The sequence below is a fragment of the Liolophura sinensis genome, chromosome 6, assembly GCF_032854445.1.
Source record: "Liolophura sinensis isolate JHLJ2023 chromosome 6, CUHK_Ljap_v2, whole genome shotgun sequence".
In the NCBI taxonomy this organism is placed as follows: Eukaryota; Metazoa; Mollusca; class Polyplacophora; order Chitonida; family Chitonidae; genus Liolophura; species Liolophura sinensis.
In genome coordinates this window covers 61,926,651-62,070,829 of record NC_088300.1, presented here as the reverse complement: position 1 = coordinate 62,070,829, position 144,179 = coordinate 61,926,651, and the positions used below count along the sequence as shown (strand labels likewise).

Sequence of the window (144,179 nt, the reverse complement as noted above, 5' to 3'; positions counted from 1 at the left end):
AGTCCTGGCCGTCTTTTGACATCGCGGTCGCTTCGCGACCTCTGAAGGGGTAATCATCTAGCTTGAAGACTTCAACCTCAGGCGGTAATTGTAACTTAAACGATGATCATGCATTTGTTCATGTTAGGGCTGTATAACACAGCAGTCGGTTCGTTTACCTTGTTGCAATTATATTCACTCGTACATTTTCTACCATAAATCCATCCGCGCCATCAAACTGACGACACTTGGGCGGGGATCATTCATCAGGTAATAATTAAAGCAGATTTTGGCCACAAGTTCTTCAGGCATTCTTTCAGACGGTTATAGGGAGAGATGAGCAGAGATCAGCGGTTTGGGCTTCTCCAAGCGGAAATACAATGTAATCAGAACGCCAAGCGGTGATCCGCACTAAACCTTTAAACCAACATTCGGCCCTTATTGCCTCTCTGATTACCGACACATTGCTGTTCTTTGCTCTGATCGCACCATGAGTGTCATTATTTGACGAGCTCATCGCCCAAAAACCACAGCTATTTGAAATTAATCAAGCGGCCAAAGATTGTGTTTAGACTGTTGATTAACCTTTCTTTCATTAATTTGATTTGTTTACGTGACTAATTGTTTTTCCCCATCACACTCCTTCATATCGCCTCAAATCACGCCGTCTTTGATTCGTTTTCATAGAAGAAAGTGGGTTTTGTGAACAAAATTACCATAATGTGCGACTGTATGATACCTTGTGACAAATTTTTGATATATGCTGATCAGAAATAAAATAAAAACACATGTATTTTTAAATGTAAGCTGTACATTCACAGGTGTGAAAGATGGATAGATTTGCACGTGCCAAATGAATGATGGTTGATTTAATTAATAATAATTAGCTTATATCCCTGTCTTTGTTCTCACAGCGGTCAACCATCCAGATTTGTTTTCAGTCCAGCTGTTATTCTGTATGTACTTTGATACCAGATTTGGATTTTTTGGGCCAAAATTCTTTACTGAAAACAGTAGTCTATTGTTCTCCGCCACATTGCACATCTCATTATCACACAAAATCATATGGTTGTATGTTAAAGGTGATGACAACATAGCATTTTGAGGGATTCTAGGCCAGTGAATGTGTAATAAATTGCAATTAATATCGTTGCATTTTTTTTTTTACCTAAGTCTGGTAAAACCATTGTGCTAAGGGGCGTCTGAATTACTACTATCTATTTCTTTAATTAAAGACGTAGAGAATATAGAGTAAAACCAGAGCAGCGACAATCGTGTGATAGCAAACTGTCACACGAAACCGGTAATATACTGCTTCTTGTCAATTTACCTCCGTCAGGGTTTTATTCTAACTGTTCATGTAAATGCGTAAATAGTAGCAATTTGTGTCCGTCACCTAGTGCTTGCTGCAAACACCTGACCACACAAAAGACGAAGACACACGGCCCCAACCAATGCTGTCCATCAAGTTTCTCGATCACCTGTTGCTTGCCTCAAACGTTCGATCACACACAAACCGAGGTAACATGACACCAATCTAATATTCTACGCATTGCAAGTTTGTTTATCGCCAGCAACCTGTGGATGGTTGTGGGTTCCACCCGGGCTCTGCCTGGTTTCCTCTCACCATAATGCTAGCCGCCTTTGTATAAGTGAAATATTTTTGAGTACGGCTTAAAAAACAAATCAAATAAGTAAATAAATATCGCCCGGTGCTCACTCCATAAAAACCCGCGCAAATGCCCCGCTTTCTAAGTTCGCTTTACATCACTGCCATCTCGGAAGCCAGCATGAGCTGGACTTGAACTCAAGGCGACCACATTGGTGAGAGGCTCCTGGGTCAATGCGCCGTGCTGGTATGCTAACCACCTCGGCCACGGAGGCCCCCAAAATTTTGTACAGAAATTTTGAACAACGCCTAGGTCACTGGAGTCACGCTGAAAGACAGGAAATGATGTCAGGAAACACAAAAACTCCTTTGTTTTACGGTCAAGTTTAACGCAGCACTGAAGAATATTTCAACGTGATCAGTTCTATTGTATGAGGAAGCCAAAGTGCCCGTCATAAATCACCTATCATTGTTGTGATACTTACGAGCTTTCCCATATGTTATGTATAGATTTGTTCACACCGAGAAAAGCTCTTTAAAAATAGTCTTAAAAGCTCTGCCCATTTCCACGAAGACTCCGGCAACATTAGATGGCAGGAATATCTCAAAACGTGGTAAGGTCTTGCAGCAACCTATGGACGGTCGTGGGTTTCCCCCGGGCTCTGCCCGGTTTCCTCCAACCATAATGCTGGCCGCCGTCGTATAAGTGAAATATTCTTGAGTACGGCGCAAAACACCAATCAAATAAATAAATAAGTATCTCAAAATTTCTCCACCTGTGGTATGTTTCTTTTTACATTTTTTTTAACCTAATTCTGCTTAAACCATGGTGCTAGGGGGCGTGTAAATTGGTACTATATATGCATTTACACGAAGAGTTAGAAGAATAAAATCCTGACTGAGATAAACTGACAAGTTGGCCGTATTTCACCAGTTACGTGTGACCGTTTGACAGCTATCACACGGTGGTCGCTCCTCTGGTTTTGCTTGTCTATGCTGTACGTCTTTAATTATGACGTAATTATCCTTCACTGAAAAGTAAAGTAAATTTACACAGAAGTAAATGAACATTTTAGGATGATATTCAACAAACCAGTAGTGTTTTTAAGGTTTCACAGACCAGCGCCTTAATGCGTACGCTTTTTGTTTATTACGGAATATTACTATGGCCGAAACCGTGCAGTGGAGGTGAGGGTGTCTTTGTTTATCCACAGTTTATACCTCAAAGCGTGTGAAACATTTAAAATCAGTTGAAATCTGTCAAATTTATTTGAACCACAAATTCAAGCAACACAATGCAGTAAGTACACGACGACACCTCGTCTAACGTTCGCGCACTCGAATGTTCGTTGCAAACCATGCCTTTACCAAAATATGTGCATATCTGTATATCAGTAACTTGCCAAAGATCGAGAGTTCACCGCGAGCACTTCGGTTTCATCCACCCGTAAAAAAGCCGCCATTGTATTAAGCTAAACAACAATCAAATAAAAAAATAAATAAATCGACCTACAGGCAACACAGAAAAATAAGTTGAAACAGAATATTTGATACATTTTGGAGACATTTTAGCTAAGAGCACGGTCATTTTGTTCCTCTTGGTCTGAAGTTTACACAGGTGGGAGTAACAGAGCGCTGCAAAACCTAATTAGGGATTGCATCGTCTGATCCGAATCCTGAAAAGGTAATCCACAATCTCACTCGAGGCTTCACACTGACACACTGACCTACATCTAAGCTTTTTCTCTATACACTTCGCAAATTTCAGACCTTTGTAACTCACAGATCACATTGCCTTTTGAGTCCTTAGCCTGATCAGTACTGTTGGAAGCATCCTCCATTAGACAGCACGCCATCTGGCGTCTTATTGTCAGGTGTAATTAAGTTGGGCTATGGCTAATTGCTTTCTAAACGTTTAGAAAGGGAGCGTCCCGTTTTCATTTTGAAGCGTACTGTCACACTTGTCTATTGGTTCTCGAAATAAATCCAGTTCGAATGACAGCCTAATAGCACAGATTATTTCTTGGGAATAGTGCAGCTAACCACCGTTACTTAAGCTTTGCGCTATGGCTACTGTAATGAGAACACGGGCCCCAGTTATCCTCGAGTTTCAAGGATGCGGTCAACTTTTTCACACCGTATCTGCGATAAAAGCTCTAATCTATGGTAGCCGATATAGAATCTTTCTCTACCACGCTATATTCTATGGAAGCCGAAGAGGACATTTCGCAACTGCGCTATAATCTATGGAAGTCGATATAGGACATTTCGCTACCTCGCAATAATCTATGGAAGCCGAAAGAGGACTGTCTCGTTACCGCGCCTCGCCTTTTGTTACAAAGATGGAGGTAGCCATCGTTACCGCTGTGTTCCGTTGAGGCTTTATTTCGGCAAGTTTTTCAGTGGCAGATTTCACGAGCCAAGTTTGTTTTCAACATTAATTTTTGGACCACAAACCTTACCATTTGGAGCAAGTCACAAGTAACTTCGCAACCTATTTAAAACAGAAACTTTAACTTAAGTCAGCAATGACTTTGCACATGAATATGTTTTCAACACATAGCTAAAACAAGGGGTACAAAGGATTCATGTTATTTAGACATATCAATAATTATAAATCATAACTGCCGGGAAATAAAATTTAACAACTTTCTCTTCTATTCGATACCAAGCTTCTTTTCATCAATATTTCATGTCGCACTTTATTATGCATAGGTCTAAAACGTCATTTACATCTTTCAATGCTCCAAGTGGCGGCCATTTAGCATGGGCCATGGTAAACATTGCCAGTCAAAAACAAATCGGTCTAAGTTGTGTAATTTTGTGCTCCTTTCTGGAATACTTGAGTGTTTTCTGCAATACTGGAGTGTTTTCTGCAATACTGGAGTGTTTTCTGCAATAGTTGACTGTTTTCTGTAATACTTGACTGTTTTCTGCAGTACTTGACTGTTTTCTGCAATACTTGACTGTTTTCTGCAATATTTGGCCGTTTTCTGTAATACTTGACCATTTTCAATAATAGTGGGCTATTTTCTGTAATACTTGACTATTTTCTGTAATACTTGTCTATTTTCTGTAATACTTGACTGTTTTCTGCAATACTTGACTGTTTTCTGCAATATTTGACTGTTTTCTGTAATACTTGACCATTTTCAGTAATACTGGGCTATTTTCTGTAATACTTGACTGTTTTCTGCAATACTTGACTGTTTTCAGTAATACTTGACTGTTTCCTGTAATACTTGACTGTTTTCTGTAATACTTGACTGTTTTCTGCAATATTTGACTGTTTTCTGTAATACTTGACCATTTTCAGTAATAGTGTGCTATTTTCTGTAATACTTGACTGTTTTGTGCAATACTTGACTGTTTTCTGTAATACTTGATTGTTTTCAGTAATACTGGGCTATTTTCTGTAATACTTGAGTGTTTTCTGCAATACTTGACTGTTTTCAGTAATACTTGATTGTTTTCAGTAATACTGGGCTATTTTCTGTAATACTTGACTGTTTTCTGCAATACTTGACTGTTTTCAGTAACACTTGACTATTTTCAGTAATGCTGGGCTATTTTCTGTAATACTTGACTGTTTTCTGCAATACTTGACTATTTTCAGTACTGCTGGGCTATTTTCAGTTATGCTGGGCTATTTTCAGTTATGTTTGACTGTTTTTAGTAATATTGGGCTATTTTCTGTAAAACTTGACTGTTTTCCGTAATAGTTGACTGTTTTCTGTAACACTTGACTATTTTCTGTAATACTGGGCTATTTTCTGTAATATTTGGCTGTTTCCGTAAAGTTGAGGACCTAATGCAAAGATATAGTCTACCAGCACTGTAACAGCAGATAATGGTTTGGAACCGTGTAGACGGGAAATGCCGTCCGATCACGTCCATTCCTGGAACAGAACGACCAAAAACTGAGCTACATGTGACTTTGCTAACAGCAGGCACCAGAATTTCATCACTAAGGCTTAGATAATAAATCAGGTCGAGCTGTCGGAAGACTTGTCCCCATTGTTCATCTGCAACAGGGTCGGTTTCACAAAAGATCTGGGTTAACACTGTTAGTCCTGGAACAAGCTAGAAAACCGCTGCTCTCTATAAGAGTTCCGATTTCAAAGGCTTCCCCCAGATAAGACGTGTTGAGAACAGATCGTTTTGTGATCAAAGGGGAATTGCTTGCTTCTGTGCGTGAAACCACATTCCAATAACATCAACACTGTGGCCTTTGCGTTGGACAGCGTTGATTGATCCCGATGGGCTAATTCTATTGCTGTGAATGTCGCCAGCTCAGACGTGTAAAGTGCCGATCCTGTAGCAGACAAAATGCCAGTGGTCAATGAGGTCACGCGTTCGAACCCAGCTGTGTCCGTTTCGGCTGCGGATTTGTGTCAGAAAGATTGGCCAGGAACATGAAAAAGGGCGATAGTTTCAACCTCCCATAAAACTGATAGCTTCCGGTGTCATGTTTGGCAAAGGCTCACATGTAAAATACTCAGCTTTCCCGTTTTATCACCCCGTATCATCTTTCCATGAACTATACCTCATAGAATGGCAAAATTCCCCTGACAGATGAATAAAAAGCCAGATTGGAATTTCAAGAGTCTCATGAGTTCACGCAGGTCGCGAGGAGGTTGGGTTGGGGTTCTCGTAAACCAAAAAGCGTTATTTTACGGCATTTGCTAAACTGAATATACATTTCGAATGTATGTATGTATGTATAAATACTCAGGAAAATCAATGTGCTCGTGTAACCTTAAAAACTACGGTAAAATCGCGTCTTTCAGCCGCGTTAGTGTACAAAAGCATCTATGATATCTCTCTCTCCTAAACCTATGAGAATTCGCAATACTCCGGAAATGCCGATTCCGCTTATTATGTCAAAGCTAATTAACGATGCAACAATCTGTTGTCCGGATGTTTGAGGGTTTCCACTCTCAGCCAAGGCAAAGTAATCTGTGAGCGTTTATACCCACAAAATTCGCACTTCAATGTCCGGAAAACGAAGGCCTCAAACCCGGCACATCATCTACCCCTAGTTTGTATTACCCTTTAATAATGAGCTAGAAATTACTACGAACAGCATCTCAACGAACACTAACAATATCTGTATACCTGTTCAAATTTTCTTTCGCATTGCAGACAACCTCTGTCACAAGCCTTGAGCTCTAAAAACACAGAACACATTCACTGTTCTGTCGTCAAGGGCTGAGTACTGAGCGCATTGTTATATTACAAATAGAATCAGACAAAAATCGACAAGTAAGTACCCAATCAATACCCTCGTGATATATTCTGAGGTTGACATTTGGGTTGGCTATTGTTTAGGTCACTATCACATCGAAAGACTTATTGATTCGCGTAGTGTAAAATTTCGTGATAATTTGACTGCTTTATACTAGCAGGTATATAGAATTACCTGGTTTGCCACACCACATTAGCAAGATCATCGAATACAAGCGGAATCATCTGTTATTTAGGCTATCATCTTTACTACAAGTTTTGGGTTATATTAATGTAGCCGTGTCCATGAAAATGGACTTGTTCACAACACAAATGAATAAGGAAAGTAGAAAGTGGAATGCTCATCAAACATGTCACATAGCGTCACATACCAACACTAGACAACACACTGCTGAACAATAAGCAATCGTGTCGTGTTTATGTCACTAACCATCAACTCTAGACAAAGCCGTCGTGTGTATGTCACAAATTACCAAGACGAGAGGAAACAGTGGAGTGAGCGTCACATACCAACACTAGACAACACATTGCTGAACAATAAACAATCGTGTCGTGTTTATGTCACGAACCATCAACTCTAGACAAAGCCGTCGTGTGTATGTCACAAATCATCAAGACGAGAGGAAACAGTGGAGTGAGCGTCACATACCAACACTAGACAACACACTGCTGAACAATAAACAATCGTGTCGTGTTAATGTCACGAACCATCAACTCTAGACAAAGCCGTCGTGTGTATGTCACAAATTATCAAGACGAGAGGAAACTATTAGCACTACACAAAATAGTCGTTTATATGCCATGAGCCATCAACACTAGACAAAACAGTCGTGTGTATGTCATCAACCATCAACACCAGACAAAACACTCGTGGGTATGTCACGAACCATCAACACCAGAAAAAACAGTTATGGTAATGTTATGAACCATCAACACTAGACAAAACACTCGTGTGTACGTCATGAACCATCAACACCAGACAAAACACTCGTGTGTATGTCATGAACCATCAACACCAGACAAAACACTCGTGTGTATGTCATGAACCATCAACACCAGGCAAAACAGTTGTGTACATGTATGTATTATGAACCATCAAAACAAGACAAAACACACGTGTGTCTATCATGAGCCATCAACTCTAGACAAAACACCCGTGTGTGTGTCATGCACCATCAACTTTAGACAAACAGTCGTGTGTATGTCATTAACCATCAGCACTAGACAAAACACTCTTGTTTATGTCATGAACCATTAATACCAGACTAAACACTCGTGTGTATGTCATAAGACGATCCAATCTGTAAACCAAGCAAGAAGATTAACAGAAACCAGTATATCTTCGCGAAAGAAGGAGTAGGCCTACATAATTTTTAAGTTCATTGAAAATCAAAAAGCAATCTTAAATGCCAAGTTCAATAACGCAATCACAAACAAGAGAAAAAAAAAGACTTGTGGAAGGAGCTGGCGGCCAGGCTGAATGCGACGGGCTCTGCCAATCGTTCGATGAGCCAGGTTAAGAGAAAATGGAAAAACATGCTTTCTAAATCTAAGAAGGAGGTCGCAGAACAAGAGAGGCGCACCAGCGGGGGGCCTCCACCAAAGGCCGTGGGTCACATGTCTCAGAAAATTTGGGACTCTTACGAGGGATGTCCCTAGTTTTCCGGCCTGGTTGGCATCGAAGATGGTGAGTGATGAAGGGGGCTCTGTTACTAGAGACTGAAAAACATTTTTGAGTGAGAAATTGGCTTTGTTACAGGCGTTGCTGTTGGCAAAGGGAATCCTTCGATCTAATTTTGACCATCATAACGCAGATATATTCTGCGTACCTGTAGCCCCCAGAGAAGGCGAAACCAGTCGATAAATTGTTTTGCAGAGCCTAGTCAAATCATGTGGTCTTCATTTTGTTTTCTAGCAAAAATTAATAAAACATTATTACTATTTACACGTAAAATTCCAATAAACTTGTCTCTTTTGGTGGGCTAGTGTTCTTCTCCCCGGAATTTGTCCGTAATTCTTCATCGATTGTATCAGGTTCTCTCACATGTACATTGCTGGTTTCGATATCCGGTCTAGGTATTCTTGAGACTGGGGAGGAAGATACCGTTACCGATATGGAGTTCTCTTTTCTGAACGAAGAATACGTGTTTTAAGGGAAGACATGTCGATGTTGGAGCGGATAAAAAGTCCTTGCCCGTACTCGTAGTTGACCGACATGCCCATCTCGGGCAGTTGTCCCCTCTTCCGATTGATGATAAATCCAACAGAGCCGAAAACTACATCGTTACTAGGCACATAACACAACCGTAGGTTCTCTATAACCCGCGTTACCTCAATGAAAATCATTCTCGGGAAGGACCCGAGAGCAACCGAATGATTTGTGACGGACAGCACGTAAAGCAGGTACGGTTATTTGATAGGTAGCATTGTTGGCATCAGGGTCGTTATCCATCCTTTGCTGCGGTAAGGTCCTTGGGAAACTCTACAAACTGCTCAAGTTTGGCACAAAAAGAACGGGAAACAGTATGCACAACACGACTCAGCACAGACTTTTCAGCTATGAAATCTTCGCATAAATTACCAGTGGCATAAAATCTTAAGGTAATAAAGATTATGTTTCCGCGTCCAGCGCGCCGTTTCTCTCCGTGGGGCGAGAGATGTAGTCTCGTACTCGAGTGACTCTACCAAACCGACGGCATGTGCGTAATTCTGCATCGCAAAAGGTGTTCAGAGGAGACTCCCTCAATCGGTAAGTCTCTTCTCGATGCCTACGCATTGTTTGGTTCATGAAAAGTATACGCTGTGCTATGTTTAGGACAATATAACAAGACAGCAACGCTGTATTGTTTATTTATTTAATACTCATACCAGAACTGGATTAATGTTTCTGGCGGTTTTAAGCCTATTCCATGTATAATCTATTTTCCAGCTACTTTCGAGCTCATATGTATTACCAGCCTTAACTTTTAATACACCTTTGAACAACAGGCCCCAGAGCTCATCTAATAAAACATGGAAACCTGTTCAAACCTGCATGTTTATCTCCTACACCACCAAGGCCTGTAAAACCTGCTTGCCTATCTCTTACACCACCAAGGTCGGTACAAACCTGCGTGTTTATCTCCTACACCACGAAGGTCTGTACAAACCTGCATGTTTATCTCCTACACCACGAAGGTCTGTACAAACCTGCGTGTTTATCTCCTACACCACGAAGGTCTGTACAAACCTGCATGTTTATCTCCTACACGACCAAGGTCGGTACAAACCTGCGTGTTTATCTCCTACACCACGAAGGTCTGTACAAACCTGCATGTTTATCTCCTACACGACCATGGTCTGTACAAGCCTGCATGTTTATCTCTTACACCACAAAGGCCTGTGCAAACCTGCGTGTTTAATATCTTACACCGCCAAGGTCTGTACAAAACTGCATGTTTATCTCCTACATCACCAAAGTTTGCATGTCCTTCTTATCTGATAAACTATCAAGGCCTGTGGAAATAGTCAAGTTTTATCTCAAAAAACCATCACGACCTGCAGAAACCATCATGCTTATCTCCTAAATCTTGATTGATGAGGCAATATCGTATAGTTTGTAAGTTGTGATGTTTTGGTGGTTTAACATGTCAGCAAGTCAAAGCTTAAACACAACATAGATTTGTAGATGACTGTACTAAATCAATACAACTCGATTTCATTTATTTAACGATGTTAGAATATAATAAGTGTAGCACAGACATTAAAACCACAGCAAAGACGACAAAACAATATCCGATAAGTGGTCCAACTTAACCGGTGAAATACGCCCTCTTGCCAATTTACCTGAACTAGGATTTTATTCTAAGTGTTCTTGTAGATGCATAAATAGCAGGAAATTCATGTGACCGCCAAATTCGCACTGACTCCATACAATATGTGTCAGAAAAGGTGAACCACGTAAATCTCGGGATCAGGATCTGGGCGGACTGTGGTAATTTCCTTTCAGAAACAACTGTCAGAATAACTGATCATTCAAGTGGCAAATTTTATGACTTATGCAGAATTAGGCAAGAAATGTTTTTACAGTGATGTTTTACTACTTATTAAACGTTTTTGTCTGCAGTTACTCAAAATGTATATCGAAACGTTCCAAACAAATAGATCCGAAGTTGTTATTCATGTAGGAGCTGATATCGTTTGGAGTGGGCAGCATTGCCTCTCCTTCGATTCATTTCACCGTTATATCGTGTATTTTCAATTAACATTCGATTCATTTCACCGTTATATCGTGTATTTTCAATTAACCTTCGATTCATTTCACCGTTATATCGTGTATTTTCAATTAACCTTCGATTCATTTCACCGTTATATCGTGTATTTTCAATTAACCTTCGATTCATTTCACCGTTATATCGTGTATTTTCAATTAACATTCGATTCATTTCACCGTTATATCGTGTATTTTCAATTAACATTCGATTCATTTCACCGTTATATCGTGTATTTTCAATTAACCTTCGATTCATTTCACCGTTATATCGTGTATTTTCAATTAACATTCGATTCATTTCACCGTTATATCGTGTATTTTCAATTAACATTCGATTCATTTCACCGTTATATCGTGTATTTTCAATTAACCTTCGATTCATTTCACCGTTATATCGTGTATTTTCAATTAACCTTCGATTCATTTCACCGTTATATCGTGTATTTTCAATTAACCACGTCGTGGGTGTTTCGAGTAATCCCTCTCAGGACTGAGGGAGAAACATAGCCTAATCGAAGTGATGTTCAAATTGCTCAATATCGAATCAGCCCTCACTGGATCGATTGATCATAAGCTAGTAAAAGACGTTCCCTGGTCATTTACAAGGTACAGGCATAAAGAAAAGGATTTAACCTGAGGCTATACAATGTCGGTGTAAAGCCGGATAGCCCAATACAGAGGAACTACACAAGGATGGTCTGGTCGGGTTCCTGAACCCTTGGCCTATCAAGCTCTTCCGTCTCATTGTTCACTGTTACCTGTACGTACATGAACAAGTCAAGGACAGATCTCTAATTGCCTTGTAGTTTACACTGAGAGCCTCCTTAGAGGATGAAAGCTGGCTGACAACCAGTCCAAACAGGAAGCTCTCTCGTTTATAAATTGCATTAATTGAAAACCTCGTGAGCCTAATTAAAACTCTCTGTGCAAGCTCATTCTTTCTCTGCCATGTGATATTTCTCCGTTTCCGGATGGAATCGATGTAACTGACCTCGGGGTCGCCGGTTGCCTTCAGGTGATAACATGTCTCTAGAGGAAGGCGGTTACCTTATCCAGTCATGTTAAACGGCCTAGGCTCGTGTTTTGTAAGGTGTAATCCTGTTATTCTTCATCTATATACGAGGTGAGGCCGGAGCTGACGTCAATTCCACCATCGGCGGATCAGACTGAAGCTCTGCTGGCTCGGTACACAACGCTGGCCGGACGCCTAAGCTCTTGAGAAAGATGCTGATGTGCTATAGACCTATAATCGGATTTTCACGAGACCGTTTCTCGAGGCTGAGTGATCACAGTCTGTATGACTGAATGATGACGTTTTAAGGGCAGGCTGGCAGTATTTCAGCCATACCATTGTGACTGTCTGTATAAGACACTCAGTTGACTGCGATTAATGCGGTAAACTTTGTCCGTCACATATTATCAACCTAATTTGGCTCTACACTTTAACACACTGCTACGTTTAACATATAGGTTTCGTACAGAGCAGTGTCAAGGCAAATATGTTTGCAAACGTGTCATTTCACAGCAGGAATAATACTCAGTTCTAAGCAACAATTAACAATTGTTGGCATGATTACTATTAAGTGTTGTGGAGACCAGTACTGGCAGATATCGTGTATTAGCGCATTTGCCGTAGTACCATAACTATCCAAACATTTGCCTGCGTTCTACTGCTCTGGATGAGCGCTAAAACTCACAAAGTACAAAGTTTGTCACGAATATGTATTCTTCTTTGATAATGACAATGAAGCCAACTGGAATAGCCTCTCAGTGAACACTGACAATATCTGTGTAATTGTTCAAATTTAATTTGGTGTTGGTAGCAACCAATATGATTATTAAGCAGCTAACCGTTCAGCTCCAAACACCCGGCCGTATGTGGGAAGGTCTGTCAGCAACCTGCGGATGGTCGTGGGTTTCCCCCGGGCTCTGCCCGGTTTCCGCCCACCATAATGCTGGCCGCCGTCGTATGAGTGAAATATTCTTGAGTACGGCGTAAAACACCAATCAATCAATCAAAAAACCAAACACCCGGAACACGTCCGCTATTGTGTTCCCAAGAGTAGACTGCTGAGCTCATTTTGTTATTACGAGTAGCATCAGAGGAAATCGACAAGGGAGTATCCAATCAATATCGTTGTGCTATACTTCTGAGGTTGACATTTGGACTGGTTATTGTCTACGTCACTATCACATCGGAAGGCGCATTGATTCGCGTAATACAAACTATCAGATGTTGTTTGTTGACAGGCCACACCGTTAGCAAGATCGTGGAATACATGCTGAACTCTCTGCTATTTAGGCTATCATCTACTCCACAATGTTTTGAGATATATTAATGTAGGCGTGCCATGTTCAGTCCATGAAAACGGACTTGTTAACCCAACAATTAATTAAGAAAAAAAGAGAACCTAATGTTCATCTACCATGTCGTCAGGACGATCAGAAAACGTCATATTCATCTCAAACTGCATCACCGTGATAGGAAATAGTCGTGTGTATGTCACAACTCATCAGCACTAGACAAAATAGCGGGGTGTGTGTCTCAAATCATCAATAAGTGGAAACAGTTGTGAATGTCATAATCTATCAACGGTATAAACAAATCAGCCTTGTGCATGTCACAAACTGTCGAGGCGAGAGAAAACAGTCATGTGTATGTCACAAACTGTCAAGACGAAAGAAAAAGACATGTGTGAATCACAAACTATTAACGGTACACAAAACCGTCGTGTGTATGTCACAAACCATCAAGATGAGACGAAACAATCGTGTGTATGTCACAAACCATCAAGATGAGACGAAACAATCGTGTGCATGTCACAAACCATCAAGATGAGACGAAACAATCGTGTGCATGTCACAAACCATCAAGATGAGACGAAACAATCGTGTGTATGTCACAAACCATCAAGATGAGACGAAACAATCGTGTGTATGCCAAACATCATAAATGTGGTAATTACAGTGAGTCAGCTGATCACTTTTGGATGCACCGTCCACTGTTTATAGATCACAGGGCACTGACGATGGATACAGTAAAAGTGTGTGGATATGATGAATTTTGTCATCTTATCTCTTTCATCTGAAAAGACTTATCAGCCCATTGTAAATGTTTGCACTTTATCATTTTAATGTAAATTATGTGATCGCCGACACACTATGATTCCCCCACTGTTAAGTCAGTTCAATGTATGTTGTTCTTCCCATTATTTTTAGTTTATGTTATTGTAAACCAGTCGCTTCTACATATGTAAACGAATCAATACTATAACTATTGTGCTTTCTTTTGTTCCGCTCTCTGGCCATAAGTGGAAAGGTCTGTCAGCAACCTGCGGATGGTCGTGGGTTTCCCCTGGGCTCTGTCCGGTTTCCTCTCACCACAATGCTGGCCACCGTCGTATAAATGAAATATTCTTAAATACGGCGTAAAAGACCAATCAAATAAATAAATACTTTTGTTCCATGATCCAAATAAAGTATGTTTAAAGCAGGAAACTGTCGTGTGTATGTCACACACGATCAAGGCGTTGCAATATGAAAATCATGAAGACCATCAGAAACCAGTATATTTATCAACTAAGCTCTTGAGAAAAATCCTGGCTCTGGTTTCTCGAAACTTCTTAAGTTATTTTTGCTTAAGCGACATAATACTATACTTAGGAAGCGTTTCACTTATGTTTTGTCGAGAGACACTCCTTCCTCGACATAAGCAAAAAAAACTTCGACTTAAGCAATTTACTGGACTTAGGAAGTTTCGTGAAACCGGGTCCTGGTGTGCTATAGACCTATAATCGGACTTTGACGAGGTTATTTGTCGAGTGACACAGTAAATAAGTCATGAGGGCTAAGCGACTAATGTCGGTATGACTGGAGGATAACGTTTTAAGGACAGACTGGCAGTAGTTCAGCCGTATCACGGTGATGGCCAGTACAAGACAATCAGCTGACTCCGATTCCTGCGGCAAATTTCATCCATCACATATTATCACTTAATTCGACTCTCCTTACCTGTCGAATCCGAATATTTCTTTTTGACCAGCAATAGATTGGAACGCATGTTCCACTCTGGCACTTCAATTCACTCCTACGTGTAACACTTGCGTTTCCTACAGAGCAGGGTCACACCAAATATGTTTGTAAATGTGTCATTTTATAGCAGGAATAATACCCAATTCCAACCAACAACTAACAATTGTTTGAATGGTTACTATATAGATTAGTATTGAGCAACTTTGGTATATTTTTGCACAGCATGGCAGTTGCTATAGTACCATAAGTTTTCTAACTTCTTCCTACATTCTTCTTCCCTACACCAGCTTTTAGGTTGTGTTGAATTAAGCCCGGAAGAGCATATATCATTACTATGTATTCTTGTTTGTTAATAACAATGAAGCTAATTGGAACACTCTCTCAATGAACACTGACGATACTTGTATAACCGTTTAAATTTACTTTGGCCTTGCTTACACAACCAGCATAATTAGTGAGAAGCTAACCCGTCAGCTCCAAAAAAGCCCTGTACAGATCCGCTGTGGTGTTCTCCATTGTTATAATTCCAATAGCATTAGACAAAATCGACATGTAAGTATACAGTCAATAACGTCTTGGTATGTTTATGAAGTTAACATTCGGACTGGATATTTTCTTCATCTCGATCGCATCGGAAGACGTGTAATGCCAAATGTCAAATATTGTTTGTTGATAGTTTGAAATCCCTCTACAACAAGGCATATAGAATTTAACGGTCTGCCATCCCTTTAGCAAAAGCATCGAATACCAGCTGAACCATCTGTTATTTAGGCTATCCTCTCCACTACATGTTTGGAGTTGTATTAATCTAGCCGTGTCATGTTCAGCCCATGAAAATAGATTTGTTCAGCCAACAAATAATTATGAAAAGAAGAGAGCCTACTGTTCATCCAACATGTCGACAAGACGATCAGAAAACGTCATGTTCATCACAAAATTCATCACGACAAGAGGAAACAGTTGTGTTTTTCATAAACTATCAACAGTATAGATAAATCAGTCGTGTGTATGTCACAAACTGTTGAGACGAGAGGAAACCATCATATGTATGTCACAGACTGTCGAGACGAGAGGAAACCGTCATATGTATGTCACAGACTGTCGAGACGAGAGGAAACTGTCGTATGTATGTCACAAACTGTCGAGATGAGAGGAAACCGTCATATGTATGTCACAAACTGTCGAGACGAGAGGAAACTGTCACATGTATGTCACAAACTGTCGAGATGAGAGGAAACCGTCGTATGTATGTCACAAACTGTCGAGACGAGAGGAAATCGTCATATGTATGCCACAAACTGTCGAGACGAGAGGAAACTGTCATATGTATGTCACAAACTGTCGAGATGAGAGGAAACCGTCGTATGTATGTCACAAACTGTCGAGACGAGAGGAAATCGTCATATGTATGCCACAAACTGTCGAGACGAGAGGAAACTGTCATATGTATGTCACAAACTGTCGAGATGAGAGGAAACCGTCGTATGTATGTCACAAACTGTCGAGACGAGAGGAAATCGTCATATGTATGCCACAAACTGTCGAGACGAGAGGAAACTGTCATATGTATGTCACAAACTGTCAAGACGAGAGGAAACCGTCAAATGTATGTCATAAACTGTCGAGACGAGAGGGAACGGTCGTAGGTAATGTATCAATGTAGCCGCGCAATGTTCAGCCATGTTCAGTCCATAAAAATGGGCTTGTTCATCCCATAGAGAATTAAGAAAAGCAGAAAATGTAATGTGTATCCATCATGTCATCCACCATCACAAGTTGACATATTTATCCCAGGACTCATCACGCCGACATGAAACAGTCGTCTGCATGTCGCAAACTTCAAGACCTAAGGAAACAATCGCGTATATGACACAAACCATAAACACGAGAGGAAACAGCCGTGTGTATTTCATAAACCAGCAAGACGAGACGAAACAGTCGTGTGTATGTCACAAACACTCAAGAGGAGAGGAAACAGCCATGTGTATGTCACAAACAATCAAGGGAAGAGGAAACAGTTGTGTGTATGTCACAAACAATGAAGGGAAAAGGAAACTGTCGTGTGTATGTCACAAACAATCAACAGAAGAGGAAATAGTCATGTGTATGTCACAAACAATCAAGAGAAAAGGAAACAGTTGTGTGTATGTCACAAACACTCAGGTGAAAAGGAGACAGTCGTGTGTATGTCACAAACAATCAAGAGAAGAGGAAAACACCCATGTGTATGTCACAAACAATCAAGGGAAGAGGAAACAGTCATGTGTATGTCGCAAAAGAATCTAGACGATTCAATACGTAAATCATGAAGACAAACAGAAACCAGTAAATTTACCATCATGTTTATCATTAAACCATAGTGATATTCTTATTGAAGTAGTAAGGTCGACTAGCTTGTATCAGTGATACTCTGCAGTTAGACAAAACCATAACAAAAAGCGTATTTGTTTAAAATTTATAATAAGTTAAAACATCTCGTTTTAATGGCGGAGCAATGTTTCACCATTACCTTCCGCAGCAATATTCCATGCATTTTTAATTAACCACATCGTGGTATTTCAATTAATTCTCCTCCAACTGAGCTTAATTGAAGTGATGTTCAAACTGATCTAATTCGAACCAGTCCTAACCGGATCGATACATTATAAGCTGTCCAAAGACGTCTCCCTGGCCATTTTCAAGGTAAAGGATTTAACCTGAGGCTATATAATGTCGGTGTAAAACCGGATAGCCCAATAGAGAGGAACTACACAAGGATGGTCTGGTCGGGTTCCTGAACCCTTGGCCTATCAAGCTCTTCCGTCTCATTGCTCACTGTTACCTGTACAGACATGAACAAGTCAAGGACAGATCTCTAATTGCCTTGTAGTTTACACTGAGAACCTCCTTAGAGGATGAAAGCTGGCTGACAACCAGTTCAAACAGGAAGCTCTCTCGTTCATAAATTGCATTAATTGAAAGCCTTGCGAGCCTAATTAAAACTCTCTGTGCAAGCTCATTCTTTCTCTGCCATGTGATATTTCTCCGTTTCCGGATGGAATCGATGTAACTGACCTCGGGGTCGCTGGTTGCCTTCAGGTGATAACATGTCTCTAGAGGAAGGCGGTTAGCTTATCCAGTCATGTTAAACGGCCTAGGCTCGTGTTTTGTAAGGTGTAATCCTGTTTTTCTTCATCCATATACGAGGTAAGGCCGGAGCTGACGTCAATTCCACCAGCGGCGGATCAGATTGAAGCTCTGCTGGCTCGGTACACAACGCTGGTTGAGCAACTAAGCTCTTGAGAAAGATCCTGATGTGGTAATATAACCGTATTTGCACAAGGCAGTTGAATGTCACACTAAATAACCTATGATGAGTGAGCGACCACTGTCTGTATGAATGAGATTACGGTTTAAGGACACCTTGGCGGTATTCCAGATATATTGTAGCGACGCAGTCTAATGGTCCTGCATGCATAGGCTGGAATATTCAGATTCCGGTGTTCAAATATTGTCGTTGTATAACACAGTTATGTTTAACAGTCCGGTTCCGTACAGAGTAAGGTCATGCCAAAGATGTTTGATAATGTTACCTACTTATCAACAGCTTCATTTCGAAAAGGAAGAATACCCAATATGTTAGCGGCGAGTTTATAACAACTACCTGTTGTTGGAATGGGAACTATAATTCGGCACCAGAATTCGTTCTTATCATATATAATCTGGATGACACAGTAACTGTTTATTGACATTAATAGTGGGTTTGAACAATTAAGCGAAATAAAAACATAACCAGAACAAAATGAGAAAAACAAAAGTTGCAAAACTGAAATATGTGACCGGCTTCGGCTGCCATAATTTTCCTAACTTTTGATCGATCTTCAAATTTTGGATTTTTGAGGAACGGAAACTACAAACGGTTTTGTTGTCATTGTAAAATACCGTTATTAATGGTCAAATTTAGAAAGAAAGTAGGACGTAAATCTATATCATTTTCAAATGAATAACCGATCCAGTTAGTATACGTCAGAAACATGTAGCGGATAACTTGTGGATCGTGATAAAGACTGGTTGTCCTGAGACGATGTTGGTTCTATCCCATGTTCGTACAGACAATCCTGCAAGGTTCCCCACCTCTGCTGACCTTCACAATATAACTGCTCTATTTCATTTTGCTATACAGTAAGAACCTTGACTGCCTTGTACACAGCAGGTATTATCCCACGTTGATAATGTGCATTAGATAATACAAATTATCAACCTGCAACAACAGCATGCCCATGGTCGACGCGATACAAGAACGTACAAATGGCCAATGAGATTGGGTAAAATTAGCTTTAGATATAGTCATATCCATGTAGCTCGACTCCCTATAGCTTATTGTTTAGCTTCAACCAATTGCATGTTCTTGATGGATATATATAATGGCATGATCCATACATAAATAAATAAATAAATCGATAACAAGATGATACAATAACTACACCAATGCATAATTGATAACTGATCAATTACCCCCGTCTGTGACACCTGATATTAATCCGACTTTCCGCTTTGACTGATGCTGATGTCTGTGCAGTTTCAGTTTTATGGTCCCTTTCTGGTCTGAGCCCGTGATTCTTACAAAGGCAGAGGTTCATGTTTCTGTCAAGGACAGACGCTTGTGTATTTCACATGAGCAGATCCCTTTTTTTTTTACAAGAACATATTCTCAGAAAGACTGACGCTCGTGTTTATCACGAAGACACGCACTCGTGTTTATCTCATAAGGACAAACTATTTCTCACACTATTACACGGTCATATTTCTCACACAGACAGATCTTCGTGTTTCTCACAAGGACACACGCTCGTGCTCAGTGTCTTGTACTCGAGTTCAGGTCTTAACCCATGTTTCTCACAAGGACACACGCTCGTGCTCCGTGTCTTGTACTCGAGTTCAGGTCTTAACCCATGTTACTCTCGAGGGCACAGGCTCGTGCTCAGTGTCTTGTACGCGAGCTCAGGTATTAACTTCTTTCGTTAACACCAGTATTACATCATGGTTTACACGTCCGCAAAATACCTGGGTTTAACATCAATTAGATGATGTCTGCCTGGCCTTAACAATTGTTTTCTGGTAGGGTAAGGCGCTCATGTTATTGCATTACATATAGCAAGCTGTCTGACCTTAGCCATCGTGTCTGATGTGCGCTCTGGCCTTCATTTAGTTATTTATTAATTGCCAACAGACACACACCCAATTCCAGATCTGACAAATAATGTATGTGTATAATACAGTAACGAATGTTACGTCAAGAAATACAGGTTATTTGGTTTTATCTGTTTTCCGCTCAGCCAAACGCACGTCCCCACTGTATTATATGTCGGCTTTGTCTGGGTGTAACACATGTTTAACATAAGGACAGACGCTCGTAACAATTGTCATCTGTACCCACGATCAGTAGGACCGCACATTTCCACGAAAATTTGATAGAGCCTCCTATTAATGCATTAGCTCAGTTGATTGCGCAAACAGTCAGTTGACTTTATGTAACTAGCAATGTTGGGCTAAAAAAAAAAAAGAAAGGTAGCCTACACATGACGTTGTGAGTTGATAATCAAGAATATTACTACATCAAATACTTGCATATTCCTGAGCTAGGGAACTCTATTGAAAATGTACATGTAGGGCTCACTGGTGCAATTCTCCCAGAGGCGTGATTCGGCCGAAAATTAAAGTCGGCGACTTAAACCCCAGGGATTTGGTTAAGCGCCTGTTCATAATTAACTAAAAGTAAAAAATCCGTGGCTAAAAATAAACTAAAGGACGTTTAATGTAATGGCAGTAAATAATAATACGAAGTAACGTTTTAGATCAGTAAATCTAATGTTTTTACAATGGCTTACGAAACCTGAAAAACGTGTAAACTTTGAAGAAAAAAAACATGTGGTGACAATTCAATGATACATATCCCAGGGTATCTTTCACAGTCTACAATGTAAGATCTAAAAAAAGAAAAAAAAGCACAGGAGATTTATTTGCATGATTTGAATCCCCATAGATCATTTTATGTAATAAGATGTTATGTTAATAAGTGAGAAAATTCTCACTTCACAAAATACCGTTAAGCAACATGCGGATGGTCGTCGGTTTCGCTCCGCGGGCTCTGCCTGGTTTCCTCCCACCATAATGATGGCCGCCGTCGAATAAGTGAAATATTTGTATTCTTCAAATAATTAAATAAATAAATCATAACCTTTTAAGAGCACGATTAGCGAAAACAGTACAAAATTACTTGCTAATCACATGATCCAAGCAGTAGTGACTTTTGTATGATGATAACGGAATAAATAATGATATAACAATATTATATCACTTTCTATAGAAAACCCCAACAATCCTCTAACAGTACGATTCTTCACTGTCGACAGAATGGATCAGATTCACAGGATATAGGCAGAAAAAAAATCACTCGCGCTATAACATCGCAGTATAGTCAGTGTTTAAATCAGCAAAGAAGATGTTTAGTCGACCAGAGCTGTCAGCACCATAAATCTCAACGTTTCATCTGGTACGTTTAATACGGTATCCAGGGGTAAACTGTAGATGATGTGTGCTCCATGCCCGCATAGCAGGCGTCTCAGACATACATCGTCATCTGCGGTTATCATCTGCCATTAAGACCTCATAAAACACTCGGGTACTGCGGCGAATTTTACAAGAGGGCATGTTTATGAAGCCAGCAAAAAATCGGTGCTTGTTATCCGAGGTAATGGATATACTCAATCATTATAAATACTGTCCGAATAAGGGCAGACTGAAATCTCTCTCAGCATGCCCGAGGCTGCTCCAAATGTCAATGTTCTTACCCTCGTATATTATGAAGAGCTCTATTAAAGCAGGCCACCTATAAACACATTTGTCCGGCTCATTAACTAAACATTATCCGTACGTAATATATGTACACGTGCTTGTCTGGCCGAGCTGTCTAAGCTAACCCAGTGTACTCTGTACATGCACCTATGTTTGTCTGAATACACATCATGGGAGTGTGCTCTGTTCATATGCACCTCTCTCTGACCATTTGCTTCACATCATATGTGAGTGTACTCTGTTCATACATCTCTGTCTGTATAACCGTTTGCTTTAGGCCGCGTGACTGTACTCTGTTCATTCACCTCTGTCGGTATGACCGTTTGCTTTAGGCCACCTGAGCGTACTCTGTTTATACAGGCGTACATCTTTGCCTCGCCGCTTGCTTCACACCACGTGAGTGCACTTTGTTCATATACATCTCTGCCTCACCATTTGCTTTACGCAACGTGAGTCTACTTTGTTCATATAGGCCTATATATTTGCCTCACCGCTTGTTTTACGCCACACGAGTGTGCTCTGTTCATATGGGCCTACATCTCTGCCTCAAGCCACGTGTGTGTACTCTGTCCATGTAAACATGTGTCTGACCGCTATAGGTTCTCTGCCATATACACCACCATCTTGTCGCTTGGTCAGCCAATTTGATATTTCGGTGGAATCCGGCATCGTTTATATGATTTTAGCGTACTCCACCAGGTAGACCTCTATCTGACCACTTGGTTCATGGTATCTTACTGTATTGTGCCATACAGACCTCTGTCGGGTCGCTTGGTTCATGTTATCTTAGTGTAGGCCTATTCTGCAATATAGATCTCCATCGGACTTCATGGTATCTTAGTGTATTACTTAATATAGACCTCTGTCGTGTCGCTTGGTTCATGGTATCTTAGTGCATTCGGCCTTACAGACCTCTGTCGGGTCGCATGGTTCATGTTATCTTAGTGTGGGCCTATTCTACAATATAGATCTCTATCGGATTTCATGGTATCTTTGTGTATTATGCCATATGGACCTCTGCCGGCAGGTTTGGTTCATGTTATCTTAGTGTATTCGGCCATACGACCTCTGTCGGGTCGATTGGTTCATGTTATCTTAGTCTTGGCATATTCTACAATCTAGATCTCTATGGGACCACTTGGTTCATGGTATCTTAGTTTATTGTGCCATATAGGCCTCTCTCGGGTCGCTTAGTTCATGTTATCTTAGTATATTCCGCCACACAGATCTCTGTCGGGCCACTTGGTTCATGGTATCTTAGTGTATTTCTTCAAAACCGCACCTTTTGGTTCCTGTCATCACAATATATTGCGTTATATACACATCTGTCAAACTGCTTGGTTGAAGTAGTCTCTGTGTACCCTGTCCATACAGATTCCTGTCTGATCAGTATAGGCTCGGACTGCTTGGTTCATGTCATTCAGTCTATGTCTACATATTGTACACCTCTATACCAAACATTTCCCTCATCCCGCATCCCTCAGGGTATATAAAACTCTCCAATTTATACTTCCAAGCCCGAATGCATGCATAAAAGTGGAACATCAACGCTATTTCCAGGTGGTGTATATTCGCGGCTATGCTACAGTTTGCATACATAAGACCGATATAGGTGTGGATGGAATAGCTTATTCTGTTGTGTAAATGCGACAGATTTGCTAGCATCAGTTATATCTATCAAAGGTTAAGTTTAAGGAGTGGAATAAGCCACTGCAAGGCTGCGTGCAGTTAACAGTGTCATCAAATGTGTGTTCTGTTTACGAGAGGCTGCATCGCTCCAAATGAAGCTGGAATAATTCTGCGACATTCTAATATGGACTCTGTTTCTTCGAATTTTCAACTTACACACATAGCATACAGTTCCCCCGCCCCCATCACCACCTATACCACAACCACATACGCGGATAGTTTCCAGGTGTCTAGTGTCTAATACTTCGTATCTCTGATGGGATTAGTGAATTATTTCTTCTTTAATAAATCCAACATAGATTTGTGAGAAAACGTAATGTTTCAAATACACAAAATCTATATTTTTAATCAAAGCAACCTTGCTTACAGTAAATTAAGTTGAAGCATAAGTATACCTGTTACGACCCAAACTGTCTGTATTATAAAGAGATGGCTTGTTCGAAATACACGACAGTTTAGCCGCACAAAAAGTAACCGAAACCAGCAGATTTTATTTTACAACAATTCATTAGGTTTAACAAGAACAGATAACAAGACTTTTACAAGTACTAAAGTACTTATGTTTAACAAGAAAGGATAGCAGTATCTATACAAATACTAAAGTACTTACATGTACAACGGTGTCAAGTCCAAACGGGCGCATATACTCCACAATGCTTAAAAATTGCACACAGGCAATATTCATAAGAGGGAAAATCCACAGTATAACTGAGCGTATAACGAAATATACACAAAATTCCATAGACAGGGTCCGTGTACTAATAAGCGCTGTGTACACAAGAGCACAAATTAAATATACAAGTTCACACTGAACAAGTGCTCGGTGGAGATATGACATAACAAAGCCAGAGGCTATAAATACACCAAAATTCAGCACAAAAAGGCCCACTAAAGTAACACATAGCGAAAGCATCCAAAACTCTCAATAATTCTCCTTTCTCCTCCTTTGACCTGCTTTCACAGGTCTTATATAGACTGGTGAAATTTTCTAGAATAAGAAAATTCTTGAACACTTGTTGTAAACAAACAGGCCCCGAACTGTGGGTATTCTGGAACATTGAAGACAGAGGCAGACAGCAGGCCCTGAACTCAGCATAAGTAAACAGTGGCAAGCTAAATTTAGAAGCTGACGGCAGTTGTGCACATAACAATACCACATAATACAACTGAAAGCAAACTTAAGATCTCCTCAAACTGTTGCCCAAAAGACCGATATTATTAAACATGATTTAATTCCTTTTCCTTTAATATTGGCAATTAATATAGATGAGATTCACAACCTTTTCTTAAATGAATAGAAAAACGAAGCTGGCAGCGGCAGTTATACAAGTAATCATTTCATACGCCATAGTCACAAATTGTTCATTTGTACGATGGTGGCCTGTTTTATGGGTGGAGGGAACGGAAGTACCGTGGTTAGACGGATAATCGTGGGTTTTCCCCGGGCTGTGCCTGGTTTCCTCAAACCATAATGCTGGCCGTCGTCGTATAAGTGAAATATTCTTGGGTACGGCGTAAAACACCAACCAAATAAATAAATAACCCAATACAATAAAATAACGACACATGGAATTAGCTTATTCACTATGCAGTTGTACATACATATCTCCTTTCCAATACCAGGAAGAGACTGTTAGTTATCAGGATAACCTGAACCACATATATTAGTATTTAAGTATTCTGCCCCTAGAGTATTAGCCAAATATCTCTGTACACTCTGCTACATTAGTTCTTCTAGGTCCCTATGCCTAGCCACCCACCAGCATTGCAGTTTATAGATGTACTGGTTTATATCCCATCAAATTATTTCCCTGAAGCCGAATTTCACTGGAATATCGGTAGGCGATAACTTAGGCCTACACTTAGGCCAGCGTACTAATTCCGTCCTTCCAGACAGTATTTCATTTGGACTTACAAGAAAATGTCTGCTCATTTCCCGGAATGCTCGTTATCTTGATCAGTTTTGAGATGAACATCTGTTAAAGTGTTGAAACGACAATGTAATATTATAGTTGGCACGCGAAAGTCTCATGAAGCCGTGATTCAACACGTGGCTGGAAACGAAGTGAGACAAGGGAATTAATTTTAGGCATAGAACATAAATTGCTATAGTTGTCTCCCTTGAGTGAGGTCTTGAATGCCGGAATGAAGATTTAAGAGAACATTGACTTCTTCACTTACTTACACCTTAATGCTAAACGCTCGGTCTCTAGATGATCTAGCCCCAGTCTAGGGTTCAACACCTAGAAGGAATATAAATGGGATATGAAACATCAAATTTTGTACATAGGCTAGGTGGAGGCAACCTCTAAAAAATTTTGACCGGCCCGGATACCACAGTTGGTAGAGCGTCCGCTTCGGGACCGGTAGATCCAGGATCAATCCTTGATCGAGTCACACCTAAGACTTTAAAAAGAGGAAGTTGTAACTTCCTCGCTTGGCGTTCAGCATGAAGGGGATAGTGCAACGACTGGTTGACCTGTATCAGTATAATGGCTCGGGCGGGGAGGCTTACTTGCCTTCGGTAAGTCGTCTCAGTGAAGCAGCACTAAATAAAAGAGCGGTGGAAATCCGTCCTGCAACAAGGAGGCACATTACACGTACATGCACCCTAGTGATTCATTCGTCGTCATATGACTGAAAAATTGTTGAGTACGACGTTAAACCCCAAGCACTCACTCACTCACTCTAAAAAATTCGGGGCCTCCGTGGCTAAGTCGGTTAGCGCGCTAGCGCAGCGTAATGACCCAGAAGCCTCTCACCAATGCGGTCGCTGTGAGTTCAAGTCCAGCTCATGCTGGCTTCCTCTCCGGCCGCACGTTGGAAGGTCTTGCAGCAACTTGCGGATGGTCTTGGGTTTCACCCGCACTCTGCCCGGTTTCCTCCCACCATAATGCTGGCCGTCGTCGTATAAGTGAAATATTCTTGAGTACGGCGTAAAACACCAATCAAATAAATAAATACATAAACGAACAGAATTTTCACATTTTGATGTTAATGATATCATCCGTACCACTGCACCTCTAATATGCGCGGCTCATATACTGACAAAGCTCATGTTGGCTTCCTCTCCGGCCGTAAGTGGGAAGGTCTCCAGCAACCTGCGGATGGTCCTGGGTTTCGCCCGGCTCTGCCCGGCTTCCTCCCACCATAATGCTGGCCGCCGTCGTATAAGTGAAATATTCTTGAGTACGGCGTAAAACACCAATCAAATCAAATCAAAATCTAAAAAATTCATTTCGACAGTTCCTGTATTAAACTGCACTCCTTGGTCACCAGTTTACAACATCGCCATTATAAACATGCAAAAAATAATCTTTAGGGCCTGTATTGCATGAAATCTAGTAAAAGTAAATACACTTGTAGGCCCTTGAAAAGACCTATAACGAATTAAATGCACTACCGGTCATCAATAATACAGTCGCATGTAAGTCTAACCGGTTGATATCCACTCGCAATATCGCCGTTTGACATTCCCAATAGCGATATTTTTTTTTACGTGGAAATACTTTCGTGACGAAAACAGTAGGCCTATAAGATCGATGGCCGGTATACATCCCTCGGTCACTATAAGTAGCTATGGGTCTATATCCATGCGGGCCCTGCCTCAGAGTTCTAAGTTTTGGTCACAGCTCACAGCAGACGACACAAGTTTATATTATGCTTAAAGGAGAAGAAAACATAAAAATTATGCCAAAATCAGATGAAAGAGCGTCAAAACTTATTTGCAAATATGATCTTCAATATTTTGGGGGATTTTTTTTCAAGAGAAAAAGGTATTTGAAAAAAAATTTGTATGGTGGGTATTGGGACCAACTTTTGGTATTTATCGTTGTTGCATAATAATGTTCTAAATAAGGATGTGATGCTTGTCGAATAAATTTATTTGAATGCATATTTATTGTTTATATCAAAACATATACGTTTAACCTAAATTATGATAATATTTATAAACATATTAAAAATTTAAATATGATCCAAATTGAGGTTTAATACATTTGTTAACTGAAAAGAACAAATTCTAGAGCAAAAATATTTATTAAACCTGTGTTACATCTTCATTTATGACATTATTAAACAAAGACTATAGATACCAAAAGGTGATCCTTAATACCCACCTGTAAAAATTATTTTCAAATGTCTTTTTCTCCTTAAGGAAAAATCGGAAAAAATATTGAAGACCACATTTAGGAATAACTTTACGCACTCTTTCGTCTGAACTTTCTGTCATTTTTATGTTTTCTCCAACTTTAACCTCTATATAGAAGTCCTATAATTTGCAGTTAAGTGGGCCCTTTTAGTCCATGTAATTGCTCTTTAACACCGTTGCTGGCAGCCCTCGTCTAAGTGAAATACTCTTTAGTACGGCGTAAAACACCAATCAAGTAAATAAACAAATTTAACATGGTGCTCGAGAATTTTACACATAGCTTTCAGTGCCGATGGCTTTTTTTTTTAAATTTTTATTTTTTAGTCTTAGGTGTCAAAATGCCGAAATATTCGTTGGACTGATGTTGTACTGAACTACACGCATGTGGAAGGCACCAGATTTTATATCAACATATCCAGTCCTAGTATACATGCACTATATGGCATTACATGAGACCGCTGAAGGGAAGGAAGTACAACAAATGTCCAAGTCTCCATTTGGTATAACGGTAAGGATAAGTAAGGAGATGTAAAGGGCCATAAAGAATAAAACAAAATATCTCGTCCGGACGATGAATAAGGGTACCTCGCTCCGGTAACATCTTTACATTTCGCTTGAATCAGATATAATTAGCCGTTTTAAAGATCAGTCACATAAGCCCACCTTCCTGTCCTCTACCCGCAATGTTTGCTAGTACACTTCCTCCTTGAAATACTATATACGACTTTAATACTGCTAAATCCAATATTTTGGCATTGGAGGAGCATGGAACCTCAAATGTTGGAACTCAAATTTTAAAACATTTGACATGTTTTGTATTATAAAACTTAGAAACTATTCCAATTTTAACATTAAGAGAATTTCTCTTTTATTCAAAAATGACGTTAAGCACTTGGTATCAGCGTTTTGTTAGGTACTGTAGTTAAAGACTAGTTGTATTCCTGTTGGCTAAATATCTCGTTCGTCCAGGCGAGACGAGATAATTATGTCTGTCCCTTTTACAAGTTCTTAGATAACTGTCATCACACGTTGCATTACAGTACAGGAAATTATTAACCGGTCAGCCGTTATATTACAACTGGGTCACTTGTCTTCCATCGTTATCCTCGCTTGACGTTCAGCATGAAGGGGATAGTGCAACTACTGGCTGACCCGTATCAGTATAATGGCTCAAACGGGGCAGCTTACTTGCCTTCGGTAAGGCGTTTCAGTGAAGCAGCACTAGATAAAAGAGCGGTAGAAATCCGCCCTGCCACAAGAAGGCACATTACATGCACTCTAAGGATTCCTTCGTCGTCATATGACAGAAAAATTGTTAAGTAGGACGTTAACCCCCAAGCAAATCGCTCACTCACTGTTCCATCATTATGTCGTACAGCTTGAACTCCTTCCACAAGTAGGAATATTTGCTTGAAACGTGGAAACAGTTTGCACTTAGTTACCAAAGCTAGGTCGTTGTTTTACTATGACCATTCCTACATGTAGTTTCTGTCGGCGTTAAACTCAAGCAAATAAATTAAATATATATAAAATGTACTATAATCTATTGAAACTGCAAATATTCGAGTCAAAAGTATATTTGATGTCTTTTACTGACTCATGCCCCCAAGACTCAATACATGTATGCATTTCGGACCTAACAAAAAAAACATACACCTTTTGTCAGTATAGTTATTTATTTATTTGATTGGCGTTTTACGCTGTACTCAAGAATATTTCACTTATACGACGGCGGCCAGCATTATGGTAGGAAACCGGGCAGAGCCGGGCGAAACCCAGGACCATCCGCAGGTTGCTGGAGACCTTCCCACTTACGGCCGGAGAGGAAGCCAACATGAGCTTTGTCAGTATATGAGCCGCGCATATTAGAGGTGCAGTGGTACGGATGATATCATTAACGTCAAAATGTGAAAATTATGTTCGTTTATTTATTTATTTATTTGATTGGTGTTTTACACCGTACTCAAGAATATTTCACTTATACGACGACGGCCAGCATTATGGTGGGAGGAAACCGGGCAGAGTGCGGGTGAAACCCACGACCATCCGCAGGTTGCTGCAAGACCTTCCAACGTGCGGCCGGAGAGGAAGCCAGCATGAGCTGGACTTGAACTCACAGCGACCGCATTGGTGAGAGGCTCTGGGGTCATCGCTGCGCGAGCGCGCTAACCAACTGAGCCACGGAGGCCCCTAAAATTCTGTTCGTATTGTCTGCTGAGTTATGGATGCGTCTGGTTTTAAACTATAAATTCGCCGAAGCAGGGTGCAAACGGGTTATACAGCGTTAAGAAGACATTCCATAAATGCATTTAAAGGATTACCAAAGTGTAAAGCATATGGGTGTTTGAAAAGCGCTTTAACCATGAAAATGAAAAGCATGCCGTTGAGTGTTTTTTTGTTTTGTTTTTTTTTTTCACTACGATCAAGTATTTTGCTCATCTGTAGAGTCCCCTCCCCTCCGTTTGAAGTGACATATCAACCCGGTCACAGAGACGGCCTAGTTGGGTAGGCTGCAAGAATTAGCACAGCATAAAAAGGCCAGACATACTTTTCTTTCATATCGCTCATAACATGAGACAAATTCATTCAAGATGTCCACGACAGAGCGCCAGTCGTTTATCACCAACTCTCTCCCTTCTTCTGCTGCAGCCTGGAAAAATCACAGTTGTTTATACAGATCTGTCACGTGATCCGAGATGCCATTAATCATTTAACATCCAGGCAACGATCACATTGCGCTTGTGTTACCGTTTGCCTTTAGATAACATCTAAATTAAAAACCTTTTTTCAGAATTTGTGCCTGTGAAGATAGAAGTCGGCATGTGGAGCCTCTCGCGCGGTCCCAAGGGGCGAAATTAAGGAATGTTAAGATGATTACACAGACAGGCCTTTTACGGGTGCAAAAAAGAAGTGAACCAAAAGCCAACAAAACTGAGTCAGTGTGCCATGTCTCAGAGCAACACTTGTTCATCCACAGTCTAAGCCATTTAAAAATGTGTGTCACTTTTAACCCTGGTTAAAAGAACGTTTGCACCAGGCCTTTTCGATTAGCCGGTAACAACACAGCTTGGTCTTGACATACTCAGGCCTTTGCCACCGTCGTGGTTAAGTGGTTATGGTTTCTTGGGGTTACATAATACATTTACACGTTGGTATCCTATAAGAGAGAGGGGTACGTGAGAAGGTCTGCAGCAACCTGCGGACGGTTATGGGTTTCCCGCGGGCTTTGCCGGGTTTCATCCCACCATAATGCTGGCCGCCGTTGTATTAGTGAAATATTCTTTAGTACGGCGTAAAAACTAATGAAATGAGGATTGGATGCGTGAGGATGAAGTTCATGAGCGATCATTGGATGCGTGAGGATGAAGTTCATGAGTGATCATTGGACGCGTGAGGATGAAGTTCATGAACGATCATTGGATGCGTGAAGGATGAAGTTCATGAGGGATCATAGGATGCGTGAAGGATGAAGTTCATGAGGGATCATTGGATGCGTGAGGATGAAGTTCATGAGCGATCATTGGATGCGTGAGGATGAAGTTCATGAGCGATCATTGGATGCGTGAAGGATGAAGTTCATGAGGGATCATTGGATGCGTGAGAATGAAGTTCATGAGGGATCATTGGATGTGTAAAAGATGAAGTTCATGAGAAATCGATGGAGAGGCTGAAGAATAGAGTGAGTGAGGGATGGAGAAGGTGAAGAATAGAGTGAGGGATGGAGAAGGTGAAGAATAGAGTGAGGGATAGAAAAGGTGAAAAATAGAGTAAGGGATGGAAAAGGTGAAGAATAGAGTGAGAGATGGAGAAGGTGAATAATAGAGAGAGGGGTGGAGAAGGTGAAGAATAGAGTGAGGGATGGAGAAGGTGAAGAACAGAGTGAGGGATGGAGAAGGTGAAGAATAGAGAAGGTGAAGAATAGAGTGAGTCGTAGAGAAGGTGAAGAATAGAGTGTCAGGGATGGAGAGGCCGAAAAATAGAGTTTGTGACGAATGGAGAGGCTGAAGAATAAAGTGAGTGAGGGATGGTGAGGCTTAAGAATGGAGTGAGTGAGGGATGGAAAGACGTAGGCATTTAGTACACTGTGCACGTATAAAGAAAAACAAGTGAAGGGATACACACAGGATGGCCTTCACTTACAATAAAATTCGAGAAGAAATAATTTATTTCACGCTCAACAATTAAATTATCTCCCGGAAAGTCGACCGATAATTTCGGCCAATCAGCACATCCCCTGTTTCCTTATACTAGGCTCCGTGAGCTCGCTGAGGATATGGAGGAAAACTTATTGTTGCGCGGTGAGAAACTTATAACGTCTGGACAACACAAGAGACTAGGAGGCAAACGACTTCCTGTCTGAGTACCGTTAAATGTTTGAAGACGGTTACTATTATATTGTCACTATTAAGCGTGATTTTATTTTGAATTTTCTTCTGAGGCTGTACGATCCAAAAACGTTGTGTGTGTCCGGCCCTTCCGTGTTATTCTTGACACGTGCAAAGTTTTTTAACTCTGACTAAAGTTAATGTATAATCCAACTGAGACCAGCACACCGATATTAAGAAGTTTGGGAGCCTAGTATATACATATGTCAAACATGCATGGCGTCTGTTTTGATCAACATGTCAATCCAATCTTTAAGGGTTACGATGATAACTTGCACCTTGCTTCACAGAGCAGTGAGCAGTCCCTACTAATGATAATAACAGAACCGGCTGTTGTGTTTGTTTAACATATGCCTTTGTCCATCTGTGGGACCAGACCCATCTAATGCGGGAGTTGATGCCCCTGATGATGCCAAACAGCTGCGTCAATCGTCATACGTTACGCGAGGGTGACCGTCTAGTATATACGCCTATTGAGATTACCATCAGTTGCTGGAGTGACGAAAGAGTTTGAACCCGTCAAACATGTAGCATGGTCATTGAATGCATGTAGGCACCCTGCGGCGAACTTGTAACATAAGCTCCTGTGAGCTACGCCTGGGAAGTTTGATGTGTACTGCATGGATTATTTCTTCCTTTGAAACTTATTGGCGAATCCGGGTCGTGTACAAAATGTGAAGACGCCTGTCTTTCAAACGCAAGAATACTAGTGGCGTCGCTTCATCCCCAGCCTCGCAGAAGGAACCCTCGAGAATCATGTCTGTGGCCTTGGGTATGGAAACCGATAGCGGCTATGCATGCTTTCGCTCTTCCTACTGATTATTTAGACCAGCTCAATAGGTGTGTGCACATGTACATATACTGTGTCTTCTTGTGGCAGGGCGAGTCCATGCCGTCAAAGTGTTGCCGCCACTGAAGTATCAAGCCGAAATCAACAGACACGACACCTCACGCAGTCACATTACACTGGCATCGGGCCATCTAGTTCTCTTTCCTTGCTCTGCCTCGCCAAGGGAGGCAGCAACAAGTACCATTTTTCAAATCTTTGGTATGACCCGATAACGCTTTCTTTAGTTTTGACATACATATATCTTCCTTCTCCTCAATTAGAGGAGGCTGCTTACATTCCCACCCGTCAAATAATGGTTTTTCTTTTAATAGGGCAAATATCATCTCCAGCTTAATCCAATGTAGATGACTTATTAGGCCTAGATTTTCTATTCCGGGTGTGGCGTTAAGCCATAATCATTCATTCTATTCCGGGTTCTCGTTATGTGTAGTCACTAAAAATCGCCTAAATTGCCTCTCCGGTTATCTGATAGTACAGTACTTCCGGGTCTTATGTAGTCTACGATAAATATATTATTACATGTAGTTGATGACTACCCTGCATGTTTCCCCATATGACTATGTGTGTGTGTGTGTGTACATGTATACATTACGTCATGTTACCCCTACATACCATCCATACGTGGCCCGTTTCCACCACCAGTGTATACTTGAGCGCCTTACTAGTACAATATTCCGGATAAATACAACAACAAACAAATTATACCACAAAAACGACAGTTTCAAGAAATAGAGTTTCGTTCTATTTAACCTTATCACATTTGCGTCACATTCTAGTTAGGAAATATTCAATCCTTTTTCGAACCCGCCTTTTTTTCCGTAAAGAGTTTTAATTACACTTACATAGGTTTAATTGCAAGTTAATTCTCATTTATCGCAAGTTATCGCGCCTCTCATGTCATTCCCATTCATAAGGGTTCTTTCAGTTTTAACATTCTCAATCAAGTCTAAGGTCGCTCTGTGAAACCAAATATAATTCAGAGAGATCTTGACTCAATGGTTCACGACTCAAATGCAAAAGTGAGTAGAAAAGTCCATCACACGCCTAGTCGTCTTTTGTCCCAATGTAACTTTTATTACTCCTGAAGCAACAAGTCAGTTCTTCGAAAAAGCACTTAAATAACAAATATTAACACCTGTTCATGTAACCACAATAAAAATGCAAAGCGTGCTTGCATCCCATGTATGTACATGGGATAACAATAACAATACAAAAAGCTTTGCCCCCACATACATCAAGTATGGCACAGTTCATTTCGGAAAATGTATACAATGGCATGTAACTGTTGCGAGTACAGGAAGATTCCAATCCAAAGCGAAGCCTTCCAAAAAAGGCATTCCATGTACAAAGCGTGCGTCTCGGAACAAGTGTCGTTTTCTGGACGCCAACCGTTCGTCGTAATTAGAATATCTGGGATTCTTTGTTGCCTCACACCATCACATTCCCAGTTATACACGTACAGAATTTAAGGTCATGCTGATTTGGCCCCCTAGTCTGGTCTTTTACGTTTGTCCTATACAAAGCAGGGAATGGTCAATAGATTTGTGACAACTTATCCTCGTGTGTACATGTATATTAAAATTCTGCATCAGCCATGAATAGTTATAAACCCATCAGCGTACGCATGCGTGGCATGATATCAAGACCTACAAGCAAGCACGGCAATGTGTAGTGTTTGATAGATAGGAATGGCTATTCCAGGTGGTCCAGAGTCTAGCGTGGGAATGTAACACTACACTCTTGTGAATCCACGCCAGTGATGTTTCTAGTCAGTGAGAGCAGTACTGACCGTGTGGACGCTTAAAATTAAGAGCTCTCTATTACCGATACCAATACGTCACGTCCCCTCTGACGTCACTCTCTGACGTAACCGGTCGTCACATCATCGCACGGACACCAAGGCGTTCACAACGGTAGAATTATGATCGATTCGCATGCTCATTCGCTTGTCCTTAGCGAACAGCTTTCTGAACCCTTGTCTGTAGCTCTCGTTGAAGTAGCCGTAGAGCACGGGGTTAATACAGGGGCTGAGGTGAGCCATGATGACTGTAGTGGTGAAGTGAGTGGACGTCACGAGCTCCGTATAGAGGATCAGGAAAGACACGATGAAGAACGGCAAACCACATGACTACGAATAGCACCAACACCGTCACAAACATTTTCACCAGTTTCAACTGTACCTGAGTGCTCTGATGTATAGGCTGGAGAGCGAACTTCTGCGAAGTCTTTCGGACAAAAAGCAAAATTTGCAAGTACATTATAGATATAACGGTCACGGGCAGTACAAATAGGAAAGCGCCCATGGCGACCAAGAACCAGCCTCCGCTGAAACCTTCAGGCCAGAGTATGGCGCAGAACACGTAAGTCTTGTCCAGGTAGTCGATGTGGCGTTCCGTCAAACCTACGGCACCGGGCTGGAAAAAGATAACGCGACAAACCACACTATGACGACGACAACCCCAGACACCACAGGGGTGAACTTGATCCCGATCGGCCGAGAGCAGCTCTGCTTGCAGATGACGATGTAACGATCAATGCTGATCATCATCATGGTGAGGATGGAGGCGGAAGCGCTGACGAACTGGAGGAAGGAAAGCATCTTACAGAGCACGCCGCCCAACGCCCAGTGAACGGTGATCGGTGGGCGATGATGAAGGGAATGGTGATGGTGAAGAGCAGGTCGGACAAAGCAAGATTAGCGATGAAGACGTCCGTAACGTTCATGGAAGGGCGTCTTTTCTTCCGCCTTATCACCACCAGCACCTGGAAAATAACAATTCAATTATGAGTTCGTAGCTGGACACACACCCCAATTACAACTTCCGTTTTTTACGAATGTAATTCTGTGTACTGTGTAAAGTCTTTGCTTGGCTACCAGCCTGCCATGTTTGGTGTACAGGTGCATGCTTGGTATCAAAATGATGGATACCAAGCGAAGCTTTGGGGAGGTATGAGTTTTAATAATGAAAGTTTGAAATTCTGGGCGAAAGGACACAAGGAGACAGGTGGTGATGAGGCTGCGAGGGACGTCTTTGGCGTTGGTAGGCGCCCCTCCCAGCTTCCGGTATGGAAAGGTACAGATTTTGACGGGTCAACCTATATCAAGATTTTTATGACGTCTTTCTCACAGGCGTGGCCAGGTATACACCAAAGCTTATCGGCCGCGGAATGTCTGGGACTGTTTTATACACTAAAGAAGAACATAAAATGTCAGTTTCATACTTTTGGAAGCTGGCTTACTGTTAATGGAACAGGTAACTGCAGAACTGCACAGGTGTAACTTCCCGAAATAACATGTATTTCTTGCATATCAAAAGGCTTATACTAGTATTAAAACCAGGAAGTAGTGAAAATTACCACTTCACGTACACGTACGCGCAATTCTGTGGTCGCGTGTGAGTCCAACTCTGAATTTTCCTCACGACAGTTAAATTGTTCTCTTCCCTCTTTTAAGAGGGTTATCTCCACGATGTGATTATCCCTAATCATTAGTAAGTTCCGGTCCATCGGCTATAACCTATTGGCAAAATCATTGCTTTCCATTATTTCGCTCACAATAGGCCTTTGTATCTGACAATGGCTGTCAGCGTCAATTGTACTTCACGCGGTAAAAGCATGGAACTGCACCTCTGTTTTTGTCTTTTTTTCCCTTTTCTCTTAATGATACACGTATAATGGTTTATATTTTGTGTATCCATAATGAATGCAGCTAACAGTCAACAATTACATGTGCATTGTTAAACCATGCCACATGTTGATCTACCCTCTAGCTCTACATTAAACCTTTCTGACAATAAACAATCGACCTCATTCGTGTTACAGTGTGCGCAAATAGTACGTTGACCACTTGTCTGTCATCAACAATGCACGTCTACGTTACGCATGACAGTCAGTAAGTTGCCAAAGGTCTTTGGTTTAGTTAACCCGTACATTCTATGCTATCGTCGACCCAAAAAGCTGGCCCTGATAGCATAAGTGAAAATTCTTGAGTATTAGGATAAAACAACAGGCAAATGAATGACTAAACCAAGGAAGATAAATGATAAATAATCCCTTAGACAGATTACCCTTAGCTTCAAATAACGCGGTGTTTATTCAGAAATAACGATAGTAAAACAACTGGCAAATACCATCCACAATTGTGAGAGAGCTGTATATGCAATGTTCACATGTAATTGGAGGAAATAAAATTTAAGCCATTTGCACTTTATCCCTTGGCAGCCGACAACACCATCTACTTTTGTTGTCTGTAATCTTAGCAATATCTCCACATCTCGTGCTGTGTTTGGGGCAAAACTGGTCTCTCGTATCACCTCCATCAGTCGGTGAACTGATACTTGGCACAGTTTCTGTTTTATAACACATTGTCTTTGTGTATTAATCCAATGTTCTGTGGGAAGATGTGACTTTTTGATAACGAAGGATATAGGCAGAGTGAGGAGTGTATAGACTATTAGCTGTGTTTACAAAGCTACTAAGGAGGTGAACCAGACCGGTCACGGCCACCAGCCGGAACCAATTAGAACTGTCGGTACATGGGGACAAGGTACTGTTCCCAAAACTCACCAGCAGGTTGCTAACGAAGCCCACCAAGAATATAAGAACCAAGACGATGACCTCTACGTAGGTTTGACCTGTAATGAAAAAACATAAAAAAGAAAAACTTTAAACTATTTTACATGAAATTCGGTATCCTAACATGAAAGGTTTTTATATGCATAGCCCTGCCATCTGTGTTTAGGCAGAGGTTTTCCATCAGCCCGGGGATAAGAACCTGAACACCGTCCCCAGATAGGATCTGACGACAGGGCCCTTATAGCTCGGCGAGGTAACGTGATCCACCAGGGTGGTGCTCCTAAAAGGAAATTATTTGATATGGAAGTTAATTTCACAACCACCGGGGCATACACAGTAGGAAAGCACCTGTTAGGGCAATTTCAACCAAGCCATGGCCACTGTTTAACGTAATTGCTGCTGTGTTTTGACAACTTGATTTAGTGCGTGAGAAAGTTTCCTTGCCAAAAGTTGAGGTAATTTTACACTCTGTTGAAACGCGTCATTCCTCGCAGTGTCCCAGGGTCTTCTGTGCAACCAGCCCTCTACCCTCACAGAGACCCTCTGGTACTGACTTTACCCAGTCGGGTCTGGGTGAGGGTGGCGCAAAGAAAACTAGCTCTGGAATCGGGTGACACGAATTCAACGAAGAGCAGAGTGAGGCTGCGATGCTCTAAATTAGTTCCAAATGTTATAATTCACCGTGTGAATTTTTCACATTTCAAAGCATTATACTTTTCCTCTGAGCAATTAAACGTACCATTACTATTCCTAATAGACTACAATACATGGTTCTCTCAGAAGCCTAAAGAATGTCGCGTTCCAGAAGTTAGTGACTGGGTGGGGTCTCATTAGAGCATTTTGCTCTTGGGGCGAAAACCTTGAAGTCGTTGTACCTAACAATGTACTTTGTCGATGCGTGCGCCATTGAGACTAAGTGCTAAAGTGGACGGAGACGATTGTCCAGTCTCCTGTGGAGCCCACCAAGGGAGAGTCCACGAGAACAAGTGGTTGTCGACTTCAGGACACATGTGTGCATGCATTCTTGACCATTGCCAATCACTGGCCGTTTTACTCATAATAGTACTGGCACAAAATCCACGGTTGGTTTTAAGTGGTTCCTTGCTGTGTGTTGTGAAAGAATGACATTATACCTTGACTTTCACATATAAATGGAATGGTTATTTCACAAATTGATAGTAATTTTAAGGGTGGTCGTGTGGAGAACCCGTTTTCAACAGACAACAAACAAAATGTTGCTTTCCAGCATTACATCATTGTTTTTTCTTCTTTAAATTTTGAATGTTTCCGGTTCCATTTTTGGAATCATATATATTAAGATTCGGTTTAAAACATTACTTTTGCGATTCGCTTATCAGACAAACATTTAATCCTTCTACGACAAAACTGACAACTAATTAGCGAACACAATGCAATCGCCATGAGTTCATGTCCAGCTCACGCTGGGTTCCCGTCTGGTAGTACGTAGGAAGGTCTGGCAGCATCTTGCGAATAGTCGTGGGTTTCTCCTGGGTTCTGTCCGGTTACTGCTTACCATAATGCTGGCCGCCGTCGTACAAATGAAATATTCTTGAGTACGGCATAAAACAACACTCAGATAAATAAAATAAATAAATAAATGACCGTAAAGAAAACATTGACAGTTATTTAGACGATAAGCATGAGTCCTATTGATGCATCGTTGGGAAATAAGATACATTAAACACGATTAAAAGACGTAAAATTATGTTAACCGGATGCTGAAAATGCCGAAGTGACGCATTGGGAACTAACACTAAGGCCCGCAAAGCCCACATTTCAACCATTTAACCGTATTTTTCGGTAAAAAAAAAAAAACCCTCTTAACTGACAAACACTTTTCGAAAAAGGTTTTTAATGATGTACTAAGATATGTTTTCAAATTTGAGTATTACTGCAGCCAGAAGTCACAAATCTGTCTGCCATGTTGCCCATATGGGGCCTATTGATTCCAAATACACAGATACCAAGAGGTGAATCTATATCCCTAATGGGATATAGCTGAAACAGATGAACAAGCGAGAAATATGTGATTAGGCGTGCATTTTATCTGTATGATGATTAGCTTTACATAATGACGAAAATACCATCGCCCATGTAGTCTATCACAGTGGCATACACTGATACAGGTATAGATCCTCATGAACCCGGGGGCTAGTTTAGATCGGTTTGACCACAGCATCCGGCCAGTGCCTGGAATGACGACCAAATCTTCAAGTGTAGCGTCCCACGTGTTCCTGTAAATTCCCCACATCCCTAGCTGGTATTTGTGTTGCCAAGTGCTCCTAGCGGGTGGCCACTAATGGACTGGCAGGCAATTCACACGTTGGCCATTTCCGTTCATTTGCTCCGCTGGAATTGGGGACCGGGTACAGTTTCATGCCTATCAGACATACAGGCGATTAAAATGGAAAAATAGCCAGAAATTTATCATTGTTGTAGTTAAATAAAACTGACAGCCATCATTGGGAAGCTGTGATCCATCAGGTTAAGTTTGACAGCAGTCACTGGGAGACGTCTGCTTTTCCTAAACTTGTGACACCAGAAAACCATTTTGCTTAATGGGAAATAGATGTTGGTCCGTGGCGTGACACTCAGCCAGAACTAATCACCATCCAATAACAACTACCCAATACCTGTCTGGATATATGTATTTCTCCTGCAGAGACATTAGAACTTGTCAGGGGACGGGCACAATGATATCTCATCCTCCTTGGGTCATCCAGATCCCTCAAGTAGAGAATCATCTCACACCACACTCACTTAGACTCATAGCAACCACCTACTTAAGACGTCCCGCGTCCTGGACAAAACGTGTTCATTAAATACAGTTACGTAATCTTGAAGAAGTAACGGGACACCCTGTGGTAACCAATGTAAAACAATGGGCTTAGTGCCTTAAAGCTAGCAGGGAATACCACGCCTCAAGAGGGTGACAGGGTGCTGTCCCAGCAGGTCTAAAGACCTGGGAGGAGCTGGGTGAGACTGGGAGGGACTGATAAATTTGCAAGGGGTCTTAACCTTATAGTAATCATGCCCCTAACACTTTCTGTCAAATCCAAACAAAAGCTTGTAAATCGCTGACAAATCAGAGTGATGGAGGTGAAACCCGTTTAAAAGCACAATCAGTGGTGTAACTGTATTGTTTTTTCATGGAAAATTCAAGTACATGGAACTTTTATTTAATTTAGTGAAGAACGCAGAGAATTGTAAGTGCAACTTTCACGACTCCTTGCTGTTCTCTGTAGATGACTCGAAAAAGGCTATACATAAAGCGAGGAGCATTACAAGCATATCAGGCGAGTCTCCACACCTAAAAACCCGTGTTCCTTAAACTCTGCAGCACAGTTAACTTCGAGAGAGACGTCCGCATGATATGCCTCCACACCCATGTTTCTGGAATGCTGCTTCAAAATTCTATTCTACATTTTTTGTCTGCATGTCTGCGTCTATGAGATGCTTTGATTATCACATTTCCACGATGACAATACGATTAGTTGAATTAGCCATTGCAATACACGTTCTATTCTTTCTTTGTTCATTCTTTTAGACTCATTTATCCAGATTAAAGTAAAAGAAAGCTAAAATATGAAGTAATGTTCATCATACAGAGAACTGAAAACTACGCGTAAAAATACTTTCATTTATGTTTTTAAATTTTTTAAAGAGTGTTGAAAGGCATTCAAATATTTGAATTCTATGGGCCATAGTGACGGTATTTAGGAACTATGTCGTCACATCACCTTTTTTCCCGAAATTTTTTGAGAACATTATTTCAATAATCTTTTACTCACGGGTTAAAAGAGTTATTACAACATTCAGTGTCGTGATTCAAATTGGAAAAACTCCCTGTGATGTCAGAGTTCCTAAACTCTGATAGTATGTTTCATAAAGCCCACCTTAGAATTCAAAGATTTAAATGGCTTTCACAAAAATTAAAAAAAAAATAAACGAAAGTATATTTATGCATAGTTTAAAGTTGTCTATTTGATGAACCTTACTTCATATTTTAGCTTTCATTTACTTTAACAAAAGCCTTTCTCTTTACTTTCCAATCATCACTAAGCACATCCGTTGTACAACAAAAGCTATTTCTTTACAAGCTTTACAAGCAAGAATATGTATATCTGATGTATAACAAAAGCTTTTTTCTTTCCTTTCCAATCATCACTATGTATATCCTATGTGTAATACTAGTAAAAGCTTCTCTCTTTCCTTTCCAAGCATCACTATGTGTATCTGATGTAAAGCAAAATCTTTTCTCTCCCCTTTCCAAGCATCACTATGTATATCTAATGTGTAATAAAAGTTTGTGTTTTTCCTTTCCAATCATCACTATGTATATCTGATGTAAAGCAAAAGCTTTTCTCTCCCCTTTCAAGCATCACTATGTATATCTAATGTGTGATAAAAGCTTTTCTTTTTCCTTTCCAAACATCACTATGTATATCTAATGTGTAATAAAATCTTTTCTCTTCCTTTCCAAGCATCACTATATATATATATATATATCTAATGTGTAATAAAAGCTTTTCTCTTTCCTTTCCCATCATCGCTATGTATATCTGATGTATAACAAAAACTCTTTCCTTTCTAAGTATCACTATGTATATCTAGTGCAAAATTCTTTCCAAATTACTAGTAGGAGTGTAATTATAATGTGTGAGGAAAAATACTTGAACGTCTAGAATTTCTTATCTGACTGACACTTGACGCTGTCCCCAAGAATATATTATGACGGCGGCCTGCTTTACTGGTGGATGTTCAGGCCTGGATTTTGTGACTAAGCTAGAGTTCATAATATTCGGGCATGCCTTAAATCAACAATTGATACAATTTTTCCTATGGCTTTAAATTTGAAGAAAAGTTGGCGTTGAATTCATGTAAGCCAAAATCACGTTGTAGAAAGAGATTTGCATGTTACCAGATAGAACCGTGTTCACGTGCCGGATTTATTATTTTGAAGAAAATTCACGTTGAGAAGAGAGATTTCGTGTTACATGACATTGGGTCACGTTACATGTAGTCAGTCATGCCCCAGACTTCTCGGTACAGATCCCTTTACTGTGCTTCCGTCACAACACCCTTAACATGTCACTATGAATCAAGTACATGCAGGCTACTGGAGACTGAGGTTTCTGAGTTAATAAACAAGGGTGTGCCGCTCTCTGAAATCTGAACAGAAGCCGACAATCTCTGTTCATTGCGTAACGTTGTCAACTGGTGGAGTTTCCATGTTTCCCAAAATGTCAAAGACAACATATAAACAAATGCAACCCTAAATTGCCATACTGTATGCGTTATGTCGGGTGGGGGAGGAATAAGCCGAAGTTAACCGAGGTTTATTGCTTGCAGATGAATGGTGGATATCTGGTTAAAGCCTATACACCCTATACATTTACAGATTCGGCATGTTGCTTCGCAAATAAATATTAGCAAATCCATTTCATGCTTTTCAGGCTTAACATCTAAGCCTACTTCTTGCCTATGCTGACTCAACTTAGCTGCAGACATGTAACTCCGAATCGAGTGACACAGCCACCAAAGTAACAGTATGAAACATGATCAGATGTGTTGTATTATGCTCCCTCTCCGAGCAAAAGATTTGTATTTTAGACTCGCACCTTGCTTATGTTATGCGGTATAGCTTTGCAGAGGAGTCTGGATAATAAAACAGTTTGAAAACTTAAGGTAAAGGGAGATCAAGGGTGTTCAAAATTCGAAATCACCTCTAACCTTATCATAACGAAATATGTCTGACTTTATTCCAAGATACGTCAATATACAATCTAGAAATTCCCTGTACTGAAATAGGTCTCACTTCACCAGTCCTGTACCTTCAGAGTCATTTTCACAAGCCATTTTGGGGCTAAAGTCCAAATCTTTAAACTTCTGTGCGAAACAATATATTTGGAGTTGGATGCCAATACGTTTTATAGATTTGATACACGTATTTAAGAGTTTACATTGACAATTTTAGGGCTATATCCCGAAATCCCTAATTGATCCGAGTCCGCCATGTCTCCAGACATAAAGCCAGCTGGACAACTTCAGCGGAACATACGGACTTGCTGTTTATGGTTACACGCAGCTAAAACCAAACATATTAGGTACAATTGCCCATATCTATATCGTATAGTTAGCCCCCGACCGACAATCTACACACACAACCTTCTGAACACTATAAATATTTCTGTGCCTTGTTTCCGGTACCCTTCCCTCTCTCCTCCGTCTTCATACAGGCGCCCGAAATGACTCTTCACCATATCATCTGATGCGATACAAAGACACCGCTATCTACTTCAATTACGTGATATAAAGGACCAATTTATTACAGACTCATTGAGCATATGGCCTCTTAGCCCCTCTGGGCATGCAAATCTTAATTGTATATCAGTGACTATATCGCTAATTGCTACATCACATCCTTACGTCTTTCCTTTCCTAAACACGTTACGTCATGCGACGGCATCTGGTCACGTCCCTGGAGTCCCGTTCGCGCGCATACTTCCCGCGGTGTTCTCAGGAATAGCCAGAAGGAGCGGGATCACCACCAGAGCGTTCCTGCATGTGGGCTGTTTCGAATACTTTGAAACGTAATATGTATTCACACACAGCGCCTGTGGGACACAAGTTGCCAGGGATATCATACATTGGTTACCGGGGATATCATTCTCTGTCAAATGCAAACTCTTTGCTGAGAACGTTATTCCAAGAGATGTAATGGCCGAAAACACACCGAGAAAACTAAACATTGGGAAAACTTGCTATGTTCCGAATCGGTGTGTATATGATCCCTAGTTTTTCCGGAGTTCTGCGCATGTTTATGGCTCAGAGGAACACCTAATTGCAAAATCTGCCGAACTGCGAAATCTTGGTTGAGATTCTTAGTTTGTTACGACTAGGTCCGAGTATCTGTTCTCTCCTCGAGTGTATTTCGATCTCACGGTTGAATAACTGCAGCCTACTGACGTCATCATGTAGGATGGCCAACAAATTTGGCTACCAAATGATCTCATTCAACCGAAAATTTTAAAATGTCACATTAACGAATTCAGATATTCATATTTTAACTTGATTCGACACAAGGCTATAAGAGGGAGGCTATATTGTAACCAAACACTCCTGATTCTCTTCAAGTTTTAAATGTTAATGATCTCCACATATGTATCTGTGTACTCGTTGATAGTCATACGCCAAAACCAAATAAAAACTACTGCTCAGTGTAGCTTTATGTGATATGAAGCACGCGAAAAAGAAACTGCTATGATGGGAAAATCTTGATGATTAATTAATAAACTGCAGTCATTATATTGCACACTAAACGTGTGTGTTGCGACCTACATTTGAAGGTACAAAGCAGCTGCCACTTGGGGCAACGCTTACAAGTTTGGTCGATGTCCTTGTGGCAGCAGGTGCGTGTGCAGGCGCACACGGCGAACAGGGAAAGACGTAGGGGCCTACAGGGAACATCTTTACTCGGTTGATTGACTATTGCGAGATAACGTCTTTAATTGTCAATTCAATGGTTGTGTAAGAACTTTGTTAACCTGTCTACTCAGTGTATGACAGTAAATCAACCACAATCTCAACTATAATAGACAGTCTGTACGAACTGTAGCAGAGAAGGGTGATTAGCTCGTGAAAATTCACGTGAGGTTTATTTGTGAATTACTGTAAATCAAATATAATTTCACCTGGTTTTTCACCATCCTATTGTAACAGGGTGATTCTGGTTAGTGAAAATTGCAGTGGAATTACAGAAGACGTAGTAACTGTACTTCTCGTCAATAAATGTCTCCTCATCCCTACTGTATCGTTACTTTGGACTTCTACCCTTAAAATGCTTTGAGGCAGAGCTTTTACAAATTTGTGTATGGTAAGAACATCAACTTGGCCAAGGAGTTCCCGCGAAAGGAGAAGAATATGGCACTAATCTTTAATCTTGACCGTGTAAATCTTGACAGCGGTCGCGTATATGTCACACACGTTTGTAATCTTCCAAATCTCAAAATCTCCACTCTCCTAAGAAGTGGATGAAATCTGAGGCTTCATCCGGGCATCTGTGTCAAACCTCATCATGTCAAAAAGGCCGGGTCACACTGAAATTCAAGACCGGAGGTTCAAACGGAAATCCGAGCACCTGCCTCATTCACCTGCTGTCTGTGGTTGATGTAAAGTCATGACATATGTAACGGTCAAAATAACAGCAAATATTTTTTCTCACCAGCAAAAATAAAACGGTGAACTTGCACCTTTGACATCCGTAAGTGCGAGTACATCGGGGTTAAAAAGACTAGCTTGTATCAATTGCAACCGTCAAAACATCCAGTGAAGTGTTCACTTCCGCTCCTTAGCATCAAGAGTTTTACACAGCTGCACTTCAGCGGAGAGAAGACCGACTTGAAAAGGCCACAATTAACACACATAAAGGACATGTCAATTAGTCAAGTTGTCTTTGGCAATCTGCTCAGTGCGCAGTAGACATGACTACTAACATAACTGTTCTTAATACCCTTCTCAGAACTAATAACGTAAGCATAAGCTACATTTAATGCATACAACTGTATTATTGTATAATATAACTAATTCTTGTATACAAAACCCACCCAGATAAACATTCTAATACGACAATCAAGGCCATCTTGACACATCTGGCTGTTTCTCGGGGCGGTGAAAAATTAAAACGCAAAATATTCAATGACATATATTTTAACTGTCTTCGTGAGACTGTCATTAATTGTCTGACTGTGTGTGTGGCACGCTGTATGTGTCATTGACTGGGACAGATAACACTGTGTAATGTTTTGGCGCTTGATATCTGATGTTGTGCAAACAATAAAACTTTCATGCATCTCTTTTTGACAAAAAAATAAGCTTAAAAGTTCAAGAAAAAAGTTCAAAGATATACAAACAGTTTGCAAATGGATGGTTCGCACCGTTATCTTATCGTATCATGACAAACATTTACATGGCAATTAGCTTAGGCTTAGGAGTTTCCAAGGAAAGTTTACACTGTTAGATGTGTTCACAAAGAAGCACTTACCTGCCCAGTGTTCTTCAAACTCTGAGTAATAGGTGAAAACACTCTCATTGTCCCAGGGGTCGATGATCAGGAATCGGCTACCTCTCCTCATGGTGACTATTATCCGTGGTCTCACTGTTGTCAGATGGTCGCTTCACACACGTCCGCGATAAGGCAGGGGATTTTCTAACTTTGATACATTTCCAGATAAGATATATAGTAGCATCTCATGTACATTCAAGCCACGGTCGCCGTCATGTAGTCTCTGGCTTTGTAGTCCAAGCTGCCTAAACTGCTCATGTTTTCACTGGGCGAATTGTTATTACAACGATTCTAACAGGATACAGAACCTCAGCGGTAGTTGAATTGTTTGTAATTTCACAATGGTATCAGATGTACACACTTCTGGCAACGAAGACGCCTCCACATGCACAGCACATGTGTTAGACGATAGGGAACAAACCTTCTAGCTCCGCTACCGAGCAAAAATGGGTTGCAAAAATACCTACCAGCGTTGCTGAGATTGTTAGAGAACCGTAAACTGACCAGGTGTGACATTCACTGTCCAGAGTCGAGTCGTAAACTAACATAGAGTGTCAAAGCGGTTTATCGCTGACTGGTAAGGACGACAGGGTCGTTATCACTAACTCCAGCCAGCGTTGCTAACAGTCCCTCCTGGCTAATGTTAGGAACTCCGCAGACCAGTCCAGTCGGATTAGTTTACGAGGTTGTAGACATGTGACAGAACGCCGACCAATCAGCGTCTGTCGCCGCGGCCAAACCACACCTCTGTATAGTTCTCGGTTAAGCACCAGGAAATGGTAGCGTTCCAGTCGTCTGCAGCGACTACAGGGTCTGGAGAGATTACGGTAATACATGAGGACATGATTAGTGATTAGCCAGAAAATTTCACAAACTAAATCACGATGTAAAACATTCATTTCCAAGGTGACATAAATTGAAACGGACATTCACACAAACTTTATCCAGTTTCCAATTAATAGCTGTTCCTATAGATGTCCGTATGGACTTATTAGGCATTGGGCTTGGATGTAAATGGATAATGAAGAAGAAAACCAACGAGGGAGGATTCTGTTTTACTCTTACTGACTGATAACACGCGCGCTAACACACACACACACACACACACACACACCTCATCCCCACCCCAGCCAACACTTCCTTTAAATGTGAGAGTGGAAGTAGCCAGTTTGACACGTTGTAAGCCAATACACAACCAGATCTATAAATAATACATCAAGAGGCTACGTATGCAGCCATAGGGTGCTGCAAAAAGAGATAATGACATTCGGGTGCCTGCAAGCTTTGGTGGGGGAATAGCTATAGATATCGTGCAAGGCAGAATTAATAATATTCCATTCGTATAACGTGACCAGTACGTCCACCCAAGCGATACAGACCTACAGCCATGACTACCTAATTTGTAAAAGAGCTTGTCGGCTAGTTTTCCCGAACATAACTTTTTACGCATCACTTCATTCCCAAGTCAGAAACATTATAGCTCTGATGGCGGTTTTTCGGAAAGCATCTGGGCTGAGTTGGAGACTGTAGATCGAGCTGTATGTAGAGTGGAACTGTCATATGCGGTTACCATGCTGACATTTACAAGGAGGGACAAGCTAGTTCAACAAGCCCGTGCCCACGGGCAGATGGAGAGCTACAGTCGGTCTCGGGTTAGGTCAGGTATGCGAAACACGACAGCAATGAAGACGTTTGTATAAATGCCATACGCCAGATAATTTGAATTCGAAACAGACATGTGTCTTTAAGTCGCTAAGACGATGGAGTGACCCCGGAATGAAGACGGCTAGCTTTAATTATAACAGAATGCCCAGTTAAGCCAGATCTCTGGTCGTTGGTTCCGCGGACAATGCGGCTTGATCCACCAGAGTTGTCTATCCCAGAGTGTACAAACGAGCGATGTAGCACTGATATTTGCCAAAAGCGCGTGCCATTGCCTTACAGCATTCCCTCGTAAGAGAGGTAAATGGTTGGGTGAAACTCGAGAAATGTCATCTGACGATGAGTTACATCTTGTCCCCCTGAAGCCTGAAACCATCGTGCTGGTCGTCTGTCTGGTGTGTAATAGCTCGATGCTGTCAAAACATAAAGCGCTGGTCGGACATCCGTTGCACACGTATGGACAGAATTTACTCCTCTAAGCAAACGATCGGGTTCCACTGTGGCATAATGCAGCCCTGAATTGTCCTCATTCCACATTTCGTACCTTTACCATTTGTCAGACTATTTTTAAAATGACGTAGGGTGAATTTATGCGAAAGTATACACGTTTACTTTTCTCATGGCATTAAAGAACTTAGCGAAGAATAGTTTGGTAGAGGATTGTTTATTTATTTAATTGGTGTTTTACGCCATACTCAAGAATATTTCACTTATACGACGACGACTAGCATTATGGTGAGAGGAAACCGGGCAGAGCCCGAGCGAAACCCCCAACCATCCGCAGGGTGCTGAAGCCCTTCTCACGCACGGCCGGAAAGGAAGACAGCATGAAATGGGCTTGAACTCACGGCGACCGCATTGGTAGAGGATTATGCATTCAAGTCATATATATAGTACCGGTATACTGTATGTGTCCTCACATCAGTGAGCTGAAATCAAGATGCGAAATGAAATGTATAGTGATTATGTTAACACCTTAGCCCAATGTGTTACAGGCGATGGGAAGAGAAGAAGTGCTTTCAAAGATAGGAATTCTGTAAAACGGGTAGGAAGTTGGGGATCACGTGACAATCCTTTCGTGAATAAAACAAAATGGCCACCAAATGTTAAATGATTGGAGAAAAGGTTACTTTTTGCCACTTCATTCAAAAATAGGCATTTTCCTATGCAATAACGTTGGGAGGGCCGTTTTCTGCACCCAAGTCGTTTGTTAATAAGGAGATCACGTGGTCTCTCACTTCCTATCCGTCTAACAGAAAAGTGATCTGATAGCCTGACTATTTTCACCTACTGACTGACTCTCTCTAATTTACCAACTATGTGGTATCCTTACTGGGGGGAGATGGTTTAGTGCTTTGTATATACTGTGTTTACACGAGCAGATAAGACCGTCTCTTGCCCTGCGTAGTTTGTTGAGGGAACGTCATGCATCATCAGGTCACCGGGCTGGCCGCACAGTTTACGGCCTCTCCACACGCGGAATGATACTTCCAGTCTGCCTTTCATCAACGCCTTGGGCCAAGATAAAGAAACGGTGGTATATATTTTGTTGTTTATCTTGGACACAACTGTTTTGTTTTCTTTGACAGTGAGAACACAAGGAGGGGGAAGGGACAGCTGTCCGTGTGTAAATCACGCTGTCTTGAGTCCACCCCGTCACTCCCTCCCCTCATCCTCAACCGCCACCCCTGTGTCTCTCATCCTGATCATCACGCGCCTAACCTCTAACCCCAGGTCAAACACATCACGTGACAGATTGTTCTCGTTTGTAAATTGAAGATCTGCCTTGTGAGTTTTTCTAACTCAAATCATGTCAGATGATCCCCATGTGTCTTTTGCAAATGTCAAGCGTGCAGGATGAAGACATCAAGCTCTTGATGCCCCTATACGTAGCTGAGCTGGAGAATATAAGCTGAAAAAACAATCGGTGCCAACGATGGACTACGTACTTCACACACTTCACAATGGACTACACATACTGCCACAGATTCGCGTGCGTAGTGATATCCGTTAAGTTCTGCCGCTGATGATTTCACAGCAACGATGCATACAACTTTGGCTGAAGGACACCGGCATGCAGGCCCGCCAGATTCTGAGACAAAAAAGTGCTCCATGTAACTCAAAATTAAGCACTTACAGACAGTTTATTTTTTCTTGCGAATCTTTTCCACCCTCATCGCAGCTGCATGCCATTTTATTCATCGTATAATCATGGCTACTGCCTGTGTCCGATTCGTACATAAAAGCATCGAGCTGCACTGCATGGCTACATATTGCTGGTAAAATTGACCAGAGACCGGATTTCTTTTGCTAAATATGGTCATTTGGCAGCCCACTCGTGCATGCTGTAGTCTTTTGCATTTATAAATTTGTCTTTGAACAACATTTAATGAGACATATGATATAATGTCATTGGGAGCAGATTTGTCTCATGAATCAACCCTAATATCCTACTTTATATACTTTCTTAGTTCTTGGTAGCTTGTGCTGTGCGTTCTTGAGACTATCAAACCGATACACTCATCATGGTTAACGTCTGGTGTACGGATATCTGTTTTGACGCCTAGATTCACTCTGACATGGTCTGTGAGAGCGTCACGCAGTGTATTATTAGATTTCCATGGTTTCATATGTCGTTTAATGGATGCATCGTAATACTCAATTAATGTTTGTCTGACTCCATTTAATACCATTTATATGTTAATTTCTGTAGTTCGACGTAATGCCAATTATTTCATAGTTATAGGCATTTGCGAACATTTTTACAGAATTGAGGAACCCCTAACTCAAAGCTTAGAAAATCACTTTTAGGGATAATCATTTTAATACCAACCATTTCAAAGCCTTTGGACGATTGCCTTCGTTTTAACAATGCTTAGTTTTTATTAATTGTCCGTGGCCACTGCATTGTTTACCCATTAGATCGCTACAGATCACGTGTATGAGCAATTAGAGGCAACTTGGTACGTGATTCTCCGGAAGAGATGGAGCAGAAATGATGCGTGACTGGCTAGACTGGCGTTAGTCATCTGGAATTGATGACAACATGGATAGACAACGACCTGGGACAGTTCGTTCGTTGTCAAGATTTTGCTGTAAATGTGTAGAGTAGCATATATATACGTGGTTTTGAACGCCAGACGGCTTGTCAGTTCCCTTTCAGTGCTGCTTAGTTTCCTCCAAAAATAAACAAAACCTGAACACCGAGATAAAAGTGAAAAATTCTTGAGTACTGGTACTACATGAACACCCATAAGTTAAATGAATCAAGTTGCACTATATGGTGTATTGGGACTGCTTTGCCCTCTGGTCAACACAACGATTCCGCACCTTCTCGATCACCAATGTGATCGCTGTGAGTTCAATTGACGTTTCAGAGAATCCTTTCCAACGTTTTTTCCAAAACATTGTTGTTTTATAGAAATCATGTGACATGTCTACTAGAGTGGTCAAATAGCCGTTTTTATTTTACTATCTGTGCCTATCAGTTTTTGATGTGTACCCTTGACAAAAGTGTTCCAATACTTAAAAGACAGACTAAATGACTGACAAACAGGTTTATAAAAGTTTCACACGTGGTAAGCGGCATGCAGACATATAGTTTATAGGTATAATAACAACTAAAACAGGCGACATTTATTTATTTATTTGTTTGTTTTATTATTGTTGAAGAAAATTTCACGTAAACGACGGTAGCCATGCAGAACCCCGACAGAGCCTGGAGGGAAGCCTCAATCACAAGGTTGCTGGCAGATCTTCCCACATGTGACCGGACAGAAAGGAAGTATGAAAGACACGCAATAGCTAAATTATATAATAGAGAAGTACTTAGCATACTACTTCCGTATAAACGTAGGATTACTTACAAATCTACGAGTCATTATTTTAAATTATTCTCAAAATTGCAATAAGCACTAAAAATAAATTAATGTTGGGGCCTACCTAGACATCACAGTTTTTCACTGGCTTATTACAGTGGGATATTCCTTCTGTGAAAAACTGGAAGGCTCGGCTCAAAGGATGGAATTAAAAATAAATATTGTGTTTAATATATTACCCACTTTGTTTTGTAAATTGTATTTACTTTCCACCGCCTCATTATCTATTGGTGCCATGTAACTTGTGCAGTCCCGCGATCATGAACCGTGAAAATAACAAATTGAAACTGGCAGATATTCATACATAAGTGCCCATATGGCGTCGCTCCGGACTGAGTGTGTTTAGGAAGGTGAATGAAAGGTCTTGTTAACCCCTTCTGTTAGCCTGAGAGACCAGACAGCTCACGCCCCAGGGCTACCCTCACTGGTCTGTATATAAGCCGCCTCCGGTACCCAGGACGAGATGAATGAAGAACGAGCGTAACCTAATAGCAGGCTCCTTCACACCGCCCAGCGTCACAGACATCACAACTCCAGTTTCTTTACTTGTCCCTGTGTCAGGGTAACGGGAAGAGGGCCTCCCCGTGCAGCCACGGGCTAACACTTACCATATGCTTACAGCATTGCGTTGGCACCATTTACGCTGGTGTGTAACGTTGTGTAAGCTATTCTTATTCATCGTGGGTATAGTTGTGGGGCTATGGTGCATTCTTTACCATCCCGACATGGTATAGCTCAAACGATCGAGGTGAGGACTCAACCCCGGCCTTGGACAGGGTCTCTCACAGTTCTTGGGGCCCAGCACACAATAAGCTTGTCGACGATGCATGTGTGATTGTGAGGGTAATCGCCTGACCTGTAGGTGTTTGATTGCGGTTACCTGGCAGACGGTTATATAATATACCGCGGGCTTTAGCGCTTACCGCTTTCCAGGTAAAAAACCCCAAATCAAACATTTCAAGCGATTGGCCACAACGTACCTACATAATGACTCATATGTTCGCCCACGAGTGCTTTACTTTGTTCGTCTATGGACAAGTTCTTATGACATTCATTAGCTGAGAAATAATGTCATTTTACGCGACACCAAATTCAAAATCTTTTTGCAAGCTACATGAATTGACACATTTTGCCACATGAACTGGCACATTTTGACACATTTGGCACACAAGTCGATAAGCAGTCTACGAAAACCCACGGACTAGAAAACTATAAGTTCAGATCGGAAACGATGATAAATGAAAGTATGACTATGGATATCCAAATGTGACATTTGTCAGAAAATGCGCAAATGTGCAATGTTCAAGACCAGTTCATGCTGGCTTCCTCTTCGGCCGTAAATGGGAAGGTCTTGCAGCAATGTGCGGATGGTCGTGGGTGTTCCCAGGTCATGGATTTTTATAAGTGAAATATTCTTGAGTAAGGCGTAAAACACCAATCAAATAAATAAATGAATAAATAAACAATACAATGTAAGGTAATCACATGGGCTACAAAATACCAAAATTTCTAAATTGTCCACCTAGCGACACCCTGTAGACTAAGATACAAAGCAAGTCTTTTGTATCCTAGATCAACATTTTCAAATTTTATGCACTGCAACATGCAGATGTGTCAAATCAGTAATTTTTGTTTATGGCAATATCATGCTCCTTTGTTGACATGCACTTGCCCTGCCAGAAGAGGACAGTATATGTACACACACCTAAAGACTCCTCGCCGTCATAAGACCCTGCTAAACCCCAAGCATGCATGCATGCATGCATCCATCCATACATACATATACATACATACATTTATTTATTTATTTGACTGGTGTTTTACTGGAATATTTCACTTATACGACGGCGGTCAGCATTACGGTGGGTGGAAACCGGGCACAGCCCGGGGGAAACCCACGACCATCCGCAGGTTTCTGACAGACTTTCCCACGTACGGCGGGAGAGGAAACCAGCATGAGCTGGACTTGAACTCACAGCGACCGCATTGGTGAGAGACTCCTGGGTCATTACGGTGCGCTAGAGCGCTAACCAACTGAGCTATGGAGGCCCCCATACATACATACATACATACATACATACACACACACGCACGCACGCACGCACGCACGCACGTACGCACACGCACACGCACATACATACATACATACGCACGCACGCACGCACGCACACGCACATACCTACCTACCTACCTACCTACCTACCCACCCACCCACCCACCCACCCCAACACCCCCCCCCCCACACACACACACACATACAAATTTCTGGAGCCTATGAAGTGGGAAAGGTGCATCTGTCATCTATATATAAGGAGAAGGATTCACGTTATGCTCGCAGTCCTCATTTTAAAGGTATATATTATTCCCTGTGTAACTCATTTAAACACAACTTATCACGGTTCCTGTTCAGAAAACTAGACAATGCAGAGAATAACACACTCGCAAGCAACAATAGCGCCATAATGTAATTTTTGTTAGTGTCACACGTCTTTCACCTCCTAAGAGGTTCCTGCTCATCGGCACTATTACACAATGCACTGCTGCTCTCATAACTTACTATTTTCCTGTAATTTGACCGTATTAATCTCGAACAGCACAAGTGTACACTATGGGATATATAGAGTCAAACCCATTCTTCCATATCAAAAAATGAACAATGCCAAGATCAACAACTAGGCTCCAATATACAATGGGTACAATTATTTAACCAAGTTGTCTAAAGGCCCCGCTGGCTCAGTTACTAGAGCGTTCGCTTCGCGAAGGCAATAGATCCAGTGTCAATCATGTGTCGGGCCAAACCTTAAAGAGGAAGTTGTAGTTTCCTTGCTTTGCTTTCAACGTGAATCTGATACTGCAACGACGAGGTACACTTATAACGGTTATTTTGTTTAATTTCCATAAACAGACACAAATTAATTTACAATAATTTCCACAACTCACATCCGTGTACAGTATCCGAACAAACAGGATCGTGCCTGAAATGGCATATTTCTGAGACTGTATCACTGCAAATCACAGCATGCATACAGTAGCTATAGGCCTTTACTATACGTACAGGTATTACAAAATCTAATAGGTCATGTGGTTGAATTAACGACAAACAGGTTTGAACAAGTTCCACATATATAGGCCTACTAAATCGTTATATAAACATATGGTTTATTTCCTGATGCTACAAAAGTAATACACACATATGATAATTGTAGACCATTTCAGAAAAAAATCAGTATGTAATTCAGTGTGGAAACTTGGAAGAATCTGTACATCCAAGATGCAGTAAAAGGTGAACATAAATTATATGCTTAATCAAGGCCATGTACAATTCGTATTATACTACAACAGGCTGACATATACAGTATATACAACGTACCACATCAGTACTCCGCAGACTCCAGCATGCATCGTTATAAGCTTTAACCTATTATTAACTAACAAGCTATACCGATACATAAGCTTACATACACAAATGCTTTCAACGCATGTTCAATCTAAAGAAAATCAATACATATAATTTACCTCACAAGTAATGGTTAACAAAGCGGCATTTTCCCAACTACCGGTACTCGCAAACAAAATCAGATTTTATAGGCTGCTCCTTTAGACTCATACATATACATAGTCATACGTGGATTCGCGGATAATAGTGTTGTAGCCAAGGCATCACCACATAGCTTTTGAAAGTTATACACGAGCTTCCGATCCTCTTAATTGACAACGATCCTGCTCTGAAGAGGATCGAAAGCTCCTACATATATAACCTTCCAAAGTCACGTTATGATGCCTTAACCTCATTATTACTTAGATCAGATCATACTACTTATAACCGATAATTCCCTTCTGGAATTGCATCGTCAGAGCATTGGTGTATTCCTGGACAAAGGAATCATATATTGTACATAGGGCCCTCCGTTGATGAGTGATCATCATGCCATGCAGCGCGGCACAGTTACTCGATTGGCGTCTCCTGTCAATGCGTTCGCTTTGAGCTCAAGTCCAATTCGCGCTGATTTCCTTTTCCTACTAGTACGTGGGAAGGTCTGCCACAATCTATACTACGGAAGGTCGTGGATTTCCCTTGGGCTCTACCCGGTTTCCTCCCAACATCATTCCTACCCGGCTGCCGTCGTATAAGGGAAATGTTCTTGAGTACCTGTACCGATACCGCGTAAAACATCCATCAAATAAATAAATAAATAATATTATATACCTCTGGCCGATGCCAAAAAGGCAGTTTTGAATTAGTCACAAAAACAGAAATGATATTTAAAGGCTTTATTTCGAAATGTTTGTGTGTTGAAGCATGTTGCGTGAGTTTATTAAGCATATCGAACTCATCTCAGATTTACATATTCAATGCCTGAATTAGATCTGGGTACCCGGTAAACAAAACACATTCCTGACTAAGTGGTTTACTAATATATTGGTTATATTATCAAATAGGCCTGTTTCTTTATGGACGAATGTACATGCAGAACTGCAAAAGTTTTGTCCACGGTCTGTTGCGCTTTTCACCTTGCGAATATTTATTTATTTATTTATTTGATTGATGTTTTACGCGGTCCTCGAGAATATTTTACTGATACAACGGCGGCCAGCATAATGGTGGGAGGAAACCGGGCAGAGCCCGGGGAAATCCCACGACTATCCGCAAGTTTTTGAAAGACCTTCCACGTACGGCCGGAATGGAAGCCAGCATGGGCTAGACTTGAACTCACGGCGACCGCGTTGTTGGGGGTGTCATTGCGCTGCGCTGGCGTGCTGACCCCCTTGGCCCCACCTTCCAAATAAGAGAGGATCAAAGATCGAAGCGATGTTAATGACCATAAGCTAACCCGGACTCATCCTCCGTTCTTCAACGCATACTTAAAAAAAAGCCTCCTTACTTAAATCCGAGGACATACCAGCGATGGCTGGGTTCGAGCCTGCGACATCGCTGGGAACGGGATAACTTTTGTAGTGTTTGTCAGAATTGCGATGTTGAGGCGGAAGTGACGAAACCGTCAAAATGAGAGCGAGGCTATCGTTCCTCATGAATGGCGGGACATGCGAGTTGAGAACGGATGCCAGCGAGAACGATCTCAAAAGGTGAAACCACGGCTTGTCGTGGAGGACAACACTGGGCCCCCGTGTTCATATATGTAGAACGGCATTATCTCAATGTGTCTATTAGTGCATGTATCTGTGTTTAATTCTGTAACCAGAAGCCGTTGGTTAGAATGTTGTTGTTGTAGGACAGTGATACTGGTATCCCGAAAATCCGGTATAATGGCTTGAATATTTACTGATACGCGGAGACCGCTGCCATCCTTCATCCGGACGACATGTGCACCCGATTGTCACATTGTATCTGTATTTAGGTACCTCATCGGCCAAGCTTGTTGCATGCGCGATACTTCATATCAAAATCCACTTAATACATGGCCATTCTGCAAGTTGAGACATTCATTGTGCACCTTTTGCAACCATTGACACTAATTTTTTTAGCTACAGTACAGCTGGATCCTGACCCTAAATCCTACACCCATCACGGATGGCGTGAGATAAGTACAACACTCGTGAACCATATGCTGATTATGTTCCCCTCCCTACACAGATGGTCCGCTTATCTTGATTAAGAGTTTCTTATTGTTATAAGGTACCGTGTTCCAGTTACAATGGCCATTCGGTTGTAGATGCGATGTCCTATTTCAACATGTTCGATAAATTGAGAGTAAATTGAATACTGTACCCAATGCATGAAACTGTGATGAAAATTCTGATATGACCCTATGAACCTCCCAAATGCAAATCGGCGTTAATTTGATCTTGACCGTCTTAGAATTTACACAGTTATAACATTGGGACAGAATGAGCATTGCCTATGGAAGGCTTTGAAACTAAACATTATATTGGATTTAGAATGACCTTCAACCAGTCATCACATTTTTACAAGGAAGTGAAAATATATATAACTTTAAACTGAAAATAGAATTGTATGTATACTGAGTAATGCTGTAAAATCCTACTTCGACCATGGCGCCATCATTCGACCAATATCCACGTATGGTTCGCATATCATACACCAACCGTACAGCCACGATGGGTGGATTTAGGTTAGGATCCGTCTATACTGTACTCACCGCGTGATGCCATGCCTACCCGAGTTACCTGAGCTGGTGTGTCAATCATGTTGGCTTCTGTTAACAATCTCACATCAGGTGAAAATGTCACAGCCTTAATATTTTAGTCTCAACACAGCTGAACACGCTATTGGACAACAATGTTGTTTTGAAAGCTTATTTTAAAGTGTGAATTAAAAGTATCGTGATTAGAGCACAAAAGCCACATATCATGGAATTACCACTTGTATTCGCCACCGAATGATATAAAAATTGTAAATTTTGACTTGTATTTTTATTGAACTAAACCTTTATACCCAATATTAAAACTTCACAGTCGATTTCTTGGCTAAAGCCCCAGGTAGCTATTTCAACTTTCTTTATACCGGGCTGGCAGAGTATCATAGTCACAGGGGGAACCGAGGATAAACCATACACAGCTTCATGCTAAATCTGATAAATTTTTTCTCAACAGTGTCTGTAGTCCTAAGTAGGTCTCAACTGTGGCTCTTACCTCCCAGCTTGCCAGCACACACAAATATTCCACTCGGTAATGCACACCCGTCCCAAACAGGATGACTTCAAACGTAAAAAAAAAGACAGCAAATAATAGAATAGTACTTAAGCAAGAAGAGGGATGGACACAGACTTAACCAACCACAGCCATTGATTTTATTTTGATTTGCGAGGAAACTCTGTAAATCAATGCTTAATCAGGAATTCTTACAAGGCCATGGTACGCGCCATGTAAAGCAACCGGAAACACAATGTTGGGTCACTAAAGGCAAACCAGGGTTTGGGTGTCTTCAGTGGAAACCTCTTTGTTCTTGAGATATAGAGATAACTTGTGTCTGATTGATCAAAACTGATATTATGGTGGCCTTTTTGATTTTCTTTCTGTGTGCGATTTTGCTTATTTTGGACTGACATATCTCCGTTAAGCAACTTCAGTTTTTTAAACTTCATGTCGTATACTGCATCAGTGCAAATATGCATTAGGTCTAGTGTTGTATTTACTTTTACAGGTATTCGTGTAACCATGTACCCAGTGTGGGTAAATTTATATAAACCTTGTAATGGTCACATGGCATAACAATGCATCCAATACTGAAGAAGTGGGAATCACTAAATGTTGTGTGTATTTTTCAAATTTCAGTGTCCAAGACTGTCTGAATACGTAAATTAGGTTGCGATAGCTTTTGACCAACAGACATGAGGAATGAAGCGAGGGATGGTGGCCCAGGCAGGGTGTTGAGTAGCCCAGAGACTGAGTGCAGGTCTGTTACTGACCTTGTTGAGGACAGAGAGAGCTCTGGGTCTGAGTGTACATCCACAGAGCCTGATTCTGAGAGTAAACCAAACCTAAGTGACACCATCCCAGACACTAGCCAGGACACCCCACAGGACACAGCTGATACAGAAGCCATACACATGTCAGATTCGAAACCCAATGAAGAGAGAACAGCAGGTGGGGTGGAGGGCAGAGCACTTAGACAAAACACAAGAGCAAATATAAGGCCTGGGCATCACAGTAGAACACAGTCAAGGTGCCCACCACGCTTGGACGAGTATGGATTTTTGTGTGATGACGATGATTTGGAATATCCCAAATGCCATAAATACTTTAAAGGGTAAATACTTGTGCCTTTACAATTCCCTATTGTTTCATTGAGACATTTTGAAATTTCAGAACTTACGCCAACCTTTTCAACCACCCCTGCAACAAATGTTTTGAAACATTCAGGGAGAAATATGGAGTATAGAGAACTAAATTTCAGTTTTGTGAAGCTTGCATCTTTAGTGTGACACGAACAAATCCTTTTTACCGCCATTTCCGTAATAATTACATGCATAAATTGCTGTGGAAAAAGTGCTTTAGTGGTTGAAAAGGTTGAAGATTTACAGTATTAAATGATGTTTGAAATGAATTTATTTTTAGTCTTTCATATGCATTTTAGGATATATCGTAATAAATGAAAGTACAACAATCTTCTCGGCATTACTTTTGTGGCATATAAATGACTATTAACTACAGTTTTCCTAAAGCCCCCTTTGGTCAGTCTGGAATTTAAATTGCCGCCGTCGTATAAGTGAAATATTCTTGAGTACGGCGTAAAACACCAAGAAGGAGGGTGGAATTTAAATTTAAAGTTTGAAGTCAACAGTTATGGCTGTCAAAATAACTTCATTGGGAGGGGAGGGGAGAAGGGCGTGGCTTGGGAATGGTAAGCTGTTCCTGAAAGTTTATCATGACCAGTCATTTCTCGAAAATGAAAATTTTGTGGAACTGGCTTTCTTCTTTTCCTCTAAAATCATAGTCTTTGTTTTAAAAATGTGCTGTTTATCATCAAGTTGTTAAACTGCATTTTCATCTTCATAATTATGTGTAATACTAACTGAACAACTGATATATCAAGCTGATATGAGATATGAGCACTTAATATTCTATATTCAGTTGTGAGGTGGATGAACTGGTGGAAAAGAAGTGGATAACGCTATTAGAAGATGACCAGTGGACCAAGCATCAGACCTCAGCGGCCAAGGTACATGGACTTGTAGACATGTAGTGTCTCCTCCTATCTGCATTTATAGAATGGGGTCCTCCATAAAACTGATATGGACCATGCATGTTGATATCTTTTATCTGAATAATTGACTTGTTTATCCTGGTATTGAGAGGTAGAAACAAGCCACTTCTGATAAAGTGTTGCATCTCTCCCTGGATCCCAGTACACAAAAGCATAACCTTTAAAGCGTCTTCAAAACAAAAACATACCACATTTTGGCATAATAATAAAGGAACCCACTTTACAGTTTGATTATAGAATGAAAATTCTTATTCAACAACGATGTTTTTTTTTTTCAACTAAACCAAAATAAGTATGAATGTTTAGTTCCTGTGCTTAATAAATGTGACGTCTAGAGACTTTTGTTTTTCAGATTCAGTCCTACATTCAGAAGGGAGTTCCCCACTGCTACAGAGGGCGCTTATGGGTCAAACTGCTAGATGTGGAAATGCTAGCTATGAAAGCAAATTTTAGTTACAAGGTAGGATAGTCTGTAGTTTTATGCAGAAATCACAACCACCATCTCTTATCAGCTAGAATTTTGAATGGATTGAGCATATCATTGTTTTCTTCATTTTATCTTTGAGTTGTTTTTTACTTTATTTTATGACATGATATAAAGTATTGTTCTTGACAGCCAGATATCATCTTACCTTGAAAATATATCTCCAAACACCTTTCTAAGAGCTGGAGAAAGCTGTCAGTATCAACAAAAATATGTAATGTAAGTTTAATTTCCAAAAGTAATATTTTATGACTTTACCACATCAGATGCACATCTGGGGAAATCTTTTAGGTCATAAATTGTGAATATCATCAAATATTATTTGTGGAGTTGAAACTTAAATATTTCCAGTTTGATATTATCCTACAAAACAAACCTCAAATCACCATTCTAAGATCACACAACTCTTAAAATCTTGTCAAATTAGTAAACTTAGTCCTGGATGGAAATTTTATTTATTTATTTTGTTGGTCTTTTATACTATAGAATATTTCACTTATATGACAGCACCGAACATTAAGGTGCGATGAAGGCAGACAGAGGCTGGGAGACACCCACGACCATCTGCAGGTTGTTGGTCAATGAAAATTTGGGTCATTTCCCACATACTGTGGAGGGGTTGAATTTGCAGGGTAAAAGCAGTATGTTTGGAATTGTTCCAGGCAAATGTGGTGTCGATGAGAGAGCAGTTGGTGGAACTGGGGATCAGTGAATTTCAGTTTGCGGAATCTCTCAACGTGCTGGGAAACCTGAGGGATGATCTACCGCTAGAAGGCCAGGAGAACAACTCCACGTCACACTTCATTGATCCTGTCACACTAAGACAGATATTCTGTGACATAGGTATAGTCAGTTTTAAATAAGAGTCCCTAGATACAGGAGAACAACTCCACATCACACTTCATTGATCCTGTCACACTAAGACAGATATTCTGTGACATAGGTATGGTCAGTTTTAAATAAGAGTCCCTAAATACAGGAGAAACACTTCACGTCACACTTTATTGATCCTGTCACATTCAGACAGATATTCTGTGACATAGGTATAGTCAGTTTTAAATAAGAGTCCCTAGATACAGGAGAACAACTCCACGTCACACTTTATTGATCCTGTCACACTAAGACAGATATTCTGTGACATTGCTTTGGTCAGTTTTAAATAAGAGTCCCAAGATACAGGAGAACAACTCCACATCACACTTCATTGATCCTGTCACACTAAGACAGATATTCTGTGACATTGTAATAGTCTGTTTTAAATAGGAATCTATAGATACAGGAGAACAACTCCACGTCACACTTTATTGATCCTGTTGTTGCCGAGGGGGATAACACGCCAGCATGGTGCAATGACCCAGGAGCCTCCCAACAATGTGGTTGCTTTGAGTTCAAGTCCAGCTCATGCTGGTTTCCCCTCCGGCCGTAGATGTTTGTGAGTTGCCCTCAGGCTTTGCCTGATTCCCTCCTACCTTAATGCCGGTCGCCGTTGTATAAGTGAAGAATTCTGGATGATGCCTTAAAACAGCAAATAAAATAAATAAATCATTGATCCTGTCACACTCAGACACATATTGTGTGACATAAATAAAAGGTAAATATGGAGCCTATGGCTGCTGGAGAATAGCTCCACATTACACTTCATTGGTCCTGTCACACTCAGACAGATATTCTGTGACATAGGTAGTCAGTTTAATGCAGAATATACAGATACGGGAGGTTATAGTGCCCGTCGGATGCAGACTGACATATTCTGTGACATATATGTAGGTATGCAGAACGTATACAGCTTATATAGCCTGTCGTAATCTCAGTACAACATGCTTGATTTTTAAGAAATTTTAATTGGAAAAGTTACAGTTATGCTAATCAGTGTTTTGATCGTACATGTATCATCAAGGGGCCTCTGTGGCTGAGGGGGAGCATGTCAGCATGGCGTAATGATCCTGGAGCCCCTCACCGATGTTATTGCTGTGAGTTCAAGTCCAGCTCATGCTGGCTTCCTCCCCGGCCATATGTGGGAAGGTTTGCCAGCAACCTGCGAATGGTGGTGGATTTACCTGTTTTCTGCCCGGTTTCCTCCCACCATAATGCTGGCCTCCGTAGTATAAGTGAAATATTCTTGAGTACTGCGTAAAACATCAATCAAACAAATAAATAAATGAATACATGTATCATGATGTTTTCAGAGCGTACATACCCAAGTCACAAGATGTTCTCCAGCCGTTGTCAGGGAGGTCAGGAGGGCTGTGCTGCTCTATTCCGGGTTCTATCTGTCTATGCCCGGTACAACCGCGAGGTCGGCTACTGTCAAGGTAAGTCACCAGTAGATGTATGTAACAACCTTGTAGATTTAGCCAGAATTTGAAATCAGGTTGTCTCCTGTCAAATTTTCTCATATTTTCCCTATCTCTCCCGTCTTAATTTTGTCAGAATAAGGCATCTCACAGACACTGAGACTATCCCCTGGCTAAACCTATGGTCAAAATTGTAGCTACCCTATAGATGCTATCTGCAGGAAACCCAGTACACCTGACCAAATATGATGACAACAAGTCCTGTGACAGGTTGTGATAATTTCAGCCAAACAAAATGGAATGAAAAATAAAACAAATGACCTATAATTTCGCGTATCTTTAAAAGTGAATAAATGCCGTAAAATATTACTTCTGGTGCTAAAGCTTACATTTTTTCCGGTAGTGAATCATCTTGCTAAGCAAGCTGAGCAACTTACATATAGTCATGGGTAAAACTTCAGGTCATTTTACCAATTTCAAAATTTTGTAAATAATGTGGATAGGTGATGACATTAAAAGCCTCTGTCTGGTTATAAAAAGTAAGTCACTACTATTGTTGTCTTGTCCATATTATAGCAAAATGTGGCAAATTAACAAACTTTGACCTAACAAGGTATCTTTCCTCCCCTAGGCATGTCGTACATAGCAGGAATGTTACTGATGCAGATGTCTGAAGCTGAAGCTTTCTGGTGCTTAGTGGCACTTCTTGAGAGACCGAAATACTTGCAGGGAATTTTTGGTCATTCTTTGAAAAAGTAAGTGTTTGTCATTCAAAAGTGTATGTGTTGCCCAAGAACCAGCGCTGGCTTTGTACTCCGCTGAAGCGGCTCTCTTACTGTGGAGTCAGTAGACTCCTCACCACGTTGTGTTCTTGAGGCCAGCTTTCATTGGATTGGTTGTGACAGGAATGGGGTAGATGTTTTTGTCCAAAGGACAGTGGAAATGAAAATCTTCTCTAAAAATCTGTCTCTAAAAAAATGCCTATGTTTTCTTTTGTCAAATGACATCAGTTATCAGCAAATCAAATTTCTCACACTGAGGGCAACATTGAGTGATAACTGCTTCCAGATATCTTGCACATGCAGTGTTGAGCTTTTGTTGTTGTAAACTTTCGTAATTCTGCATTGTTTAAGGAATAACCGCAATGCAAAGGACTGATACTTAGGCTAATCAGAAACAGGCTACCAAAACAGCTGTGTACCCGGCATGGTCAAGCTTCGATGTGAAAAATTTCTCTTTGACGACATAGGAATTACATGGAGATTTTGTGTCACAATTAATGGAATGGTTCTCCACACAGGATGAAGAATTATGCTGCTGTGTTCAAGAAACTGCTTGCCTGCAGGCTTCCTGTCCTGACCAAGCATCTGGTAGGCAACTTTTGTTCATGATATAGTGTAAACAGAACATTGATTCTGCTGTGTGAACAACAGTTCTGAAGAATTAAACTCAAATGTCTGATGAAAAATGGCTAGTTTATTTCCTTTCTCTTCATGTGGCCCATCTTAAAAAGCAAAGGCGAGAAAGCAAAAAGGCATAAACCAAAAAAAAAATTAAATTGTGGTATGAGAACAAGCGGGTGATTGTTTAATAACATGAATGTTGAACTGAGCTATAGTTGTCCCTTGTAGAGGTCATTGGAGTTACAGCCCTTGATGTTTCTCACACCTTGGTTCATGTGTGTGTTTGCTGAGCTCCCCTGCTGGGACACCGTCCTCTTTATCTGGGATCTCTTCCTCCTGGACGGTAAGTGTATATGTTCTTCAGCTGAATTCACTCTTCAGATCCCAGCCTTTCTGGTACTTGTGTCACAGTGTACTTCTGTTTGTTCTATCAGATTTGAGTACAATCTTCCGAGTGACGCTGGCCATAATGCAGGTTTGTGGAACAAGGATGCTGGAATGTGGAGATCTGTCCAGCCTGTTACCTGTGCTGTTAGATGTATCATGCACTTGTGTGACAGTGTACCTCTGTTTGTTCTGTCAGGTTTGAGTACAATCTTCCAAGTGGCACTGGCCATAATGCAGGTGTGTGAAACAAGGATAATGGAATGTGGTGATCTGTCCAGTCTGTTACCTGTGCTGTTACATGTATCACCAGATATGTAAGTGACAGTACTACTGCTACAGGCTGTTTGTTGTATTTAATGGTTGTATAATACTTGTACATGTGACATAAAGATAAAAAAACCCAGTAAAAGTCAGTTTCTTTATGTTTTACCAGTATTAAGTATTACCAGTATTACATGTGCATCTACTTTGTTGTAGTTTAAAAGTCGCATAGTTTGTAAACAAAAGCAGATACATGGTGTTAAAAGAAAAAAAGTGTTCCAAAGATGTTTTCACAAGAAAGACCAAGAAAAACAAAAAATTTGAAAATACCGCTAAAGTTTTTATTCATCAGCCAAATGCCTAAGGGTATATTGTCTTCGGAGTTGAATCCAGTCGTTGAGTCCATCCATTTCTTGATACACGGTTTACACTTTATATTCACCACCGTCATATAAGTGAAATATTCCTGAGTATGGCGTAGAACACCTAGGAAATAAAATATACACTTTATACTCCATCTTTTGAAAGTACATAAGCAGGTTTGCCAAATTTAAACTGCATGAAACACACACTGAAGAATTGGGAAGAACTCATTTTCTATTCGTTTTGTATGACTTTAGACAAATTTTTTTAAAGTTATTGGGGTCATTTTGATTATATTTTGTGATCGTCATGATGAAAGTTTCATTAAACTTGTTCCACAAGCGTAGAAAGTGTAATTGGTATTGACCTCTTTTTATCAAGTTTGTGTAGCCTTTCTCTGTTTACCTTGACTAGGTGTCACTATGAAAACTTGTTTTTTTCTTCAGAGTTGTTAAAGGTAATTTTAGCTATATATTGATTCATTAAGCTTATTCCACAAGTGGATTTAGTCATTTAAGAGAAAAAAAAACATTTAGGTGTTCCTTGACCTTGACCTAGTTTATCAAGTTCGTTTGACCTTTCTCTGTTTACCTTGACTAGGTGTCAGTATGAAAACTTGGTGCCGGTGCTTTTGGAAATCCACATTGAGCCATGGGAGATAAAGTCTCTTCTGGCTGTCATCTCAGAGGAAGAGGATATACGACAGAAACGCAAGAGGATTCTATCTGGGGAGACAGAGAACAGCTTAGATGGAGATGCCAAAAGACCTAAAAGTGAGCAATGGAGAACTCCTAAAACTCAATCCCGCCTTTAATCAGCAATCCAAACTTTATGAGCTTTTTTATACTTTCCATTATTACCTCAAAATGATTGCTGTATGTATGCTCATAAAACACTTACAGATAGTTAGTGCACAAGCACTGCAGCGTCGCAGAAGAAAACATTGTGTTCTAGTCCCCAGAGTCCCCCATTGCACTGGGAGGCAAGAAACGTCTTGTACCTGGACCTGAACCTCTGTAGTAAAAAGAAACTGGTAGTTTGATATTGATTAACTATTTACTATATCGCAGAATAAAGTGCAATACTTTCATGTTGGACAAATTTGGAATAGCTGTTAACGCTTGTTAGGTAGATGCTAAAACAAATGTAAAAACACATTCACTAGCTGAAAAACAGGCAGAGGGGCAAGTTAAAGTAATAAGCCTATTCACATTTTCCATGCGTTCATTCTACTAAGAAGATGAGGGACAATTGAACACTGTCCTCAAAAACAGTTGGATTATTTTTTATATTGGTCTTTCATCTAATATATAGTTCATTTTAGTGTTTTCTTTGCCCTTTTAAATGGGATTGTTTTACCCATGATGTAAGAGTTGTTAATATTGTGTTTTTGTTTGTTTTTTTTGTGTCTCAGTGCAAACTTCTGGTGAGTCATCATCTTCCCCATCCATCTTCAGAAGATTTATCAACTTTGTGACAGGAAAGACTGAGCCGAGTCAAAAGCCTGCAAAGCGCACTCATACGCAGCGTCTTCTGCAGAGAGCGCATTCTGAACGAGTCACTCGTAGGCGACATGCACAATTGGCTGCGACAGGCCCGTCCAGTGAAGAATTTGGAGGAACGCCAGGGACACCTGCTGACGGGAATGCTCATCATAAGTATGTGTGAAACCACTACTTTAATATAGAATGACAAATTCAAGACCCATATGTGTACTTCATTGTCAAGTCTCTATCTTGGGGCCTCCGTGGCTCAGTCGGTTAGCGCGCTAGCGCAGCGTAGTGACCCAGAAGCCTCTCACCAATGCGGCCGCTGTGAGCTCAAGACCAGCTCATGCTGGCTTCCTCTACGGCCGTACGTGGGAAGGTCTGCCAGCAACCTGCGGATGGTCGTGGGTTTCCGCCGGGCTCTGCCCGGTTTCCACCCACCATAATGCCGGCCGCCGTCGTATAAGTGAAATATTCTTGAGTACGGCGTAAAACACCAATCAAAAAAAAAAAAAAAAAAGTCTCTATCTTAAACTTATTTCCTGCCGTTTGTATAAATTATACTAGCTTTGCTTATTCCCCTCCCTAAACTGTTTTGTGCTTATCCCTCTTTTCGATAAAGTTGCACTGTGCTTATCCCCTCCCAAAGTTGTAGGCTACTCTTCTTGTTTTCCTCCCTAAACTGTTCTGTGCTTACCCAACTTCCTCTAAAGCTGCACTCTGCTTACCGGGTATTCTCCTCCCTGCTTTTTACCCTCCTTATTCTCCTCCCTGCATTGTACTCTGCTTGTTTTCACTTGTGTCTGTTTTACCTTGTAACTGTGTACAGGAGGACTTCACCTGCTTGTTCTCCTCCCTGTGTTGCATTCCACTAATTCTCTCTCCTACGCTATAGCCTGTTTCTCCTGCTCCCCGCATTGTTATCTGCTTATTCTCCTCCCTATGCTGTACCCTGTTTATTCTTGTCCCCTGCATTGTACTCTGCTTATTCTCCAGCCTGTGCTGTACTCTGCTTATTCTCTTCCCTGCATTGCATGCTGCTTATTCTCCCCTCTGTGTTGCACTCTACTAATTCTCCTCCCTACGCTGTACTCTGTTTATTCTCCAGCCTTTGCTGTACTCTGCTTATTCTCTTCCCTGCATTGCATGCTGCTTATTCTCCCCTCTGTGTTGCACTCTACTAATTCTCCTCCCTACGCTGTACTCTGCTTATTCTCCAGCCTATGCTGTACTCTGCTTATCCTCTTCCCTGCATTGCATGCTGCTTATTCTCCCCTCTGTGTTGCACTCTACTAATTCTCCTCCCTACGATGTACTCTGTTTATTCTCCAGCCTTTGCTGTACTCTGCTTGTTCTCTTCCCTGCATTGCATGCTGCTTATTCTCCCCTCTGTGTTGCACTCTACTAATTCTCCTCCCTACGCTGTACTCTGCTTATTCTCCAGCCTTTGCTGTACTCTGCTTATTCTCTTCCCTGCATTGCATGCTGCTTATTCTCCCCTCTGTGTTGCACTCTACTAATTCTCCTCCCTACGCTGTACTCTGTTTATTCTCCAGCCTATGCTGTACTCTGCTTATTCTCTTCCCTGCATTGCATGCTGCTTATTCTCCCCTCTGTGTTGCACTCTACTAATTCTCCTCCCTACGCTGTACTCTGTTTATTCTCCAGCCTATGCTGTACTCTGCTTATTCTCTTCCCTGCATTGCATGCTGCTTATTCTCCCCTCTTTGTTGCACTCTACTAATTCTCCTCCCTACGCTGTACTCTGTTTATTCTAATCCCCTGCATTGTACTCTGCTTATTGTCCTGCCTGCATTGTACTCTGCTTATTGTCCTGCCTGCATTGTACTCTGCTTATTGTCCTGCCTGCATTGTACTCTGCTTATTGTCCTGCCTGCATTGTACTCTGCTTATTCTCTTCCCTGTGTTGTATTCTGTTTATTTTCCTCCCTGCATTGTACTCCGCTTATTCTCCTCCCTGCATTGTACTCTGCTTCTTCTCCTGCCTGCATTGTACTCTGCTTATTTTCTTCCCTGCATTGTACTCTGCTTGTTTCCTTCTCAAAGTTGTACTATTCTTATCTGTATTTCCCTCCCCTATTCCCAGTTTGCCTACATATATGTATGTACTTTTCACTTGTGCCTGTTTTACCTTGTAGCCGTGCACGGGAGGAGTTTACCTTCAGGATGTTTAACACACCCGCCCCTGTCAGGAGATCTCAGGGTCGTCAACTGGCCCTGTCCCACAGTTCAGTCCACAGTCCAGAGATAGAGCTAGAGCCCATGACCTTCTCATCCCAGGACTATGACCATTGACTGCCTCACGCAGGTGACCTGTGACTGCCACACATTGGTGACCTGTGACTGCCACACATTGATGACCTGTGACTGCCACACATAGGTGACCTGTGACTGCCACACATGGGTGACCTGTGACTGCCATACACGGGTGACCTGTGACTGCCATACACGGGTGACCTGTGACTGCCATACACGGGTGACCTGTGACTGCCATACACAGGTGACCTGTGACTGCCACACATGGGTGACCTGTGACTGATATACATAGGTGACCTGTGACTGCCACACAAGGGTGAGCTGTGACTGACACACATGGGTGACTGGTGACTGCCACACATGCATGACCTGTGACTGCCACACAAGGGTGACCTGTGACTGCTACTGCCACACAAGGTGACCTGTGACTGCCACATATGGGTGAATGGTGACTGCCACACATTGATGACCAGTGACTGATACACACGGGTGACCTGTGACTGCCACACAAGGGTGACCTGTGACTGTCACAAATGGGTGACCTGTGACTGCCACACACGGGTGACTTGTGACTGCCACACATGGATGACCTGTGACTGCCCTACACTGGTGAAAGTGTGTGAACTGTGGCTGCCACACACAGGTCACCTTTGACTGCGACACATGGGTCACCTGTAACTACGACACATGGGTTATCTGTGACTGACGCACATGGGGGACCTGTGAGAGACACATGGCTCACCTGTGAGTGACACACATGGTTGACCTGTAACTAACACACACAGGTGACCAGTGACTGCGACACTTGACTGACACACATGGCTAAAGTGTGAGTGCCTCAGATTGGACAATAACACAATAATTCCACAGGTGCCGTGTTTTGGAATTAGTCATTTGGAATTAGTTTTTTCGCCAAAAGTGGAACATATTGCATATGTGCACATATTTCATAAAAGTGGACAACTTCTTGCCAAGGAGGACAATCTCGAGCCTTTTATACCCAATAATGTACCCTATTATTTCATCATTTAAACTGTTACCATCATCATTTTATTATGTGCATCAATGCCAGATCGTTTAAGCTCGCAGCAACATATAGTCTAACCCTAACGTACGCTGGCAGAAGGAGATTGTGGTACATGTATTTACACCTGCCATGGTCCTGATATCTCAGGGTCGTCAACTGGTCCTGTCCCACAGTTCAGTCCACAGTCCAGAGATGACGTGTGGCTGCCACATAAGGGTGACCTGTAACTGCCACACACGAGTGACCAGTGACTGATACACACGGGTGACCAGTGACTGCCACACACAGGTGATCAGTGACTGCCTCAGATTGGTGAAGAACACAACTCCACAGGTGCCATATTTTTGAATTAGTCATGTTTTTTTTTGCTAAAAGTTAACAATTTTTGCATAATTGCGCAATTTTTATAACTGTGGACAATTTTTGCCCAGGTGGACAATCTCGGGTCTTTTATATCCAATACTCACTATTTTATCATTTAAACTGCTACCATCATCATTTGCTCGTGCAGTTTGCTTCCCATCCATGTCAGATAGTTTAAGCTCACAGTCACGTCATCTAACACTAACTTGTTAGACGATATGTGCAGAAGGAGATTGTGGTATTAAGGAGATTGTGGTATTAAGGACCACACATGGACGAAGGCTGCATAACTTGTAGTGTACTTCTGCAGTTTGCAGGTGAAGAAGAAAGATAAGGTCACACTCCAAATACTTGTGTTGGTATTTTATGGGACTTGCAGAACAGATTGTATTTCGCACAATATGTTGTTTTGGTTTTATTTTAGACTAGTTACCTTAAATGATGTAAATGTTCTATGTTACCTGTACTCTATGTATTGACATATGCACCACCTTGTGATATTAATTTTTGACATCATGAAATGTCTTCCAAATGGTTGAAGTAAGTGTAGATATACAAAAGTTAATCACAATCTTTATCTGAAATAATATTAAATTCATAATATTAAGACATATATTTATGAACATTTTTGATACCTAATTACCTCCTACATACCTGTTTTAAACCAGATTATTTCAGTGTATCACAAATTATGTAAGTGTGCAATATGATTTTTACGAAGCCTTTTTTTTTGTACTTACCTATCTGTATCATTATCCATTTCAGTACTTTAATACATTAAATTTCGTACACCAAGATATTTTGATTCCTGTGACAGGTCTGTCGAATTCTGTTTCTAATTATTCAGAGTGCAATAAATATTATGCGGAGAAAAAATATTGATTTTTAGAGTACTTGTATTATGCAAATACTGTAAATTTTCGACCTTTTGACGTCTCAAGCACTTTTTGGTGGTATACTATTATTATGAAAATGACACTAAAATGAATTTTTGTGTCATTGAAGATGCAAGCTTCATAAAACTGCAAATTATTTCTCTACTCCCCATAGCTTCCTTAGAATTTTTCAAAATATTGGTGGCAGAGGTGGTTGAAGTGGTAGAAAAATTTAGGTACTTGAGTAGGATTTACCTAACCTCAACTGTGTAAGCCAAATTTTTAATAATTAATTGTTGCCTATGGTATAACATGACGATTTTCCTTCATAATACTTCCAAAGGTTCCTTCAACACTTGAACCTGATCTCTGTGAATAAGTGAGCTTAATTTGAAATTCTACAGATGAACAATCAGTTTTGCCTGTTCATGCACAAGTAATTGAGAAGCCTGGAACAAACATGCAGGGGTATGTTGGGATTATTTTTTCTCAATTTTGAAATCACGGTTGCCTGCGAGGCTTAGTGATTAACGTGCTAGCGTAGCACAATGACCCAAGAATCTCTCACCCATGCAATCACTCTGTCACGTCAAGCTTATGCTGGCTTTCTCTGGTTATACACGGGAAGGTCTTCAGCAAACTGCAGATGGTTGTGAGTTTCCCCAAGCCTGGTTTCCTGCCACCATAATGCTATTTGCTGTCGTATAATTGAAATATTTTTGAGTACGGGGTACAGCGTGAAACTCCAATCAAATAAATCAATTCTTCACGAATTAATGCGGCACTGTGAAATAACACTTGATCTGGGATGGAAAAAAAAAAAAAGAATTCTCTTATGCTGTGCAAATTATTTCTTTCGTTGGTGGTTACTTTATGCTTGTTCAAGTCCAGCTCATGCTGGATTACTCTTCCTCTACATGGGATGGCAGAGGGTGGTCGTGGGTTTCCCCCGGGCTCTGCCCGGTTTCCACCCACCATAAAGCTGGCCGCCGTCGTACAAGTGAAATATTCTTGAGTGCGGCGTAAAACACCACTCAAATAAATAGTAAATATTTTTGAGTACGGCATAAAACATCAATCAAATAAATATTTTATGCTTGTGGAGCAAGATCAACATGTTCGTCGTCAATCACAGTTAATTCCAAGTTCGTTAAGAACGTAAATGGGTTCAGGGCTGAGAACTTGTGGTAACCTGTAAATGGAAAAGGGGAGGCCACTCTTCAAGGAAAGGTCAACGTCTGATCCTGTCCTTGTTTGGTGGCGTCTGTCAAAGGCAACGACTGTAAAGACCCAGTGCACCCACAAGTGGTCACTGTGTCATAAACAAATAGTCTGCATATTGAAAGCAAGCTTTCGGATCGCTAGGCTAATGTACGTTTATTACAACTTAGAAATAGTACGCGAGATCAAAATGTGATGAAGCAATATATCTGAAGTTTAGAATTTTTATAATAAGCCATTTCGGACACATGGGTCAGCAGAAACATTCTTCTTTCATTCCTTTTGCGCTTTGAGGGTAGGGGAGGGGGGCTGTATGTTATAATTTGGCGTGGGAATTAATGAGACAAAATCAGTTTTCGTGATACGGCCTGTATCAAATTTTGATATTTAAAGCAAGTTCACGTTGCTTGGGTTTCTGAACCCTCATGTATGAACCGATACCGGTCCTGAAATGATCACATAGGCCTAAAGCTTTTTGTCCTGTTTTGGATTTCGACAGTCTCCAGACTTCTGTATAAGGTTTCATTGTATTGAATTGATACTTGGCACCGGCTTGACATGTATGATGACCACACATGTTCCACTTTCTGACCATTTCGTCCATGCATACATTTTCGACAAAATTATGACTGTTTCTTTTTTTCTATTTAAATCGACACCTTTCCGAACTTTAGAACGTTGAAGTTCGATCGTTTGTCTTAATTAAAACTTGGCACATAGCTTCAGAGAGACAATTAAGATTACAGATCAAATGCGTGTTTGGGGTCGTATCATTTATTTTAAACACAATTAGGCCTATGGTCGATTTTGACCAGGACTCTTGTAGATCCTGTTGCTAAAACAATTTTCAGAATGCCTGTTCTGCTATCCCCATCTAGCCTATAGGGCAATTATTTCAGTAACCTGGTTTCATTCACAAAGTAGGGACCTACGGGGCTGAGGTGGTTAGCTTGCCACCGTGTCTCCGTGACCATGGAGCCTCTCAATAATGAGTTAGCTTTGAGTTCCAGTGCAGCTCCAGTACCAGCAATTAACGTGCGGGTGATCGTCGGTTTCCCCCGGGCTCTGCCCAGTTTCCTCCCACCATAATGCTGCCCACCGTCGTATAAGTGAAATACTCTGGAGTACGGCGTAAAACTCCAATCAAATAAGTAAATAAATTTAATCTTACTTTTTCTACCTCCCCTGTATATAGCTGATTTCCTTTTCTGTGCGTGGGGTTCGAGGGAACAGCCTGTTCAGCTCGATCATTCTGGCGTGGGAAAACAGCCACAGATATAAATGAACCTAGGACCTATGTAAAACTAAGGACACTTTCTACAGAATCCTTCACAGGATTTCCATCTGTTCAACACGGCTATACCCACTCCACTTACGTCGCGACATAAATGAGAGTCAAATTGCGCAACATCCAACCTCTGCCAGACGCATTGCAGCTTCAATTGCGGTCCCCTGTCAGGAAACTGTGTATAGGCCTATAGATTCTTCCCAATTAGACCTTAGCCGTGTCAGCAGTCTCATAAGCTTATACGTTCATTGAAAAACAACTTTTCTGTATATGCCACGCCGCTTCATATGTCGATCAGATAAGTGTGGGAAAGTTCGTCAGCATAGCTTGCCAAAATTGGAACTAGGTTTACACCAAACACTCCGGTTTCCTCTTTCCATAAAACTGACCGCCATCGGCTATATCAAAAATCCTGGAGTATGGCGCTGAGTAAGAGTCAAATAAACAAAAATGAAGTATCCTCGCAGCGAAACTACGTATGTATAAATGGCTTTTGTCGAAAGTTTTTGCATAACCTTGAGCATACATACATGCTGTCCCTGCTCTGCTCGCACCCTGATCATTCTTATCGGACATCTAGTTTATTTTCTTTCTTTTTTTTTTCCTTTTTTTAATTTTTTTTTCATCATAAGCTCGGTTACACTAGAGTACACAATAAGTACATTATTACCCACGCATGTATACTGTACACACATGCACAGACAATCCTGTTCTGAAGCCGGAAATGGAACACGGACATATAACGGGGATGAGGAGTGTAACGTCACCGGTACGCAAAAACTGTTATACTAATTGGATTCAATCGGTTATACACACAGATTTCTAAGCTTCTGATGACAGTGTTAATCGGTGAGTATCTAATATTCACAGTGCCATGCATATACAGGCCTGTACGAAATATCACATGCACCACCCAGTGATTTGTTTGTCAGAACAGTCTGTACTTACGGTTATTATTATTTTCTTTCTTTCTCTTTGTTATGCATAACTTGGGGCATCTACATATATGTATATCTATCTATCTATCTATCTATATCTATATATATATATATATATATATATATATATATATATATATATATATATATATATATATATATATATATATATTCCACGTGTACTATAGAACCGTCGATGCTTCGAATCGATGACAATAGATCGGCACACAGGCCTATGGCCATGAACAAATATGTCAATGTTAATGTAAAACAACTGGAATCTTCTACTTGAAGACAAGAATAACGTTCGGCACAAAAGTGAGAAAATATTGTCCCAATATCCAAATGACCTTGAAACAACTGGCCAAGATAACTGAAATTCAATAGGTTGGGTAATTCCGGGTGCAACCGTTCAAAAGATAATGTTTACAAGGTATTGGAAACAGAGGAAAAGCGACCTTGATTTTAAAAAATGCCCAGGTCAGTTAAAAATGATTGGGTTCTACTTGACCTGGTTCATATCCGACATAAATTTGATGAAATTAATGACATATTTCAAGAGGTATCGTGTCTACAAGCCTGTCGGCACAAAACGCACTTAATTGATCCCAATGACCTTGAAAAATTTGGGCAAGGTCAACGAGAGAGTGAAAACAAAAGAAAACAAAGAGAGTTTTATCCTCCGGACGACGAGATGAACACACTCAGACCGCTACGTCAGTAACTATCGGTCAGCCTCACTTTCGCCGAAGGGTATATAGGCAATGATTACTTTTTAGCGAGGATGTAATTTTTGCTTCCCTTTTCTGCGTAAAGCTACTTAATGTTTGAAGGTCACGACAACTATGAAGGTCACGACAACTATGAAGGATACGACAACCATTACAATATGACGGAGGTGATGAAGTTGATGGGTGCACGCAGGAGTCAAGAGAATACACTGTCAACGCCTCTCTCCAGAGTGCTATAGCTCAGGTCTAATTTACAAACCTAAGGAAATACGTTAGGCCGCAGCCAAGCCAACAGGCGTTGGATTCGAAACTGTGACCCTATTGACCAATATTAAATAATGTTTGTTGTTGATTTATGAATGTGTGCATGAATGGGATTGTGAATACCGATCCATGCATGTTCACCATTGGAAATCTGTTTCTATTTACTTGCCGTAGACGCTATAACAATACACATATCGATCGATGTAGTTTTAGTAGTTTGTGTGTTTGTGTGTATGTGTGTGTGTTGGTGGAGGGAAGAGATGAAAATAACAATAAGATAATGGGTTACAATATATTTTCTGGTACAAGTCTACAACTGTGTCTGACGGGTATAATCATTAATTGTTGTGCAACAAAACGGACCAGTAAATGTATGTTAATCAACACAATCAGGAACACTATTCCCATGACTACACGCATATAACACTACACACTAAACCTTGGCGATGTGTGTTTGCACGTATATATACATCCATCGAGTGGGTCTATCCTGACTAACCTGTAGCTAATTTCCCATGCATGTGAATTACGCCACAGAATTAGAAATGAGTGTATATAAGTAGGTGGGGGAAATGTGTCATTCGTCATATAGCCCACGCCATTCTTGGCTAAAGTCGTTAAAGTGTCGGCATGCATATAGTCCTGTCTATACACAATTATGCGGCTTCATCTCTTCATCGATTTAGCCTAAGCTATAATGTACGTATAAAAATATGTGTACATGTATATATAAGGCAGAATAAGATGAATGATTTACTCTGTGGGTCACACCATGCAGGATTCGAACTCGGATCTCTTTATCCGAAACGCGGCAGTAGGGAAATTTCTACCAAATATGGCTAATGTAAACACTTTAGAAACCAGCTTCCGTTACACACATACACGTACTATAGTGCCGGTTGGATATAACACATCTGTCACACGGTGTAAAGCGAAATATTTGTGATGTCACCACTGTCTAATTTGCATGTACAATGAGTAATTTTTCGAATACTCGACACTGTACTTCTTAGGATCCTCTGCATTATACATGTGCCAAACATGTTTCAAGTCGATCTGACTGACGCCATTATGGAAAAAAATCAGAGATAAATAAATAAGTAAGTCAATGCAGAGACAATCCCTTTGAGCTATAAATATTACATTTAACTATCAGTTTACAGAACTACTTGTCTTCTGCATTAATTAAAACAATTCTCTGCTGGAAAACATACACACCTGCAAAACTGGAAAATGGACGAAAATATAGGGCAGGTGGGAATAATGGTGGAACGCAGGTGTCATTTGCATGATGACTTGACCACGTGACGACTATAAACGTTTGACCATGAAGATTTTTATGACGGTGGCGGCTTTGTAGTCCTTTCAGATTATCCAGGTGGTGTCCACTCGGACTGCTGTTGAGGATCCACTTTGGCAGGGTGTGTGTCTACAGCCCATTTAGGGATGGGAAAAGGGGTTCAGTTGGAGAGGGGGAAGCATGCATGACATGGGAATGAGATTTCTGATGATTTATCTTTGGACACAAGTTTCATAAGAATCTGGGATTTAGAATCAATAGATAACCAATTCATTTATTCTTCTTGGACGACGTAGACCAACGTTGTCAAGCGTGAAAAGTGTTTTACCGACTCGGCAGTCTTTTTTTTTTCTTTTCTTTAAATTTGCCTTACTGATATAGATTTGGCCGAATGGTCAGTTTTTAATCCCCCTGTTCTATGTGATATCCGTTTAGTGATCATCCACAACATTGTCAACCTATAACATATTATGGCATGGAAATAATTATAAAATGGAATATGTTTGACTAATTAAGAATACTTCTTTAACAAATTAAATGAAAGTGGAAAATGTATAAGACTTAAACCGGATCTGTTACATTGGTCCCTGCTTAAACGAACCTTTCGGTTATGACATTTAAACGAGGTTAAAATATAGGGCCTTTGTTGCCAGTTGAAGAAAATGTGTACAAGGTAAAATATATCTATCACTACCAGCTGTATGTAGCCTATACCTCATTCCAAGAGGCTAATTTGGATTCATTTTGGACTGGCCTACGCGTATACATGCAGTCTATATAGCCTGGTGGCCTTCGCGCCATTACAGCTTATTTTGACTTATTACATGACTTATTTAGCACAGTTTAACGCTGGTCTTGGGAATCAATCCAGGCTTGTCAATGTCACACGAAACAGGCCTTTGTTTGTTAATATGAGATTGGGTTGTTCTATAAGACCAATGGTGAACCAACTGTGTTCGTAACGGCGGGGTACCGTGTGAGAACCAAACCCCCCATGTGTGACCACTGAGGCCGACCCTTCCCAGCTCAGTTATTCTTGAACTGCTGGATGGATAAAAATAGATCAGCCTCGTTCTAGGCATGAGGAGCTTGTTTCTTGGCTTGCTTATCCGGTCTGCAGTAGTCGACGCTCGCATCAAAGTGGCTTTACTTCACACTGAATTTATCTAATATTTCTCTCTTCATAGTGAGACTAGGAACAAGACATCGGATTTGGTACATACATCGCCTGCTTTAAAACACCGTGAACGTGGACTGTCTTGTGTGCGTCCTGCCGTGCTGTTGTGTGTGGTGGAATTCGTGTAGCTGGCTGTTTAGGAAGTCGCGGCCAGGCTGTAGAGTGAGGGAGGGACGCAGAGAGAGAAAGAGCTATATAGTAGTACAGGCGGGAACTAAATTCAACCAGCAACATGGGGTTAGGAGGGTGCTATTCATGCATCAAATATTTGATGTTCGCTTTCAACTTCCTCTTCTGGGTAAGTAGTCATATTTCAGTCGATGTCGTACACGTCAAAATGTTTCGTTTCAGATTTTGCAAACAAAGCGTGTGTTTTGTAAACCCGAATGCGTCGTCAGTAGACCAGCCTCTAACACGCAGAGTGAATGGCAGTGGGAGGAGAGACGGAATAGCCAGAATAACATGTAGGCCAAGGCAGTAAGAATGATTCTCAGCTAAGCATTCACAGGCAGGGGTGTTTATGTTACAGTCTTTGCATGCTTGAAGTAATGCGGGGCTTGGTTTTTTAGAGTGGGTGGGAGATGTGTATCGTGATGGAGGTTCAAAAATATGAGGGACGCGATTCCGTCATGACCCCATTAGCATTTCTGTGTGATCAGTGCAGGTTATGGTTGGGTTATCCAGGTCAAGGCGGCATAGGCGAAACCTTGGCCAAATACTTTGTCCATTTGATTATCAGACCAGCATTGGGCAACAACTGTTTTAGTTCATTATTCTAATCTTCACAGCCACAGTTTTGCATTAGTGTCACTTTGGAATTTGAATTTCACAAATATAGAATACATCCTGTATATATAACATGGATTTCTCACCTTGCTGTAGTTGCACGACCATTGTATTAAGCAGGTCAGAGTCTAAATTGGCTGATCTGACCACTCCAAAATAACACCATTTATATATAGCTTCAACAGTGAGATGATAGAAACATAAAGCTCAAAACAGTACAAAAGTTCAACAGAATCTGTTTTTAATTTCTTAGTATGACTACTAGAATAAAGGTTTTCAACCTTTTCTAATGTTTGCATATTCAGAAGGCATTATTCTGTGTAGACTGATAAAATTATACTTTTTGTGAAGCCATGATATGAGCCAATCCAACCAATGTTGTTTTGTCTTGTCTCCAGAATCAAGTTAAAATGTGTTTAAATTGCACTGAAAGTTGCTCTTTCATACATGAAAAGGTTGAGGAATTACGGTATTCATCAAAATGACAATTATTTGAAAGACTTTCAAGAGACATGAAGTGGGACAACTGATTTTTTTCTCACATCCATGTTGACATTTTATGGGTGACCCATACTTGCCAAAAGCCTATTGTAGCGTGAGGGAAGATGGACAACCATTTAGCTCTTTCTACTACGCTTATATAACCAGGGGTGAGTAAAGGTGACTCATTGACACATACTCAGAACTGGCTTAGTTTTCTGTAGTTTTAACCCTCTTCTCTGAATTTCTCCTGAATGTGGATCATGGTTGCCTTAATTCAGCAGGGTGCAGAACTTTACACATCAACCCATGGACCTTATATCATGTTCATGGCCGTCAACCCATGGACCTTATATCATGTTCATGGCCGTGTGTCCAGCTGTTTCTGATCTGGGTCAGTGGTTCATGTTTTAATCATGAGGGTATAGTGCCCATGTGGCTAACATACACAAATGTGTCAGTATATCAGTTGGAATCAGGTCAAAACGCCTTCTGGCAAGAGCGCCCCTCTACCTAAACACCCTCTTCCTAAACACCAGTTCACTGTCGACAACAGCAATACTGGTCAGCCAGCTAGCGCCTTTTAGGTGTCTCTGTAAGCCTAGGTATTTTTGGAAGTATGTGATAAATATCAGTAGGCCTAGCTGTGTAATCTTTGTCAGAAATATCAAATATTCTTTGTTCATTTCTCTATACAACAACAATCATATTTACGTGCAATCAGTTTATAAACTTTTTTTCAAACAGAAATAATTTAAATGTGTAATATACCACAGCAACATGTATAGGCTGTATGATATATATATATATATATATATATATATATATATTATATATATATACATACACACACACACATACAATGTGATTGAAGGCATACATCATGCCCATGCTGCTGGCTTAAACATGCACTGGTTAGTGAATCAAGGGCTTGTAGTGGTGTCAGTGACTGCTGAGTGAACCATGAGGTCACAGCGGTGTCAATGGATTTGCTGAGTGGATTTACATGTAAGTGGTGTCAGTGACTGAATGAATCATAAGGTCATGATGGTATCAGTTACTGGTGAGTGAATCAAGATGTCATAGTGGTGTCCATGACTGGTGAGTGAGTCGGGGCGTTATAGCGGTGTCAGCCCATGTGTCAGGCACCCAACATTTATTATATATATATGTGTGTGTCTGTGTGTGTGTCTGTGTGTCTGTCTGTCTGTCTTTGTATGTATCTATGTATGTATCTATGTATGTATTAGACAGCTTAAGATGGCTTTGCCTTATGGCACATCAGTTGAATGCAATGATACCTGTAAGTATTGGAAATTATTGAGATAAATTTTTGACATATACATGTATGTAGGTATTTGTTTTGTAATAAACTGACTGTAATACAACAATAATTCGATAATACAACAGTTCAGAACAGTTTAACCTGTCTGGCAAGAAGTCTTTTTTTAGCACCTGGAATCATGTTTTGCATATATTTCCTTTGAATTTCTTATAGCCACAGGTGCTCATAATCGGCCTGTCTGAGTGATGTGCAAAGAATTCCGATTATGTGCTCAGATAATCCTTAACGAGTTTGAGGTAATTTGTAAGTGAGTAGAAAGGTGTCTGCAGTGTTATGGCTATGTGAGCTGCTGCATTGACCTGCCTAGATTATAGCATATAAAGGGTATACTACACATCCAGTATAACCCTGTATGTACCCATTGTTAGTTGCATATCATATTACAACAGCAGGACAAACATGTAAAGTAACAATTAAGTTACCAGTGTGTATAAGTTTGGCCGTACAATGCCTCGCACCTACACATATATTATATTACCACGGACTATGGTTCAGGGCAATGCAATGTACAATAGTCACCTGACAAACTCTCAAGTTTCTGTTTCTCTTTACCTGTGACAAACAGCTCTATAAGTCTATTGTTGGTTAGTTAGGACATCATTAAAAAATATGAGGAAAACAGCAGACCCCCCCCCCCCCCCCCCCAAATCCAATCTAATTAAACTTTGATCAGCAGGTATTATAAAGCTAAGTTCGTGTATGATTGATAGATGTGCAGTTTTGTTACACTTTGATGTGAAATGAATGATTAGTTTGATCAGAAGTGATCAGAAATTCTGATCGAAGTTCACGCTGGATTCTTCCCATCCATTAGCCTCAAGGGTAAAGCCTTTCTGTGTGGTAATGTGATTCCTGCTTTTATGAAAAAGGCATAATGATAAAATAAGTGTCTTAGTAGCGGACCTGAGTTAGAACTTGGTAATTTATGATTGCCATCTATAAATTAAATGAAACTCTCACCCCATATGTATGTTTAAACCTTGTATATTTATTGCCAGTAATGTTTGGATAGAAATGTTGGTTGAACTGCGTAATCTTTAACTTTCTAGTGAGATTTTGTTGTTTGCTTTGTCAATCCTGTGATGACCCATATGGAAGTATGTCAAGGCTGTATACCTGCATGCATTTATACAGAGGCATGTGGTGTTGACAAGATTAATTGTTGTGTTCAGGTCATTTTCTAGATATGAGGTATCAGTTACTAGGACCCCCCCCCCCCCTCCCCCTCCTCCTCATTCAGAAGGACTCTGAGCGGTACACTTCTAACACTCGTGTACTAACACTCATATACATGTATGAGATTGTGCAGTTGTCTGTTTGAGTTTGTGTCTTTTCTGTCAACCAATCCTGTCTCTGCACATAGCACTTACAAAGCAGACCAGTCCTGGTGACTTACATGTATGTATGTAATGTGTGCATTGTGTATATCAGCATTTGTGAACACCCACGTACAAGTCTATTAACCATATATCAGCATTTCTCAACATCCACTGTACAAGTGTATTAAACCATATATCAGCATTTTTCCACACCAGCTGTACAAGTGTATTTAAACCATATATCAGCATTTTTTCCACACCAGCTGTACAAGTGTATTAAACCATATATCAGCATTTTTCCACACCAGCTGTACAAGTGTATTAAACCATATATCAGCATTTCTCAACACCAACTGTACAAGTGTATAAACCATATATCAGCATTTCTCAACACCAACTGTACAGGTCTATTAAACATATATCAGCATTTCTCAACACCAACTGTACAGGTCTATTAAACAATATATTAGCATTTCTCAACGCCTACTGTATCAAGTCAGTTAAACCATATGCCACCATTTTTCAACACCCACTGTATAAGTCTGTCTATTAAACCATAGATCAGCATTTCTCCACACCCACTGTACGTCTATTAAAACATATATCAGCATTTCTCATCACCACTGTATAAGTCAAAATCTATCTATTAAACTATATGTCAGCATTTCTCCACATCCAGAGTACAAGTCTTTCTATTCACCGTATATCAGCATTTCTCCACACCCACTGTACAAGTCTGTCTATTAAAACCATGTATCAGCATTTCTCAACACCCACTGTATAAGTCTGTCTATTAAACACAAGGCATACACTGTGTTATGCCCGGAGCTGTTTGTTACAGGGGAAATCTCCAGTGTTGTTCAGATGACTCAGGAGCAATAGGGACTGAAGGGCTGCTCCCTCAATAGACATATATAACCGGCCCGGATAGCACAGTTGGTAGAGCGTCCGCTTCGGACCGGTAGATCCAGGATCAATCCTTGGTCGAGTCACACCTAAGACTTTAAAAGAGGAAGTTGTAACTTCCTCGCTTGGCGTTCAGCACAAAGGGGATAGTGCAACGACTGGTTGACCCGTATCAGTATAATGGCTCGGGCGGGCGGCTTACTTGCCTTCGGTAAGTCGTCTCAGTGATGCAGCACTAAATAAAAGAGCGGTGGAAATCTGTCCTGCAACAAGGAGGCACATTACAACGTGCATGCACCCTAATGATTCCTTCGTCGTCATATGACTGAAAAATTGTTGAGTACGACGTTAAACCCCAAGCACTCACTCACTCACTCAATAGACATATACATGTACATGTGCTGTGCTCTATACGGTGTTTCATTTAGTATGTTCTTGAAAAATACTCTTTAAAGAAATAAGATGAAGTATTACCTTTCAACATAATGGTTTTCCTTTGTTTATGCATTGGGAAATTTATCTCATTTAGACATAAAGTTCACACTTAAAATCTTTGCAATTAGCTCAACAAGAACCTACCTCTTATTCCTATTGCCTTTTTGATTATTATTTTTTGGGCAGAATAAAATCAATTTTTTGATCACATTCAACGGTTGTAAGTGTTCGAGCAAATTTCTTGCTAAGGCCTTGCCATGTACATCCCTAACTCAAACCCTGACCACCACCCTTCCAGAAATAGAAATGTCCATCAAGATTCACGGTCAGTGGGTAGCTTTATAACATAACATGCAGGCTTACAATCAGTATAACTTTATGCCATAAACATGTATTCTTACAATCAGTACATAACTTTATGCCATAAACAATGCATTCTTACAGTCATTATGTAACTTTATGCCATAAACATGCATTCTTACAGTCAGTATGTAACTTCATGCCATAAAACATGCATTCTTACAGGCAGTATGTAACTTCATGCCATAAACAGGCATTCTTAGAGTCAGTATGTAACTTCATGCCATAAACAGGCATTCTTACAGTCAGTATGTAACTTCATGCCATAAACAGGCATATGTATTAACAGACATATCCTGTAGATTTAGTGCACATGACATGCCACATTTATTTTCCAGAGGGCATTTCTTTTTCCTATCATGCATTTCACATCGAGAAGATGGGAACAATACAGTGTGTAAAGGTGTTGGGCTTGTTTGCTAATTAAGCGCATTTTTTAATCATAGAGCACTTACAAGTATGATCTGCAGAAACACCCATTACAAACATGTGCCACCAGCCTCGTCTGAGGAAATGATGTTAGCATGTGTGCAATAGTTTCCTTTGTGGCTTTAGTGATTAACTGTTCATGTCAGGAAAACCATCAGGTGTAGCTCAGATGTAGTTAAAAGATACATGAAATGCTTTTGGTTTTAATGTGAAGATTATCATGTGTAATAATACATGTATATAAGAATACAAACAAATTTTTCAGCTTCCACTTTGAGAGGGTAAAAATGGTTTCAAAGTACAATTTTCTTAAGGCCCTAGCAGTCAGTCTGAAAAATAAGTAGCTTGCAGTGATGACGTCAACAATGATTCCTGTTTAAAAAGAACTCTGTTGGGGACAGACGTAACAGGTCTGGCCGAATGGGAGCAGGGACGGGGAACAGGGCGAATGGGGGCAGATGTAAGAGCACAGAAGTGCACAAAACTGGTCTGAAGAAGCCATGCAGTATCTGTGTAAATGTCACCCTGTCCACACTGTAGCGACAGGGTTCATCGGGCTCGAGGCAGTTTGGGGGTGTTCACCGAGATCAACAATAACGTAATTTCTGAAAAATCCGGCCATTGACTCTACACCTTCTATCTCTTCCTCTCCTCTCTCCTCTGACTTATCTGTTCTTGACGACAAGGTCAGATTATGCCTTTCAAGAGAGAGGTTGACCAAAAAATCAAACCTTCCTGGGCAGTTTGTATTGCAGGCCTGCTTGTTGCAGTATGTTTGATTCTAGTGGAAAAGTAAGCAGTAATCTGCTACCGTTTTCAATTAGAAGTGGGATAAACATATCAAGATACATATATGTAGTTATTGATTTTTCTGTAGATGTGTTAAAGTGTTATGTTTTGTTGGGTTCATGCTAAACATGCATGTTTATACTAGATGTGTGTGTGTGCGTGTGTGTGTGCATGCGTGCGTGCGTATGTGCGCGCGCATTGTCCCCATAAATGTCAGCGATGGTCAGATTAAATGTGACATGGATTATGCTGTGTGGTGTGTCTAACTAACAGTATTCCCCCCTCCCCCAGAGAGCCTGTCTAGGTGGATTGCAGACTGACATGGTTATGCATGCCATTACGGCTCTGATTTCCCTCTGGCCCAGTTTTCCTGCCATTATCTGCAGCACCTTCATTCCCAGCTAGCCATTACAAACTCACATTATCATTCCTGCCAGCAATTGTGAGTCTTTTTTGTATCTCTGTGATGTAATAATACTCTGTAGTTAGGAGCCAAAATAAGAATGATCTCATTTTTCATTTGTGTTAGACATGAACTGGTGTTTTGTGACTAAAATACATGCCCGTTTGCCAGCTGGGAATTGGGCAGGAGTGTGTACATCTGGTAACAGACTCCCGATGAATGCTCCCAAGATCGTTTGGGATTAGAACGGCATTAAGGTTTGAGAGCAGTTTAAATGCTGTACATAGGAGCACTGTATTCCTATCTGACAAAAGATCACCTATACATGAATGAGAACTGAGAATGTATATATGTTGTACTTTGCCACACACTACACCACTCCATGACTGTAGAGGGTGTATACATGTGTACTTTGCCACACAACTACACCTCTCCATGACTGTAGAGGGTGTATACATGTGTACTTTGCCACACAACTACACCTCTCCATGACTGTAGAGGGTGTATGCATGTGTACTTTGCCACACAACTACACCTCTCCATGACTGTAGAGGGTGTGTACATGTGTACTGTGCCACACAACTACACCACTCCATGACTGTAGATGGTGTATACATGTGTACTTTGCCACACAACTACACCACTCCATGACTGTAGATGGTGTATACATGTGTACCTTTGCCACACAACTACACCACTCCATGACTGTAGATGGTGTATACATGTGTACTTTGCCACACAACTACACCACTCCATGACTGTAGAGTGTGTATGCATGTGTACTTTGCCACACAACTACACCACACCATTACTGTAGAGGGTGTATACATGTGTACTTTGCCTCACAACTACATCTCTCCATGACTGTAGAGGGTGTGTACATGTGTACTGTGCCACACAACTACACCACTCCATGACTGTAGATGGTGTATACATGTGTACTTTGCCACACAACTACACCACTCCATGACTGTAGATGGTGTATACATGTGTACTTTGCCACACAACTACACCACTCCATGACTGTAGATGGTGTATACATGTGTACTTTGTCACACAACTACACCTCTCCATGACTGTAGAGTGTGTATGCATGTGTACTTTTGCCACACAACTACACCACACCATTACTGTAGAGGGTGTATACATGTGTACTTTGCCACACAACTACACCTCTCCATGACTGTAGAGGGTGTATACATGTGTACTTTGCCACACAACTACACCTCTCCATGACTGTAGAGGGTGTATGCATGTGTACTTTGCCACACAACTACACCTCTCCATGACTGTAGAGGGTGTGTACATGTGTACTGTGCCACACAACTACACCACTCCATGACTGTAGATGGTGTATACATGTGTACTTTGCCACACAACTACACCACTCCATGACTGTAGATGGTGTATACATGTGTACTTTGCCACACAACTACACCACTCCATGACTGTAGATGGTGTATACATGTGTACTTTGCCACACAACTACACCACTCCATGACTGTAGAGTGTGTATGCATGTGTACTTTGCCACACAACTACACCACACCATTACTGTAGAGGGTGTATACATGTGTACTTTGCCTCACAACTACATCTCTCCATGACTGTAGAGGGTGTGTGCATGTGTACTGTGCCACACAACTACACCACTCCATGACTGTAGATGGTGTATACATGTGTACTTTGCCACACAACTACACCACTCCATGACTGTAGATGGTGTATACATGTGTACTTTGCCACACAACTACAACCACTCCATGACTGTAGATGGTGTATACATGTGTACTTTGCCACACAACTACACCTCTCCATGACTGTAGAGTGTGTATGCATGTGTAACTTTGCCACACAACTACACCACACCATTACTGTAGAGGGTGTATACATGTGTACTTTGCCACACAACTACACCACTCCATGACTGTAGATGGTGTATACATGTGTACTTTGCCACACAACTACACCTCTCCATGACTGTAGAGTGTGTATGCATGTGTACTTTGCCACACAACTACACCACACCATTACTGTAGAGGGTGTATACATGTGTACTTTGCCTCACAACTACATCTCTCCATGACTGTAGAGGGTGTGTACATGTGTACTGTGCCACACAACTACACCACTCCATGACTGTAGATGGTGTATACATGTGTACTTTGCCACACAACTACACACCACTCCATGACTGTAGATGGTGTATACATGTGTACTTTGCCACACAACTACACCACTCCATGACTGTAGATGGTGTATACATGTGTACTTTGCCACACAACTACACCTCTCCATGACTGTAGAGTGTGTATGCATGTGTACTTTGCCACACAACTACACCACACCATTACTGTAGAGGGTGTATACATGTGTACTTTGCCACACAACTACACCACTCCATGACTGTAGATGGTGTATACATGTGTACTTTGCCACACAACTACACCTCTCCATGACTGTAGAGGGTGTATACATGTGTACTTTGCCACACAACTACACCTCTCCATGACTGTAGAGGGTGTATGCATGTGTACTTTGCCACACAACTACACCACTCCATGACTGTAGAGGGTGTATACATGTGTACTTTGCCACACAACTACACCACACCATTACTGTAGAGGGTGTATACATGTGTACTTTGCCTCACAACTACATCTCTCCATTACTGTAGAGGGTGTGTACATGTGTACTGTGCCACACAACTACACCACTCCGTGACTGTAGAGGTTGTATACATGTGTACTTTGCCACACAACTACACCACTCCATTACTGTAGAGGGTGTATGCCTGTTTACTTTGCCACACAACGCGCACCATGCCTTTACTGTACATGTACATGTACATGTATACTTTGCCAAACAACTACACCACACCATTACTACACAGGGTGTATGCATGGGTGCTTTTACACAAGCGTCATTGCCTCAGTGTACAGGGCATACAGATGTGCATCAGTATTAATTTTGCACACTTAATACAGTCTGTGCTCACCTTATTGACCTTTCCCTCACCTTTACCCAGGTATAGTAGACAACTATTTACATGTGAGTACGGCTGTAGGTAAGGGCTACTTACATGTAGTTGTTCATGTACAGTCACAAGGTCAGGAGACACATTATTAAGACCTCAATGGACCTAAGATTGCTTCTTGAAAAGCTCAGCATAGATCATATTGAAATGTAATGTGTCTTAGAATAATTCATGCAGAGTTTGAAAGGCAGGTGTATGGTTCTAGAACTGTATTTGACATGGTTTAGTATAACTGACACACCGTGTGTTAGTTAAAGCATTAAGATGGCAGCTGTCCTTGACTGAGTGTATGAAACACAGGCAGTGTACAAGGCTTGTAGGCCTTGTCGGCTTGGCTCTGCAAGTAGCTGTTCATTCACATCAGGCCATCTGTTAGGGGGTCTCTTGAGTAGAAGTAACCTCTCACGGTCACAGTATATACACTATATTCTCTGACTGACACAGGTCTGTAAGCCAGTGTTTTGTCAGGGTAATTTGTCACAGGTATCGCTTATTGACCAATGTAAAAGGGGCAGAAAGTGTGGAGGTGGGGATTGGGGGGGGGGGTGACATTGTCCAGATAGAGCCAACTCTGCAGTTATTAGTCTACATGGCAACATGTAGATACTGAACACTGTGTATAACACCATTCCAGATGTGAAGAACACAGGTTTGGGGTATGTGCACATTGAAAGAAGACAACAAAAACAACAACGCAACCTTGTGCTTGTGTCCTGTACGGAGTGTGTTTATATCTGCTTTATATCATTCATGCAATAACATTATATGAAGTAGTAATGTACATACATTTTTATATTATGTTTACACATGTATATTGCTAGTCTGGCTGTATATATGAAGTGATTACCTTGGGGTGAGATAGAGCACAGGCTGGGAGATGATCATGTCATAGATAGGTTATAACTAGATTTGGGTGCTGGCCTCCTGTTGATTCCAACACTGGATGACAGTTTTACCCCTCCCCTCCCACCATTTTCCTTATGCTTGTGAAACAGGAAGAAATTGTACCATAATTATCAGAGAAACTCATTAGATTAAATTATCTCATCAGCTTGGCATGGCACAGATTGTCTGATAGTCATTACGCAATAGACAGCGTCGTTTTACCTAATGGTTTTTTATTGTTTTTTTTTATTTTGCGTCTCGAAAAATATCCGGATAAGTTTCTACTTGCCATTGAAGCTGTAAAGGGGTGTGTAAGCTTGGGAAGTGGCTTTGTGTATATATGCCTACGTGGTGCCTGGATTTGGCCCACCTGGAAGTTTGATGCATTTAGTAGACTGGCTCGTAGCCAAGCTGCCAGTCGCTCTCTGCAGATAAACACTTCTGCTGACCACATGATCAGTGTTATCATAGCACCCAGCACTTTGGTAATGTGGCCATAAGTAGACACTGTGTTAGCACTGTTACATGGCCGATTCCCTAATGTTGTAACGCGGAATTCCCAGGCTGCTGCAGCCAGAGAGAATTCCCCAAGTCCCTGTGTTAACACCCGGTTGGCAGACTAATCCACATTTCTGTATCTTAGCCCATTCATAATTAATTGGTTGGCCACCGGCCACCTTCCTCATGTATATTATGGTTGTGGTGTCAAATAATGTTGGCTTTCTTTTTTTTTAATGAAAATAGAATTTTGTATTATTGACAACAAACAACTGCTGTTAACATTTCTGTAAAATAAACAGCGGATCAACAACATAATATGTCATCTTTTATTAACCCAGAGTGTGCTGCAGATATCATGGTTACCAAAAACTATTACTTTGGGCAAGAAACTCATAGTTAGTAATTATTGCTTGTAGCATGTGGCATTTGAGAAAAGGCTGTGAGAAGCAAACATTTAATGAACATTGGCCTTAGTACATGTCTCACAGCCTTTACATCATTTCTCACAGCCTTTACAGCATTTATCCGTTGCTAAGGTGTTGTGGTAATGTAGATAACACCCACATATATTCCTAGGAGGAACATCTATGGGATGTTTGCCAGAAACAGTTACCTTTTCTTTGCTAAACGACAATGACTTCATCACTTATTTTTATATTAAACCTGCAGATACAAAATGCATAGAAATAACTGCCATCGTCATGTTAGTGAAATATTCCTGAGTGTGACTTTAAACACCAATCAAATAAATAAAAATAACCTTGGAATATGAATGGCAAAGATTCCCATTGCCAATTTGTTATATTAATGGTACAGTACACAGGAACATTTGATTAAAAAATTGAATACCAATATGTACATTTGTTAGATTTTGTATTGCATGTATAAAGTAACTTGATAAGTTATACATTTGCAGAGCATTCGAACAACCGATTATAAAGGCTTGGTTAATACATGGGTGTGTTAACTGCACTCTTAGCTCCAGAGGTTGAATGGGGTGGTGATATGTGCAGATAATATACTGAAAGCTTGATAGTAAATCCAGATTTCTGGGAAAACTGCTATGTAACCTTCAGGCTGTTTTTGATACAATCCATGTATTGATACCACTGCAGTTTGTCATGCTGTGTGTAATATTGGTTCCAACTGGCATCACTCCAATTTATATCCTGTTGACACTTGGTCTGTGTTGGAAATTTATGATGCGAATCTAGGTGTATCAAGTGACAGTGGGTGTCTCTGTCAGTGTAACCTCCAACCACGCACCCCTCCCCCTCCAGCCCCCAGCCCCTTGTGTCTCATTCCCCGATTTGTTGCTGCATGGCTGTCCTACATTATGTGTTTTTGCTATGCCGTTTATTTCTGTACAGCATGCATGCATCTGTTTATGTACATATATATATGATCTGCTGTGAGGGTATTTATACATCATTTTCTGATTGCATTTTGACATATCTAAGCATTGCTTAAACAGAATAAAATAATGAACTGAATTGTTCATAAAATACTTGTGCAACCCTACTTATGTAATCTGTAAGCATTGTTAAAATTTAGGAATATAACTCTTTATTACATGGAGACAAAATTTAATGATGACATAGCTTTCACATGTATACAAGGTGTTTATTCATACATATAATAATAAGGCTCACACATATCTGCAGTTACTATATCTAGGTCTGATGTCACAAAACCATTTTTTACTTAAGTACTTGAGATACAATCTCAAGGTTTATTTTTATTTTAATAAAATTTTGTCCACCGCATCAATGTTATCTTCAGACAAATGTATCCACATTTTAATTTTCAGTGCCAAAATGTGTTATGGAGAGGTTTACGTTTGACTCAGGAATTGAGCCAGAAATGCCTGTGTGGAATTGGTCTCTTGGAATATACATACCCCAAATTACTATTGTTTATGTCTTTACACAGCAACTAAAGTTCCTTTTCATATTTAGTCTCTTCAAAGTATATACATGCAAAATCAACCTCGTCTTCTGAATCAGAAATTAAGTGTCGATCCTTAAATTATTAACTGGTCTAGATTAAATGAAAAAGATACCAGTAAGTTATTTACTCCATGTACGTGCATTTTAGATGGATAAGGGGTCTGTACAAGGCTGCTTAAATGAAAGCCCTTGTTCACATCTCAAGGTGCACGGTATGGTATGTGTTGTGTTTTTTTTATTTTTTTATTTTTTTTATTTTTGTAGAGCTGTTACATCTTACAACCTGTGAAGTTAAACAGGTTTATACAGTTCGTAAAGGAAAAAAAAAAAACAGAAAAAGATCAGAGGAATTAATTGTGGAATAGTTGTCAATCAGGTTTGTGTTACAGTTATATAGCACTCAATTCACAAACCTGAGAGAATGCCATAGATTCCCAGACTTGGTTTTAAAATGTGCTTAATCAGCTACTTGTATATATGCCTCTACATGTACTTTGTTATAACACGTTTCATTACAACAAGCATCTCAGTATGTCACATTCACAAATGTGTCCCTCCAATTTTCAGAGTTGTACAAATTGCACAAATCTCTACGGACGTTAATTCTGTAACCTTTTCAGCCACCCCTGCAGCCATTATTTTGAAAAAGTGATGCAAACAAATCATTTTTATTGTAATTTTCATAACAAATGTATTCATTAATCCCACTGAAAAAAGTGCTTTAATATTTGAAAGATTTGACTATTTACAGTAGTTTTTAAAGTTTTAGTGCACTCAGATGCTTGGCTATTGTGCATTTTTAAAGGAAAAACATGATATTAAGTTGATTTGGTGTACAGTTAACACCCAGCGTTCCACTTTGTGTTTCTATATTATATATATCACAGGATATCAGTAGCCAACAAATATCATACAACATGCTGCTCTTGGTGGGTTTGCAGGGATGAAGGGAAAGGACAGTTTGTCAGTGTGTGAAACTATGCAAGGGCCCATAATGTTTGAATCGTGACTCATACTTAATGTATGGAGAGTATAATAGTATATTGTCCTTTACAGAGTTTTAAATGTTATAACATGTATGGTTGAGAACTGTGCATTAGGTGTTTAATATTATACCCCGTTTGCACATGCACACTAGAGGCCCATTCTATTAAGCTGTCGCAAATTGTGCCTGGCGCAATTTTCATGACAACACGCAGTGAAGAGATACCATGATAAATGCACTTCAAGCAGCATTGCAACAGCTTTGTAGATCAGGCCACAGGTGAGATAAAGCTATGATGGCCATAGATTCTCTGATTCTCTAGATTGTCTGGTTGAGCTTCCCTACATTAGGACAGTCATGGCAGCCATAGATTGTCTGGTTAAGCCTCCCTACATTTGGACAGTCATGGCAGCCATAGATTCTCTGGTTAAGCTTCCCTACATTAGGACAGCCATGCCAGCCATAGATTGTCGGGTTAAGCTTCCCTACATTATGACAGCCATGGCAGCCATAGATTGTCTGGTTAAGCTTCCCTACATTAGGACAGGCATGGCAGCCATAGATTGTCTGGTTAACCTTCCCTACATTAGGACAGTCATGGCAGCCATAGATTCTCTGGTTGAGCTTCCCTACATTAGGACAGCCATGGCAGCCATAGATTCTCTGGTTGAGCTTCCCTACATTAGGACAGCCATGGCAGCCATAGATTGTCGGGTTAAGCTTCCCAACATTAGGACAGTCATGGCAGCCATAGATTCTCTGGTTAAGCTTCCCTACATTAGGACAGTCATGGCAGCCATAAATTGCTGGGTTAAGCTTCCCTATAGTAGGACAGTCATGGCAGCCATAGATTGTCTGGTTAAGCTTCCCTACATTAGGACAGTCATGGCAGCCATAAATTGCTGGGTTAAGCTTCCCTATAGTAGGACAGTCATGGTGGCCATAAATTCAGCTTCCCCATATTAGGACAGTTTTGGTGGCGATAGATTATCGGGTTAATTGTCTCTATCAGCACAAATAAGGTGGCTAATTTACTTACAGATGTAACAAGTGGGAAGACAGCTTTGTTATCTGTTCTTTTGTCTACATGTACATACATACATGTAGTAAAGCCTGTAGTCATTTGAAGCGTTTTCCATTTTCTGTACATGTATCTTTTAGTATAATTTAGATATAGAGTTTCCAGCCTGTAGACTCATTTTCCTGCAAACTGTGATCAGGTGTGATCTATTCTCACTATCCCAGCAGGAATCATGAGTTATTTTAGGCCAGTATTCCTACATGTACAGTTGGGTGGGGTGCACAGAGCACATCTGGTACATGAATACAACCAGGGTTGGATCTTGGTGTAGACTTTGCTCCCCATCTGCTAGACATTTTGAACTTAATCTGGGTACAGCCCATGAACTCGCTTAATCTGGGTACAGCCCATGAACTTGCTTAATCTGGGTACAGCCCATTAACTTGCAATAGGTTATCTGCAGTGTAGGAACACACAGTACAGTAATCTCTGGTTATTGTGTCTGGGTTATATGGGCTTGATATACGCTCAGGGCATCCTTCATTCACCCATAAAACAAGCTGAAGAGCCTATACTTGACCTATGAACCAGGTGTGAGAGTTGTATTATTTACAGAATGGGTAAATCATTCTACTAGTTAAGGGTATACTAAATCATTTTTATGTGGCTATTAAGCTTTATGTTCTTTCAATGTATCATTTAGCTTGTATTTCTGGTTTCTAAATGTGAATGTTTTAATCCTGATTCATGGCTATATCCCAAAACCAATATCATTACTGACCTAAAATTTGTCTCAAAACTAAGTTACTCAAGAATTTTAGGGAATTCTATAAAGATTTCTTTGAGCTTAGAAAGGTAATTTGAGGTTTGCTTAGAAGGTAGGACAATATCCTAGTGGGAAGTTTCAGCTCCGAAAGTAATATTTCATGACCTTTGTATTTATCTAAAATTTAGGTTTAGTAGGTAATAAACTGTAGGTAATTTTTAGGGCCAGTACAGTATTATGTAGCTCAGTGTGAAATGTCACTGCGAATTCTATCAAAAGTAAGCTAGAGTAACACAAAGCTCTGAGGTGACCATAACTGTCCTACTTGTAGATACTGGGGTTGAGAGACATCCACAGTTGCATCCTCCTCTAATATGTTGTACATTTAGATGTTATGTGTCAGCAGAGATATGCAGATGCTACTGTTAGCATGTATTGAAGAGCACTCTGCACGTTGATTGTACCTGATAAATTGTCTTTTACACATGAATATCCATGGATACATACTGTCACATGTTCTGTTATTGTTACAGATATGTGCCACAGGGGCAATCTTTTCTGAAAATTGTACTAAAGAGACAAATACTTTGTTTTGCAAGTGACTTCTTCACAGATTGAACTAAAGAGAAAAGTTTGCAAGTGACATCATGTCACATCAAGTGACAAACAAGTGTTTGTCAAACATATTGGAGCAAAATTAATCTTGTACAGTAGCAACCTCCAGCATGGCTGCCCGAAATAGGGGAGAGAAACAAATGTTGGATGATGTTTGATCTGTATCACATGTGCTCATGTGTTGATACGTGGTGTTATGTTGTGGAAATGCTGAGCACTGAAGCCAGTGGCAGGCTGTGAGCAAGACTGGTACCCAGGGTCATTCTCCCCCCCCCCCCCTCCTTTGTAATGAGGCCATTTGGTAACCTGAGGGAGAAAACCTATCAACAAGACACTCCTCAACTAGGCTAAAAATTGTTTGTTTGGTGTAACAAATGACGAAAAAGATGATTGGTCAGTAGGTAATTTGTTGTTGTTTGGGCTGTCGAAACAGAGAGATTTTAAAGAAATTAACCTTGGGAAAAAATGAAATAAAATTCTCTTCCCACCAACAAGCATATTTTGAATGATGGCCTTATGGTCATACATGAAACAGGTGACCAGACTTCTAAAACTGAAGGCTAATTGTGCCTATCCTTCTGATCACTCATCCATTTACCCTTGTGAAAAATGACCTTGGTGTTAAGTTAGGTATTTCTTAACCCACTCCCTTTACAGCTCACTTTCTCATAGGCAGGTTTGCTCATAAACAGGCTGGAACATGTCTTCTACATGTATACTTGTACCTGATGGATGCCATGTTAGTCACCATGGCAACAGCAAGCAGCTGCCCACAAAAATCCTTTTTTTTTTTGTTCTACATATTTAAGTTTTTAGGCTCAGATGAAAAACTAAGTTGCCCTTGTTATGAACAAAATCCTGCAGGGTGCAGTTCACGTTGGTTATACTAACGACCTCCCTGTACACCGCTGTGCTTTAGATCTGTTAAACCTTAAACTCAGTGTGATCTGCTTTAGAACTGAAGGGTGGATTTTGTGCTGTGCTTGGGCACGTGAGCAGTCATCAATAGTGAGGATTGATCAACTTTGTTGAGGGCTCCAATAGGCCAGCACTACACATATCGGTACTTGGCCAATACAGCAGTTTGCAGCATTCATCGCATCTCTTGTAATTGTTTGCTCTCCTATTTATGAATCCCAGTCTAAACATAAACTGGCTCAGTGGCACTTTTCTGTAATACATGTACGCGTAGCTAGGTCAGGAGAATTTTACAAGCCTGATTCTCTGGACTGAATATACAGTAGGTGTACACATGTAGATTGTGGCATCTACCAGAGCTCGAAACGCACTCATTTAATTCACTAACGGTTAAAACCAACAGCTGTCATACGATCTTGAAGTTCTGTTTTGTAGGCAAATTCTCTTTTGCCTTTTCCAAATGCCGAAGAGAATCCGGAGGCTGAAAATATCCAAGAGTGTTGACTTTTGTTTGGCTGTATATGTTACACGAATTCACACAAACTGTGAATAAGAGGATAAATATCTAAGGCCTTATGCTTGGAGAACGGAGAGGAGTTATCCCGGATATGTAATATATTGGCTTGGAACTGACAGGGATATTGTCACAGTATGTAGAGTTGGTACAGTACTGTGAGAATACCTGGTCAAGTGTAATATGTAGAGTTGGTACAGTACTGTGAAAATACCTGGTCATGTGTACTATGTAGAGTTGGTACAGTACTGTGAGAATACCTGGGCATGTGTAATATGTAGAGTTGGAACAGTACTGTGACAATACCTGGGCATGTGTAATATGTAGAGTTGGTACAGTACTGTGAGAATACCTGGTCAAGTGTATTATGTAGAGTTGGTACAGTACTGTGAGAATACCTGGTAAAGTGTGATCTGTAGAATTGGTACAGTACTGTGACAATACCCGGTCGTGTAATTTGTAGACTTGGCACTTTGAGATAATACCTGCTGGTGTAATATATGAGTTTGGTACTTTGAGAATATCCCTGATCAATGTGTAATATGATGGATTGACAGTGGTAGTGTGAAAATATTACTGATGTATGTGCGGTATACAGATTTGGAACTTGTTTGTAACACCTTGTTGCAGGCTTTATATGACAAATGAAATTCTTGAGTACGGCATGGTTGTGTGTATTTACTGCTGTATTGTGTAGCATACACATCATGATTTATTCATGGTTTTGGAGTAGGATTTGTTCTGTAATTATCAAACATTTAACAATATCCCGTGTTTGGATTTCCCTCGGATAATTGATCGTGAATTAATTTGGTATCACGGGTGCCGTGGCTGATATACAGTCTGGATGTGCATTTTGAGGCAGCAGCCTGAGTGTGATGGATGATATTGCAAGAGTCTGCCAGTGCTGCAGGAATGAACTTCCCAGCTAGTGCTAGGCTCTGACTTTACACCTTGATTGATAGCTGGTAATGTCTAATAGAGTATGCAGACAGTCGGGTGATTGCCGTAACCTGTAAATACTTTATAAATACCCTAAGGCAGAGGCTAACTCGACAGTACACTCAAACACTAAGTGTGTCATCAAACCAGACTGTTGAGTTCCCCGTAATGAATAAATTTTAATGATCGCCTAATTTTTATCATGGCTTAGCCTTTTTAGTACTGTACACAGCTTAACATATACACAACTAGGGTATTGTGGGTTTAAGATATGGAGCTGAGTGTACTATGAAGGCATGCCAAGGTGAGAAAAGGCTTTGTCGGTTGTTTCATCAGGGCGTCCAGAAATACATCGTTATATTGGAATTCTAAGGAAAGAGTAACTGATGTGTTTTGATCACGGGATAGTTGGTTGTGTTCAGTCAAATGCTAGGCAGGGAAATAGAACTTCTGTGAAGACCCGAGGCTATAAATAGAACAGCTGATTTATTGCAGTGACACAGTACCTGGGCATAGAAATCATTTAAAATTGTGATCATTATGAAACAAACTTATGACCCTTAACTGGAAACCATAACTGGGTGAGGTACATTTGTGTTTAGAACACTGTATCCAGCATGCACTGATAAATTTAATAATAATAGTTTTAATATTTTGAATGCTAGAATCATTTACAAGTTTGCAAAAAGTGTTAATGTATTCAAGAGATGTGCGTTACTTCCTCAATGTGTTCACATAGGAAAGCACCAATTTGAAATTTATTCACCTTTGAAATTTGATTTTGGAAACAAAAACTTTGTTGTTTTGGTTGATGAAGAAGTATATATTTCTCTCTCTCTACAGAGTAATATCCTCAGAATATATCTGAATGAACATGTTGGAAACATGAGAAACGATTGAGGAATTTACATTCATTCATTCAGGGCCTTCAAAACTTTTAAAAGCCTGGAATTTGAAAATAGCTTTTCCAGACCTTCAAAAGTATAGAAAAGTAGGTGTTCTTGTAGTTCAGCCTTGGAAACCCTTGAAATTGAGGCTACAGAATCAGCCATGGCAACTGTTCATCTTATGGTCACATTCTCTTTTTTTTTCAAATTTTTTCCAGCATCTTTCAAATTGCGTAGCACACACAAGTGCAGAATATATGTTTCAGGTTGCCTGGAAAAGGTGAATTTTGGACCTGGAAAAGCCTGGAAATTTGAAGTCTTTTGAAGCGTACAAACTCAGAGTATGAGGCTATTAAGTGCTTGTGGAAATTTGAATAGACTGACGCTAACCTCAGTTGATTAAGGTGCCAATTTTAGCTTTGGACTGCTGTCTTAGCTGCTGTCCAGAAGGCGAGAGAGATACATGTAATATGTCACATCTTATCTTCATAGTAACTGATCTACCAACATAATCAGTTGTGAAGGCCTCTGTGCTTTAATAATACCTGACCAGTGAAACAGTCCCGACTGTGTTTGCTTTCGTGTGGGATCTGCAGGCATGTTTACGGCATGAGTCTTGTCAGAATGCTGGTCAGGCTAAAGTGACTTGACCAGCCTTTGTACCATCTAATGATATAACTGGTCTCTTGAGAGAATCGATCGTCCCGTTCATGGCTGACTGGTGGCCGAGAAACATATAGGTCTGGTGGTCAAGACAGAGTTGAGATATTGGGAGGAATAACTTATCTACATGCACATGTCCAGTATTACTAGCCAAACACATGTTGCAGTAACAACAGCCACACAGTGGCGCCAGCGGCCTGTAGGCCTGGGTCAGCCATTGACAGGAATAGAGCTATCGGTAATAGATGGTTTTCACCATGCTAAATAAAACATCTTACCTCATTCATCTAAATGAGCTACTCAGACTACAATGAATAATGTGTTTTGTTAAGATTTACGGGATAATGTCACACGATATCTGTAATTGCTGCCACACTCTCAGGCATATAGCCAAAGATTTATGTTCTGTATAGGTGAGTGTCAAGACAGCCTGCATGTCTGCTCAAAGTGGAATGTGCTCTCTGGGAATATTGGACTTAATGGGAAATGAAGATGTAAACCATGCCATACTAAAAACATAAGTAGTATTAATCGGAAGAATACTTTGTAGACTATTTCAGCATTTTATTATGTCATCATCATTAGGCATACCCCAAAAGATGGCCTAATCAGATGTTTAAACACAGTACAAATACTACAGAATAATCTCAGTCGTTAGATCATACACCACTTTTGATTATATAAACACCACTAGTCATGTTACATGATGTACATGAAAGTTCTTAGTGGATATACTGGATATAGCCTTACTCACATATGTACATGGAACCATATCTGGAAGTACATGTAGAAGAAAAATGAATATTCAGTAGGTTATGCATTATTCCACACTTTGTTCCCAAGAGAGGTCGCTGCTTTGTTCACCCTTGGGTACATGTACTTGTATAATTCAGCACTTTGTATGTGTATAGCTGTATAGGCTAAAGAGTGGTGTAAAGGGTTTAGCACAACAGCTGACCGTAGTCTATTAAGCTTAGTAGTCAGCAGTCCCAGTCAGCCCCATGATGAAACCTTGGTCGAGTCACACCAAAGACTTTAAAAATGGTCTTTGGTGCTCCCTAGCTCAGCGCTCAGCACTGAGAGTTTAGAGCAAGGAAACAGGGCTGGCTGGCCCAATGTCCCGATAATGTGATCAGGTGGAGTGTCATGTGTGGTGTCTTCATCCTGATACATCAGTGGCAGTAGCACTTTGGCGGCATGGACTTGCACTGTCACATGAAGGCACGGTATTATATATTTACACACACCTCACGAATCCTCCTCATCATATGACTGAAAAACTTGTACGACGTTAAACCCCAAACATACATACCAAATTGTCAGCCGCTGCCATTCAAGATTTGCTGCCATTGAACTAGGATTAACCTATTTAATGGCAGGCATATTTCTTGGTGGAGACAACCTGAGTACCTAGAGTAAACAGCTGACATTTGGCAAGTTACTCATGAACTTTTCATTGTGTGATGTATAAACCTTTACGCATGTTGGTGGGAGACTTACTTTCATTGAGAAACACTTTGACCTTTGGCACATTGGCTTCCTCCACCCGTAAAACTGACCACCATCATTCAAGTGAAATTTCTTCAGTAACGTGTTAAAAAGGCAGTTAACTGAATTGGGTGTCTTATGTGATTCTTCCTCTCTGTTACAGCTGATAGGATGTGCCTTACTGGGCCTTGGCATTTGGATCCGGGTTGACCCCAACTTTGAGAAGTATGTCAATAGTCAGGACCAGTTCAACATGCTCTACACGGCAGCCTACATCCTCATCGCTGTGGGCATCATCATCATGGTGATAGGCTTCCTCGGCTGCTGTGGAGCCATCCGCGAAAACACCTGCATGCTGGGTGGAGTAAGTAGTCGATTGTGACAAGTAAACACAACACCTGTATTGCAGCAGAAGTAGATATGTGTAATCTGCTGTGACACAATTAAACACACAACACCTGTATGCTAGTAGGGGGGTAGATATGTGCAATCTGCTGTGACACAATTAAACACACAACACCTGTATGCTGGCTGGTTTAGATAGGTGTAATCTGCATTATAGGTGAACAACACCTGTATGCTAGCAGAGGGGTAGATATGTGTAATCTGCTGTGACACAATTAAACACACAACACTTGTATGCTGGCTGGTTTAGATAGGTGTAATCTGCATTATAGGTGAACAACACCTGTATGCTAGCAGAGGGGTAGATATGTGTAATCTGCTGTGACACAATTAAACACACAACACTTGTATGCTGGCTGGTTTAGATAGGTGTAATCTGCATTATAGGTGAACAACACCTGTATGCTAGCAGAGGGGTAGATATGTGTAATCTGCAGCGACACAATTAAACACACCTGTATGCTAGCAGAGTTACATAGGTGTAATCTGCATGATAGGTAAACACACCTGTATGCTAGCAGGGGTAGATATGTGTAATCTGCATTATGGGTAAACACACCTGTGTGCTAGCAGGGGTAGATATGTGTAATCTGCATTATAGGTAAACTTGTATGCCAGCAGGGGTAGATATGTGTAATCAGCAGTGACACAATAAAACACACAACACCTGTATGCTCGCAGGGGGTAGATATGTTTAATCTGCGTTATAGGTAAACAACACCTGTATGCTGGCAGGGGTAGATATGTGTATAATCTACTGTAACAAAATTAAACACAACACATGTATGCTGGCAGAGGTAGATACGTGTAATCAGCTGTAACATAAGTAAACACAACACCTCCATTCTGGCGCTCGCCCCGATAGCACAGTTGGTAGAGCATCCGCTTCGGGAGCAGTCGATCCAGGGTCAATCCTAAGACCTTAAACTTGGCATTTAGCATGAAGGGGATAATGACTGGTTGACCTGTATCGGTATAATGGCTCGGGCAGATTACATATACATATAATCTGCTGTGAGACAAGTAAACACACAACCCGTGCATGTGTGCTAACAGAGGGTAATAATCTCCTGTGAGACAAGTAAACACAATACATGTATTCAAGAGGGGCATATATATAATCGGCTGTGACTCAAATATACCAAACACTTGAAGCTAGGAGAGTAGTGGACTTTTCCTCTGACTTGTGTACATGCAAGTTCACTGTTTTAGAAAGTAGGTATTTACGGTTTCGTCATGTCATATTTGTACATGTAAGATGTATGTAAATGTGTTTACTGACTGATTTTCATCTCCTTCCAGTTTTTCGTCTGCCTCTTCATCATATTTGCAGTGTTGTTGGGATTTGGTATCTGGGCTGTGGTATCCAAAGACACGGTGAGTGAATGTTTGAGGCTAGTCAGCCTGGGTCAAGGCCACATAGAAATGTTACTGATAAAAAATGTTCTTACCCTTGTACTGGTGGAGGCCTCTTTGGCCCGGTGGTTAGTGTGTTAGCACAGCACATTTATTGACCAGAAACCTCTCGCCAATGTGGCTGCTGCGAGTTCAACTTCAGCTAATACTTGCTTCATCTTTGGTGGTATGTGGAAACTTGTGGATGTTTATGGGTTTTCCCCAGGCTCAAGGCAAATCTGGACACAGTACACTGTTGTATTAAGTTAGCTTTGCTCGTGACTGCAAGTGTATGTGTGCATATGTATATATGTGTGTGTGTGTGTGTATATATATATATATATATATATAACCAAAAACAGTTTTCACTGTTACTTTACCATTTCTGTTATCAGCAATGTATTATTGGACTTCAATCAGTCAAATTGTACTCAGTGTTTGCTGCGAACAATATCCTATGCTGAGAGACATTGATATAGGCTTAGCCTGTTTGTCAATCCAAGTCATTTGTCTACCCGATTTTTTCCCACCATAATGCTGGCTGCTGTTGTATAACTGAAATCTTCTGGAGTTAGGCATAAAGCTCCAATCAAATAAATAAATACTCTTGGAGTGGTTTAATCCTATTATCGACAGGTGTCAATTTTGTTGAATAAACTTAGGTTGCAAATGCTAATTTAGGAAACAAAAAGTAAGAAATAGAAATAAATATAGTTAAAGGTAAATCCATGAACATGGTGTTTGTTTTGTGTTTGTAGCTGCGAGCGAATATAGAGGACACCCTGGTTTCCTGGGTGAACAAGTACAGAGATGACCCAGCTGCACGTAACGTCATGGACAACATCCAGAGAGACGTAAGTCACGTAACATTGTCACGGTCATCACATTGTCAGAGTAGTATGCAGAAATTCTTACACGCTAACTAAATTTGGTTATTTTCTTCCTGTCGAAATTGTTGAAGATATTCAGATTTTTTATGGATCCATTGGTGAGAATCGCCAGACGCCCATTATAGAAAAATTGTGAAGAAATTGCTAGAAGAAGTTTCAACCAAGTACGACGTGTCATTGCGCGTCAGTAGGCCGTGTGTTATGGTCAAATATTAGTTTCCTTTTGTGATTGTTTTGTTGGGATTTATATGTTATAATAATGTATTGAATAAAGATTTTAATTATGTTCGGAATTGTGCTTTCATCTAAAGTTCGTTTAGTTTCGTGTCACCTGAGGTTATCGAATGCGCTTGTGCTATTTTGCGGATCGGGATGATAAATGTCACATACCAATGAGTACCTTGATTGCCTGTGATAGAGCTTGTAGCGAAAAGATTTACTCCATGTAAGGTTGCCTACGTTCATATACTTAACGGCTCTTAATAATATTTAGGCCTACCTTACGGCAATCGAGCACTTTGTTAGTCACCAAAATGGTGAAAATAGAGATTGTGGAAGAGGGCAGGTATGACATTTGACCTTGACCCAAGTGCTAAAGATAAGGGACGTGCAGACGTAAACGCGCTTAAGACTTGGATGACAAGCTTCTAAAATTAGAACAGAGCATAAAGAATACGCATGACGATTTGTGTGTACGTCTAATTAAATTCCTGAAAGCTGAATTCTTTTAAGGCAATTGTCCTGTCAAAAATCGACAGTAGATTTACAAAGTAGTTCATGTGTGTGACGCTCTCCACAGCATGTTAGTTTTCAGAAACTGAAGATTACAGCAAAGGCTCATGTACCACTACCTGCAGTCGTGGAGAATGACTACTGTGATATTTGTATTTGTGACATTCTCTAGTGTTTGCCGTGAAGAAGACGCAGCAAGAGCTAAAAAAAAAATGGTCATTTGGGTTACTGTACAGCAAGTTCTGCTACTGTACTACATTAAATCATCCTAATATCGGTCCAATGTATTGTTTTAATGCTACACAGATCATCAGTTATTTGTGCTATGTTAAAGTATCATTCAATGTCCAGTTTCCCACGTGTACATATATCGGTAATTTTTGAGGAATAAACCCAGTAGGCCTACAGGTTGAGGTGTAATTAATAAATGTAGGCCTATGAGCATCATTCAGATTCATTCCTTGTGAGGAAGAGCTGAAATAATTAATCTATTCTAGAATGCTATGACAAGTCGTAATTGTGGGCAATTGACATGTATGTACATATACTTGTAGTCCTAAATGTGACTAAAAGTCTCTGAACCATATGTACGTGGATGTCTTTCGATTTTCTCAACCCCCAATCAACTTCACACCCGAAAATAGTGAAGTGTTGAGTGTTTTCATGGAATGTGTAGTGCAGTAGGCTTACCCAGTACTCTTTCTCTTGGAAAAGTAGAGAGTAATGCACTATCTCTGAAAATTATCTGTAGCACTGCTTAACCCCTTGTGTTATTGCCCAATAGCTGATCTTCCAAATTGCAGGAATGCCAGCAAACTTATTATACAAAGTTCTTCATGGCCGTTGAAGAAGTTATCTGTTAAATTGTGGAATGAGCTGTTTGGTATGTGCGATGAACATTTGGATATAATCGTGAAAATATTGAATAAAATGTTGACACATTGTGCATGTATTTTATGTGTACTTGCCATATTTGTACTGTTGAGACACAGCTATACAATGTAAGCACCCAAACATGTATGAAGATATGTTGCCTTGATCTGTTACCTTGATCTGTTGCCACATATGGCAGTGGCACAAATAATTGAGGTTTTCATGCTCACACTAACCAAACAAGTAGAAATGGAAATGACTTAATTGAAAAGGTTTTTTGGGGAAATGTCTATAATCTCACAGTATATCATAGTATGATGAGGTGTCTCTTTAAAGTCATGTTATGATGAGGTGGGGCCGGGTACTCCATTACAGACAGAATAACTGACAGGCCCTTTGTGGGTGGAGAAGGCCAATGAATTCTACTACAGGACAACTGATCATTAGTTACAAGACAAAATAAAAATAGAAGAAGAGCAACAGACCCATTTCACAGCACTTGAGCTCTAGTTATGTCATTGTATAATGTGGATTTTGTATGTACACATGCATTACATGTACAGGTAGTAGGATTTCGCATTCAGAGTAACAAAAGTCTGTTTTGTTCGGTAGTCTGTTTTTAGAGTTCCTAACCTGTGCTGGATAAATTTAATGGTTTGTTTGTTTAAATAAAGAAATACGTTGTTCATCTCATGGTATAGCTGGTCTCTTGAGAGAAACAGTGGGCCTGCCTTGAGACAGCTTAAAGTTCGGAAGAAAAAAAAACTTACAGCCCTCAATTTTCTGTGCTAAATTTACTGCTGCTTTAAATTTATGTAGCTTAAATGCCAGCATTGCTTTGTCAGAATTGTCACACTTACTCCATGGAATTTAAAACCAGTGTTAAACGTTAAACATTTAAGATATGCTAAGCTTTGCAGCAGGGCCAAATATTAATGTCTTTGCTTTATTTTTAGTTTGTGTTTAATATATGTGAGCTGACACTGTTTTTTTTTTTTTTTTTTTGGCCCTGTAGTTTGACTGCTGTGGAGCTAAGAGGGGACGCAGGGACTACCCAAGTGACTTGGAGCCCGAGTCGTGTAAAAAGCAGTTCTATGAAGAGGTGAGTATGATGATTGCATCCAAAAGTAGGCCACTGGACATTTCATGGTGACAATATATGTCTTACCCTTGTTTTCTAATTTTTGTGACATTTGGTCTGCACTTTATAGCCAATATACATGTAACTGTAGCAGGAATATTGAGTTTCTTTTTTCTCACATGGTTACACCATCTAATGATCAACATACTCCTATCTTTACTTCTCCAAAAGGCTGGTAAAGACTTGTAATATGATACTTTCAACATTACTAATATCTGTCCCAAATTTTTGAAGAATTAGGGTACTTTCAAATGGGGTTACAAAATAAATATATTTCATAACAGCATAAGCTTCTCACTGGATTTTACAAGTTCTACAAGACACCGTAAACAAGGTTGTCTATTCAGTGATGGCCTCTTGCTTTTGATGCCATAAATATGCTTGTTCCACCAAGGGATACCTTCAATAGTGTCATTTGTTCTTGAGAAGCGAAATATCAGTAAGAAATCTTTCCTTCTGTTTTTCAGCCATGTGCTGATTCTTTTTTCAAATGGGTGTCGGACCACATGTTAATCATCGCTGGAGTAGCTATTGGAATTGCTATCGTACTGGTAAGTGGGAAGAGTAGCTACCAGAATGACTTCAGGGGCTGTTGTTGTTGTTACTGAATTAGTCGTTTCTGCTGTTGTACTGTTATGAGTTAACCTATAATATTTACCATTGTACTGGTCAAATAACTGTTGTAAATACATTGTGTATTTTCTGCTGTACATACAGTGATTTGCAGCCTTGTTACCCCAATTCCCCAGCCTGTTCACATCTGAAAGAGTAACTCAATGAAATTTATGCACTTTTTGATTTGATTTCGGAGACAAAACCACATTGGTTGGATTGGCCAGTTTCAGGGCTGCACAAATTTTATCAGTCAACACAGAATAATGCCTTGGGATTATGTTTGAATGAATACCTTGGCAAACATGCGAAAGGGTTGAGGAATTTTTGTATATGCAGGGTTGAACATCTATTATTTTGAAGACCTATCCAAATGATATCATCTTTTCGATTTAAATTGATCATTTGGTTTTGCTTGAAGGTTCTAGTACATTCTACAGTAACTTGTTCTCTATGTCTTTCCACAGATCCTTGGAATGGTCTTCTCAATGGTCCTTTGCTGTGCAATCAAAGAAGTGAATGCATAGAGTGTTTGCGATCGTTTGGTCAGTAGCTCTCCTAAACTTATGTTCTCCCTAACGTATTCATGTGTACACTCGTTAAGTTTTCTCCATCAGTTCAGTAATTCAGAACTGCAATCTTTAATTCGTTGGTTGCAGCTGTATTTGGCCTGAAATTTTATCAACATTAAATTTTGGACGACTGTATTTCACATAAAGTTTGGTATGTAAAAGTGTATCGAAGTATAGAAAGACAGTAAAATGATATTTTGATGCTAACTTTTTCTGGTAAGAAATTTACTATACTTGATCAAACAAAGTGTGTAACCAGAAAATGGGTGAAGTACAGTTAATTGCTCCATTTGCCTCATTCTTAAAGTTCTGTTAATCTTAGAAAGTTGTTTAGGGCTTTCTTGGAAGGTACATGTCTATGTAGGATGGTCTCTACTGCAAACATGTGATTCAAATGCACAAGCAATATTTCATGACATTTATTCGCCTCTAAAATGTACTATTTTTAGCAAAATTTGAGAGCAGATGTGGTATTAATAATAGAATATAAGATAAATATTTAACTACAGGGATGATTGATTAAATATCAGTGTCACCTCATTATTATTATATAATGATGGTTATAATCAGTACCAGTTCAACATATTAACTTGGCATGGATTGTAACCAGAGTTTGCACATATTGTTTTTTTATTCTGTTTCAGGTAGGCTATAGAGCTCATTCATAGACAACCAAGATAGCTGAAGAGTTTTGTTTTTCATTGTGTACACACTGTCTATTTTTTTGTGGTTAACCCTTTTTGGGTCATTTTTAGCATGTTAATAATGCTTGCCCATTCAGTTTTTGTAAATTTCTTCATGGCTAAGATTTTACTGTTGTCTCCTATGATGAAAATTCTGATTGCTTGTTCATTGTTCTTTTGTTCAACAGTGGAATCCTGTTAAGTATAAAGTGGTAGTCTTGGACTTCCATCTAGTTTTTTTTGTCAAATGATTTAAATAAACAAAACTTGCATTTCACAAGTCGGCAGTAAATATTGCTGCAGTGGTTTATGTTTGATTTTTGTCAACTTCTCCCGGGTGGAAATTTACAAATACCTTTTTAATGAAATTTGAACCTGTCTAAATTTTGTTACAATTTTTGTGAAAATATTAATTTCTGATGCGTCTAATTTTTGTATGCTATATATATATATATTATATACAGTGACACTTTTATGTGTATATATATATATATAAATATATATATATGCGATGATGTTTGTGTAAACTTGAAAAGCGGACAACTGTTTAACTATGTCTAATGTCATTTATCTTGTTATCATATGTCTAGTTTCAATTCATATATAACCATGATCAAATCGCATGTTACATGTACAATCTACATTGTATTATTAAGACAGCCATGGTACAAGCCCTGGTCTAAGGCGCTGAACTCCAAGTTTACAAGTCTAGCCTTATGAACGTGAGATAAAAAGGCATAAGACTTCTCTGCCCCAGTGTCAGACAGCCAAAGGCCGAGCAAAGCGTCATTATCAGAGCTCTGGCTTACCCAGGGCTTGTCCCACGGCTGGTATGTCTATGTCATATTGTACTGTTTTATATAAAATACAAACTCATGTTACACGTTTGAGGTACGAGTAGTGGAATATCTTAGGCATGGCTTGTGGATGAACAAACGTATCTGTGTTCATTGTGCTTAGTTTTTGTATATGGTACTCTTTGCTGAAATTCTATATTTTAGGAAATGACCCCCTCCATTGCTCAGATGCCCAGTTGTAGAAACTGGCTTTGTTATACTGTCATATTAGTAACTTTGTGTGTGTCTCTCTCTAAAGTTACACATTGTAACGACTTACTGAGCCAGGGTATTCCATGACCCAGCTGTAGATAAGCAGTGATGAGGCCAGAGAGAACAGACCTGTGTGTAGACCTTATGGTAGTCATTCCCATTGTTTATGATCACTCTGTCATGTACAAGAAGACTTCTAAGAATACTCATTACTTAGCATACATTTTCATGTATCTGAGGTATATACTTTTCACCATGATAAAAATCAGACCATACTGTATTGTATATGGATGGTGAGAGATGGAAACAGTTTGGATGAAAGCGTGGCCAATCCAGAGAGGAACTGAAAAACTTGATGACCACTTGTCTGTTTTGGAAGAACCTGATGCCATTGTTGCAAGTTTATCAAGCTACCACTGCATAAATGAGTTGCAAAGTTGTCAGGAACTGAAGAACATAATGACAAACTTTCAGGAACTGAAGATCATGATGACCAGTTGTCAGGAACTCAAGAACATGATGACCAATTGTCAAGAACTGAAGAACATGATGACCAGTTGTCAGGAACTGGAGATCATGATGACCAGTTGTCAGGAACTGAAGATCATGATGACCAGTTGTCAGGAACTGAAGAACATGATGACCAGTTGTCAGGAACTGAAGAACATGATGACCAGTTGTCAGGAACTGAAGATCATGATGACCAGTTGTCAGGAACTGAAGAACATGATGACCAGTTGTCAAGAACTGAAGAACATGATGACCAGTTGTCAGGAACTGGAGATCATGATGACCAGTTGTCAGGAACTGAAGATCATGATGACCAGTTGTCAGGAACTGAAGATCATGATGACCAGTTGTCAGGAACTCGAGAACATGATGACCAATTGTCAAGAACTGAAGAACATGATGACCAGTTGTCAGGAACTGGAGATCATGATGACCAGTTGTCAGGAACTGAAGATCATGATGACCAGTTGTCAGGAACTGAAGAACATGATGACCAGTTGTCAGGAACTGAAGAACATGATGACCAGTTGTCAGGAACTGAAGATCATGATGACCAGTTGTCAGGAACTGAAGAACATTGATGGCCAGTTGTCAAGAACTGAAGAACATGATGACCAGTTGTCAGGAACTGGAGATCATGATGACCAGTTGTCAGGAACTGAAGACCATGATGACCAGTTGTCAGGAACTGAAAATCATGATGACCAGTTGTCAGGAACTGAAGAACATGATGACCAGTTGTCAGGAACTTAAGATCATGATGACCAGTTGTCAGGAAACTCAAGACCTTCAAGTTCAGGACTGGAAGAACATGGGAACCATTTTTCTAGCACCTGGTGGTTATGCAAATGTCTGGAAGTAAAAGACGTGACCTCCGGCTGCTGAAGAACATGACAGTTACAAGCAGAAGAACATGGTCGGCTATGTAGTTATCAGAAACTGAAGTAAACGATGGCCTATGGTCAAAACGTTAAGAACTCAACGACCAGTTACCTCTGACTAACAGAAGACATCCATGATAGCAAGTTGGCCAAAGTTTAAACATGGTTCAGAATGGTAAAAGTTGCGATCTTCTACCTCAGTAGCTGGAAAGACACCAGGGCAAATCAGTAGTTTGAAAGAACAATAGTGATTTTGTTTTTATATCTTAAAGCATAATAGTGAACCTTTTGAGGAATTCCCTTATTAACCATTAGCAAGAAGACCTGTGGGGAATCCTCAAACATTTTCTAAACTCCCAGTGGTAAATACAATTCCTTACATGTCTATTTTCTTCGTACCTGAACATCAGATGTCTACGATGAACTGGTGTAGTTAGTGTGCTTAGCAAATGTCATGTAACGCAGCTATCGTCACACCAGTCTCGTCACACTACCCTATGGCTTAGTCTATTCTTTTACCGTCATTGATGCTTATTTTCTCTCAATGCTGTATCTAAAGACTGTGCAAACTGCTGTGCCGTGAAGAGGTTTTTTGGACTATAACAGTATTTCACTTTAAATGCGTCCACCAGAATATTTTTGCCTATTCGTCCAGTCCCTTTGACAGGGATACAGTCTTCAGCAGGTGTTTCATGCATGGGTTATAAATTTGTCTTTTTGGCTAAAAACTGCCATCGGCCGTGGTGGGCGGGTGTGTTGTTATACTGTGAACTGTGCAGTGACCAGTCTGGTGGCTTTTGTGGTAGATCTGTGCAACTTTAACCTTTCATCTAGACACCACGGGTTGTTAGTTGTAGGTCAGCTGTTGGTGACAATAATGGCCAATAAAGAACCTCTTCTTATCCCCGTTTTCTCATCGTTTTCTGTTCCTGTTCAACCATGTTGCCACAAACCTGTCTCAACAATGGCGACTAGGCACCAACTGAAACTTCTGAATGAGGCTTCTTTAGGGAGAAATGAAAACCACGTATTCATTAATCTATCACAAGAATTACATTAAATGTATTTTTTTAGAGCAAATGGTAAGGGCTCAGTTACATGGAATCTTTGATACCCTTTAGCTTCGGAAACTTTAGCAATAAGTAGTTATTGGGGCTCGTAGGGCCGTTTAGGTCTCCTATCATGAAGCCTGTTGGAGAACATTGCATTCTACCATTATGACATGCGTTTCCGCTCACTCTGGGCGTAAATATCTTTTACGCCGTACTCAAGAATATTTCACTTAAACGATGGCGGCCAGCATTATGATGGGAAGAAACCGGGCAGAGCCCGGGGAAAACCCAGGACCATCCACATGTTGCTGACAGACCTTCCCACTTATGGCCGGAGAGGAGCCCAGCATGAAGGCATGTTGGAAAGTAAGTTCCTAAATGTAGGCAGTTTACTCCTCGCACTCCGGCTTCCTCCGGCAACTAGACTGACCGCCTTAGCGAAACTAGAATTTCCACGAGTAAGAAAAACACCATTGTGATTGCTGATGTGAATAATGGATGCACAGTTAGAATGATGCCAATCGTACATTCATTACCCCCACAGAATTGAGGCATGACTTTCCAGCACTGCTTGCGATTTACTCGAGGTACTCCGGTTTCCTCAGCCTTTGACACTCTTCAGTCGCGTAAGTGAAATATTTTTATGAGCATGGCGTAAAAAAAAAAAGCAATGAACTAAACTAGAAACCTGTATTAAATACAGAAGCTAGTGCCAATCTGGGACCTCTCCGTTAATTATAACCGGTCTGGTACATTGTGATGACCTGTTCTTGGATGAGCTTCCGGAAAGGGCGAATAAAGGCACCGGGTTATGCACTGTTATACCGCTAATGACCATACTGACCACAACTGAGACAGCTAGCTCTTTAAACGGGTAATATTAATGTGTCGGTGTCGTCATTTGGGGAAGTTAAACAACTGGAGGGTTGGCGTGCAGCGTACGGAGGGCAGCGTCTTGGGGGTAAATTAGCCCTATTCTCTTTGTTCACCGTTTATAAACTGGCTTAGCGAACCCCGAGTGTTGACAAACCGCCAGTCCTTCAGACCTGAGCTAATTAGTCCGATGGGTTGTCATTATCTCCTGTCTTTGGGGGATCGATACCCGTGCGGTAGTCACGATCAACTCTCCCCATTTTGCCCTGAACGTGAGTTCCGTATCGCTTCTTTCTATACACACCATCCATAGCGGGCTGCGGCGAGTAAGTGGCCGTTGGTATCGTCGTTTGCACCCGTCAAGTTGGTGCCGAACCCGCTCAGGCAACCCTCACGACAGTACTGAAGGTGTTAACCTTGTATAATCAAGGTGAATGAATAACATTAAACCGCTTGGCATTACAGCTGTCAATACGTATACCCTTGTACAGGATGTCCAGAATGTGTATTCAGTGAAGGTGGTCAATCCGTTATCTGGAGATTGGAATGGCAGATCCCAAACCCACGTCGCATTTCTTTACTGAGATGATTAATACGTATGATGCAACAAATTAATCATCCATGTATAAAATTACATACTTTTATACATGTTTATACAGCAACAAGACAAAGAGCACTGACACTTAACTAGAACCTAGCATAAAACATTACCATTGGTATACTAGTAATGAAGACCCGTGCACACACGTGACACATATGCACATAAGACTACAATGGACCTAAGTGAAGAATACAAACCCCTTAAAGCGATCTCAGGGCATCTCCAGCCGTCTAGCATGCATTCCAAAGTTTCTGGGCCCCCTGGAACCTCGCCTTTTGAGCTGGCATAGTCAAACAAAGGCCGTACCACTTTGAAATTGATTCCGACGAGCCTGGGTATACTAAGTTTTCGTGACAGACTTTTCGTTCATTGAATTCACTATTTTTCCGTTTAAAATAACGCATCATCGCAAAATGTATAGGTAAACTAATATTTTACGCCGCGTATCCACACGTATGAATTATCGAATAATTTCGTGATTTCCACCAGTAGGAAGAAAACTACAATTTCGGATTTAAACGCCTGTTACAGGAAAGTCTGGCAGAAGTTTTGTTTTTAGTTTTAAACAGAAGTTAATTTATACTCTGGTCTTGGTACTTCTTTGAAAAGCTCAACAGCCGTGGTACAAAACACCAGCACTTCCAACAAGGATGTAAGGTAAGGTAGACCTTGGCTTGTACATGTAGTTGTACACTCTCTTCGATTTAAGCGCGTTGCTTGACAGTTATAGACAAGCCTTTGCATATGGCATTTGTTCGATTTTTGTGTTCCCGCAAAGACACTTTAATTGCACGCCGACTCGCCTCTCTGTCAAGGAAATCCGCGCGCAGGTCTATGCTTCATGCAGGGGTAACGCACAAAAACGTGCAGAAACTCGTCCATTGATTGCGTACACATGCATCGATGTTTCCGGCCTATGTCGACCGATGTAGCCTACAGTGACAGGCCTGGACTGATGCATGTCCCCCAGATGGCCTGATGCCATGCCACAGTCGACAGCATTTGGCCGCAGGCCGGATGAAGCAATCTGGGTTGTTGCAGAGCACCAATGGGAGACTCACTAGAGACATGCTGCAGCTTGAGTATCCAGTGCATGTGTAGTATAAGTGGCAATACTGCGGCATCAGCGCTGTCAGCTTATGGCTCGCGCCAGTCAATCATACTATTGTAATAAACATTGCTATAGCGTTACTTGTTATCTTTTAAGGTTGTTTACAGAGGGGAATGGTATGTCCGCCACTTGTGACGGGACTCATTTGTTAGCTCTTCTCCACTCTCATTGACTCTGTCTATAATCAACTGGTTTCGCTTCCCTCTGACCCCTTCTGCACAGCCCCAGTCCTCTCAGTCAATCCACCACAAACCAGGTCATGTTCCCAGGCTCTATTGATTTTTCTTCCAAGCTTGATATCCAAACGAATCTCGCGTTTGCTTCAGATATGCTTTAGTTGTTGGTTGTGGCCGCGAGGTTTGGCTTTGTTGTTTTGCACATGGAAGGGTTATAGTTCCACTCAGCCGACTGTCTGATCACAAACCCTTCCAAACCTACAGGCGCAATCGCGACGTATTCAAATTATGTTGTCATGGAGATATTACATACGGGTGCATTAAGAACTTATGTATGCGCTTGTCTTCAGATAGTTTCATCATTAAGTTGAAATGTGCGAAAAACAGACCTGTAATACCGTCATTATGGACCAATCAATATTATCAGCTCCGTCTGAGTATTGCTTATCTCCTACTTGCGAGGCAACCGTTCTACATACGGGGCTTGGACAGTAATCCTTAACTGTATTTGAATGCCACCGAAATTGGGCTAATGAAATTACATCCTAACTCATTCTCGGTTTCCACAAGTGTCATATTTCGTATGAGCGATGCCAGGAAAAAATGTGAACCAGCATCCATCCTACATCTGAAACGGGTCATCTGGACAAACGTTCTCCAGCTTGCACGTAAGCTGAACACGTCAGTGGTAAATTTCTGAAATTGGGACAGATTAATAAAGATTTACCAGATCATTTCGCACATCATTTACAAACTCTATTTTTTCAAACCTTAATTTGCTACTTCTGTTTGCTTGTCTTAGGGTCAATGTTGCTTGCAGCATATTTCGGTTATATCACGGATGTCTCATTGTATAGTGTCTCATGAACTGTCGCAGACCTGTCTCAGTGCCACCTTAGCTGGAAAGTCATGTCGAAGGCACAAGGAATGACCGAAGTACCAGGTTTGCAAATTTTAAGACCTGATCCATTTTGGGTATGAATTCGTACATTTCTCCGGGTTTCGAGGAGCACATCCTTATCTTATTAAAAGAAAGTGTTGGGTAATTGAGTGGCCAAAGAAAGAAAAGTCAGTGTAACAGTGGTTATGCGACAAGACTTGTGAGGGTTTTTATTAACACACTTGTATGCTCAACTTTACACGTTGCCAACACCTCTGTATGGGCTAAGGGTCACACTGTCAACATGATCCCCAATGATCCATTGGGCGCATTTACAAAACCCCTGTGTGGTCCACAGGCCACAATGTCAACATTCCTCGATGCATGGGCCACAGGCCACATTGTCAGCATGATCACCGGATAGTCCACTAAGCACATTTACAACACCCCACATTTTCAACATGATCCCTGGATGATTTACTAGGCATGTTTACAACAACCCTAGGTGTACCACAGGCAACATTGTCAACATGATCCCCGGAAGATTTACTAAGCACATTTACAACACCCCTGATTGTGTCACAGATCACATTGCCAACATCCCATAATGGTCCACTATAAGCACGTTTATAACACCATGTCCACTGGTATGATTTACTAGGCACATTTTCAACACCTCTGGGTGTGCCACAGACCACATTTCTAACATGATCCCCGGATGATTTACTGGGCACATTTATACCATCCCTGGATGGGCCACAGGCAACATTGTCAACATTATCCCCAGATGATTTACTAGGCACATTTACAACACCCCTGGGTGTGTCACTGGCCACATTGTCAGCGTGATCCCCTGATGATTAACTGGGCACATTTATAACATCCCTCGGTGTGCCACAGGCAACATTGTCAACATGATCCCAGGATGATTTACTAAGCACATTTACAACAACCCTGGGTGTGCCACAGGCAACATTGTCAGCGTGATCCCCGGGTGATTTACTGGGCGCATTTACAACACCTCGGGGTGTGCCACAGGCAACATTGTCAACGTGATCCCCGGATGATTTACTAGGCACACTTACAACACCCCTGGGCGTGACCACATTGCCAACATCCCGGGATGGTCCACTATAAGCAAGTTTCATAACACCATGTCCATTGGTATGATTTACCAGGCACATTTACAACACCCCTGGGTGGGCCACAGGCAACATTGTCAACCTGATCCCGGGTGATTTACTGGGCACATTTACAACATCCCTGGGTGTGCCACAGGCAACATTGTCAACATGATCTCGGGTGATTTACTAAGCACATTTACGACACCCCTGAGTGTGCCACAGGCAACATTGTCAACGTGATCCCCTTATGATTTACTAGGCACATTTACAAGATCCCTGGGTGTGCCACAGGCAACATTGTCAACATCCCAGGATGGTCCACTATAAGCACATTTATAACACCCCTGATTGTGTCACAGACCACATTTCTAACATCCCAAGATGGTCTACTATAACACGTTTATAACACCATGTCCACTGGTAGACTAAAGAGTCGCCCAGTCCAGGTCCCAGGAGCCAGGCTACAAGGCTTTCATGCGACTGTTGATGAAATGTGATGACAACATCAAGCATGGGTAATCCAAGAGCAGCTACATTAGGGAAGCATGTATAAGTTGCTGCTGACTAGGCATTTACATTTGGAGTAGTTAGAATAAAAACCCGAAATGAGGTAAACATGCCAGATTCCGTCGCCAAGGTTTTCTGTTACTACATGTATTTATAGCTACATAAATTAAGAAGTACATATGTATGCTTTTTGGTTACATTTTATCGAACGAAAAAAGCATTATCACTGTGGCAAAAAAAGAGAAAGATATAAGCATTCAGATATATACTTTATAGTTAAAGAAAAAGAAGCACGAAGGGACACTTGTATGTAACCTGCAGGCAGAGTAGCACCTACCCTGGTATATATTACAGGCTTTGCTCACAGGTTTGTATTCAACGTGACATAACTTTACCTGCTACACAACATCAGTTCTGCCTACCATTTCATTACCACAGTGGTGCACACGCACCAGGCACGCTACAAGTACACCATGTCTAAAATATTACATCAATCAAGTTCCACCCAACGTGGTTTTCATACAAGTCTTTACCTGGAATTCACTTACCTGGAATTCGCTCAGTGTTCTCACTGTTAGCTTCTTCCTACACTGAGTTGTCGCATACTGCATTTTAAGAAAGACCTCTCAGCATGTTCACTGTTTAAACCCTATCGTTCTTGCTACAGTTTTGGGGGGAAATGTAGTCGGCTCTTTCACTCCTTTGACGATAGAAAAAAGCAAAACAGATTTGATTGGGAAGGTTTCACCCCTCCAACCATATGGTGTTGGACTGTCAGTTGATTTTACTTCAGATCTAATTTTCAACAAGTCAGAATAAAAAAAGCGCCGCCAAGATTTGACTTCAGTGATTTTCTTTTCTTTGTTTTATTATTTTTATTTTTGGTTATGAAAGATTTTTTTTACTGACCTTTGACAAGGAACTGATATTATAAATATAAAATATAATATAAAGAGTAGATGAAGGCAATCAAAGGGAGAGTACTTTGAAATGCCCCCCCCCCCCCCTACCCCTGTAAGGGAACATGATCAGTATAGGGTAGAGCCTATAGTGTGCATATAACCAGCCACATGGGCTTTGGGATACCTTTGAAGCCGTGATGTATGATGTTATGACAAACAAATGCCCAGCTGTTATTATCCAAGAATTGATCAAAAATAAATAAATAAAAAGATCAATGGGCCAAAGATGCTGGAATGACGGAGTAGGCCCTATCTAAAGACAACCGGCAATTATTCACTTTAAAGAAAAACACAGGCCGATTGTATTGCAATGAAGACCTACATTAATGGCTGTATCGAAGGTCTATCATGGGTGACATGGGTTAGGATTTACAGGGCTAGACCTATAACTCTTCCCCAAGAAGACAAATTTAATTTAAGAATGCGCTACATACAATAAATTTTGTACAGAAATAAACAAGTAAGGCTTCAGCTATATCTCTAATGTGATTACCGTGGTCTGACATACGTGTAGATAGGCCATTACATGTACATGTAATTAAAATGTTGAAATCTTTCATTCTTGTACTGCTACCAGTAATGTATAAGAAGTCATACAAACAAATGTATCCTTTGCACCAGTTCCACGTTTAATTTTCATCATGATTTTAAAGTGGGCTAGAGGTGTATGATTAGGCTTATCCGCTAATTTAGGATTGGCTTAATTGTAGTCTGCGAAGTTTTGAATTTGGTTCAACACTCCGAATGTGCCTGCTGTTTTTGAATCAGTTGTTGGTCTATTTTCGGTAAACAAATACTTGTATTCGGTTGGAAATTTAACCTTTTTTAAGTTAGCATGTGCATACCCCATCCGGTCAGCACTTACAAGTGTGTACATGTCTTTGTCAACCATGCAGAAACGAAAAGTCCAAGGCTAATTGTTGTATAAGGTTGTAAACCGACACCAGCCAACCTGCCCATATATTTCCAAAATCATAAGGTAATAAAAACACATCTGCTTTTCATCATTGTACCTTATTATTTAAAGTCAATTTCAAGTGAAACAGCGTTTAAATAATTAAATGAGCTAGTTGTGCTGTCACAGCGAGGTCTTTATTTAACTCCTGAAGCAAACCTAGATTCCTTTTAATACAATTCATAAAATGCTGAAACATTGGGGTTTGGCTTATAATGTGACATGTATAGATATGAAACTTCGCTTGGAGTAAAATATAAAGGACTGCACTTTCTGTCATTCCAGATGTATCGATATACAGGCAAAGGCAAGACCCGTATATCACATCGTGTGTACTCATACAGAAGGTTATTAACATCTGACCAGAACTGATTCAGTTGTGGACAAACTATGATATAACGGGTTACATTACCCACATTTCCGCAAACATCATACAAAGGATTTTGCTTTATTTTCAGTCTTTCGTGTAATACTTATTGCACGGTATAATTGAGTGTAATAGCTTATACTGAAGTTAATATTATTCAGAATATTCCATTTACTATAATCAAAATTATCCTGACTTATCCTAGATAGTAACGTAGTACAGATATACCAAATCTTACCGGAGAAAAAAAAAAGCATTGTCTAAAAAGAAGCCATTTACCCATGGGAATTCATTTAGTTTTCTGGTGATCATGATGCATTAGAACCAGTAACAATGTTGGAATATTCTTTATATGTACAAGGAAATAGAAACTTTTTTCTAACTCCGCTAAAGTCAGGAGCCTTTCATTGTGGTCATAAATACCTTTAACAAACCGGGTTCCGGCCTCATACCACTCTTTATTAAAGAGCAAGTTCGACCCCAGTAAAATATTTTTATTGCTCCAGATAAGATCACTGTAAGGGTTAAACTTCTTCTCAACTTTAACTTCAGACCAAGCTGAAAGTAGTTTTTTTATATAAAGGAAAGCAATTGATTTGTTTAATTTTGACACATCACAGTTACATTGAAAAAGAAAGTTTAGACCACCAAAATGCCTAAAGACTTCTGTTGCACTTAATTTCCACGAGGAGCGTGTGTTAGAGAAAATCTCGGTAACCGTGATAAATTTGGAGCTTTGTTATGTTCATAAAAAATCTCTAGCTTTAATTTCACCTTCATTGGGTTCTTTACAAAGGACTGATCTCTTATCTTTTCCTGTCCATAATTGCCAAATAAACTGGAATATTTCTTTGTTTATTTGATGAATGTCCATTTTAGGCATAGGTATAACAGACACTTTTCCCAGTGTTGTGTTTCACTGTAGTCTTACTCAACAGAAATGCCCAATAGCTTTGTTGTGGTAGAATTTATTTATTTGATTGGTGTTTTACGCCGTACTCAAGAATATTTCACTTATACGACGGCGGCAAGCATAGTGGTGGAGGGAAACCGGGCAGAATCCGGTGGTTTGCTGACAGACCTTCCCACGTACGACCTGAGAGGAAGCCAGCATGGGTTGGACTTGAACTCACAGCGACCGCATTGGTGAGAGGCTCCTGGGTCATTACGCTGAGCTAGGTGCTAACCAACTGAGCCACGGAGGCCCCCTGTGGTGGAATTAATGTTTGGTAAACCAGCTTTAGAATGGCTTCTTGTTTTAAAGTGGAAAGATTGTTGTCTTTTTTAAGTTTAGGCGAAGGTCTGTTAGATTTTCAAAGTATTTATTTTTCTTGATCGCGTTTCCGGCAGATCTCTTTATCTTTGAGAGTTACATTCGAATCATCTGCGTAGTATACTCCTTTAACCTCTTTAGAGTCTACATGTATTCCCTTTATGGTTTTATCACAGCAAATTTCGTTATTAATACGTTAAACACACAACAAAAATAAATAAGGCGATAGAGGACAGCCTTGCCGTGTTGTAGTTCAAACCAATGAGTACAGTTTTTATTATTTAATACACAACTTAGAGGTCTTGTGTATAACAACTGGGTATATTTCTTAAACGCTGGTCCGAAATTTATCTCATGCGTAGAGCAAGTACGGCAACTCCACAGAGTCAAAGTCTTTCTATACTTCAAGTAAAAGTAACAAATTTTCTGAATAATTTTCGTTTTCCAAAATGTCTAGTGTAAAGCGGATATTATCACCAATAAATCTTTCCTTTATGAATCCAGTTTATGATATGTGGATCACTTTGAAGTTGGCACGTTGATGTTGGTGTTTTAGAGTTATCGCCCTTGTACGAGTTCTTGGCGTCCGTGAAGTGATCTCAAGGTGTGTCGTCCTTAATTCTGGGTCATTTACAACTAAGAGAAAAAAGATATACCCCTGTTTGAATTGACAATATATACTCACTCAACAAAGTAACTGTGCATAGATATAAATATATTGTTCTTCCATTTTCGAATACATACTGTCTATTTTTCTATTCATGGTCGAAGATCAACAGACAAAAGTAGTTATTCGAGCCAGGTTGCTTAAGTGTTTTCAAGGTCTGTAACGGCGGAAGAGTCAAAATGAAGGTTGGTAAGCTCAGTAACGGGTGTGTCCACCACGAGCGTCGATGGTTTCTGTGCATCTGTACCTCATTAATTGAAATCACTCGACGAACATGGAATGCTTGCGGAATCTTCGCCCAAATCGTGTTTAGGTCTCTAGCCAGTACGTCAACATTTTGGGGCTGGCGTCGCTGCAGTCTCAAGTGTCTCTTCATTTCTTCCCAAACGTGCTCAGTAGCCAAGAGCCCACAGTAAAGTTGTTTGCATCCATAAATTCTCTTGTCACCCGAACCGTATGGGATGAAACATTGTCCTGCTGATATGTGGGGCCATGACGCTGCAGGAAAGGGACGACTACGGGCTAAAGGATCTGATTTCGGTAAACTGCAGCATTCAAGTTACCGTCAACAACAACAAGAGGGGTACGGTGGCGAAATGTGAAACCTCCCCACACCACTGACTACCATCTGAATGGGAAAGGTGGACACCTGATTCGTCCGTAAACAGTAAATTTCGCCACCAATGTGCAGGGCGTCTGACGTGCTGTCTGAAACCACTGCAACCTTGGTTGAGCATTTTGTGGCGTCAACGTCCGCGCAACCCAATCTTCCACAGCGAATTTCTCTTATAGTTTGTGGGTTTATGCGACGATGGTCTGAAATGATTTTTGCGATTCCTACGGCTGTTTGACGTCAGTGTTTCGGAGGTGCGTCAAACGAATTCACCGATCTTGCGCAGGCCTCGTTACCCGTGGCCGTCCAGAGGGCGGACGTTCCAATAAGTTCTGAAAAATTCTCTGGCTTCTGGTGTTTCTGTGACAATGCATCCGCCTAACGACGTCTTGTTGCGTTAATCCTGCGGCAAGCATATAAACCCCCTGTTTATCTGAAGCATAGAGACTGAATGGGTGAACGTTTGCAATGGCTAAAATGTGACTATCCAGTGACACACAAATGAGAGCATGCAGAGCTGTTAAATACTCACCACGCGACAAAAGTGTCGCGTTTTCCGTTTCCTTCATGTAACGCGTAATTTATTTTGCGGATGTCTATTCCAAGGTCGCCTATAACGAATATTGATGTAGGATGTACTTGTATAATCTTTTTCGTTCAAACAATGTTTTAAACTTTGCAAAACTTTAATGTGGTATGAAAATGTCTCTCTGATTCGATTGGTTAAGGCGCTTGTCGTCTTAATACGTATCGTCTCGGATACACGAGCTGTTGGCATTTAGATGAGTTTGGGGGTCTTCCATCCACTGTTCTCTGGCTTTGGTTACAATTACACAGGCGAGAGCGTACCAAGCTGTAATCGCGTATGGTGGTTGCTGAAATCACTTGATTTCCACCAACAGGACATAGACCTACACTAAGCTTGTATGATCTGACTTTGAAAATCTGTGCGTGGTGAACATTTGACTATTGCATACTGCAAATATCAGTACTTTGCTCAGTTTACCTTCATCCATGAAAATAACCGCTGCCGTATAAGAAATATATTCTGGAGTTTGGCGTTTAACAAGTCACTAGACTAAAAACGAAGACAGAATATAAATAAAGACCACAACCCTAGTTCCATCTTAAGAGGACTTCCTGATTTATCTTTTTGATTGGTGTATTATGGTAAACTTTCACAGGTTGATACCAAGTTGGGCATTTTCCTACAGTATCAACTGTTCACAGTGTGGTAATGATCAGTACATCTTGGTAAAGGTGGGTTGATAACCAATCATTTTTGCTGTAATAAACCGCTATCTACCAATTAGTTACTGATCAGCACCATGTAGGGTGATACCAAACTGTTTGAGGCTTTGAACTGAGAGGTACTGCACGGAAGGGCGCAGTACTTATCGGTTTATCATGGCTGTAACTAACACACTGGTAACTAGGGTGGTCACAGACATGTTTTACCATGTATAAAACAAAGCAGTAATCAAACTGTTACCAGTTGGTAACAAATCAATAACCAATTTCCTCGGGGAAACTCAAGGACAAACGACACAGACGGTCCAAATGTCAGAACAACGCAACGTTTCCCACTGTGATGTTGCAGTACCTGTGTACATCATATATAGTATGTTTTATGAGCATGCATACACCGATAATTGTGACATAATGAAGGAAAGAACAAATGAGTTCCCAGCTTTGGACCCTCTTGATAAAGGCGAGAAAGAGTTTCACGAGTTCCCCATTGGAATTGTTCAGTGATTTGCAGGCCTGCATGAGTTTACTGTTTGCAAAACATTGATTGATTATGTGTCAAGCTGTAGCAGAGCATAACCAAGCTGTAACCAGTTGGTTCTGCAAGGAAAGGCCCAGCTTGGTACTAACCTGTGAAAGTTTGCCTATGCACCAGTAACTCAACTGTTGCCCACAACGCTCTCTCTCAATACACTCACAGCATGTCTACCCAGAAGCCGTCAGTTACCCCCCACATTCCCACAAACCACTTACATGTAGGGTGATTAAACAGTGACATGTTGACAGAGCCAGGATAAACTTCCTGTAGATGATGGAGGAGATAACAAGTTACCTACCATGTTCCCACAAGTCACCTGGGCTACATGTGGGCTGACCACACATTGGCATGTTGACAGAGCAAGGATAAACTTCCTGTAGATGATGGAGATAACAAGTTACCTACCATGTTCCCACAAGTCACCTGGGCTACATGTGGGCTGACCACACATTGGCATGTTGACAGAGCAAGGATAAACATGTTCCCACAAGTCACCTGGGCTACATAAGGGATGACCACACATTGGCACATTGATAGAGCCAGGATAAACTTCCTGTAGATGATGGAGATAACAAGTTACCTACCATGTTCCCACAAGTCACCTGAACTACTTGTAGGCTGACCACACATTGGCCCGTTTACAGAGCAAGGATAAACTTCCTGTAGATGATGGAGGAGATAACAAGTTACCTACCATGTTCCCACAAGTCACCTGGGCTACATGTAGGCTGACCACACATGGGCCCGTTGACAGAGCCAGGATAAACTTCCTGTAGATGATGGAGGAGATAACAAGTTACCTACCATGTTCCCACAAGTCACCTGGGCGACATGTAGGCTGACCACACATGGGCCCGTTGACAGAGCCAGGATAAACTTCCGGTAGATGATGGAGAGATAAGTTACCTACCATGTTCCCACAAGTCACCTGGGCTACATGTGGGCTGATCACACATTGGCCCGTTGACAGAGCCAGGATAAACTTCCTGTAGATGATGGAGGAGATAACAAGTTACCTACCATGTTCCCACAAGTCACCTGGGCTACACGTGGGCTGACCACACATTGGGACGTTGACAGAGCAAGGAAAAACTTCCTGTAGATGATGGAGGAGATAACAAGTTACCTACCATGTTCCCACAAGTCACCTGGGCGACATGTACGCTGACCACACATTGGCACGTTTACAGAGCAAGGATAAACTTCCTGTAGATGATGGAGGAGATAACAAGTTACCTACCATGTTCCCACAAGTCACCTGGGCGACATGTAGGCTGACCACACATTGGCCCGTTGACAGAGCCAGGATAAACTTCCTGTAGATGATGGAGATAACAAGTTACCTACCATGTTCCCACAAGTCACTTGGGTTACATGTAGGCTGACCACACATGGGCCCAGTGAAAGAGGCAGGATAAACCTCCTATAGGATAATGGAGGAAATAACAAGGTACCTACCATGTTCCCATAAGTCACCTGGGCTACATGTAGGCTGACCACACCTTGGCTGGTTGACAGAGCCAGGATAAACTTACTATAGGATAATGGAGGAAATAACAAGGTACCTACCATGTTCCCACAAGTCACCTGGGCTACACGTGGGCTGACCACACATTGGCCCATTGACAGAGCCGAGATAAACTTCCTGTAAGATAATGGAGGAGAGAACCAGTCATACATGATATGTATGACTACATGTATCTAGAGTGTACATGTGATGATGCTGAATACACCATCATACACCACCATAACATGAAGACAAACACATAACACTCAAAGCTAATCAAAAACAAACTGTATATACACAACTTTTATTTCCACCTTTGTATTAAAAGGACTAAAATTTTCATAAGAAAAATACATTTGGGTGAAGACAAAAATTGGATGGGTGGAAAATACATGTGTTTTAAAAATTGGACGGAGTGTCACATGTAATATCACCTCCCTATTTATAAAATTAGCTTTGGTGCACACTGTTGTGGTTGTGTAATATGACAATTGTGGCATAGCACATGACAAAAACAGGACTCATCTTCAATACTAGACACTTTCATTTGATGCATATATTATGTGCTGGTATGAATATTCAAAAGGCAAACAGATTGAGGCCTTGCACAGCGAAATAAGAACTAACAGTATGAAAACTTCACTAAGCTGTTACTAGTATTTTAGGTACAAAATACACCTCAATTTCACTTACCTATAATTTGTGATCAATGAAAATCAATGTGACGACAGCTGACTGTTGTCAACAACAACATATTGATATGATGGATATATATGTTCTGTCACATGTTATCACAGAAAACGAACTACACAAATGAATAACAAAGTTCAACCATCAGATCTTCAAAATTCAAAGTATGGCCTTAACCATACACCAATATTCACAATGCCACACATAAACACACCTATGCAACTTGAGTGGAAAAATATGCCTCTCTATTTGTAACTGTTAAGTTATTGTGGGGTATTAAAATGAAATCATTTCCATTTTAAGAAAAATGCATGAATTTTATACTGTTACCCCTTTCCCACTTCAGATGTTTTTCAAATTTGTAACATCACATGTATGAATAAAACATGATTCACAAGGTGAATGTATACAAAAAATAACACTAGGTATACATATGCATTTTGTCAGTGAATACAAGATCAAGTGTTAGAATGGTATATCCTAACTGCATCTGTTGTTTCCTCACTGCACCTGTTGTTTGACCAATCAGCCAAGATCTTCCTTCTCCTCATCACACGTCAGGTAACACACCTCAGCATTATCCTCCCCAACACGGCGTAGCACACTCAATCTGCAAGATACACATTTCTTCTTTACCCTATTTCACCATGAAGAACATTTAATGTTGTTACTGCTTTCTAATTAAACACAGCTAAGACATTTCACACCTGATTGCCATTGTTTAATGCTGTTACAGGTACAGAGAAGTACATGCTTTTTAAATTATGTCAGCAATAGGCTAGACAGATGACAGCAGTGAGAATACACAACCAATACATACAGCCCATGAAAACACGTATGCAATATACATGTACAGACGCTGAAAATCTGTGGCATTTAGCATTTACAATTTTCTTTTGTTTCAATGTATTGGTTGTGAGTTAACATCATGATGAAGAATATTTTCCCTTAAAAGTCAGCAGTCCATTACGGAGAGAGAAAAGCACTCGCCTCTGGACGGTAAATGATGAAAACTCCAGCATGTGACTTTCCAAAAAACTGTTCAGAATTGCCTTTTAACAACCTAAAAAGCTCAACACAAAATCCCTATTCGCTACAATGCAGTAAATTTATACTTATACAGATACTTATATGGAAAAATGAATAGAAACTATTCCTAAAGAGTCTACTGTATCACACGGTATAGAATGGTAAGCCCTCCCTAAGCCTGAGCAAGTCTCTGAAGAAACATGAGACATACCTCTACGCATATATTTTGGTTCTTTCTTGGTACAAGTAAACTTCAGTCTAAATTTTCACCACAGGACACCTATTAGTTATTGTATCTACCTACTTTGAGATTTTGTCATGGTGCGCCAACAGTATTTACAAATATGTCCACATGCTGACAGAAAGGATCAACTACATGTAAAAATGTTCCTTTACCCCATGATTATATTTACCTTGTGCCATCACTTGATATTTCACTGCAGACGATTTTCTTCATCTCCTCAAACTTCTCTTCTCCAAGGACATTATACCACTGCCTGTTTGAACAACGAGAAATGTCATGCGTCAGCGAAAAACATAAGGGTAGCATACATGAAGAACTTGCGGGGCTCCACCGCACAAACTACACGTAAATCTTACTGAAACCATGTTCATACATGTACATGTTTATGTCATCATTTTAGCTTCGTGACATGATCACTCAGAGCTAAATACTGCTCTCTGGCCCTAACATTACAGACAATTACTATTATTTCTGATTGTTCTGCCCTTCTGATAGACTACTGTATAGACAGTAACTCTGGGCCCCAGGGTCAGAAACCCTCCAGTTACAGGGTGAGATCAGGTTAATATTTATGTTAGCAATGTATAGTTTCCTTCAGGTCAAAGCACATGCCTCAGCAGTGACATTTTTTTTGTATGTGACTGTTTTGTTCCTCCCTCTCATACAGTACAAACAAAGCTACACCTCACACCCTGATCCTTTAGACGAATAAAAAAAAACAAATAACAATACAGTAACAGTGTGGGTTAGTAATTATTTACATATTTGACTGGTGTTTTATGTCATACTCAAGAATATTTCACCCATACATGGCAGCCATTATAGGGAACCATGATGGCAGGAAAGCAAGCAGAGACCGGAGGAAACCTACCACCATTCGCAGATTATTGGAAACCTGTCCACCTACAACCAGAGAGGAAGCCAGCTGGACTGAGCACTGGTGAGATAACAGCACCCAAGTATTGCACTGCTCTAGCACGCTAACCCCTCAACCACGGAGCCCCCGAGAGTGTTAGTATCAGTGAGTATTCAGTCTTACTGTCTCAGACTGCAGCGGTCTGTGTCCTCATCCACAACATACTCATCTTCTACAGCCACACCCTGGGCTTCTCTAGCTTGACTGACAATGTCATCCAAATCCTGAAACAAAACTCATCAGAATATTTAGATCTACATACACAGATTTACATAAATATCTCTTTCAAATATCATCAAACTGCTTGATGTTTGGATAGCAGACTTTATTTTTATCTTACCTTTGTAACTTTGTAAGTTTTTTTTACATGTACATGTAGGAAAATGGAAACAGAATCTTTTCTTGTGATTTTACACAAGGGCTTCTCTAAGTGGCAAAATATTTCACTCACAAAAGTACTACCAACGCAATTTTTTTACCCAATACTTAAGTATTTCACTTATACGACGGCCAGCATTATGGTGGGAGGACACCATGCAGAACGACCATCCGCAGGTTGCTAGCAGACCATCCCACATATATGAAATATGGCCAGAGAGGAAGTCAAGCTGGACTGGAATTTCCAGCAACCAGTTGGTGAGTGGCTCCAGGGTAAATGCAGCCAAAACAGAAAGAGCTGGATCTGAACAGTGACCCCATTCATCAAGGGCCATACCATGTCCTGTATATATTTCTATCCCCAATCTTCTTGGTCTTAACACCCCAGGGCTGCCCCTCTATAGGCTTCTTTCCCCGGGCTCTGCCCAGTTTCCTCCTTTCCTCCCCCCATAATCCTGGTTGCCATCATATAAAATGAAACAGTTTTGAGTACAGAGTATAACTCCAATCAAATAAATAAATATACACCGGTAGACTTTCACCTCTGCAGAGAAACTGAAGCAGACACTCTGACTATACCTCAGCAAAAGAGTCATCCTCCTCAAAATCATCATCATACTCCTCACAGAGCCCGGACACGTCCACTGGACAATCACATGATCCTGGGTCAGGGATAGCCTTTGCCTCTGAGGACATAAAAAAATGTTAACCACTGGTCAAAACACCACCTGAATAAGCCCAAATTTAACTCATTACGAGAAAGTTATGCTTTTTATGCTTGCCTTTTAAAATTTACACAGTCAACTGATAATGTGAAAAAATTACATTTTATGGCAAAAACAGATATAAAAGTAACCCATCAACAATGGAACTGTTATTGTTATTGTCATGTTATTGTGCACAGCGTAAGCTAAATATCTATAGTGATTCCACCTCTAACATTGATCTTAGCACAACCAAACAAGGGATTAAGCCATGAATTTTATAACTGATGGTAATTAATATACACACAGTGCATGCAATACCTAACCTCAATACATTTAGTATTTTTTAAGATACGATCTCGAGCATTTATCTAAACATTGTTGGATTTCAACATCGACGGTCATGGTATGGCATAAACTATGCCTGTAATTTGTAAACGTGAGCTAAAAAAACTAACCTGGTTCTTCATCAGATGAGTCAAAATCGTCTGAATAATCTGAGCCGTCATCACGCATCCCCTCTTCTACATCCTTGACACCTGCACACAGAGAGGCAAAGCAACTGAAATAAACTCACAAGCTTCACTGGCTCACTGGTCTCATTGGTAAACTTTTATCTAGTGCTGCTTCACTGAGACAACTAACCGAAGGCACGTAATTCAACCCACCCAAACCATTATACTGACACAGGTCAGCAAGTCGTTTCACTGTACCCTTAATGCTGAATGCCAAGCGAGGAAGTTACGACTTCCTCTTTTAAGATTTTAGGTGTGACCTGATCCAGGATTAACAACGGATCTCCTGTCCCCGAAGCATGCTCTACTGACTGAGCTATCAGTGTCCGTCTAAGGTAACACCAACAGAAAATCTCCTCATAGTCACCATGGACACTACTGCAAAACAGACATTTACAATCATAAAACTCACCTTTTACAGCTCCATCGAGAGCGACCCCGCTGTCTGAGGTAACCACTGATGTTTCAGGGGGTGGGGGTTGGCTTGCTGAGTGGATGTTGGGGGAACAGGCTCTCACACTGAAAAGATGAAAGAGAAAAAAGGCTAGAAAACAGACAAAATGTCCTCCATCATTCACTAAAACTTTACAAGTACAGCTATATTTGTAACATGCATTTATCTGTATGTAGTTAAGGGTGTTCCAGGTAAGCACAGGTAATGCAACAACATGCCAGTTGATACAAGTTACCGTACAACAGCATGCTCCACCACTGGTTAAAGATTATGTAGATAACATCAACAGTTCTAAATGGAAAGTTCTCAGTATGAGGTAACTGTACTCAAGAAGATTTGTCATACACAGGCATGTTTCTCGTTCAAATACTCAGAGAGTAATGATCTTGATGATTTGTAACTTTATATATTGATAAGGAGGAGCTTCCTTAGTGACTTACATAAGAGGCAGATGGAATGACTAGAATCTCACACTGAGAACTTTTCAGCCTCATCTTGTACGTATGATCAACAGCCTAACAGTGTCTTCACATAAAAACTACGCATTAAATATGCGTATACACAATTTATTACACACACAATTATATATCTACATGTATGTCTACACAATTAACACAGTACTCACCCAGGCTCTTTCACATTTTCTGTGAGACGGTCTGAGCCTAAGGGAGACAACTGCTGCTGGCTATCCTTGATGATTTTCTGTTTCAGCAGATATTCTTTTTCTTCTATGAATGTTGCCAGATGCTCCTGGATGAATGTGTGATTTAAGATTGCACTGGCACTGAAAGATACAGAGAAACACCAGTAGTTACAAGGCAGCAGTAAACTGTGCAAAACAGCTCATGATGATATTAAATATAACCAGAAAGCAAAATTCAATATTACAAATACCACATGCATAGGGGACATTGTAAGCAAAGGCAAGTAAAATGTAATAATTAAGAACCAAAGGTCAAGGCCCAGTGACAATACATTCTGACATATAAATAATCAAAGAATTACAGAAAAGCACATTAAATGTTCCTAACTGTCTGTATCTGACTCTGATTAAAGTATGGGGACGGGGATACTTGAGGTGCATGGCAAAATAACAGTCATTACAACTACCACAACTGCGTGAAGGCAGGACGATTCATATCAACATCCTTAATTATACATGTACATGTATTCTTCCTCAGCCCAGTTGGTAGTACATGTATACGTATTCTTATTCAAAAAAATGCTTCAGTTTAAGTTCAAATCCAGATCAGCTGAATTCTGTTCTCCTCAATTTCTGTCTGTGGATGGTATTGAATTCTAGTATCAAAATCATGCTGGCTGTCCATCACCAAGCACTACAATGCTGTTTACCTGGGTCTCTCTTCTGGGGACTTGTTCAGTATAAAACCCACCAGGTCCCTCAGGTCAGAGGAGTACTGGTCAGGGACAGGCTGAAACACACACAGTACACTGCAATCCCAGCAGGCTGTTAACAGGTGCCCACTGCTACAACCGTGTATCATTATATCATCTGGTTATGGGCAGAGAATTTGTGGATTCTCGGTGATAATAAGCAGTTGATGGCGCTCATTTTGGTCTTTTGCCCAGTCACTGAAGACAGCATGTCTTCCACCAACATGGTGTGCATATCAGCATGTCACACATAATGGAGCGTGTCAGTAAGTTGCTAAAGGTCAGTGCTTTCTCCCACGCCCTTTGGTTTTCATAAAAATGATTGCCACTGAATGTGAAAAATTCTTCAGTAATGTGTCCAGCAATAATGAAAAAAATAAATAATTATCATCATGTACCGTTATTATTACTACAGTTATTATAGGGGTGGAAGCATCAAAATGTGCTGCATTGCAAGCATAAAATAGTCTAATTCTTCAATCTTTTCGCATGTTTGCAAGGTGTTTATTCAAGCATATTCTGCAGGCAATATAGGGTGTAGACTGATAAAGTTATCATACTTTTTAAGAAGCCCTGAAATTTGTTCATGCTACCAAAGTGGTTTTGTCTCCAAACCCACATTAGAAATGTGCGTAAGTTGCACTGAAAATTACCCTTTCGTATGAATTTGAGTACAAGGTCAACATTTTTGAAAACACCCCTTTGGAGGAAGTGCTAAGTCCCATATTGTCCATGATATATAATACTGAACCAAGGTCACAAGAGTCAACTAACCTAGCTTGGCCCATTATTGCATAACAGTGAGTTGAACAATATGGGCACTTTAATTTTCTCCATAGGGATGTTAGGCACCCATTATTTTCGTAAACTCACCGAAAACTCCCCCTTGACTATCTTCATAAACAAGCTTATTAGATTCTGGGCATCAAAGGCTGGTTTAAGAGCACACAGCTCATATAGCAGACAGCCAATTGCCTAGAAAAAATATAAAACATACACATCAGGCCCTCTGACGTGGGTTGTTTAGGTACTGTGACACTCTAGATGTACACGAAAACACAGCTAGATAATCATAATTTCCTTCATGCTGTTCCATGTTATACATATACACACAACACACGTGTAAGAACTAAATGATGCCAGCAACATCTTTACATTTGACACTAGGACAGCATATGGCCTTTCCCCTCATTGCCAGTACCAAGACTGTCAAGAGTAAAGTGAAGTCTTACCCAGATAACATGATAGACATATGGGGCGTCGCGGCTGACAGTTCACTTACCCTGATATCAGACTTGGAGCTGTATGGGATGTTCTGGTTGACAGTTCACTTGCCCAGTTATCAGCCAGACTTGGAGCTGTATGGTATGTCCTAGCTGACAGTTCACTTACCCAAATATCAGACTTGGAACTGTATGAGATGTCCCGGCTGACAGTTGAATTACTCAGATATCAGACTTGGAGCTGTACTGGATGCCACCGCTGACAGTTCACTTACCCAGATATGACTTGGAGCTGTATGGGGTGTCCTGGTTAACAGTTCACTTACCAAGATATCAGACTTGGAGCTGAACGGGGTTTCCTGGCTGACAGTTCACTTACCCAGATATCAGATTGGAGCTGTATGGGATGTCCTAGCTGAAGGTTCACTTACCCAGATATCAGACTTGGAGCTGTATGGGGTTTCCTGGCTGACAAGTTCACTTACCCAGATATCAGACTTGGAGCTGTACGGGATGTCCTGGCAGAGCTCAGGGCTCAGGTAGCATGGTGTTCCCACCACTGTGCTTGTCATTTCAATTGTTGTGTCCAGCGACTTGGAGATCCCAAAATCACCTAAAGATGCCATTATAGAAAAAGGACAAAACTGAGTCATAATAAGTCATAAACTGTACAATGCAAATGGAATCTCATCTACATATTCTTCAGACTTCACACCCATATATGCTTGATATTATTCCAATAAAATTTTTGTCTCAGAGAAAACAACAAAGAAGAAGACTCATAACGCACATGAGCTATAGTACGCACAAGGCAACTTACCCAGCTTCACGACACCCTTTTTGGTCAGGAAGACATTGGCTGACTTCAAGTCTCTGGAAACAGATTCAAGAAGTACCATCATGAATATTACCACTTGGATGATGTCCAAAGTTAGTTCCAGTTTAGTGAATGTGACCATTCAGAGTGGTTAATGTGAAAGCTAAGCTGAGAACATGGCTAACTGATCTCAGGGTCAATTACTAGCTCACCAATATTATCACCAATACACAAGTAACATCATTAGCCAATAAAATATTTTGACTATATTATAAATAGATGGAAATCCAGCAAGTGCACTAGTTGTTCTTTTGCCATTGACATGATGTTCACGTTACCTGATTCAAACCATATTATCAAGTTTTTATTGTTGTTCATTTATCTTATATACCAGAATGCAAGGCATACAGCACAGGTAAATATGATCATCAAAACTGATAAAATACAAATCTAATTAAATTGTATTAATTTATACATATCCAACTTCAGGCTGCTCACCTGTGTAAAATTTTGTTGGAATGCATATGCTGAGCTGCCATGACAATTTGGATAAACCACTGCAAGTAGATCAAAACCTAGAGGATAATTTAAAAAAAAAAAAAAAACGCAAAAACACAAAGAACCCTCCATGAGTATGTTACCATATTCCTCAGAACTGTATCTGTTTTTTAATTTATTTGATTGCAGCTTAACACTGTAAATCACATCTGTACATGTACAAAGAAAGTCAGGTTTATGGGTGGAAAAAACTGAGCCAATCCCAGAGGGAAACCACCACCCTTCGCCAGGTAACTGACAAACTTTCTGACTTTAAGCCGCAGCCGACCCTTCCCTTGCTGGATGTCTACCCACATATAAAAGTAATCACTAGTAATCATCCATGTACCAACTCTAGTTTGAGCTCTTCCTAAAAATGTACCTACATATTTCCACAGAACATTATTATATAAATTAAAATGTATGGATTCCAAAATTTAAAGTAAACCAAAGCTAAAATGTGAAGTAAGGTTCATCATACAGACAGCTGAAAACAACGCACAAAAATACTTTCATTTATTTTTTCAGATTTTTTTAAGAGTGTTGAAAGGCATTCAAATATCTGAGTACTATGCTGGGCTTTATGAGCCACACTGATGGTATCCAACAATTCTGACGTCACATCATTTTTTTTGCCCGATGTTCACCAGAAGAAAGGAATTTTCAGGAATATTTTACCAGTAATCTCATAGGTAAAAAGAGTTATTCTAAACATTCAGTGTCATGATTAGAGTTAATAACACTTCATGTGATGTCAGAGGTCCTGAACTCTGATAGTATGGTTCATATTTGAATTCTTTTGTCTCTTTTCACAAAAATCTTAAAAAACATAAATGAAAGAGTATTTATGTCTAGTTTTAAGTGGTCTATTTTATGATACCTACTTCTATTTTTAGAGGTCTTTTCCTTTAAGACCCAGAAACAATGGTAATGTATATGTACACAAATACGTGAACACCCACATGCATTATCTGTTTTTCTGGAAGGCTCGTCTGTTTCTGAAATACAGAAGGTAGTAGTCAAATGATAACAGTCACAGTAATCAACAGTCACATGTTTTTGCCTGTAAATTACAGAGTCATCTATCCTTGAAGAAGATATCCCTGTAACCTACTTGACCAAAGTTTGTGGATGGTTGTGGGTTTCCGCCGGGCTTGGCCCGGTTTCCTCCCACCATAATGCCGGCCATTGTCGTATAAGTGAAATATTCTTGAGTACAGCGTAAAACACCAATCAAATAAATAAATAAATACTTGATCAAGGTAGACAACTGAACTCTCCTAGTAGAATTAAAAAACAAAACAAACTAGATAGCATTCACAACACAAATTGTAAAGAAAAGGTAAAATCATGTGCTCGCTTTCATAACAAGTTGGCCTTAACATCCTACTTGTACAAGTATCAATAGACAGGAAATACTGAAACCTTTTTCACATCACTTAAAGTGCCACTCTGGTCAGAATACAAAGTGCGTAGAAATATTACAGAGATATGAAAGAAATCTTACGGAGTAAGGCTAACACTATGTTTCAATATGATTTTGATGAATAACACTATTTAACCCATATACCTAACTGAAGATTCCTTGAAAAACAAAATCTTCAGCTGTGTCCGTAAAATTTTCCTGACGTGACGTGATAATATTCCCTGTATGACGTTGAATCTAGCAGATGTGACATTGAGTAAGGCATTCATGCTGAGATGACCTCAAGGACATTTGAAAGGACAGTGTCATTTGTGGATTATACGTCAGCGATTGATGACGCCATGTGTTCATGGGTGACGTCACACCAGGCAAAGTGAAAGGGACAGAAATCTTTTGTTTATGTATACTCTGACAACAATATCGGTTTTAATTCACTGCAATATTTTCACAATTTAGGAAAGCACTTCAGACTATCCCAGTCTTTTATCAATTCACCTTCCTTTTAAGACAAAGATGTTTTGACACCAAAGTAGCTCTTTAAATATTTGTAATAATAAACGAGATATGATAATAGTTAGAAACATACCTTGATAGCCTCTGTCATTTTATCTTCCAAAGTGCCTCCATCACAGTAGTCCTTATTAAAACACAAAGATTGTACTCAAAATTTGCAAACCTTTTGTCAAGGCCTGTATGAAAGTGGTGTGACATACATATAGGCCACAAAAACTGCTGTGTATTCTTTTCTAAATTCAAAGACAATCAAGGGGTCTCCTTGGCTGAAAGGGTTAGCAGGCCAATGCGATGCAATGACCCATCAATGTGGTCGCTGTGAGTTCAAGTTCAGCTCAGCTCATGCTGTCTTCCTCTTTGGCAGTACGTTGGAAAGTCTGTTAGCAACCTGTTATCTGCCCAGTTTCCTCCCACCATAATGCTGGTCGTCATCGTATTAGTGAAATACTCTTGATTACGGCGTAAAACACCAATCAAATAAATAAATAAACAAAGAAACAATCAAAGCCGGGCCAAATATAAACACATGACTTAAATATTGGGATTTAGAAAACATGACCTAACATACATTCAATCCATTTATGTGGCCGTTATTCCCACATTTACACATTGGTTGCACTTCACTCTCAGACTGCCAAATGGTACTGTCTACATTTACGTTTCAACGCATGATCTAGTTGACAAAAACACTCTTGTAGCTGTCCTAAATTCACATCCAGTTTCATTTTCAAACTGAAAAATAAAATGAATCTGATAATATGTACCGGTACCTCAATTTTTGACGAAGCACTAATGTGTTATTTCAACATCAAATTATCATTAAAAAATGATCACTTTCCCACATTTATGCATTAACAATGAGTAGATTCAAAATAATGATAGAAAAATAAAACAAACATACCTGCACAATGTAAAGATATGTTTCATCAGCATCAAAGAATGACTCATGGTAGGAAACAATGTGGGGGTGTTTTAGTTTAGCAAGAATCCTGTCAAAAACAAGGTTATTATCGAAATACTGCACGAGTGCTACAGACATTGTCTTTCCATCCATGTAATACAATATTCATACAGTAACATTCATTTCACACACATAAATAATAAATTTTAAATGACCTAGCATTACTTCATGTACTTTACAAAATAAGTGTCTCCATTCTTGTTATCACTGATCAAACAAATACAGATGAAAAGTCGTCATGAAAAGTGAGGATTATGAATACAAAAGGAAATCGTTTTATACTTTGCTTCCTTGAGAACAGCTTCTTTGGTCCTGGTTCGCTTGGACTTATCCAACTGGATCATCTTCAGTGCACACAAACTACAACAGACAGAAGTAGGTCAATAGGTGCTTAGTTCAACCCTAAAATCCAGTATGCCTAGTCCTGTACATTCAAATAAGCTAGGTAGATAATACCACAGTAACCAGCCAAATTCAGTACCAGACATTTATAATAACATGTACTATCATTTCATAAAGATTAAGATTTGCCAGAGAGATTTCATTATTAAGACTAAAAGCTGAACAACTTTAACATCAATATACAGGGTTTGATTTTTCTGGTGGTCCAGTAAAATTTGAACCACTTCATGGCAAATTTGTTCAGTTACTAATCTGCCAGTCCTATAGAATATAATACCTCTGTCACTGGATAAAACTAACTTTCAGATGTATACTATCCAGTATCTTATGTATTTGGAAACCACTGCTTTATTTCATGGTAGAGGCGGATTTATTTCATGATGTTGACATGCGAAAATTGCTACTTCTCTAAGCACAAACAACAATTCCAGTATGACTCGCACTTTCTCTGGAAATTTGCACTGCTTTAGTGTATTTCACATAAAGTTTGGCATGTAAAAATGGTACTCTTGTTACCAACATCAGACGTTTTTCTGATAAGAAATTAACCGTTCACAGAAAACTTTTATCTGGCCCTATGAGGTGGATGGATCATTCACAATCAAGCAAAATGGGTTCCTTGAAATGGCTTATTTTCAGGTGAAATACAGGCAGATATAAAGCCTGCCAGATCAGAGACAATCAGCCAGCAGCATTATTTCCCTCCAACTGCAGAAACTTGTCGACCTCCACCGACAAAATTTCTTACATCACCTTTTTGTCTGATCTGGCCCATGGCGATTAACGTTGCTGTACAATAGAGCGTATCTGATAAAACAATTAGCAAAGCTTGCAACTCTGATTAGAAATATGGAAGCAATGTGTGATCAGGAAATCAAACAAATTATGGAACTTTCTTTTAAATGTCGCAAAAACTTATCAAGGGTTTTATGTGACCTGAAATGTCTTTAAATATCTGAGTTTACATAAGTAACTAATGGCCCAAAAACTTCTCTGACTTCCTCTGACTTACAGTTTAGTAGTCTTGTTCCTGACCAAGGAGACAGACCCACAGGCCCCCGTCCCCAGTTTACACACAGTCTCATAGTTCTCCATGTCAGACAGTCAGTCCTAGGAAACATCACAAGGTCAAGATAAATACTACCTGAACATCTCACATGCTGCCACCATTGACCAGCAATCAATATCAAAATTGACTACTAACAAGCACTAGAATTAAATCAAAACGGCCCATCAAAATAATCAAAATCGAAAACTAATATGACCCCAATTTTCTGTTCATATCAAAGGAGATCATGTTTGTTATACTTTAAACCTTCGCTATACATGTACATGTATAATATCAATCCACAAATAAGTCTTTCATTGAATCTCACTGAAGTCTTTTAATGTCTTGCCTAAGAATATTCCATTTATATGATGAACAGCACTGATATTATGAGTGCAGGAAAACTGTATGACATATACACCTCACCAGCTTTGTAACCATTGCCACACCTATTATAAACTCATGGCAAAAACAACTAGAGCTGGACTGAAACATCTGACCTCATTAATCCAGAGCTTATATGTGGTCTACGATGAGAAAAAACTCTCATCAAAGAGTAGACAAAACCATTACCGACAAATCTCCCGGGATCAACAGATTCAACTCACCACATCTTTGTACTACAAAGTGACCTACAAATCAAGAAAAAAAGTTTCCCAGATTATAAACTGATGAAACCACAAGGATAATACTTAAGTCAATTCTATTACATTTGTTTTTAATTATTTATTTTTTAAAGATTTTAATCAAAGTCTGTTATACTAAGTCATACCATTTTGCAGCATTGACACATGCACTATTGTTTGTTCATCTAATTTATTCCAATTTTGCTGCATTGTTATTCAAAATAACTGAAGTAACTAATGTAACTAAAAGTAAGCAGTTGCAATATTTCAGTAGTCCTATATTTATTTCTTTTTCATCATAAATATGGTGGTAACAAAACACAAGCATTATTAATTTTCAAGTTGTCTGCAACAAAAACTGTCCCATTTTTAGCAATGCTAGTCATAACTGGAAAACTAGTTCCCTAATTATTTTTCCTAGAGAAATGTTGGCAAGTATGTCTGTCGTTACTCCCCAAAAAGGGCGCTGTAAAGATAAATGACAAAGAAAAATATTTGTCGTTTTGCGTCTAACAGAGGATTAACTTTGAGGACATGTATGCACTGACATAGGGGCCAGTTTTCGACACACGAATGAGTCCGTCACACATGTTTAACAAGATGTTTTCGGTTGCACCAACCCCATGTCAATTATGCAAAGAGATTGATATTGTAAGATTATAAGGTTAATTACAAGTCAGTTTGTTATCTGATAATAATAAATTACCATATAAAACTACCCACGTCTGGCACGGCATCGTGTTTCTTGATCATCTCATGTCAACAATACACAACGACATTTGATTGGCTACAAAAATGTATTTCAACCAATCATCTAGTTTCAGATGATTTGAGAGTTCGATAAAGGCAGGCAAAGCACAACTTGCCATGTTTTATTTCACATATAGACACTAGGGATTGGAAAGCGCGAAATTAATAGCATGTATCAATAAAAAGTGTACTTCCATTAATAAGGTGCTGATTTGACAGGCCAAGATATCCGAAAGGGAAGTGGCTCTGAAACAAGTATTTCAACAAATTGTGCTTCTTACAGGCCTATACATGCCCATGTTCATCCACCGGAGCTCGCACGTATACACCGAACACGCCTATGCCGACCAAGGTTAAAGATTTTCTAAACGAAGAAAATGTAATTTTCATCCATATATGTGCGGGTACAAGAAATATTAAAATGAAATCAAACTAAATATAGAAGAACTTGTGAATCCATATAGGCCTACATTGCATATAGGGACCTGTAAAAGTTTTATAATCTATAACTAGGACTATAGTCTACTAAATATAGGCCTAGTTGACAAGGACTTCATTTGCTAGGGGGTTTTTGGGTTTTTTTTTCTTTTTAATTTGACGGGCCCCAGTTTAACCAAAGGCTTGAACTTGGGGTCTTTTCTGAAATCTTCAATTTCAGAGCCTTATACAGACCTACATGTAGGCCTATGTCATCAACATAACAATTCTTGCTGTACAAACTGAAAGAGGATTGTTTTTATTCATGTTTATGAAGGTTTGTAAAGGTATGTTATCAAAGAAGAATGTGATTTGTAAATATGATACATCTACTGAAATAAAGATCTGCTTTATTACTGGCTGGTCTATATAGTGAAAAAAATTCCATATGGGTTGTGAATGTTATCACCTAGTCGGAATTTTTTGTCAGAAATATAACATTTAATTTATAAATGAAAAACAAAAATATTTTCTGTTTGTTAATAGCTGTCAACAAAGAAAAGGCCATGCATCAGGGAAACTATATGGGTACAAGTATATAATATCAGCCAGAAAAAAAAACAAGACTGTCCAGAGAAAAAAGCCTGCAAGCAATCATTGAATCTATGCATCGAAACAAACACTCGTATACCAACCGTCAACCAAGATGGACGTTCCAGCTCAATAATCGCAAGGTCAATTCCAAAAACGACGTTTAAAAGAAACCAACAAAGAACTAAGAAAGTTTATAGAGTACGAAAAACAAAAGGGAGGAAGTCAACAGTTTTCAGTGATGTTGGAAAGGCGCAAGGTACGTTCTCGGCGAATGAGTGAAATCAGTATTCTAATCTTGTACCATGATATTAGGCCAATGTAAGTTGTCGATAAAATATGTATCTCAGCTTCGCTTTGATTACAACTGTTCTTATATCCAATGTGGCGATTTAATTTAATATATATATATATATATATAATGCACGCCCATATTTGCATACAAGAGAATTATACTCATTGTAAAACTTAAAAAACTTATAGTCAATACGTTTGATGGAATAACCTCAACACGCCAGTTTTAGCAGTAATAACTAGCCACATTGATTGAAATTATCACAGGGTGACAATTAACACTCAGGGTCTAACAAATACTACAAGGCGAGATGCGTATACCCCATATATGCAGGGCCCTTTTATTTTGCTGTCCAAGTCAGGGTAATTTAGAAAGTCTTACTTAAAATTATCCCTCTTCTCGTAAAGTCTGCGAGAGAAGAAACAGAGAAGAGAAGAATCTATATTTGCAAAATATAGATTGTGATAAGAAGTACAGTCTGGAGAGTCTGTGGTTTCCTTTAAATCTAGCGAAGGTGAATATAATTCTCTTTCACAGACTTGCTATATAAGGATTGTTTAAAGCTGTGCGTCATGAAAAAGTCAAGACTATTTCTGAAATTATGTCCCTCTCAATATTTAATAAGAAAATGAGTTGTTTGCCAGAGAAATTGCCTGTCGGACAAATATAAGAAACTATCCGCCTGGTGTCTGGAGAAGCTGCGTGTCAAAGAAACCGTCTGCCTGTTAAATTGCATCCGGCAAGAACTGATGGTTAACTTTCTGTCAAGCAAACCGTATGCCTACGTAACTCAGTACATCATAGTATTAATATAGTATCCACCTCGAAGTCAGGAGACCCCCGGATCAAACCCGGACCGGATCATACCAAAGAATTTAAAAACGGTAGTTGCTACTGCTTCGCTTTGCGCTAAGAACTTGGCGTTAGAGCATGGAAACAGGACTGGTTGGCCCGGTGTCAGTATAATGTGACCGGATGGGGTGTCATGTCTGGTGTCCTCGTCATGACATGCACTTCTTTGGCGGCGGTACAGGGACCTAATTACTCCTCGTCGTCATATGGCTGAAAAATTGTTATGTACGAAGTTCAACCCAAAGCATTCATTCGTTCATTTAAGCATTATGGTGGGAGGAAACCGGGCAGAGGCCGGGGGAAACCGATATTCATTGACCATGCATGGAATTAAGTATACATATGCGACACCAAGGGTACAGCTTTGTTTGTGCAATTTTATTTGGCACAACATGCAAATTCATACGTTGAAGGAATGTTATGATATACAAGAAGCGTCGACTGTAATTGGCTGACGGTATATGGCATGAAGTTATTTATGTATTTATTTGATTGGTGTTTTACGCCGTACTCAAGAATGTTTCACTTATACGACGGCGGCCGGCATTATGGTGGGTGGAAACCGTGCAGAGCCCGGGGAAAACCCACGACCATCCGCAGGTTGTTGGCAGAACTTCCCACGTACGGCCGGAGAGGAATGCATGAGATGGACTTGAACTCACAGCGACCGCATTGGTGAGAGACTCCTGGGTCATTACGCTGCGCTAGCGCGCTAACTGGCTGAGCCACGGAGGCCCCCATATATGGCATGAAGAAGCGTTTACATAACCTTTGCCATGCATGCACACTTTCAAGAATGCATATGTGTATACACGGAGCGAATCTTACTGTACCTGAAATTCAGCTTAACCTGTATACATGTAAAGGCCTATGTATATTGTGTGTATATATTTCACTGTCATTTTGTGTACATTTATATATCCGACTGATTTGTGTCAGTTTCATCAAAGAAGAATTGACTGTGAATTTCTCGAAACAAAGAGAGAAATTGAAATATCTCTGTCGCATTGTTATTTAATATTCAACCAGGAAATCTTGCATATATTCAGAAAATACTATGTACACAACACGTGGGCATGGTTGAAGATCTCCAAAGAGTTACAGAAAAAGCAGAGGGCTGAATCTAAAAGTTTACAAGTTTTGATTTGTCTGAATGTCGCTGCCTTTGTAGGGTCTGTTCCGCAGCTTCCCTACACTTCACCCGCAGGATAAGTTTGTTAAATGACTTTTTTCATTTCACAAATTCGTCGAAAACGTACATGTTCAATACATGTTATATAGCTTAAGGTTCTGTTGTGAATTGTATTGAACGTTGTACAGGGAATTCCTCTTCAATTATTATCACTGAGCGTAAATTGTGGTTGACGATTATTTATCGCGCCTTTCCACGATGCTAGGCTACCATTTAGTTACCAAACATCTCCTAAAACGCGGCTCGGGCTGTCTGAAAGCCAAGAGTTTCCGGGGCGTAGGTGGCTCTTATACCCTGGCCTATACTGGGCTGAGGTAGGCCATTTGTATAATTTCTCTGAATTTGTTTACGCTCCGTCGCCTACTACTGAATAGCTGTGAATATGTCATAAATAATAATATGGTGTTAATTTTCTGACCATGCCCCCATACTGTATGGGTAAGGCTTGCATCGTTATATATGTATAATGTTATCTGTAAATATACATTTGGGGCCTACGTGGATATATTGCTACAGCTCTATATACATGTA

At 40.3% G+C, this 144,179-nt stretch overlaps 4 protein-coding genes across 6 annotated transcripts; 2 read left to right on the top strand and 2 right to left on the bottom strand.

Moving 5' to 3' along the window:
- Window positions 1-33,780: 33,780 nt before the first annotated feature.
- Window positions 33,781-46,757, bottom strand: LOC135467416 (allatostatin-A receptor-like). Its single transcript, XM_064745188.1, is given in 5 exon segments — window positions 33,781-35,146; window positions 35,148-35,424; window positions 35,457-35,689; window positions 37,594-37,661; window positions 46,667-46,757. Coding segments are annotated over 5 exon segments (906 nt in total). The 3' UTR covers window positions 33,781-34,909.
- Window positions 46,758-59,537: 12,780 nt separating this feature from the next.
- On the top strand, window positions 59,538-70,312 carry LOC135467413 (TBC1 domain family member whacked-like). The gene is made up of 12 exons (XM_064745187.1): window positions 59,538-59,956; window positions 60,781-60,868; window positions 61,266-61,373; window positions 62,060-62,240; window positions 63,584-63,709; window positions 64,323-64,446; window positions 64,992-65,061; window positions 65,323-65,437; window positions 65,678-65,795; window positions 66,706-66,878; window positions 67,520-67,763; window positions 69,752-70,312. The coding sequence occupies exons 1-12, from the start codon at window positions 59,538-59,540 to the stop codon at window positions 69,906-69,908; spliced, it is 1,923 nt and encodes a 640-aa protein (XP_064601257.1). The 3' UTR covers window positions 69,909-70,312.
- A 5,081-nt stretch (window positions 70,313-75,393) lies between these two features.
- On the top strand, window positions 75,394-108,875 carry LOC135466790 (CD9 antigen-like). Of its 2 annotated transcripts, XM_064744477.1 has the most exons (9): window positions 75,394-75,492; window positions 79,064-79,351; window positions 101,640-101,840; window positions 103,184-103,258; window positions 104,035-104,130; window positions 106,787-106,873; window positions 107,380-107,463; window positions 107,992-108,069; window positions 108,741-108,875. In XM_064744477.1, the coding sequence occupies exons 2-8, from the start codon at window positions 79,286-79,288 to the stop codon at window positions 108,049-108,051; spliced, it is 669 nt and encodes a 222-aa protein (XP_064600547.1). In that variant the 5' UTR covers window positions 75,394-75,492; window positions 79,064-79,285; the 3' UTR covers window positions 108,052-108,069; window positions 108,741-108,875. The 2 variants fall into 2 exon arrangements, with proteins under 2 accessions (XP_064600547.1, XP_064600545.1); XM_064744475.1 differs by lacking the exon at window positions 75,394-75,492 and having other exon boundaries at window positions 78,824-79,351.
- A 17,090-nt stretch (window positions 108,876-125,965) lies between these two features.
- LOC135467808 (uncharacterized) lies at window positions 125,966-138,988 on the bottom strand. Of its 2 annotated transcripts, XM_064745671.1 has the most exons (17): window positions 138,890-138,988; window positions 137,758-137,835; window positions 137,416-137,503; window positions 136,588-136,638; window positions 135,538-135,573; window positions 134,537-134,595; window positions 134,042-134,094; window positions 133,707-133,834; window positions 132,872-132,973; window positions 131,957-132,036; window positions 131,229-131,387; window positions 130,562-130,668; window positions 130,093-130,173; window positions 129,510-129,616; window positions 128,676-128,776; window positions 127,806-127,889; window positions 125,966-126,973 (listed from the first exon to the last, which is right to left on the bottom strand). In XM_064745671.1, the coding sequence occupies exons 1-17, from the start codon at window positions 138,970-138,972 to the stop codon at window positions 126,889-126,891; spliced, it is 1,482 nt and encodes a 493-aa protein (XP_064601741.1). In that variant the 5' UTR covers window positions 138,973-138,988; the 3' UTR covers window positions 125,966-126,888. The 2 variants fall into 2 exon arrangements, with proteins under 2 accessions (XP_064601741.1, XP_064601742.1); XM_064745672.1 differs by lacking the exon at window positions 135,538-135,573.
- Window positions 138,989-144,179: the final 5,191 nt, after the last annotated feature.

Bases quoted from the DNA above. Each gene is read 5' to 3' on its own strand.
- LOC135467413 (XM_064745187.1), top strand. From the start codon at position 59,538: ATGAGGAATGAAGCGAGGGATGGTGGCCCAGGCAGGGTGTTGAGTAGC. The intron at 60,869-61,265 runs GTACATGGACTT...TTTGTTTTTCAG, and splicing joins ATCAGACCTCAGCGGCCAAG to ATTCAGTCCTACATTCAGAA. The intron at 63,710-64,322 runs GTAAGTCACCAG...TTCCTCCCCTAG, and splicing joins CGAGGTCGGCTACTGTCAAG to GCATGTCGTACATAGCAGGA.
- LOC135466790 (XM_064744477.1), top strand. From the start codon at position 79,286: ATGGGGTTAGGAGGGTGCTATTCATGCATCAAATATTTGATGTTCGCT. The intron at 79,352-101,639 runs GTAAGTAGTCAT...TCTCTGTTACAG, and splicing joins CTTTCAACTTCCTCTTCTGG to CTGATAGGATGTGCCTTACT. The intron at 106,874-107,379 runs GTGAGTATGATG...TCTGTTTTTCAG, and splicing joins AAAAGCAGTTCTATGAAGAG to CCATGTGCTGATTCTTTTTT.
- LOC135467808 (XM_064745671.1), bottom strand. From the start codon at position 138,972: ATGGAGAACTATGAGACTGTGTGTAAACTGGGGACGGGGGCCTGTGGG. The intron at 134,095-134,536 runs GTGAGCAGCCTG...ATCTGTTTCCAG, and splicing joins TCCAACAAAATTTTACACAG to AGACTTGAAGTCAGCCAATG. The intron at 126,974-127,805 runs GTAAATATAATC...TGTATCTTGCAG, and splicing joins ATATCAAGTGATGGCACAAG to ATTGAGTGTGCTACGCCGTG.